This window comes from Oncorhynchus mykiss, chromosome 1 (genome assembly GCF_013265735.2).
Source record: "Oncorhynchus mykiss isolate Arlee chromosome 1, USDA_OmykA_1.1, whole genome shotgun sequence".
Taxonomy (NCBI): domain Eukaryota; kingdom Metazoa; phylum Chordata; class Actinopteri; order Salmoniformes; family Salmonidae; genus Oncorhynchus; species Oncorhynchus mykiss.
In genome coordinates, this window is record NC_048565.1 from 19,343,836 (window position 1) to 19,449,048 (window position 105,213).

Below are 105,213 nucleotides of genomic sequence, written 5' to 3' on the forward strand. Positions count from 1 at the left end.
ATTGGTGGATGGAGCGAGACATGATGTCCCAGATTTGCTCAATTGGATTCAGGTCTGGGGAACGGGCTGGCCAGTCCATAGCATCAATGCCTTCCTCTTGCAGGAACTGCTGACACACTCCAGCCACATGAGGTCTAGCATTGTCTTGCATTAGGAGGAACCCAGGGCCAACCGCACCAGCATATGGTCTCACAAGGGGTCTGAGGATCTCATCTCGGTACCTAATGGCAGTCAGGCTACCTCTGGCGAGCACATGGAGGGCTGTGCGGCCCCCCCAAAGAAATGCCACCCCACACCATGACTGACCCACCACCAAACCGGTCATGCTGGAGGATGTTGCAGGCAGCAGAACGTTCTCCACAGCGTCTCCAGACTCTGTCACGTCTGTCACATGCTCAGTATGAACCTGCTTTCATCTGTAAAGAGCACAGGGCGCCAGTGGTGAATTTGCCAATCTTGGTGTTCTCTGGCAAATGCCAAACGTCCTGCACGGTGTTGGGCCGTAAGCACAACCCCCACCTGTGGACGTCGGGCCCTCATACCACCCCCATGGAGTCTGTTTCTGACCGTTTGAGCAGACACATGCACATTTGTGGCCTGCTGGAGGTCATTTTGCAGGGCTCTGGCAGTACTCCTCCTGCTCCTCCTTGCACAGAGGCGGAGGTAGCGGTCCTGCTGCTGGGTTGTTGCCCTCCTACGGCCTCCTCCATGTCTCCTGATGTACTGGCCTGTCTCCTGGTAGCACCTCCATGCTCTGGACACTACGCTGACAGACACAGCAAACCTTCTTGCCACAGCTCGCATTGATGTTCCCATCCTGGATGAGCTGCACTACCTGAGCCACTTGTGTGGGTTGTAGACTCCGTCTCATGCTACCACTAGAGTGAAAGCACCGCCAGCATTCAAAAGTGACCAAAACATCAGCCAGGAAGCATAGGAACTGAGAAGTGGTCTGTGGTTACCACCTGCCGAACCACTCCTTTATTGGTGGTGTCTTGCTAATTGCCTATAATTTCCACCTGTTGTCTATTCCATTTGCACAGCAGCATGTGAAATGTATTGTCAATTGGTGTTGCTTCCTAAGTGGACAGTTTGATTTCATAGAAGTGTGATTGACTTGGAGTTACATTGTGTTGTTTAAGTGTTCCCTTTATTTTTTTGAGCAGTGTATATCATTTTCAATGTCATTCTATCTGCCCCCACTCCACTCCTGACAAGCAATCCATCACATTCAATATTTTCTTTCCTTTGACAACTACTCTCTTAATCAACAATGCAGTTCAAGAAATATAGTTAAGAAAATATTTACTAAATAAACTAAAGTTAAAAATGAAATGTTACACAATAAAATAACAACAACGAGATTATACATGGGGTACCGGTACAGAGTCAATGTGCGGGGGTACAGGTTAGTCAAGGTAATATGCTAAAGTGACTATGCATCACAGGAGGCATAGTCACTTTTCAGCAAACTTAAGGATGGTGTTGGAGTCGTGCCTGGACGTGCAGTCATGAGTGAACAGGGAATACAGGAGGGGACTGAGCACGCACCCTTGAGGGGGCCCTGTATTGAGGATCAGCGTGGCGGATATGTTGTTACCTACCCTTACCACCTGTGGGCGGACTTTCAGGAAGTCCAGGATCCAGCTGCAGAGGGAGGTGTTTAGTCCCAGGGTCCTTAGCTTAGTGATGAGCTTTGAGGGCACTATGGTGTTGAACGCTGAGCTGTAGTCAATGAATAGCATTCTCACATTGGTGTTCCTTTTATGCAGGTGGGAAAGGGCAGTGTGCAAAGCAATAGAGATTGCATTATCTGTGGATCTGTCAGGGCAATATGCAAATTGGAGTGGGTCTAGGGTGTCTGGGATAATGGTGTTGATGTGAGCCATGACCAGCCTTTCAAAGCACTTCAGGGCTACAGATGTGAGTGCTAAGGGTCGGTAGTCATTGGGCAGGTTACCTTAGTGTTCTTGGGCACAGGGACTATGGTGGTCTGCTTAAAACATGTTGGTATTACAGACTCGGACAGGGAGAGGTTGAAAATGTCAGTGAAGACACTCACCAATTGGTCAGCGCATGCTCACAGCACATGTCCTGGTAATCCGTCTGGCCCTGCAGCCTTGTGACTGTTGACCTGTTTAAAGGTCTTACTCACATCGGCCTTTGGAGAACGTGATCACACAGTCTTCTGTAACAGCTGTTGCTCTAATGTATGTTTAAGTGTTACTTGCCTCGAAGCGAGCATAGAAGTAGTTTAGCTCGTCTGGTAGGCTCGTGTCACTGGGCAGCTCCCGGCTGTACTTCCCTTTATAGTCTGTAATGGTTTGCAGCTTCTGGATGAGCATTTTCTTCTTTGCTTATGGCCTTATACAGCTGGTTGAGTGTGGTCTTAGTGTCAGCATCGGTTTGTGGTGGTAAATAGACGGCTACGAATAATATAGATGAGAACTCTCTTGGTAGATAGTGTGGTCTACAGCTTATCATAAGGTACTCCACCTCAGGCGAGCAATACCGTGAGACTTTAATGTTAGACATCGCGCACCAGCTGTTATTAATGACACTTTCCTGGTGGGTACCATTGTCTACCTCATAGCTTTCTGACAGAGCTCCCCACCCTCACTCGTATTGATCGCCCAAAAATCAAATGTATCCAGTTAAAAACCCTTTGTCCAACCCCCATGTTATAAAGCTTGATATGTAGGCCTTCCTTCCACATCGTATCACGAGCCATCTCTACATCGAAAAAAATGGCTACCACCACCTCTTTATTTGCCTGTGCCTTAAGTATGCCTGACTCGAGACACAATACAGGTTCCATCGTTCCCCCTGCCTTTCCTGAACCCACTTTGATATTGTGACAGTCCTCTACTCTTCAGAAAGTACATCAGTCATTCCGTTATCATCCTTTCCATAATTTTACATGCATGAGATGTCAACTCTATCGGCCTATAGCTTGAAGGACTAGTATGGTCTTTTCCAGGTTTCCGTATTGGCACCACTACCACCTGCTTCCAACTTCCAGGCAGTTCTAGCTAATGCTCTCTTCATCTAGGCCAATGTAAAATGTTTATTCAATGTATCCCCCACCATCTCTCTCTGATCCAGGACCCCCCGGATGTCCTCCAATACTCCCTCTTAGCTGTAATTATGGTATGTTTTCAACATTCTGAAAGCCCTTTTCCTACTCTTCACTGTTTCTCTACACTCATCACTCCACTATTGGACTGCGTTACTCTTTCTCCCCTTTGTACCAATAGGAATCACCTGCCTTGCAGCTCCTACATTTGCTCCTCTTATTGCATCGACTGTTTCTATAGCCGAATTAAGATCTACCTGAGACAACTCCTGTTCACTCAACTCCTGAAACCGAACCCACTCCGCTTTCCCAAATATCCATCTCCTCAATCCATTTCCTACTAATTCTTCCTCCCTTATTCCAACAGTACATATGATAGGATAGTGATCACTGCCCACTGCAGATTCTTCCAAAACCTTCCAACCACATCTGCCTGCCATTGAACTTGAGATCAAAGTAAGATCCAGAGCAGATTCATTTCCAGTTACTGGGTCAATCCTGTTCCCCAGCTGTCATTAAGACTCACAAGCCCTTTCTCATCCAGTAGTTTCTCCAACACTTGTCCATTTACCTAAGTCTGTCACCCTCCCAAGAGTGTACTATGAGTATTAAAATACCCAATCCACATTACCCATCTCCTATCTGGACCTTCTACATTCCCAAGGACCCGCAACTCCAGTCTCTTACACGGGTTGTAAAAGTTCACTATTACCATATTTCCCCCTCCCAACCACACCTCCACCACTACATACTCCTGTTCCACTCCCTCTCCCACACACCTATTAGGGATCCCTCACTTTATAAAGGTAACACACCCCCATCCTCTCCCTGCCACCTTATCTCTACGGACTGCAACATAACCTTGTATTACAAAACCTAGAGTAGGTTTTAGCCATGTCTCCTGGAAACATATAACATCAGGTTTGGCTGGTAACTCCTGAATAAACTGGTTGAACTCTTGCCCATCAGCCATCAAACTTCTGGCATTCCATTGAATGATTAACACCATAATGCAAATGAACCAATACATGATTCCTGGCTGGACTGATTCTCAATCTTATTGAGGTCACCCTGTACATTTTCCCATGAAGGTACTGTGATCCCAAGATACCTCACTGCCTGCTCCACTATGTACTCTCCCCCATTCTGCTCCCTTCATCATGCCCAACCTACATCCCAATTGGCCCTGGAATACCTGCTCTTCTAGGTGCCCCGATTGTTTCTGTGTGAACTACCTTCACTGCTTCTGCATACGAGATGTTAAGCTCACTCCTCACCTGCTGCACTTCCCACCTGTCTTTTCATCACTGAACAACCCCCATATGCTACACTATGGGCACCCCCACAGTTACAGCACTTTAACTGGACCCCATCTCCACAATGCATGTTCTCCCCCACACTTCGCACATCTCCTTTTGCCTTTACACACCACAGCTACACACCCAAACCTTTGACAGTTATAGCAATGCAATGGTTTCGGAACATATGCTCCCACATAGTAACTCATATACCCAATCCTAAGTTTTCCTGGCAATACCAGATCCTCAAAGTTTAGTAGCACTGACAAGCTATCCACCTTCTTCCTTTCTCGTGTAATAATGCCCTTCACCCACTTCCGTCCAGTTTGATCCGGCATGCTACTATCAACCACACGTTTACATACCTGCTTGAGTTTGAGTGCCAACTCATACTGTTTAGCATTGAAACGCACCACCACCAAACTTCCATCACGAAGAACTTTAGCAGACACAAACTCTTCTACTCCAAATCCCTCATCAACGCGATAGGCCTCACCACCGTAAGTCCACCTTGATCCTTAAATTTCACCAACAGCTTGAACTCCACTTCTCTCAGTACAACACTGTGAACCGAACCTCCCTCATCATCACTACTCTCCTCTGACAAGACCGGCAAAGGCTCCTCAGGCTTCCTCTTCTTCTTAACCTTTACTCTTACTATACTTCTACTTTTTTCCACTCCATCACTACACTCCATCCCGTCCTCCTTAACTACTAACCCCTCTACCTTTCCATCCATTTCTGATCCAGTCACAGTCCAGTGTTGATCAACCACCTACACCAGATGTCTGTGTCAACCTGTTGTTGTGGATATCTTCCTCTCTTGATGTTATGCAGATGAGTTTAATGATTGGTACTTTGCTTTCGCATAGAGGCACATTGATCGCATGCATTCCTCCAAGCAGGTGGTAGTAACGTGCAATAGAAAATCAGCGACGGCTGATACGCTCGTTTTTCCTTAGAGGAAGAAGTTACCCGGAAGTGGCGATTATGAATGTCAAAGACATGCATGGTGGCCATTTGTGTTATCCCTTACCGCAAGAACGGATGGCAGGGTACGGATTATTCTGCTCTACAATGAGAATTAAATGCTTTGCGACCAATACACCTGTGAGATTTTGTATGAGTAACCTGTTGTATAGAATTCCGACGTGTGGATATGCAAAGAAAGTTGGTAAGTAAATGGCGTCTGTAAAAATCCTTCTCCCCCACAATAAAATGGTGCGGTGGATAATATGTTTACAAGAAAATGTCTCTAGCTAGCTAGTTACCATTAGAAAAGATAACTGGGTGATGAACCCAGGAACAGGTAAATTACAGGCATGATGAGCAATGTTATTTCTTTGATTACAGTATGAATAATTATAGCACCAATATAGTGAGGTAGCTAGCTACTTGCTATGTACCACAGTTCCTGTCATAGCTTCCTGCGTGAATGCATGTGCAATCAAAATAATTATTTCACACCCACCCACTGAATCATAGTATCTGCCTTGCTTTTGCATGTTATCTCTAACTGTGAAGTTTATCTCAAGGCACTGGATCTTTAGAATTTAATCGGAGTGTTTCCTTGCCACTTAGCATTCAGAACAATATCTTGAGCCAATGATGTTAAATATATGCTATTGCATTTCCAGATCAATTAATCGGTTAATAAATGTAACTGTTTGTAAGACTTGTAAAAAAATTATCTATAAATGGAAACAATTTCATATATGTTTCTCAAAAACACTGGGAGAGATGGCTAGAACAAAGCAGAGACTAGAACAAAGCAGAAGTCCAATCCTGTTCATGTTCTCTAACTCATTGTTCCATGTTTTGTAATAAGACCAGTGAAAGCCGTGCTAAAGTATAGAATGAGTCATAACCTGTTTTCATCCCAACTTACTTTCTCTCCCAGCTGCCAAAGGGAAGGGCAAGGGTATGGTGAAAGATGTGCTGAAGGGACCGGAGGTTTGTAAGGACCCTGTGAAGCTCACCTCTCACGCTGTTGGAGTCAACATTTTTAAGCAAGGAGACGACCCTGCACTGAAACCTCCCGAGGAGTACCCAGAGTGGTAAGTGCTCAAATATGGTACTACCTTGAGAAGATGGCTGGAGATCAGTTATGTTTTTCTGGGATATTTTATTAATGCTCAACTTCATGTCCATGAATAGCAGGTTTTGTTTTAAACATATAATGTTATTAATTAATAATTACAAAGCATTTCATATGAACAATTTAAGTGACACCAAGCTGCTACCTCTCTTGCCTCCCAGGCTGTTCCGGTTGCAGCTGGGTCCCCCAAAGAATATCCACGAGCTGGAGCCAGATAGCCATGAGTACTGGAAGGTCCTGAGGAAGGAGCACATGTTGCGCTTTAACAGGTTACACAAAGGGAAGAAGCTGTAGGACCCAGAGCCAGTGAAAGAGAGCCCCTCGGTGATCAGCTGCTCTCTGCAGATCTGTGTACACCAGACACTACAGCATAGCTGTAACCTGACCGACTCAATACTGTCAGTCAGTATGTAATCTAATCTTTCTGCTGAAAAGGAATCACCAATCAACTTGAGAACTTGGACTTGTTGTAAGTAAAGTCAAAAAGAAAGACCTGGATTTTTTATTAATCTTAACTTTTGCCTTTTGATTTCTTATCTCAAATGTTACCATCTATGAGCTTCTTTGAAAAATATCACACATAAAATTTTCACATGTTATGTGAGAGTAGGAGTTTTGATTCACATCTTGCAGATGGCATCTGGAATACTCTGTGATCGATGCATGGCGGTGCTAGATACTTTCAGAAAAATGAAGGCCTTGTTTATTCTTGTCATTTATCAGTGAACACCTGAATAAATACCTGTTGAGGTCTATTTATTTCATGCAAGAGTTTGTCTATCGATGGTGAATAAACATCATTCTAAATTCAATGACTGTTTCTGTTTTTATTATTCTTTTTTATTATTTTGATTCATCTGCAACATGTGGTTGTTTGGAGTTTGTTGATCATTCCAAGCTTCTCTGGCTGAGTTCACAATTCTGATATTTCTTCCACTAATTGGTCAAGCACATCAGATCTTTTCTCAACAGCTCTTTTCCAGAGCTGATCTGATGGGTTGGTGTGAATCTATTGGCATAGATAGAGAAGGTGAAAGTAGGCTAAACCTAAGACGAGATTGGCAAAGGCAAATTACTGTAGGCTACTTCTGAGATAGACCGAACTCTCTACTAGTTCAGAAATCTCTGTCTGTTCTTCTGTAAATTATTGAACAACTTATCTAATCGAAAACATCATCGGTAAAGAAGCAGGGGTTTGTATGCTTTGAGATAAACATAGTAGTTTACGTGGACGAAGAAATTAATCTTAGGTTATTCCGTAAGCATCTGAATAGAACGCAGGTAAATGGATGCAATTTAATTTTTTTGGTAAATTCGGATAAATAGGCTACAGCAGTTGGCAGATATTTATTTGTTGTTATAATCTAATGTGTTAATCTTTAGGGGGTAGATCAGCTTTTTTTTTTGTATACATGTTATAGCTTTTAGCTAGGCTACGTAAAATCAAACCAGATGTTATTTTTGCATGCTTTGCATACTAATCACTAAGCGTCAGCAAGTGAAAGTTGTGACAATGTGTCTTCTGTAGTGTTCTGCCATCACAGCCACTCAAGGTGTGACTGGCACCCTTGACTCTGGATTACCACTGTTGCAGTCGAATTACCGCTTAAAATTGTTTTAATTTGAGAACTGTGAAAACTAGGATCAATAACCATTATTTACAATTGTTATTTCCCTCCAAACAACAGTATTGTTTAAAGACAGATTAGAGATAGATGACTGGTGACTGGAATGGGACTTTAAGTGAAGGAGCTCGGAACAGGTTAGCTGACATGCTGGACAATGCCAAATGTGGATGGCGACAACTTGCCAATGTTATCACAGCAATTTCGATTCCGCTGCAGGTGAGACTTTGAAATTAAACACTCAATATTAAAAACATTGACTCATAATCATTACAGATTTGATGTTGATATGTAAATCCATACCTCATATTCTTCACAGAAGAATCTGTCATCTTTACCCAATGATAACAGTCAACCTGTAACTTTTTAATTTGTGATGTTGTGAAGCTGTGGAAGTCTGAAAGATGGCATAAAGACCCATGGAAAGAATGAGTGTTTCTCCTGACCTGACAGGGGTTTGCCACCATTGATTGACAGTGAGAATGATATGATCAGCTGTTCGTTCCAGATTCTCAGCCCTACAGGCAGCCCCGGCCGCTACCTCCTGGAGAGACTCTGAGCGCTCCTTCACCCTGGGCTTCCTGCTGCACTGCTTGAAGACAATGGAGCACCATGATGCTGTCCAGTACCTCACTGCCACAAATAGTCAAAACCTCAACAAATTCCTGACTCTCTTTCTCTGAAATATCTGACATATAGTCCAGCTCCATTTTGGCAAAACATCAACACTACAGGCATCTTCTCAGTCATCTTACCTGGTGTGTGTGTTTGTGCGTGCGTGTGTAGTGATGGAGCTGATCCAGCTAACAATGCAGCCCAAGGCCCAGCATGCTACAGAGGGAGGCAGGTGGTGCTGGTCTGTAAGGCCAGTGGTCCTACTGCTATTGGCTACCAGTGGTTCAGAGGCAAAGAAGAGGTCAATCCGTTGCATATTGCAGTCATTATATACCCAGTTCCGACATACAGTGAGAAGTGCTTTTGATTTGAGGAAAGCATTTTAGACATGCAACACACAAAACATGAAGAAGATGCTTCCATGCCACTGGGCATTGAGTGAGATAACAGGTTCTGGGTGGCAGCAGTCCAGAGCTGGTCCTTTGCCCTTTAACCCCAACCTACCATGGACACTGCACCTGCAGGTTCAAATATGGAGAAGGCTTCATCTTCTCCCAGTGTGCACATGTCCGCCTGGTACGGTCAGCTAGCTCCAGCGCAGTTAACTCCATGATAAACTGTGATATTAGAACATAATAAGGTAATGTACATGACTGCTTGCTTAGCCAGTACCACTTTCTCCTGATTCGACCCATATCTGGCATGAACTCGGGACATCTGCCAAAATGCGGCGTGGTTCAACTATAACACTGACATTTTGCCAAGTCAGAGATGAGTGGCCGAGCCCGAGACGTATGAGGACAGGAGTGTACACATCAATTCAGGTTACAATCACTGATTCATAAACCCTTTTTGGTGTTTATCAAATGGCACGGTATGGATGCCAGTGTAGCCTAATAGTAACTGAAGTCTGGACACTGACTGTAGCCTCACATGTAGCCTATTATAATGTTAACTCCTGCAGAATTAAGTGTTCCTCACAGTAAAATGATAGACCAAATGTACATTTTGTCTCAGGAACATGAGTGGAGAAATATTATTTATTTCTTTCAACACAACCTGTTGTGTAGTCTAAACGTGCAATTTCATTCAGCTATATAAAAGATGAGAGTATTTCATTTTCAACCACATAAAATATGCATCCAAGACGAACTGAAATACTAAAAGAAAGGTGTTGGATCGTTTTCACAGCTTCTCATTTTCTTTAAACCAGTCAAACGGATGTCATTTGGAAATCTCCCTGGTCCCCAAACGTCCTCGCTCCATGAGAGAAGCAGAAATGAAAGAGAAAGCTTTACCGATGTCAACTAGATTGTTGATGATGCATTGAACATTCTATCAATTTCTGACATTATTCTGATGACTAAGGTTTATTTAATATTCTGGACGAGCATCAAGTAATAAAAAAAGAGAAGCTACATGTACCTAATTACAGACAAGTTGACTAACAAATAGACTACCAAATGTCGGAAATTATAAGCAGAAAAATGTAATATTCCAGCACCACCTGTCTTTCAGCTGTCCCTGAGTAACATGCGCTGGTAGTCTACATGAGCCTTTTGAAGTGATTGTTTGACAGTCAAATGAAAACATCATGACTGGTTGTGTTTATGCCACATTAAAAGGTAGGCTAATACATTTTAAAGTTAAATTACAAATCTTTACTATTAGGCCCACAGAGATCCTATGAAATTAATAGGGATTCTATATGTAATTCTATGATTAGGCCCATATTATTGTTCAAAAGTTTGGGGTCACTTCGAAATGTCCTTGTTTTTGAAAGCAAAGCAAAAAAATGTGTCCATTAAAATAACATCAAATTGATCAGAAATACAGTGTAGACATTGTTAATGTTATAAATGACTATTTTAGCTGGAAACGGATTATATTTAATGGAATATCAACATAGGCGTACAGAGGCCCATTATCAGCAACCATCACTCCTGTGTTCCAATGGCATGTTGTGTTAGCTAATCCAAGTTTATCATTTTAAAAGTCTAACTGATCATTAGAAAACATTTTTGCAATTATGTTAGCACAGCTGAAAACTGTTGTCATAATTAAAGAAGCAATACAACTGGCCTTCTTTAAACTAGTTGAGTATCAGCATTTATGGGTTCGATTACAGGCTCAAAATGGCCAGAAACAAATAACTTTCTTCTGAAACTCGTCAGTCTATTCTTGTTCTGAGAAATGAAGGCTATTCCATGCGAGAAATTGACAATAAAATGAAGATCTCGTACAATGCTGTGTACTACTCCCTTCACAGAACAGCGCAAACTGGCTCTAACCAGAATAGAAAGAGGAGTGGGAGGCCACGGTGCACAACTGAGCAAGAGGACAAGTACAATAGAGTGTCTAGTTTGAGAAACAGACGCCTCACAAGTCCTCAACTGGCAGCTTCTTTAAATAGTACCCGCAAAACACCAGTCTCAACGTCAACAGTGAAGAGGCGACTCCGGGATGCTGGCCTTCTAGGCAGTTTCTCTGTTCAGTGTCTGTGTTCTTTTGCCCATCTTAATCTTTTCTTAATATTGGCCAATTTGAGATATGGCTTTTTCTTTGCAACTCTGCCGCCTAAAAGTACCTCCTTCACTCAAATACACGTATCACAGAATGTGTTATATTAAGGCCTTTGAGGTGAACAAAGACGATGTGTCCAATGGAATCTTCATCAGTTTCCTCAAACAGAGAGTCATGGAGGACGAGAAGGTCACAGTCATGCTGGACAGGGTGGCTAAAGGTATCACTATTACTGATTACATTCAATATATCTTATATAAAAAAATACATATTTCAAAGTATTGTAACATCATGAATACCAATCTTTAAAAATGTCTGTTAATGTAGTTTCTCTGTTTGGTTCATGTATCTGTACAGACAGGGGTCTGTGTGAGATCACGCGAGTGCAGCAGGCTCTAGAGTTAAGCAGTTATCTGTCTGAGCCACGTGCTCTCACTGACCGCATCCAGAGCTCTTGCTGGTCAGAGACCACCTCAGCACGTAACCTACAGTGGGCCATAGCAAATAGTGAGACCTTTGGCTTATTCACCATGCATGTTTCAATCAAGGTACATTAGTGGAGTGACCAAATGGGTTTTGAAGCTGGGTCATCTGTGGAAATCAAGATAGCATTATCCCTCTGAGCTAATGCTCTTGGAGCTGCTATGAGTTCAGGTAGAGCTAAGTAAGCACTGCATAATGGCTTCAATAAGCATTGCCTGTCTCTGTCCAGTTCTTCCAGAGAGCCGTAACCTGCAGTTTGACTGTGGCGTGAAGGTGTAGCTGGGCTTCGCAGCAGAGTTCTCCAACATCATGATCATCTACACCAGAATATTGGAGAAGACCAAGGACATTGGGTCCTGCTTTGCCAATCTCACAGACTTCGCTGAGGTTAGCTGCTCCATTGTCAAAACATCTTAATATGTTCAATAGTCTTCCACTGCTGCACAATCTGGCTTGGTGACCCTATTAAACATAGCACAGTAATATGTTTCTGTCATGTAGACATGTAATCTTACTCGTTCCTGTTTCCTATTGTGTTCTTTATGATGGCAGGGTTTGGATATGGATCTGAAGATGGGTAATCAGGAGAACCTCCTAGATGCAGGGAGTTTACTGCCAATGGACATCCTTCTGCCCACAGAGCTTCCAAGCTTCTACACCCGCCTGAAGGGCGTACAGAGACTCAAGGTGAGAGTTCAAATTACACACTGACTCTTGGCGGTTCCACAAAACAGTGGGACCAGTGTTAGTATTGGAAATCCAAATCGGATATCATTGTTACCAGATTTGTCAAAATCAAATAACATTTTATTTTATACATGCACCAAATACAACAGGTGTAATCTTTACCGTGAAATATGTACTTACGAGCTCTTTCCCAACGATGCAGAGTTAAAAATAAAAACAATCTATTGGAAATGGGAGAGCCCAGCAACCCTGTAGGAACCTTGCTGAAGGTGATTATGAATCCCTTCTCTGTGTAGTCCTGTGGTTTATATGAGCTATGTGACTATCCCTTTTTATGAGCTCTGATGCATCTGTCTTAGCTTGTTCTCATTACAGAAGGAGCTGACATTCACTGTGTACCTTCAGTATCATTATACGAACTTGGATGAGGAGGTCCAAGAAAAGCAAACTGTCATTGTGGGCAAACCACTGGTATCCAAACTAAATCTCCACGAACCTCGGCTTCCCCGCTCCAACTCAGCCTTCTCCTCACTTGACCTTCACTCATTCAGCCATTCCTCCTCCTTCCCAAAGGGCTTTGGGTCAAGCTTCCCTGCCTCAGATACTTCCTGCAATGTCTCAGCCTCCACCTCCTGGTCATATTACTCTGAGCCAGGCGAGTCTGTCACCCCATCTTTCACTGGGAAGATCAATCTACAGGTAGAGGATGACAGTGCAGAGTTGTTTGATTCTGACGCACCTCAGCCTCTCACAACAACCTACCTCATGGTCAAGTAGAGGACCTCACATATTGGTTCAGTAACATGCAAAACTTCCATTCATGTTAGTCGTGTCAATTTGTGGAACGTAAGCGTGCGACCCATTCCGTTTTGTCTACAGACATACACATTAACTTATTGTGCAACTTATTGCTCTACTGTATTTTAGTCAATGCCACTCCGACATCGCTCATCCTAATATATATTTCTTAATTCCATTATTTTACTTTTAGATTTGTGTATTGTTGTGAATTGTTAAATACTACTGCTCTATTGGGACTAGGAACACAAGCATTTCGCTACAGTACACCCGCAATAACATCTGCTAAATATGTGTCTGTGACCAATCAAATTGGATTTGATTTTCATTTGAACTAGCATTACAACAAATTGATCCTATAACCTGCATTGTTTATATGTTAAAGAGATTTAAAAAAAAATAATAATTGTAATGGGTGTTTGTGAAAATTGTAAGAAAACATAGTGCGTTTTCTATAGTTCAAAGCAGAACCATCACATTTCGGGCATGGTATTATTACATTATTTTCACATTGTGGTATGAAATATTAGTCATTATTAAAAACATAAATAACTTATTAAACCGTGTTTTTGAACATTCAGAATTTCAAATTTCCCTTTAATACTATATAAACAAATAATTTCCTAACAAGGACACTGCCTGGGATGGTGGTTGGAAGAGCGTGCTTGTTTGAAATGGAAAAGTGTTGCGGTAGCTTTTGATAAAGAAGAACATTAAGACGAAGCAGCTGCTTTATAAGCGGGATGCACTGTTGAGCACTAAATCCTGAGGGTTTCATGCTGATTGTATGGAGATTGTGACAGCTGTTTAAATTGCATCCCTTGAGAAGGCAAGAACCAGATGTATGTCAGGAGAAGTGCAGTATTATCATAAGGAAACGTATACTTGGAATACAGAGGAGGAATGGAGGGGGAAAAAGAGAGGCAGAAGAGGTCTAAGGGAGAGAGGGAGGAAGAGGGTGAGCTTGAGTCAGTTCCAAATGGTGAAAAAAAGGGAGATGGTTTGTTGTTCTTTAACAAACCATGGTAGAAAGTGTAAGCAGAGTGAGCTGAAGACAGGAGGAGAAATGGAAGTGAATGAGGTCAAAGTATCGAGGTGGTAGGTGTGGTGAAGTTCTCGGAGCCTGAGGGTCAGGATAAAGATGAGTCTGTGATAGTAGAAGTGAAGTTTTTGGAAAAAGTGGACCCCTGCCTTTTGGCTGATCCATTTGTGGTTTCAGGGTGGGTGAAAACAGAGTTGGGTGCTGTGGAATCGGTGAGGGTAACCAGAAGTGGTCTTGTGATAATTGTTTGTGTTTTTGCTGGTCAGAGGGAGAAGGCGCTCTGCATTAATCGAATGGAGGCGAGGAAATGTGAATTGTTTTGCTCTCAAGAAAAGTGTGCCAATGAATGGAGTTTACTGGGGTAGCAGTAAATGTAAAAGTTGACCAACTGAAGGGGAAGATCCCAGGTGTTTGTGATGCTAGTTGTTTGGTGCGACGCAGACAGGTTGGCGTGAGTGGTGAAAGTGAAGAGTCATTGTCTGTTCTTTTGAGTTTTGATGTTGAGTCTTTGCCCGACAAAGTTATGTTAGGATATATAAGTTATCCTGTACAAGCTTTTTTGCCGAATATATTACATTGTTGCAGGTGTCAAGCTTATAGGCTTGTGGCAGCAGTGTGTAGGATGGAGGTTCCTAAGTGTGAGAAGTGTGCAGAAGGCCATGAGACAAAGGAATGTGTATCAATGGGGAAAGTAGTGGTATGTGCTAATTGTAGGGGTGCCCATGGGGCTGGGTATCAGAAATTACCCGTGCGAGAGAGGCCGGTCGAGGTTTCCAGGGTTAGAGTAGTGCAGAAGTTGTCATATGCTGAGGCAGTGAAGAAAGTAGAGGAATATGGGTCAAGGCGGATGGATCCTGAGAGGAGTTGTGTGAGTAGTAGATATGTACCAGTAAAGAGGGATAGACCAATAAGTTATATGTGTTTCAGTAAGATTGGATTTTTTGCATTTATAGCGATGGTTATCAACTGTATTGCAGGGATGGAACGTAAGTCGCAGAAAAGGTTGTGGTGGCAGCTGCAGAGAGGTATTTGTGTGTGAAACTTGACATCAGAAGAGTGTTAAGTAGTGATGTCCCATCCTTTCAGGTTCTTGGCATGAGGTAGGATTAAATAGATTTAAATAGTGGAGTATGGTGATGTTATTTTTTGTGAGTGTAGTGTTAGATTGTCGGGTATTTGTTTATCAGGTAAAGTATAAGAGAGTTGTATTCCAGTCTAGTAGGTGGCGGTAATGCAGCATTTATTGGATGCCAACCGCCGTTAAACTTCATCGAAGAGGAAGAACACTGCCACCTACTGTCCTCTGGTACAAACTGTTATGAAAAAACGCATGCGCAGTGGAATGTCCTTTTCAAAGTACGCCATTTTGTAACAGTAGACCGCCTGTTTTCGCGCAAGAGAGCAGCTATTCGGTGATTGCAAACACTTTTTTGTTGCGTTTTCTCAGTGTAATAATGGCTGAAAACTCTTCGGCAGGAGAAGCTGGGGCTGTTGAGATTCCGGAGGGAGCGATTCGCAAATTGTCGGAGTTGAGAGTCATTGACTTAAAAGCCGAATTAAAAAGACGAAATCTGGACACCATTGGCATCAAGAGTACGCTGACTGAGAGGCTGAAAAAGGTAGACATGCTAACTAGTAGATGGATAGCTGTGCTAATGTGCTTGGTATTTTGCCAACTGAGATGACCTTTCGTGATAATTCCACAATTAAGTGGAACCAGTATAATCGAATTAGTTAATATAATTATCAATAGTTAGCTATAACCACTAGTATTAGCTAAATTTGATATTTACTCCAAATGGAAAGTAAACGTTAGTGAACCATGGCCTTGCGTGGCGTTAGCCACATGGTTCCCTTTCCTCGAGTACCCCTACTCCGTATTCTAGAACTAGCACACCCAATTCAACTACCAAACTTCTTGGTGGTTAGTTATACCATTTGAATCATACGTTCTAGTTTTAGAATACATAAAATACGTTGAATGGAGGAGGGTAACTTACTGAGAGGTTAGGGCGGCGCACAAATGCCCCAGTGTCGTCCGGGTAATGGGATTGTTTGGCCCCGGGGGCATTATAAGTAAGCCGTCATTGTAAATAATATTTTGTAATTAACTGACCTGCCTAGTTAAATAAAATAGAGGTTTGCGAAACACGGCCTAGGCCTGCAGCTAGCTGGTTCGAATCCAGGCTGTATCTAAACCGACCGTGATTGGGAGGCCCATAGTGCTGCACGCGATTGACCCAGCGTTGGCCGGTGTAGGCTGTCATTTTTTCTTAACTGACTTGCCTAGTTAAATAAAGGTAATATAAAGATGTATACATAGCTAGCTAACGTTAAGTAACAATAATTCCACCAGCCAGCACCCTTGTAGCCTATAACTGACCACATAGCCCTGTGTTTGATAGCCAAATTGGCTTAATTCCTGAAACCAGATCTAACATAGTTGGCTAGATAACATCATTCATTCATCATGTCATCATCAATTTCTCCACAGGCGATTGAAGAAGAGGGTGGAAATCCAGATGAGATGGAGGTTGTTCTCGATGGAACTCCTAAGAAGGCACTGGCTAAACGGACCTCCAAAGGTATGTTAAAGGAGTGGGAGCAACGGTCTTAAGTCAACAATAATATCTTGAAGTAAAGATAAAATATATTACAGAGAGACTTAAAATGAGACATTGCTCTTCTGCAGGGAAAAGACAGGAGAACGATGAACCAGAGGACTGCACCATGGAGGAAGATTCGGGTGATGGGCAGGTGTGTATCAACCGTTGAATCACCTGGTTTAATCTAATGTGCTCTACTGTTAGTCTCCCTGGATAACAATCTATTGATGAATTCACTTCCCTTCAAGGATGACATGGAGAACATGCAGGACATGGACATCCTGGATATGAATGTGCTTGATGAAGCTGAGAATGACAACGGTATGCCAGGAGAGGACGAGTATGACACAGATGAAGTCCTGAATGAAGATGAACACGACATCGGCATCTCTGGCTTTACTGGGCCAATGGGCAAAGCCAAACCTGAAGAGGTGAGACACATGCGCAAGAGTTGTGGAACAGTCGTGTCTAATGATGTTTCCAATATTATCTTACTTGTTTGAAATGTTGCACCATGCTGGTGTGTGATTCTTTTTGTCCTCTTTCTAAAACTAGGATGTACAGCCTAAAGTAGCAGACATGGAAGATAATGATCTCACTTGCCCATCAGCTAAGGAGGTATAGTTGGTCATTTGTTTGTAGTTGGAATGAAAACACACTGAGTGACTGTAAAAAGCCATTTGTGGTTGGTACCGACCAATGTTACACTAGATACATTTTCCCTTTATTTCTTTAGGTTCAAGAGAAGGTTCCGGGTCCCGAAGACTCAAAGGAAGAAATAGGTACCTTTTGAGAAGTGGTTGGAAGTTCATATGAATGCACACTTTCCTTTTGCAGTGTAAACCTTGGAATGCAAGTCCTTTAGATACAAATTATTGCTGTGGTTGGTCAGAGACTGGAAATCCAAAGATAATTGCTGACTGTGTGTTGATGCTTGTTAACTAAAATTGTTAAATACTCACATTTATTCTGTCCATTTTTGACACCCTCCTATTATTAACACAGAACTGGTTAACAATCTGAAGCACAGAGCCAGTAATTAAAGATGTAGTTAGTGAGATGTTGCAAGTGATATGCAGTGTTTTTAGGTTGCCACACAAAGAGCCAGAAGAAAAGAAGACCGAGGCCCATTTGAAACCAACCATTCAAAAGCCTTTTTAGGACTGACTAATATTCTCACTGGACATGAGACTAATGGAATTCTGAATTCGATGTCACTTACCACATTATGGACACTCATGAAGTCAGCAATTGCATGAAGACGGACCTTCCTTGTGCCTCTGCTGATCTTGTGGCTTTCTTCAGATCAGATCTTTTTCTACCTTGCGATCAGGTGTACTGAAATGGTCGACTTGAATGAGGAGTTATACTGCTTGGTCAGTCTCTTTGGTTTTTCCAGTCTCTTGTTACGTGTATATCTGTGTATACATAGTTCAATGACAGCGGAGGGCCACGTCCTTTTCCAGCCTTGCCAGTTCCACGTTAACCATTGCTGTGTTTCAGAAGTAATTAAACTCTGCCATTCTATTCCTGTTAAATCCGTAGAAAATGAGAAAGTAGCCGGGTCTTGTTTATCTGAGCCACTAAATGAAGAGTGCCAGGAGCCACCAACTGAAGATCAAGACACCATCGGGGACACGATCAATGTTGCAGAGGAAGACGATGTGTGCGACACCACTAATGCAGAGGAGGCCATCAATGTAGAGACTGAACTGTCGACCAGCGACAAGGACGTTGCTAAGCTAACTGAACGTCAAATGAAAGATGCTGAGAACACGCAAAATGTCCCGGAAGAGACCGTTGACACTGAAAGTACTCAGGCTGTTAGTGTAAACGAGCAGGGCGAAAGCGCTGTTGATTCTGAAATGGTTTCTAAGGCTGAGGGTGAGGAGGAAGACAAGACTGAAGAGAACGCTGCAGAATCAACGGCAGTGAAAGAGTCCTCTTCTGTTGAGGGCGATGATCAGAAAAAGAGGTTTGTTGTTTTCTGTCTACTAGAACAATGGCTATCTGTTGCATTGGCTCCTTTTTAGCAAGTTTTGGTGCTCTTTTGGAGGCAAAATGGTCTGCGCATTTGTCAAGTTTTCATTTTGTCATTCCCCACCTATACCTCACCTCTTAACCATCATAAAGTAATGTATAGATGCGGTAAAGAGGTCAATGGAACTTGACCAAAACAATGGAAACGCGTGGTGGAAAGATGCCGTGGGGGAAAGATCCCAAATCTCCTCATTGCCCCCCCCCCCCAGCAAAATTACTCTCCTTTCAGGCTATTTGTGTTTTTTTATACTATTAGGTAAAAATTGGAGTTTAATGCTTGTGTGGATGTCAACCCCAATGAATGTTCATGTCATCTTTTCCAACTGCATTACAGCTTTCACGAACAGGACTTAGCATTTAGCAGTCACTTCTAAACCTGAACATGCACTGCTACTAAATGTAATGTAGCCCAATCAATACAATTGGGCACCGTTCCGGCATCCTTCTAGCCCTCATGGTCTACGTTCCATTGACCTCTTTACTGCATCTATTGGGAGTTTCTTTGGCCATCTAAGGCAGCCTAGTGACATTGATACCAACCCAAATCACTAATGTTGTTTATGTTGGGGATAATTCCTGTGTGCACAGGGTAAGTATAATTAATCTGGATGAGACCCCCTCCCCCACGTCTTCTAAGTTACAAATATTCATTGTGTGTTCTCTTTGCCTTTAGTTCTGATGAGGAAAAGGGTAGCAAGCCTGACTCAAAAGAGGATAAGGGTAAGTGTGAATATTGTCCCCCTCTATCATTTTGTGATTGGGATGTCCATTGTAGATAATGTGCTCTCACCTGAATGAGGTGCTGAATCAGCTCTTGAGTTGAATGTCCACCTTAGTCATGTTTGTCTGTGTTCCAAAAGCCCCTGCAGGCAATGCTCCAGCTAGTAGTGGCAGAAACCTGTGGGTTAGCGGGCTCTCCTCCACCACCAGAGCGACTGATCTGAAGACTCTGTTCAGCAAGTATGGGAAGGTCAGTATCCTAAAGGAGAAATACCACCATTTTTGGTGTATGTGCATGAATGTACACTGAACAAAAATATGAATGCAACATGTAAAGTGTTGGTCCCATATTTTATTTCAGCTCATCTCTGAACATCTCTGAAATGTTCCCTACGCGCAAAGAAACGTATTTCTCTCAATTTTGTTTACATTTATCCACTTGATGTGGCATATCAAGAAGCTGATTACACAGGTGCACCTTGTGCTGGGGTCAATGAAAGGCCACTCTAAAATGTGCAGCTTTGTCACACAACACAATGCAACAGATGTCTCAGGTTTTGAGGGAGTGTGCAATTGGCATGCTGACTGCAGGAATGTCCACCAGAGCTGTTGCCAGATAATTGAATGTTAATTTCTCTACCATAAGCTGCCTCAATGTCGTTTTGGAGAATTTTGCTCTACATCGACCATCCTAACAACGGCAGTCCGTGTGTAACCATGCCAGCCCAGGACCTCTACATCGTCTGATAATAGCCACCCGGACAGCTGATAAAATTATGGGTTTGCACAGCTGAATAATTTCTGCACAAACTATCAGAAACCGTCTCAGGGAAGCTCATCTGCGTGCCTGTCGTCCTCACTGAGGTCTTGACCTGACTGCAGTTTGGTGTTGTAACCGACTTCAGTGTGCAAGTGCTCACCTTCGATGGCCACTGGCACGCTGGAGAAGTGCGTTTCACAGATAAATCCCGGTTTCAACTGTATGGCGTTGTTTGGGCGAGCAGTTTGTTGATGTCTACCTTGTGAACAGAGTGCCCCATTGGGTAGTGGTATGGGTAGGAATAAGCTACGGACAATGAACACAATAGATTTTTATCAATAACAATTTGAATGCAGAGGTACCGTTATGAGATCCTGAGGCCCATTGTCGTGCCATTCATCCGCTGGCATCACCTCATGTTCCAGCATAATAATGCATGGCCCCATGTCACAAGGATCTGTACACAATTCCTGGAATCTGAAAATGTCCCAGTTCTTCCATGGCCTGCATACTCTCCAGGCATGTCACCCATTGAGCATGTTTTGGATGCTCTGGATCAACGTGTACGATCAACCTGGTCTTCCGGTTTCCCCATCAGTCTCCAGAAACTTCGCACAAGAGTGGGACAACTTTCCACTCCACAATCAACAGCCTGGTCTACTCTATGCGGAGATGTCGTGCTGCCTGAGGCAAATGGGCACATCACAGTGACTTGTTTTCTGATCCACTTCCTTCCTTTCATTTGTAAGCATCTGTTGGTCACACAACCTGTCTGTATTCCCAGTAATGTGAAATCCATAGATTAGGGCCTAATGAATTCATTTAAAATGACTGATTTTCATTATGAACTGTAACTCAGTAAAATCTTTGAAATTGTTGCGTTGGTCGGAATAATTGAAGATGTTCTTTTGGCGCCCACACACACACTTTCCCTGCCCAACAATTAGGGTCCTATCATTCTCCGTCCCTCAGGTTGTTGGTGCTAAAGTGGTGACTAATGCCCGGAGCCCCGGTGCTCGCTGCTATGGCTTTGTCACCATGTGTTCCACAGATGAGGCCACCAAGTGCATCAGCCACCTGCACAGGACAGAGCTCCACGGGAGAATGATCTCTGTTGAGAGGGTGAGGGTCATTATCTACCACCGTGCATATCAGTTGCCTTTGAGACTGACCACTGCTGTACACAACAGTAAACCTGTTGTTTCTCAAATTAATGGGTTGCCTTCATTCAGAAAAGGTTTGACCATTCTAATCTGTCACTCTGACCTCTGTTCCAGGCTAAGAATGAGCCTGCTGGGAAGAAACCTGCTGACCAGTCTGGCACCGATGGGAGACACTCCTCAGACTCCAAGTAAAAGCTGAGAACACATCATTACACATTAAGTTATTATGTATGTTATGTCATGTAGTCTGTACAAGGTATGACAGCAATCCATGCTTTGGTTTAATTTCCCTGGCAGTGGCTGGTACTGTTTCCAATGCAAAAGTTTTTGCATTTGTCGCACAAATCCCATTCACATCATGGGACTGATATTAGCATTTTTCCCACGCATGTTCAAGTCACCTGACTTTGGTGAGCGTCACAATCAATTTTAAATACATACGGATGATTTGGACTTGTGAGAAATTCGTGCCACAAATGCTAAAATGTTAGCATTTGGAACCGTGCCAGGGAAAATAAACCAAAGCATAGATTTTAGTCATATCATGTCCATAGACTGCTTACAGGGTAAGGAAACCAATGTCACTTTGTAGTTTGGGTGAACTATTCCTTTAACATTTTCTCTATCCAGGTCCGATGCAAACAAGGACGAAAAGGCTGAAGGGGAAGTCGGGAAAGATGGAAAACGCAATGAGAGAACAGTGGTGATGGACAAGTCTAAGGGAGAGCCTGTTGTCAGCGTGAAAGCCAAAAGCAAAGACCGGGTAAGATACCCACATGCTGACCTCTGTGCTCCATCTATTGAACTTTCACCTCAAACTTATTTGAAAACTGGTTACGCTACATGATCTGTTATTCAATCCAGAGCACCAAGAGTCGTGACCGCAAGTCTGCAAGCAAAGAGAAGGATATACTGTCATTTGACCAGATCAAGGAACAACGTGAGCGAGAGAGACAGAGACAGCGGGAGAGGGACATCAGGGAGGTGGAGAGACGCAGACACTCTGGGTGAGGAGTTGCTCTAGTTGCAGGACATTTCACCTGAAGCCAGCTTGTTATAACAGTTGGTAGTATGCTTTGAAAAGGGACTCGTCGTTTAAAGTGGGATCAGCTAAAAATATCTCTGGTCCTTTGTTTGGTCCAGTGAGCGCGACCGCGGCAGTGGTGCAGACGGTCGCACGGAGCGCGAGCGTATCCGCCTGTTCCGGGAGAAGGAGGAGCGTGAACGCCTGCTGCGTAAGAGAAACTGGCTGGAGGTGGAAAAGGAGCGGCTGAACTTTGACCGCTTGGAGCGTGAGTTCCTGGAGCGCGAGCGTCAGCGTGTGGAGTATGAGCGCCGGCGTGAGCAGGAGAGGATCCAGCGGGAGAGGGATGAGCTCCGCAGGCAGCAGGAGCAGCTGCGCTTCGAGCAGGACCGCCGGCCCCTCAAGAGGCCATACGCCGACGTGGACAGCAGGTAGAAATTTTATCCCCCACCCCCCTCTCCATAGCATCAGTACCCCCCCGGTTTGAATTACCAGGTCGCTAGATTTTAGTTTATTTTTACAGGGACAGTGCACATTAATCAACGTTTCAGTAAAAGTGACGGTTTTAGCCAACCGGCTAATTTTCACCCGCAGTCCCTGGACAGGTTTTTAGATCGATAGGGCCAAAACCTCAGCGCCTATAGATCATCAGTATGCATGCCTGTCATGTAAAGGTGTGCGTGGTTTGAGAATACTTTATTGCGACTGACTGACAAAGACCTGCTGCTTGTAGGAAAGACAACTGGCAGGACAACAAGAGGCTGGCTATGGATGACCGCTATGGGGGGCGCTCAGACTTCGGTCGCCAGGAGCGCTACCAAGACTTTGACCACAGGGACCGCAGTCGCTACCAGGACGATTCCGTCATTGACAGGTACAGAGTAGACTAAGGTTATTTGCCGCGAGCTGACACCAGCTGTTATGAAGGTTTATGACATCATTGTCATTGTGTAGCCCTTATGGGGGGGTCAAATATTTTTAGACTGATTCTATAACAGATGCCTATATGTATACTTATGTAAAAAGTAGTATTACTGGTCAACTGCTTGTTGGTGGTGAATTTGTAGTTATATGCCACATGCTTTGATCAATGCTGGATGTTTGTTTAATAATCTGAGCTCTTTCCTGTAGGAGGGACACTTCACGGGCTGTGGTTGCAGACCGGGATAGTGCGGTAAGAGACATGGCCATATGTATGCATTGAGGTTCTTGTAGTACCACCTCTGTTTTTCAGCATTTTCTCCCATTTAGTGGCTTTTTAATCAGGTACACGTTTGTTTTTAATCATGCTTCCCTCTCGGCAGCACTTCTCCGACCGTACCGAGAGGCACGGGAGGGACACTCGTGACACCTGGACCGCTGCAGGAAGTTATGACAAGCATACTATTAATCCAAGGTCAGCTTGATTTTGGATGGCTTTGACAAGTTTATTTACCTCTCACCAGTTGGAGACCAACGTGTGTTCTGCACTTCTCTGCGTCAACTGTCCGCTGTTTCTTTCAGGGTGGGCCGTGACTGGGACTCAGGACGAAAAATAGATGGGGACCGAACATGGCAAACAGGTCGAGACGGGGACATCCCAGGCCAAAGTCACATTGGGGCACGGGGAGGAATGGCAGGGTAAGTTGAAATATATAGCATTATTTACTGTTTTCATCACACGCCAGTCAATGTAGGATTAGGAAATGTGGGGCCAGATGGATTCATCTTTTGAGCCAGGTGCAACTTTTATTCCTTCCAGTTAGGACGAAAACCTTTTAGCAATACTGATGCTTAGTGTCTTATCTCACCCACAGTCGTGGTGGAGGCTACATGCCAACGGGGACCTCCCAGTCCCTCTCTGGAGCTCTGAATCGTCAGAACCAGATGATGCAAGGCAGTGGGATGCAGGGTGGCGGGGCATTCGGTCGCCGCTACTGAGGTCTGAACACCCTTGTTCCCAGTCACACGTTTAAGTGTATGCAAGTGAAACCGTCTGCAGCTTGTATATTGCTCACGGAAGCTTCGTGAATTCAGATGTTGCTTTTATAGTCCCTTTGACTTTCTTTCCTCAAACTAAGACACGATTGAACTGAACATCTGAGTTTTAAATGTCTCTGATCAGATCATCCATTGGTTTTTCATTCGGAGTGTCCTTTTTGTTTTCAAATTGATTGGATTTTTTTTATTTTCTATTTTTGGTGTATTTTAAGTGATTTGTATGGGTTTGAATTTTGGTAGAAATGCTCAGGAATGCGTCTGCTTAAACCGTTTGCTAAAACCTGTGGGGAACTTACGAACTGCGGAGAAGTACGAACCCATTAATGATCATGATTGTTTCAGACTTAATTTCAGTAACTGTCATTGTCTTTAGTTTTTGTACTTAAACAACTCTTTTTCAGACTTTGTATTGACACTGTAACTTCTTCACAGAACAGAAGTACATGTTCACAATAGGACCCACAACCGTGTCAGATTCAACTGCAGTTGTACTATACCACTGGATGGCACCTGATGGCTATTTTTCTGTGAAATGAAAATGCTGCCTAATAAAATTCTTTTTGCAGTGCAACTGCTAAACAGTTTTTTGATGTCTTTCTCATCATAATAACGATATAATGATTAACATTTACCTGTCAAACTTGATTAACAACAAAAGGATCATGGTAGATGTATAAATCTCCACAAATCCCAATAGAATAGTGGGCTTATAAGAGCTCAGGACTCTTCATGCAACCAGAAAAAGAGAAAGGACACAATCCTTGTGAAATGTGTTTGTGTGTGTATTTCAGGTTATCTGGGCCTTACATTTAGCAGTGGTTAGGTTTAAAATCAGAAATTGTATAAATGGGTGGGGTTTAGCCATAATTATTATTTTTGTGGCTGTGTTAACTAATGATGACCTTTCCAAACGTGTGGTTGTCACTATAGCCACAAAGTCAATTGTGACTAAACTCTGCATAATTCCAAAATGTTTAATTAAAATCTGACTTTAATACTTAACCACTTCAACCTTATGCCTTACCTTGAATTAAGACAAAAGCACATTACATCTTTTTACCATTTAGCCCATTTTGCTGTTGTAATTAGTGACAACCTTTGAGTATTTTGAACTTGCCTGGCAGCCCCAGTTTGCGCTATGCATTCAATATGACGTCTAAGACAGTTGCTTGCAAATGGGATCCACCCAAAGTGATTTCAAGTGGAAGATACAGGTACTTTTTTACAGTTAATCCTTAAATCTGGATTTTGAGTTTTAAGAACCATTTAGGTATAGTATTAAAAAAAATGATTATGGAAAATAGTTTTTTGACCTTAGTGCTATTAGCCCAGCGTCTCCCACACCTTGTCCTGGGAAACCCAAGGCTGCATTTTAATTATTTTATTTTTTACCCTAGCACTACACTAATTAAAATAATCAAAGCTTGGGTTAATTACTTGAATTGGTGCTAGGGCAAAAACAAAAATATGTATCTATTTCGGTCGCCAGGACTGAGTTAGGGAAACCCTGTATTAGCCGATAGAACCGTTTTGAGTAACAGATTCATACAAAGAAAAATTAATGATGGCAGATAGGCGGTGCCAACTTCACACAAGTTCGTGAGTCTTGTGGGGGTCAAAGAGCGAGACGGTATGCCAAACCTTTTGGATGCAACAAGTGAGGAATGATTTTTGGGATGTCTCATAGTCTGACAAACATCGCTGTAGCTCAGCCACCTTCCACCGCAGATGCGGAAGGCTGCCATTGACAGATGCAGTGGATTGAGACACAGCCCATGCAAAAGGGTGCAGCCCACACCCTTTCAAGAAGCTCGAACCAAAGTCTGTGTAAGTGGCCGTTCAAGGGAGCATGCTTTTCCGCAAGAGACCAATGGCGCTGATCTATTGTTTCCCTCCCCGCTCTCTCCACCTGCCCCGAACAGACAAAATTAGCCAGTAAGGTGTCTCGCTTCTGGGGCAGCCCTCCGCGGGGCGGGGCTCAATAAGTAGACCAGCGTGACTGGAAAAAATTAGGGAGGTCAACTCATCCCAAACTATCTCAATTGGGTAGAGGTCAGGTGATTGTGGAGGCCAGGTCATCTGATGCAGCACTCCATCACTCTACTTCTTGGTTAAATATCCCTAACACAGCCTGGAGGTGTGTTGGGTCATTGTTCTGTTGAAAAACAAATGATAGTCCCACTAAGCGCAAACCAGATGGGATGGTGTATTGCTGCAGAATGCTGTGGTAGCCATGCTGGTTAAGTATGCCTTGAATTCTAAATAAATCACAGATGGTGTCACCAGCAGAGCACCATCACACCTCTTCCTCCATGCTTCACAGTGGGAACCATACATGCGGAGATCATCTGTTCACCTACTCTGCGTCTCACAAAGACACGGCGGTTGGAACCAAAAATCTCAAATTTGGACTCATCAAAAAAAAGACAAATTTCCACTGGTTTAATGTCCATTGCTCGTGTTTCTTGGCCCAAGTAAGTCTCTTCTTCTTGGTGTCCTTTAGTAGTGGTTTCTTTGCAACAATTCGACTATGAAGGCCTGATTCACGCAGTCTCCTCTGAACAGTTGATGTTGAGATGTGTCTGTTACTTGAACTCTGTGAGGTGCAATCTGAGGTGCAATTAATTGACGATTTCTGAGGCTGGTAACTCTAATGAACTTATCCTCTGCAGCAAAGGTAACTATGGATGTTCCTTTCCTGTGGCGGTCCTCATGAGAGACAGTTTCATCATGGCACTTGATGGTTTTTGCGACTGCACTTTAAGAAACTTTCAAAGTTCTTGACATTTTCCGGATTGACTGACCTTCATGTCTTAAAGTAATGATGGAATGTCATTTCTCTTTGCTTATTTGAACTGTTCTTGCCATAATATGGACTTGGTCTTTTACCAAATAGGGCCATCTTCTGTATACCACCCCTTCCTTGTCACAACACAACTGATTGGCTAAAACGCATTAAGAAGGAAAGAAATTCCACAAATTCACTTAGAACAAGGCACACCTGTTAATTGAACTGCATTCCACCTCATGAAGCTGGTTGAGATAATGCCAAGAGTGTGCAAAGGGTGGCTACTTTGAAGAATCTAAAATATGTTTAGATTTGTTTAACACTTTTTTGGTTACTACAGTGCCTTGCGAAAGTATTCGGCCCCCTTGAACTTTGCGACCTTTTGCCACATTTCAGGCTTCAAACATAAAGATATAAAACTGTATTTTTTTGTGAAGAATCAACAACAAGTGGGACACAATCATGAAGTGGAACGACATTTATTGGATATTTCAAACTTTTTTAACAAATCAAAAACTGAAAAATTGGGCGTGCAAAATTATTCATCCCCTTTACTTTCAGTGCAGCAAACTCTCTCCAGAAGTTCAGTGAGGATCTCTGAATGATCCAATGGTGACCTAAATGACTAATGATGATAAATACAATCCACCTGTGTGTAATCAAGTCTCCGTATAAATGCACCTGCACTGTGATAGTCTCAGAGGTCCGTCAAAAGCGCAGAGAGCATCATGAAGAACAAGGAACACACCAGGCAGGTCCGAGATACTGTTGTGAATAAGTTTAAAGCCGGATTTGGATACAAAAAGATTTCCCAAGCTTTAAACATCCCAAGGAGCACTGTGCAAGCGATAATATTGAAATGGAAGGAGTATCAGACCACTGCAAATCTACCAAGACCTAGCCGTCCCTCTAAACTTTCAGCTCATACAAGGAGAAGACTGATCAGAGATGCAGCCAAGAGGCCCATGATCACTCTGGATGAACTGCAGAGATCTACAGCTGAGGTGGGAGACTCTGTCCATAGGACAACAATCAGTCGTATATTGCACAAATCTGGCCCTTATGGAAGAGTGGCAAGAAGAAAGCCATTTCTTAAAGATATCCATAAAAAGTGTTGTTTAAAGTTTGCCACAAGCCACCTGGGAGACACACCAAACATGTGGAAGAAGGTGCTCTGGCCAGATGAAACCAAAATTGAACTTTTTGGCAACAATGCAAAACGTTATGTTTGGCGTAAAAGCAACACAGCTGAACACACCATCCCCACTGTCAAACATGGTGGTGGCAGCATCATGGTTTGGGCCTGCTTTTCTTCAGCAGGGACAGGGAAGATGGTTAAAATTGATGGGAAGATGGATGGAGCCAAATACAGGATCATTCTGGAAGAAACCTGATGGAGTCTGCAAAAGACCTGAGACTGGGACGGAGATTTGTCTTCCAACAAGACAATGATCCAAAATATAAAGCAAAATCTACAATGGAATGGTTCAAAAATAAACATATCCAGGTGTTAGAATGGCCAAGTCAAAGTCCAGACCTGAATCCAATCGAGAATCTGTGGAAAGAACTGAAAACTGCTGTTCACAAATGCTCTCCATCCAACCTCACTGAGCTCGAGCTGTTTTGCAAGGAGGAATGGGAAAAAATGTCAGTCTCTCGATGTGCAAAACTGATAGAGACATACCCCAAGCGACTTACAGCTGTAATCGCAGCAAAAGGTGGCGCTACAAAGTATTAACTTAAGGGGGCTGAATAATTTTGCACGCCCAATTTTTCAGTTTTTGATTTGTTAAAAAAGTTTGAAATATCCAATAAATGTCGTTCAACTTCATGATTGTGTCCCACTTGTTGTTGATTCTTCACAAAAAAATACAGTTTTATATCTTTGTTTGAAGCCTGAAATGTGGCAAAAGGTCGCAAAGTTCAAGGGGGCCGAATACTTTCGCAAGGCACTGTACATGATTCCATTTGTGTTATTTCATAGTTTTTATGTCTTCACTATTACCCTACAATGTATAAAATAGTAAAAATAAAGAAAAACCCTTGAATGAGTCGGTGTTTCCAAACTTTTGACAGGTACTGCATTTCATAGATGACATTCTCATACATTGTGTACAGAGACATAGATCTACCAGCAGGACTGGAAACGTAATTAAATGTCTAAAGATGTTATAAATCTACGGTCTATTGACACTGGTCTCTTAATTGGGTTGTTGTTTTGAACAAGGTGCATGTCTGTGTTGAATCACACCTCAGTCTCAAATTTAGTCAAACTCAAACTACTAAATGGGGAAGCAATCTATGAATTCTATCTGTTCCCTCTCCTAAACCAGCACAGGCTTCCAAACTACAGTACTACCCGTTTACCTCAAATTATAAGTTACATTCTGATATTGTTCAATGAATCTCACACAATTTAATTCCATGATTAGATCTTTGATGGTCCATGATCGTGTTCTTTATTACAGCCTACTGCATTCAAGTGCAATATTCTGAGAAAAATGAGAACATTTTGCAAAAGATGACAAGTTAAATTAATGTCATTTCCACATCTCTGGTCAGAGTTAAGAACACTGCAGACAAAGGGTGACTGCCTGTCTATAATGAAATGTGCCCAACTAGAATCGTAAAGGGTGAAATGTTGTACAGAATGTGCCAGTCGATTTTGATGAAATAAGGTGAAAGCAGATAGCGGGATGGATGATCTTCGACCCGTACGCTGTACTGTACAAATTGTGTTGCCTTGACCCTACATTTATCCTTTACCAAATTGTGTTGCCTTGACCCTACATTTATCCTTTACCAAATTGTGTTGCCTTGACCCTACATTTATCCTTTACCAAATTGTGTTGCCTTGACCCTACATTTATCCTTTACCAAATTGTGTTGCCTTGACCCTACATTTATCCTTTACCAAATTGTGTTGCCTTGACCCTACATTTATCCTTTACCAAATTGTGTTGCCTTGACCCTACATTTATCCTTTACCAAATTGTGTTGCCTTGACCCTACATTTATCCTTTACCAAATTGTGTTGCCTTGACCCTACATTTATCCTTTACCAAATTGTGTTGCCTTGACCCTACATTTATCCTTTACCAAATTGCAATAAATTGTTCATATTTCTCCTTGGTGAACAATACAGAGATGCCAATACCTAAACAGATACCTACCAGAGAATAAATGTTTTGCTTACTTATGATTTTTTTTAAGTAGTGTTTTTATATCAGTAACAAAACATCAGTACGTTTCAAAAACGTGGAAGGAATTCTTCTAATTTCTCAATTTGAGCCCAATGCTTATTGTTCCTCTTCTGGAGTTCTCTGATAAGTTCCTCTCTATCCATTGCTCCCCCTCCTTCTTCGGGACAATGGCTATTTCATTCAGAAAGAAGAATGGTAATAGCACCCTCAATGTCTACATGAGACAACTAGATTATGTATATGGCCATTGTTAAGAAACATGGCATGGCCTATACAAGTGGGAAAGTGTCCTTTAAAATGTAATTTTCCTGTCAGGTTACTATCCAACCCTGTTAATGAAAGCTAACTCTGGTTTGTGTGGTGGGACATGTTGTCCAAATCGGCCAGGGCATGGCAGCCACCTGTATTGAGGAAGAGGGCAATTGGATTAATACTGCAGACTCATAATTTTAACAGAAAAATGGAAGGAAATTATATAACTCCACCCTGACTACTTTAGGTCAAGTGTAAGGTAAATAAGGACTAGGGTTGCAAAGGAGGGTATGTTACTGAAAACCTTTGAAGTTTACCAGTAAACTACCATGTGTATTTTTCAAGGATTTTATGTAATCTATCACAAGACATCTAGTGGCCCTTTTGGTACTTCAGATTATCACAGATGACTAACAATCTCTGACCTTCTGTGTGGCTTTATCATATGTAATATACAGGATATGAAATCATTGAATAATATGATTTTAAAATATAAAAAATAGAATGACAAAGCTGTCTTATCCTAAATTCCTAAATCATTCCTAAATTTTAACATTAACATTCATTAATTAGGATATTTTCTCTTGAACCATATGGTCTATCTACTAGAAACTCATGGACAATATAAACACAGATATAATAAATGAATACTATATATGAATTCATTTTTTCAAGTATAAATGACCAAAGTTACTGTAGAATGCCATGGATTTTCTGTTAATGACCAAAATTACTGAAGATTACAGTAAATTACAGATGAATTTGCAACCCTATTCAGGACATAGGCCTACTGTATTAGATTTTTCTCAGGCATGTTTTTCTTAAAACATTCTTGAGTTTTCAAAGACGTTAATCTTATCTTGTTTTAAGGTATTATGACATATGTAATAGGAATTGTGAGTGATATTGATAATAATATTATATTGTAATTATTATTAGTCATAGCTTCACCCAGCTGCAGATACCCTGGAACCCATACATGTCGGGTAACACAAGGACGTGTTAAGGCTTTTCTCCTCTAAGAAAAACACCTGCCATTCAAGGATTCATTATTTAACAAAACACAGAAAATTGAAATAGGCTAGAAATGTCATTTGTACTTTATTTTATATCCCCAGAGGACTATCACATGCTGTTTCTAATATTAAGTAGCTGATCACGGACAGTTCCTAATCAGTAGGGATAGCCCCTGAATGTTTACTTCAAACATCCCACCTAGAAGTCCTTGCCTATCCTCTTGTTTTGGGATGCCTCTAGCATGAATGTCCTTGTGTCTGTTGAAGTGTTGGTCTCTTCGCTGCAGTGCTGCAACTGATGGCCCTTTCCCAAATACCATGCTTGCCTCAAAGAGGGTCTTCTGCACTTAAAATACTTTAATTCCCCAAAGCTTGCAGCAGGGGGCGATGCAATACCACATTTGGATTCTAATTATTTTCCATTGCCATCACCCCCCAAGGTTACATCTAGAATTGATTACACCTGAAGGTCTCATGGAGGATATGACTTTACAAACAGATAATCTTCTCTTAGTGGTGGGAATGTGGGTCTATTGACACACATTATGTCATTCAGGCTTTCTCCGATATGGGTCGTTCCACCAATTGGGTGGGTGCCTTTTGAGTAGTGTAACTTGGTAGGAAGAAAAACTTGTTTTCACCTCATTTTAACATTCTGTCACAAAGATCACGTTTAACTGAATAAAAAACATATTTTCCTATCTCAAGAGGTGTTTAATCAAATAAAAAATGACTATAGTAAGTGCCTAGTAAGTGCCAAGTAAAGTAACAGGGTTGACGATTTCATCTTAAATCAGCCATAAATCCCCCAGGGGGAATAGAAACTTGTTGTGTGCAACAGGGAGGGGCAATTGAATGCAAGCTTTTCTAGTCTATCTATGGGTAACAGGGTTCACGTGTTATGCTCGACCTACTCAGTTACCCACCACAAAACACCAGAAAATTGCCTAAAAGAGTTTAACCAGCTTTCACACTAGGGTTTGACTATAAGATTTTAAATGTTTCTTCTGAATGTTAAAATTAAAGTTCAGTTCATATAACAGGGTTGACCTTAAAATGAGGGACAGGTTGTTGTTTTTTTCTTAAAATGAATCACCAATTGTATTAAAGAAATAATAATCGCCAGAAATGACTGTCAAAGCAACAGAATAACTTTACACCTTTGAGAAATGTCTGGGTGATTTAAAATGAGTGAGTTAAAAGTCAGTTAAAATCTTCATAGTAGTTACAGAGTGTGTACATTTCTGGCAGTTCTTTAAAAGAAATCTTAGCAGTTCTTTAAAATAAATCTTTAAAAGAAAATCTACAATGAATAATGGGAGAAAATTCCCAGATCCAGATGTGCAAAGCTGATACAGACATACCCAAATGTGTTACTACAAAGGATTTTCTCAGGGGTGTTAATACTTACAGTATCAGTCAAATGTTTGGACACACTTACTCATTCAAGGGTTTTTCTTTCTTTTGACCATTTTCTACATTGTAGAATAATAGTGAAGACATCAAAACTATGAAAAAACACATCTGGAATCATGTAGTAACCAAAAAAGTGTTAAACAAATCCAAATATATTTGATATTTGAGATTCTTCAAAGTAGCCACCCTTTGCCTTGATGACAGCTTTGCACACTCTTGGCATTCTCTCAACCAGCTTCATGAGGTAGTCACCTGGAATGCAGTTCAATTAACAGGTGTGCCTTGTTAAAAGTGAATTTGTGGAATTTTCTTTCCTTCTTAATGCGTTTGTGCTAATCATTTGTGTTGTGACAAGGTAGGGGTTGTATACAGAAGATTGGTGTATTTGGTAAAATACCAAGTCCATATTATGGAACGAACAGCTCAAATAAGCAAAGAGAAATGACAGTCCATCATTACTTTAAGACATGAAGGTCAGTCAATCTGGAACATTTCAAGAACTTTGAAAGTTTCTTCAAGTGCAGTTGCAAAAACCATCAAGCGCTATGATGAAACTGGCTCTCATGAGGACCGCCACAGGAAAATATTAATTAGAGTTACCAGCCAAATAAATGCTTCACAGAGTTCAACATAAACTGTTCAGAGGAGACTGTGTGAATCAGGCCTTCATGGTCGCATTGCTGTAAAGAAACCACTACTAAAGGACACCAATAAGAAGAGATTTGCTTGGGCCAAGAAACACAAGCAATGGACATAGACCGGTGTAAATCTGTCCTTTGGTCTGATGAGTCCAAATTTGAGATTTTTGGTTCCGTGTCTTTCTGAGACGCAGAGTAGGTGAACGGATGATCTCGGCATGCGTAGTTCCCACTGAGAAGCATGGAGGAGGATGTATGATGGTGTGGGGGTGCTTTGTTGGTGACACCGTCTGTGATTTATTTAGAATTCAAGGCACACTTAACCAGCATGGCTACCACAGCATTCTGCAGCAATACACCATCCCAGCTGATTTGTGCTTAGTGGGACTATCGTTTGATTTTCAACAGGACAATGACCCAACACACCTCCAGGCTGTGTAAAGGCTATTTGACCAATAAGGAGAGTGATGGAATCAGATGCATCAGATGACCTGGCCTCCACAATCATCTGACCTCAACCCAATGAGATGGTGTGGGATGAGTTGGACCGCAGAGTGAAGGAAAAACATTCAACAAGTACTCAGCATATGTGGGAACTTCAAGACTGTTGGAAAGGTATTCCAGGTTAAGCTGGTTGAGAGAATGCCAAGAGTGTACAAAGCTGTCATCAAGGCAAAGGGTGGCTACTTTCAAGAATCTAAAATATATTTTGATTTGTTTAACACTTTTTTGGTTACTACATGATTCCATATGTGTTATTTCATAGTTTTGAAGTCTTCATTGGTATTCTACAATGTAGAAAATAGTAAAAATAAAGAAAAACCCTTGAATGAGTTGGTGTGTCAACAATTTTGTCTGTAACTGTATGTAAATGAAATATTTAATTTACATCAATACATTTGCTAAAATTTCTAAACGTGTTTTCACTTTGTCATTATAGGGTATTATGTGTAAAACACAGCAAAATGAATACTTTCTGAATGCACTACATTAATAAGAATGGTTGTCTATTGAGCTATGTCAGTGTCATGGGAACAACAGGCAATTTGTTGAACACATCACAGTGTGGACATTATTTGGTTTAAAGGCATGAAATCGATGGGCTTCTCTGTATTGAATCATTTTATGAAGTGGGTTATGAACGAAAGGGGTTAATAGTTGGATTGGGTAAGTCTAAAGATGAAGGTGGTTTGATAATTCCCATAACCTACGAACCCAGGGAGATCCAAGAAATCTAGGGCATAGTCTTCACTAATCACTCCCGATCCTTTGTCTGGGTCTGAATACCGCTCATTTGCAGGGTCAAATGTCACATCTAATGTTGGCTTGAATTAGTTTCACTAGCAACCAAAAAGGCTCATAAAGTTAGTTTGAACCATTGATACCCGTGGTAAAAACATATTATTCCTATGGGATTAGAACTAAAGGCTCAGTGTGCAGGGACAGAGGAGGAAAGAGAGCTCTATATCTTGGCTATGCCTAGGGCTGACTATTAAAGACTCTATATCGGACTAGAGAGCTGTACATTTACAACTTTAGAGACCTCATGAAATGTTGAGGTCACGTGTGGTTACCTGTGGATGGGATGGGTGTGTGATGTCATATTTCACATCAGGCCGTTCAACCCTGGCCAATCGGTTTAAGGCAGGATGATTTGGGGGAGTCGGTCAGGGAGTGGAACAGCAGCAGGAGAGATAACGGGTATCCTACGAATCAGGTTTGAGAAGTTAACTCAAACTTTGGTCAGTTCGGAGTTCAACACAGGATAACTGGTCATACGAATGTGGCTCACATTTTAGTCAGGTAAATTTCTATGGCAACAAATCCTTCAGAACTACCCTAACTCCGTTTGTCTTGAATGAAGTGTCTTGGACCTGAGTTGATGACCAATGAAATGGGATTCTCTCCCTCTCACAAGAATTGCGACATCGTCCCCTTCGTTTGAGGAACTGATTAAATATTTTATGAATCACAAATGTTTTTTTGTGTAAAAAAAGAACAAGATGTTAAAGACGGCATTAACGATAAGAAAAAGGAGCACTTTAAAAAGCCTATTTCAAATCAAATCAAATGTATTTATATAGCCTTCTTACATCAGCTGATATCTCAAAGTGCTGTACAGAAACCCAGCCTAAAACCCCAAACAGCAAGTAATGCAGGTGTAGAAGCACGGTGGCTAGGAAAAACTCCCTAGAAAGGCCAAAATCTAGGAATAAACCTAGAGAGGAACCAGGATATGTGGGGTGGCCAGTCCTCTTCTGGCTGTGCCGGGTGGAGATTGTAACAGAACATGGCCAAGATGTTCAAATGTTCATAAATGACCAGCATGGTCAAATAATAATAATCACAGTAGTTGTCGAGGGTGCAGCAGGTCAGCACCTCAGGAGTAAATGTCAGTTGGCATTCATAGCCGATCATTCAGAGTATCTCTACTGCTCCTGCTGTTTCTAGAGAGTTGAAAACAGCAGGTCTGGGACAGGTAGCACGTCCGGTGAACAGGTCAGGGTTCCATACCCGCAGGCATAACAGTTGAAACTGGAGCAGCAATACGGCCAGGTGGACTGGGGACAGCAAAGAGTCATCATTCCAGGTAATCCTGAGGCATGGTCCTAGGGCTCAGGTCCTCTGAGAGAGAGAAAGAAAGAGAGAAAGAGAGAATTAGAGAGAGCTTACTTAAATTCACACAGGACACCGGGTAAGACAGGAGAAGTACTCCAGATATAACAGACTGACCCTAGCCCCTGACACATAAACTACTGCAGCATAAATCTTGGAGGCTGAGACAGGAGGGGTCAGGCGACACTGTGGCCCCATCCGATGATACCCACAGACAGGGCCAAACAGGCAGGAATAACCCCACCCACTTTGCCAAAGCACAGCCCCCACACCACTGGAGGGATATTTTCAACCACCAACTTACCATCCGGAGACAAGGCTGAGTATAGCCCATAAAGATCTCCTCCACGGCACAACCCAGACAGGAAGATCACGTTAGTGACTCAACCCACTCAAGTGACGAACCCCTCCTAGGGACGGCATGGAAGAGCACCTGTAAGCCAGTGACTCTGCCTTAGAGGCAGAGAATCCCGGTGGAGAGAGGGGAACTGGCCAGGCAGAGACAGCAAGGGCTGTCTCACAACATAGCCTGTTGAATTTGCAAGATAACTTTTCCTTCATTTTGATTTCGGCACAATTTTAAATGTGACACTGACTTGCCAATTATGTTTCAGTATTGTCTCAATTAAGAGTTTGGTGTTTGACTAGCCATGTGTGACTTACACACGCAGGCGGTCAAGCAATATTCGCAGTCGTAGTGCGGATGAAACCTAAGCTGGAATGTGAAATTAACTGAAGCTGGTTAGCTTTAGAAAACCCTGAGTAGATCTAGCTTTCTTTGTATGATGCCCCTATATTATATAGCCGTAAAAAGCCAAATATTTACCTGGAGGAGCCCACCTCTAGTCGTGACAGCTGTGTTTCTCTGGAGGTAAACCAGATCAGACAAGAAGTGGAATTAGGGTTTAGGTCTTCATTTCAGTGTCAGACACAGGACATTGTCTGGCTACTATTCTTACTGCCATGATTAGCTCCTCTGTGTCCCTGGCATGAAAAGAGTTATGTCATGTTATGTCATGTTCAGCAGTTGCTCTTCATCTATTACCATTTACAATGACTTTTATTAATTGTGATTTGTAGATCAGTTCGATTCTGTGTCTCCTCTAGGTACGTATATGTAGTGCTTATCTTAGCACTCTTCCAGCTCTCCTTTCATATTGAGGTTATATGTGCATACCTCAGACCAGATGAAGTGCTGGTGTCTGGCTTGTGTCATCACAGTGTGGTAGGAGGAGATGCATTTCTCAGCTGTAGCCAGTTTGTCATGCAGCACTGCAAGGCCTACTGAACAACGTCCAAATGAAAACACATTACAGTAAAATATGATTTAAAGCAAATGTTATCCTGCTGCGTGTAATCTCTTATATAGGAACCTGGCTTTGACCCTTTATGACTGATAGTGCACCATAGTTCTGTCCAGTCATAGGGTTGCCTTTTTCCGTTTGGGATGGGAATGTCTCCATTGAAGTTTCCTGAACTGAAAACTTTCACGTTTGTTAATTGAATGAATGGATTTGCAAGTAAAAGGAGGTCTATGAAAACCACAGATGGTCTTTTTTTGTTTTAGTTTCGTGAAGAATCCCTCAAATGGTTGCATTTATTAGTACTGGTGACATCCATGTGTGCATCCAAAATGGCACCCTATTCCTTATAAACTGGGTGTACAAAATATTAGGAACATCTGCTCTTTCAATGACAGACTGACCAGGTGAATCAAGGTCAAAGTTATGATCCCTTATTGATTGCCACTTGTTCAATGCACTTCAATCAGTTTAGATGAAGGGGAGGAGACAGGTTAAAGAAGGATTCGTAAGCCTTGAGACAACTAAGACATACACAATGTGTGCCATTCAGAGGATGAATGGGCAAGACAAAATATGTAATTGCCTTTGAACAGGGTATGGTAGTAGGTGCCAGGCACACCGGTTTGAGTGTGTCAAGAACTGCAATGCTCCTGGGTTTTTCACAATCAACAGTTTCCCGTGTGTATCAAGAATGGTCCAACACCCAAAGGACATCCAGCCAACTTGACACAACTGTGGGAAGCACTGAAATCAACATGGGCCAGAATCCCTGTGGAACGCTTTCGACACCTTGTAGAGTCCATGCCCTGATGAATTCAGTCTGTTCTGAGGGAAAAAGGGGGTGGTGTAACTTAAAATTACGAAGGTGTTCCTAATGTTTGGTATACTCAGTGTATCGCACTTATAACGATGTACACTGAGGATCGGGAAGCAAGTTCAGGGAGTGAATACATTTAATAAATAAATGAACAAAACAAGAAACATGACCAGCTCACCAACATGATACAGAAACTGAAACAATGATGACTGGGGAAGAAACCAAATGGAGTGACATACAGTTGAAGTCGGAAGTTTACATACACCTTAGCCAAATACATTTAAACTCAGTTTTTCACAATTCCTGACATTTAGTAAAAATTCCCTGTCTTAGGTCAGTTAGGATCCCCACTTTATTTTAAGAATGTGAAATGTGAGAATAATAGTTGAGAGAATGATTTATTTCAGCTTGAATTTCTTTCATCACATTCCCAGTGGGTCAGAAGTTTACATACACTCAATTTGAATTTGGTAGCATTGCCTTTAAATTGTTTACCTTGTGTCAAACGTTTCAGGTAGCCTTCCGCAAGCTTCCCATAATAAGTTGGGTGAATTTTGGCCCATTCCTCCTGACAGAGCTGGTGTAACTGAGTCAGGTTTGTAGGCCTCCTTGCTCGCACACACTTTTCCAGTTCTGCCCACAAATTTTCTATAGGATTGAGGTCAGGGCTTTGTGATGGCCACTCCAATACCTGGACTTTGTTGTCCTTAAGCCATTTTGTCATTTGGCATTCATTTGGCATTCGCTCTTGCAACCTTCCGGTTACTAGTCCAACACTCTAACCACTAGGCTACCTGCCGACCAAGCTTTAACTTCCTGACTGATGTCTTGAGATGATGCCATCTATTTTGTGAAGTGCACCAGACCTTCCTGCAGCAAAGTACCCCACAACATGATGCTGCCACCCCCGTGCTTCACGGTTGGGATGGTGTTCGTCGGCTTGCAAGCCCCCCCCCCTTTTCCTCCAAACATAACAATGGTCTTTAGGGCTAAACAGTTCTATTTTTGTTTCATCAGACCAGAGGAAATTTCTCCAAAAAGTATGATCTTTGTCCCCATGTGCAGTTGCAAACCATAGTCTGTCTTTTTTTATGGCGGTTTTGGAACAGTGGCTTCTTCCTTGCTGAGCGGCCTTTCAGGTTATGTCGATATAGGAATCGTTTTATGGATATAGATACTTTGTACCAGTTTCCTCCAGCATCTTCACAAGGTCCTTTGCTGTTGTTCTGTGATTGATTTGTACTTTCGCATCAAAGTACGTTCTTCTCTAGGAGAAAGAATGCGTCTCCTTCCTGAGCGGTATGACGGCTGTGGTGTTTATTCTTGCATACTACTGTTTGTACAGATGAACGTAGTAGCTTCAGGCGTTTGGAAATTGCTCCCAAGAATGAACCAGACTTGTGAAGGTCTACAATTTTTTTTCTGAGGTCTTGGCTGATTTCTTTTGATTTTCCCATGATGTCAAGCAAAGAGGCACTGAGTTTGAAGGTAGGCCTTGAAATACATCCGCAGGTACACCTCCAATTGACTCAAATTATGTCAATTAGCCTATCAGAAGCTTCTAAAGACATTACATCATTTTCTGGAATTTTCATAGCTGTTTAAAGGCACAGTTAACTTAGTGTATGTAAACTTCTGACCCACTGGAATTGTGATACAGTGAATTATAAGTGAAATAATCTGTCTGTAAACAATTGTTGGAAAAATGACTTGTGTCATGCACAAAGTAGATGCCCTAACCGACTTGCCAAAACTATAGTTTGTTAACAAGACATTTGTGGAGTGGTTGAAAAATTAGTTTTAATGACTCCAACCTAAGTGTATGTTAACTTCCGACTTCAACTGTATAAAGGGCAGGTAATCAAGGAGGTGATGGAGTCCAGGTGAGTGTCATTATGCTAGATGAGCATACCGCTGGTGACAGGTGTGCGCCATAATGAGCAGCCTGGTGACCTAGAGGCCGGAGAGGGAGCACACGTGACAGCACTGCTTTTAACTTATGGGTTTTTACTTCCCTTTATGTAAGTCTGATGACAGTCTTTCAATCAGAATATCTTGACTTTTGTTCCATATTGCTCCACAAAATATAACACATTGTCTATTATAAAACATTCTACAAATAGATCTAATTTGTGTGGGAGGTATGCTTATAGGCTAATCAGTCTGTCACTGTCTCCAAGGGGAGTTTCCAGCTAACATTATCTCATACAACTAGCCTAAATAAAGATAATGGTAACTTCTCACCCCAATTCGTGTTAGGGTGACTGTACCAACCACAATTGACTTTATGACCTTTATCATTGCCTCTATGAAACAGTAACACCATTATTGTGAAACCACTTCCCTAATACACATTCGTCTTCACTAATTATATTTAAATAATACATACTCATTTGGTGGGTGCTTATATTTGTCCTATTTCATATGTACAAGTGTACAAGTGTGTGTTAATACGCATGTGTGAATTGTAAAGGTATTTTTTTTTGCACATCTTTTTTTGCATATATTTTAAAGGACTCCCTAACAGTATAACAACAAGTCTGAATTTGCCTTGGACTATGTGTTCCTATCTTCCAATGGTAAGTCCTGGCATGAGCAGCTATCTAGTCACATTCCATTGTGAGGAGACCACAGGTAAGCAGCGAGAGAGAGAGAGAGAAAGAAAGAAAGAAAGCACAGAAGACATCATGAATACACCCCAATACTGCCTTCTGATGTTGCTTATCTACTCGGGCGGACCCAATGCAGGTAGAATGGCTTTTATTTCCTGTGTGACACTTGACACCGTTGTTAGGTTATTTTTGAGGTGTGACAAGTCACACGATGCAGGGGGGTTCGGTGGCCTACCCTTAGCTTTGAACTATCAGACAAGACAGGGGATCTGCCTGAGCTTGTCCTCTGTGTAATGCAATGGCCAACAAACACATAGGACTACATTGCTACAAAGGCCTCCTGTCTTGTTGATGCTGTGTTTTGTTTGATTAGATATATGAGATATTCTCTATGTAAGCTTTGTGTGAGTGTTATATGGACAGTGTGTGTAAGCCCCTGACTATCTGTTTGGCATGTTCTTTGACAAAGGAGAAAAGAATGTAGCACGATAATGGGGAAGTTGTTGTTATGATGAAATATGTCACTTTTATCTGCTGTCCTACTAGAAAGAGGGAAATGCCTGATATTTATAACACAATCTAAATCAATCTGAATGGCAAAGTTGAAATGGATGAGAACATTAAAAACTGCCTGCCTCTACACAAAGTAAGCCTCAGTTCCATGCATCACTTCCCTGCAGTAGGTCATTTATCTATAGAGATTGTTTGTTTTGTCCCTCTCAAACGTTGTTATATTATCAAATCTATCACATTTTTATTTGTCACATGCGCCAAATACAACAGGTGTGAAATTCTTACTTACGAGATCTTAACCAACGATGCAGAGTTTTTAAAAAGTACGGAAAATGTGCTAAAAAACTAAAGGGAAAAACAGTAACACAATAAAATAACAATAACGAGGCTATATACAAAGGGTAGCGGAGGGGTACGGGTTAGTCAATGTGGAGGGGTACGGGTTAGTCAAGGTAATTGAGGCAACATGTACATGTAGGTAGGGGTAAAGTGACTATGCATAGATAATAAACACAGTAGCAGCAGTGTATGTGAAGAGTGTGAAGGAATGTGAATGTATGTGTGTGTGTAGCATCAATATGCATGTGTGTGCGTGTGTGTTTTGAGTGTGAGGTTAGTCCAGTGATTGTACATCGAGCCTGTGCAAGCGAGTCAGTGCTAAACATAGTAATAGATAAGAATAAAATAAGGGGTTCAATGTAAATAGTCTGGGTATCCATTTGATGAGCTGTTCAGCTGTCCCGTTTGTCATACCGAGGAGACCAAGACGCAGCGTGATTGGAATACATTCTTCTTTTATTTAATGAAGAACACTGAAACAACTAACGTGCCACTATAACCAACTCATGCTGACATGCAACTACACATAGACAATAACCCACAAAACCCAAATGGAAAATGGCAACCTAAATAGGATCCCCAATCAGAGACAACGATAAACAGCTGTCTCTGATTGGGAACCAATTCAGGCCACCATAGACCTACATATACCTAGACATACTAAAACCCCATAGATATACAAAAAACCCTAGACAGGACAAAACACCTAGACAATTCAACAACTAAACCAAACACCCTGACCTAACCAAAATAATAAAGAAAACAAAGATAACTAAGGTCAGGGCGTGACATCAGCAGTCTTATGGCTTGGGGGTAGAAGCTGTTAAGAAGTCTTTTAAGCATTGTTTGTGCAGTTATCTGGAAAATGTTTTTGATTACAAAGCAGGTTAAGAAAGCAGGTTAACACAGTTCTCACACCAGACAAGATAAAGCCACTGTATATTAACTTTCCTGTGTCATTTCTGTCAACTTCTCTAGGACCTCTGAATGGTATTAGCCCGTTCATAAGGCATTACGAAGGCTTGTCTTATGATCGTGAGGCCTTACACAGGAGACACCGGCGCGCCAAACGAGAGACCCAGCCTCAGGACCAGACACTGCAGCTGGACTTCAGAGCTTTTCTCAGGTACTGGACACAAGCCCAGGAGCTTCTGTTTCATTGCCTTTCCGATTGAGTATATAATTGTCAAAACATCTTTCAATGTTTGCTTCACTCTTTGTGCTTTGTGTCACACGATTGTTTACTTTAGGACCTTCCGGTTGCGTTTGAGGCGAGACACAACGGGATTCACCGAGCCTTTTGAAGTCTTCTCTGAAAATATATCAAGTACAGCAGACCTCTCCCATCTATATTCTGGAGAACTTGAAGGTATATGACACTTCAGGGATTTGTGGCTTTATAATCCAACATATTGTAGCCTGCCTCCCCTCAATCTGCCTATCAGTCTCTCTCCCCCCTCCATCTCTCGCTAACTCCCACCTGTCTGTCTCTCACCAGATGAGAAGGGATCTTCCTGTCACGGCTCGGTCATCCAGGGCCAGTTTGAGGGTTCTGTCCTCACAGCCAATGGGACGTATTACATAGAGCCTGTCCACAGATACACCAGCCAGCCCACACAACACCACTCCATCATCTACCATGAGGACGACATGGGTAAGAGAGGACTGTTGATCTAATGAATGTTCTTCTCAAGTGTATGTTAAAACAGTCCAATGCAGCCGTTTTTATCTCAATTTTTACACAGAGATGATTTGATATTAAGTACCTTACTGTGATTGTTTTCAACTAAAGCTGTCAAAAATAGTCTAATGGGAGAGATATGTAACGCGAAAACTAGCTGTTATTGGCAGTGAAGTTTGAAACTCTCTTTGTTATTGGTCTATTAACTCATAGCGCCTGGTAATGTCGCCAGGCAGGCCAAAACTCCACCCATGCAAAACAAGCTGAAATTTCAGGTGATCTTTCCAAACAGCTCTTACACTAAAATGGCATTATCACCATTTTCACAACTTTCACAGTATTATTCCAACCTCATATGGACATATATAAAACACAGGAAAATCACTTTGACTGCACTGGGCCTTTAATGGCTATAACGCTTCCCCAAAATGATAATGGTCTATTTCAAACGATTCTCAAAATATCTCTCCTATTCCGTCACGTGTGTGTATCACCTTTCTCATTTTTTGGAATAAAGAAATCAATATTAACCTATAATCAGACAATGAACTCATTTACCAAAGGTTAGGATGACATACAGTGCATTCTGAAAGTTTTCAGACCACTTCACTTTTTCCACATTTTGTTACGTTACAGCCTTATTCTAATATTGATGAAATGTTTTTTCCCCTCATCAATCTACACACAATACCCAATAATGACAGAGCAAAAACAGTTTTTTAGAAATTGGAAGGTGAACCCATCCCTGAGGACCTGTGGGCTCTGGAGCAGGTTTTCATCAAGGATCTCTCTGTACTTTACTCTGTTCATCTTTCCCTCGATCCCGACTAGTCTCCCAGTCCCTGCCGCTGATGCTGCCACCACCTCGCTTCACCATAGGGATGGTGCCAGGTTTCCTCCACACGTGACACTTGGCATTCAGGCCAAAGAGTTCAATCTTGGTTTCATCAGACAAGAGAATCTTGTTTCTCATGTTTTAGGTGCCCTTTTGGCAAACTCCAAGCGGGCTGTCATGTGCCTTTTACTGAGGAGTGGCTTCCGTCTGTCCACTCTACCATGAAGGCCTGATTGGTCGAGTGCTGCAGAGATGGTTGTACTTCTGGAAGGTTCTCCCAACAAAGGAACTCTGGAGCTCGGTCAGCGACCGTCCGTCCGGTTGTTGGTCACCTCCCTGACCAAGGTCCTTCTCCCCAGATTGCTCAGTTTGGCTGGGTGGCTAGCTCTGGGAAGAGTCTTAGTGGTTCCAAACTTCTTCCATTTAAGAATGATGGAGGCCACTGTGTTCTTTGGGACCTTCAATGCTGCAGACATTGGTACCCTTCCCCAGATCTGTGCCTCAACACAATCCTGTCTCGGAGCTTTACGGACAATTCCTTCGACCTCATGGCTTGGTTTTTTTCTTTGACATGCACTATCAACTGTGGGACCTTGTATAGACAGGTGTGTGCCTTTCCAAATCATGTCCAATCAATTTAATTTACCACAGGTGGACTTCAATCAAGTTGTAGAAACATCTCAAGTTTGACCAATGGAAACAGGATGCACCTGAGCTCAATTTTGAGTCTCATAGAAAAGTGTCTGAATAATTTATTTGCAATAAATTTGCAAACATGACTAAAAACCTGTTTTCCATTTCTCATTGTAGGATATTGTGTGTAGATTGATGAGGGAAAAAATTATTTAGTCCATTATAGAATAAGGCTGTAATGTAACAAAATGTGGAAAAAGTGAGGGGGTCTGAATACTTTTCGAATGCACTGTATTTTCTGACATCATGTTCAGATGAAATGGACTAATGGTCAATACCATGGCCTGATGCCTCTCTACTCCTTATCACACAAAACCAGGCCAGATCAGTAGATAGGATCCTGCTCCAGGGCCAGACTAATGACTGTCAATGGTTCCCTATCTTTCCTTTTAGCCTAACCCAGTCTAAAGCCTTAAACCAGTAGGCTGTGAGCCGGGGTTACATGGGTCAGTGATACAGTACAGCTCTTTAGAGCAGAAAGGGTTAACGGGTTAACAGCAGAGTCCTCTTATGGAGCTCTGGGGGGTGGGAGGAGGTGGAGACTCACTCAGAGCTCCAGCCAAAGAGAAGAAAAACCTGAGCTGGTGTGAGGAAGGAGGAGGAGGAGTGTCAGGTGACCTGGCATCCTCCCAGGGCTGTGAACCCTTGGAGCTGGTTCCCATAGCGATATTATATTAGGACCCCATCTGAGAGGTTTGGCCAGGTGGCACTCATTGGAAAGCTGTCATCCTGTGTGTGTGTGTGTGTGTGTGTGTGTGTGTGTGTGTGTCAGTTAGATTAATTCCAGGAAAGAGGTGGAACAATATTACGCACACAAAGCCAAGACCCCCTGCTTGTGATGGAGTATTCTCAAGGTTTTTGTCTCCCCCTCCCCTAAAATTGCCCAAAGACATTTTGTACAACAGTAACTGCCTGTGGTTGACATCTGAACTTGAGGTTGGATAAGGATGAAGGTCTCCTGGTCCCCAGACATGGGACGGCCCAGGTTTGTTTGTAAATAGGCCTTTAGAAACACATCCCTCCTGACAAACAGACAAACTGAAGGCCAAGCTCATCACAAGCTAATAAAGAAGACACTATGGAGGAAGTTTTACCACCCATCCACGGAGTCATAAAGCATTGAGATTATCTCCAGTGGCTTGGATTAGAGTAGCCTTTTGAAGTGTGTGTGTGTGTGTGTGTGTGTGTGTGTGCCTGTGTGTATGAGTGCAGTGAGGAGATAGAGAGGTGGGGGCAGGCTAGTACTGACAAGTCCCCATGCTGTATGGAGTGCTGAAAGAGGAGAAGCAGACAACCCAAAGTAAAAAAATACCAGAGAAAGGAGTGTCCGAGTGTGCCTGTTTGTGAGCGCTCTGTGGCTACCCCTAGTCATGTGACCTCTCTTTTGAAGTCACACCACCGTGGTGTGAGAGAGGGGTAACTATCGAGCATTTCCCATGCTCTCTGGGGCTCTGTCATTCACCCTGCTGGCGCTCCTTCCGCTCTGTGTGTGATTAGTTAAGAGGTTTACTCAGCCCACACCCTGCAAACAAGCAGATGACAAAGTCTCTAGTTCTGATTGTAAGTGAATAATCACAGAAAAACAACAGTGAAGAAGAATATGTACTCCAGATGTGTCAAAGCATTTTTGTTTTAAGATCTATTCGAAACATGGGCAGTCCTCACACAGTGCTTTGAACGTTGTTCACCTTGTGTGTTGTAAAGGGACAGTCCTCTAGTTGAATTGCATCCGGACTCAGACTGAATTCAGTCCCTTCAAGGAATTTCGCATGAAGAATCCGTGTTGGGAAATACCCAGAGACCACATTTCAGGTCTTGAACCCCCCCCAGTGTTATATCCTGGTCATGCTTAATGACATGATTTGTAGCCCACCATGGAAGAATGTCTCAGGCAGACTACTTTTAGAAAATTACTCTGTGACAATGATAGAACCTTTCCATCAGCACATTCAGGGGATGTGGCCAAGTTCTCCTATAAAAGTAGTTCCCAAACTTTTTATAGGTCCGTACCCCTTCAAACATTCAACCTCCAGCTGCATACCCCCTCTAGCACCAGGGTCAGCACACTCTCAAATGTTGTTTTTTGACATCATTGTAAGCCTGCCACACACACTATACGATACATTTATTAAACATAAGAATGAGTGTGAGTTTTTGTCACAACCCGGCTTGTGGGAAGTGACAAAGAGCTCTTATAGGACCAAGGCAAAAATAATAATATAATAATAATCAATAATTTTGCTATTTATTTAGCCATCTTTGTTCATCGAAAATAGTGAATAACTTACCACAGGTTAATGAGAAGGGTGTGCTTGAAAGGATGCACATAACTCTGCAGTGTTGGGTTGTATTGGAGAGAGTCTCAGTCTTAAATCATTTTCCACACAGTCTGTGGCTGTATTTAGAGAATCCACTCTCACATAGGTACGTGGTTGCAAAGGACATCAGTGTCTTAACAGCACGATTTGCCAAGGCAAGAAACTCTGAGCGCAGCCCTGTTCTGTTCGATGAGGCTCTCTTGTTCAGATATCGGTAAGTGGACTGGAGGTAGGGCATGAAAGGGATAACAAATCCAGTTGTTTGTGTTTCCGTTTCAGGAAAGTACCTGTGTAATTGCACACCCAGCTCATTCAGGTGCTTCGCTATATGACATTTGACATTGTCCGTAAACTTGAGTTAATTTGCACACAAAAAATCATACATTGATGGAAAGACCTGTGTGTTGTCCTTGTTAATGCAGATAGGAAAGAGCCCAATCACCCAGATAGGCCAGTCATGTGAGAAACTTGTCATCATGCAAGCGGTCAGACAAATGAAAATGATGGTCAGTAAAGTAAACTTTAAGCTTGTCTCTCAATTTTTAAAAGCGTGTCAATACTTTGCCCCTTGATAACCAGCACACTTCTGTATGTTGTAAAAGCATTACATGGTCGCTGCCCATGTCATTGCATAGTGCAAAAAATACACAAGATTTCAGGGGCCTCGCTTTAACAAAGTTAACCATTTTCACTGTAGTGTCCAAAACATCTTTCATGCTGTCAGGCATTCCCTTGGCAGCAAGAGCCTCTCGGTGGATGCTGCAGTGTACACAAGTGGCGTCGGGAGCATCTGCTTGCACGAGCATTACCACTTCACTATGTCTCCCTGTCATGGCTTTTGCGCCATCAGTTTAGATACCAACACATCTTGACCACCAAAGTCCATTTGATGTCACAAAGCTGTCCAGTACTTTAAAAATATCCTCTCATGTTGTCCTGGTTTCCAGTGGTTTGCAGAAGAGGATGACCTCCTTAATTACCCCCCCCCCCGTAAACGTAACAGACATGTACCAGGAGCTGTGCCAGGCCCGCCATGTCTGTTGACTCATCCAGCTGTAACGCATATAATTCACTGGCTTGTATGCGAAGCAGTAAGTGTTTCAAAACAGCTCCTGCCATGTCACTGAAGCGTTGTGAAACAGTGTTGTTTGATGAAGACATTGTATAGTTTTTTGGGCCTTTTCCCCCAGCATTGTCCCAGCCATATCCGTGGCAGCAGGAAGAATTAAGTCCTACACAATAGTACGGGGCTTGCCTGTCCTAGCCCTTCGGTAGCTCACCATATAAGACGCTTCTAGCCCCTTCTTATTAAAGGTACTGTATCTGTTGCTTTTATACATGTCTGCATACTCGAAAGTTGTCTTTATTCTCGCTCAAAAACCTCCCATGGCTTATTTTTTCAATTGTCACGTTTAATTTCTAAATGTCTGAGCAAGTGTGAAGGTTTCCCACGAGAGAGTAACAGTTAATGTGATTGGATGTTAATTATTTGACTAGGCCACCTGTATTTGACAAATAATCATTTTAAATCACATTTTTATTTGGCGTACCCCTGACGGTATTGTGCATACCCCAGTTTGGGAATACCTGTCCTATAGGATCAAAAAAATATGTCTGGTGACTGAGGGTTCTGGTCTACTCTGTAGCTGTAACGATTGTCCTCCTCCTCTTCGTCAGAAGAGGAGTAGTAGGAAGGATCGGAGGACCAATGCACAGTGTGGTACGTGTTCATATTGCTTACTTTTAATAGAACACTGAAAACTACAAAATAACAACGTGAATAAATGAAACAAACGAAACAGTCCCGTGTGGAACAAACACTGACATGGAAAATAATCACCCACCACTCAAAAGTGAAACCAGGCTACCTAAGTATGGTTCTCAATCAGGGACAGCGAATGACAGCTGCCTCTGATTGAGAACCATACCAGGCCAAACACAGAAATCCCAAATCATAGAAAAAGGAACATAGACAATCCAGACAACCCACCCAACTCACGCCCTGACCATACTAAAACAAAGACATAACAAAAGAACCAAGGTCAGAACGTGACAGTAGCTGAGCATAGCACAGTGTTTCAGTTTTATGAAATCATTCTTTAGCCCGGAATTGGTTTGATCTTCAGGTAAACCCACTCAGAGTTTTTTTCTAGATTTAAATAAAATAAAATCCTCTGCAATTGTAACGGTCTTCTTGTGGTAGAGGCGGACCAAAAAGCAGCGTGATTATATTGATTCATGTTTAATAACAAAAAGGATAAACATGAACACTACAAAACAACAAACGTGGAAAACCAAAAACAGCCCTGTCTGGTGCAAAACACAGAGACAGGAACAATCACCCACAAACACACAGTGAAACCCAGGCTACCTAAGTATGATTCTCAATCAGAGACAACTAATGACACCTGCCTCTGATTGAGAACCATACTAGGCCGAAACATAGAAATACCCCAAAACATAGAAAAACAAACATAGACTGCCCACCCAACTCACGCCCTGACCATACTAAATAAATACAAAACAAAGGAAATAAAGGTCAGAACGTGACAGCAATCTACACACAAAACCACATAATGATAAACCGAAAAACTATTTTTTGAATTTTTTGCAAATGTATTTTACACAAAAAACAGAAATACCTTTTTTACATAAGCATTCAGATCCTTTAATATGAGAATTGAAATTGAGCTCAGGTGCATCCTGTTTCCACTGACCACTCTTCAGATGTTTCTACAACTTGATTGGAGTCCACCTATGGTAAATTTAATTGATTTGACATGATTTGGAAAGGCACATCTGCTGAAATGAGGTCCCACGGTTGACAGCGCATGTCAGAGCAAAAACCAAGTCATGAGGTAGAGGGAATTGTCCGTAGAACTCCGAGACATGATTGTGTTGAGGCACAGATCTGGGTAAGGGTACAAAAACATTTCTGCAGCATTGAAGGTCCCCAAGAACACAGTGGCCTCCATCATTCTTAAATGGAAGAAGTTTATGGTAGAGTGGCCAGACGGAAGCCGCTCCTCTCTAAAAGGCAAATAACAGTCCACTTGGAGTTTGCCAAAAGGCACCCAAAGACTCAAAAGGCACCCAAAGACTCAAGAAAAACAAGATTGAACTCTTTCTGTGAGTGCCAAGTGTCACGTCTGGAGGAAACGTGGCACCATCCCTACAGTGAAGCATGGTAATGGCAGCATCATGCTGTGTGCGATGTTTTCAGCTGCATGCACTGGGAGACTAAACAGGATCGAGTACAGAGAGATCCTCAAAGAAAACCTGTTCCAGAGCAGTCAGATCCTCAGACTGGGGTGAAGGTTCACCTTCCAACAGGACAACAACCCTAAGCACGCAGCCAAGACAACACAGGAGTGGCTTCAGGACAAGTCTCTGAATGTCTTTGAGTGGCCCAGCCAGAGCCCGGACTTGAACCTGATTGAACATCTCTGGAGAGACCTGAAAATAGCTGTGCAGCAACGCTCCCCATCCAACCTGACAGAGCTTGAGAGGATCTGCAGAGAAGAATGGCAGAAACTCCCTAATTACAGGTGTGCCAAGCTTGTAGTGTCATACCCAAGAAGACTCGAGGCTGTAATCACTGCCAAAGCTACTTAAACAAAGTACTGAGTAAAGGGTCTGATACTTATGTAAATGTGATATTAACTTGTTTTATTTGTATAAATGTGCAAAAACTTCTACAAACCTGTTTTTGCTTTGACATTATGGGGTATTGTGTGTAGATTAGTGAGGGGGGGGGGGGGGGACTATTTAATCAATTTTAGAATAAGGCTGTAACGAAACAAAATGTAGAACATTTTGAGGGATCTGAATACTTTCCGAATGCACTGTGCAGTGCCTTCAGAAAGTATTCATACCCCTTGACTTATTCCAAATGTAGTTGTGTTACAGCCTGACTCAAAATGGACTACGTAGATTTATTTTCTTAGCCATCTACACACAGTACCCCAGAATGACAAAGTGAAAGCATGTTTTTAGAAATGTTAGCTAAAAATGTAAAATGTAATACAGAAATATCAAATTGACAGTAGTATTAACACCCCTGAGTCAATACTTTGTAGAAATATGTATTTTGCTCCATTCCATTTTTTTATCCTGAAAAACTCCCCAGTCCTTAATGATTACAAGCATACCCATAACATGATGTAGCCAGAACTATGCTTTAAAATATGGAGAGTGGTACTCAGTAATGTGTTACATTGGATTTTCCCCAAACATAACACTTTGTATTCAGGCCCAAAATGAATTGTTTTGCCACATTTTCTGCAGTATTACTTTAGTGTCTTGTTGCATGTTTTGGAATATTTTTTATTCTGTACAGGCTTCCTTCTTTTCACTCTGTCAATTAGGTTAGTATTGTGGAGTAACTACAATGTTCTTGATCCATCCTCAGTTTTCTCCTATCACAGCCATTAAACTCTGTAACTGTTTTAAAGTCACGATTGGCAGCCTCCCGGGTGGCGCAGTGGTTAAGGGCGCTGTACTGCAGCGCCAGCTGTGCCATCAGAGTCCCTGGGTTCGCGCCCAGGCTCTGTCGTAACCGGCCGCGACCGGGAGGTCCGTGGGGCGACGCACAATTGGCCTAGCGTCGTCCGGGTTAGGGAGGGCTTGGTCGGTCGGTCGGTATGTCGGTATGTCTCATCGCGCACCAGCGACTCCTGTGGCGGGCCGGGCGCAGTGCGCGCTAACCGAGGTTGCTGGGTGCACGGTGTAGCCTCCGACCGGCTGGCTTCCGGGTTGGATAGTGCAGTGCTTAAGAAGCAGTGCGGCTGGTTGGGTTGTGTATCGGAGGACGCATGACATTCAACCTTCGTCTCTCCCGAGCCCGTACGGGAGTTGTAGCGATGAGACAAAATAGTAGCTACTACAACAATTGGATACCACAAAATTGGGGAGAAAAAGGGGTAATAAATAAATAATAAAAATAAATAAAAAAGTCACGATTGGCCTCATGGCGAAATCCCTGAGTGGTTTCCTTCCTCTTCGGCAACTGCGTGAGGAATGACGTACAGTATATCTTTGTAGTGACTGGGTGTATTGATCCAAAGTGCAATTAATAACTTCACCATGCTCAAAGGGATGCAATGTCTGTTTGTTTTTTTACCCATCTACCAACAGGGGCCCTTCTTAGCAAAGCATTGGAAATCCTCCCGTGTCTTTGTGGTTGTGTTTGAAATTCACTGCTTGTGTTTGAAATTCACTGCTCGACTGAGGGACCTTACAGATAATTGTATGTTTAGAGGCACAATGTTTAGAGGCACAATTCAAAAATCATGTTAAACACTATTATTGCAATTTATGACTTATTAAGCACATTTTTCCTGCTGAACGTATTTAGGCTTGCCATAACAAAGGGGTGGATTACTTATTGACCCAATACATTTCAGCTTCTCATTTTGAATTAATTAGTAAAAAAGAATCCCCTTTGACATTATGGAGTATTGTGTGTAGAACAGTGGCAAGAAAAGCTGCATTTAATCCATTTTAAATTCAGGCTGTAACAACACATTTCTGAAGCTAGTGTATTGCTGGAAAAGCAATGATTTTCATGAAATGTTATGTATTTTCTGTGTTTTGTTCAGGATTTCGTCCTCAGTCCTCCAAGTTCAAATACCTCATATGATAATCAGTTTTCAAAGTTTTCCTTACCAAAACATCCAATTTTATAGAGTATGAGATTATTACACAACTGAGGTGCAAAAATACTACAGCCGATTTACCTAACTCAGTGGAGATTGAAGGGATCTACAGAGCTAGCCATCACTGAGACCGGGTAAGGTAGCTCGTACGTCTGTAGGTTCACAGTGAAGTAAGGTCCGGTGGAAGTTTGTGTAAGAGGGCTTTAGAAACAAAAATTGTGCAATGCATCAATCGACGAGACCTCATGGAGGGCCAGCCTACTTTCTGATACAGAATACAGTGATGTGAACTGAACCTGACGCCTCTATTAAAGCATAGTGTGCTATGATAAACTGTGTCCAATGGCTTTAATACATTGTCAGCTGCATTCATATACACTACCGTTCAAAAGTTTGGGGTCACTTAGAAATGTCCTTGTTTTGATAGAAAAGCAAAAAAAAATAGTTCATTAAATTAACATCAAATTGATCAGAAAACAGTGTAGACATTGTTAATGTTGTAAATGACTATTGTTGCTGGAAACGGCTGATTTTTTTATGGAATATAGGCTTACAGAGGCCTATTATCAGCAACCATCACTCCTGTGTTCCAATGTCACGTTGTGTTAGCTGATCCAAGTTTATCATTTTAAAAGGCTAATTGATCATTAAAAATCCTTTTGTAATTATGTTAGCACAGCTGAAAACTGTTGTGATGATTAATTAAAGAAGCAATAAAACTGGCCTTCTTTGGACTAGTTGAGTATCTGGAGCATCAGCACTTGTGGTTTCAATAACATAATCAAAATGGCCAGAAACAAATAACTTTCTTTTGAAACTCGTCAGTCTATTCTTGTTTCGAGAAATGAAGGAATTTCCTTGCGAGAAATTTGCACAGAAACTGAAGATCTCATACAACGCTGTGTACTACTCCCTTCACAGAACATTGCAAACTGGCCCTAACCAGAATAGAAAGAGGAGTGGGAGGCTCCGGTGCACAACTGAGCAAGAGGACAAGTACAACACAAAAAAAATAAAAAAAATAGCATGGTTGGTTAAGAGCCGATAAGACGGCAGCCCTCCACCCGGCACCATCTTGTTACTGTGTATTTGTGCATGTGTTTGTGTGTTTAGACAGTAGTTAGTATATGTTAACGTACAGTGCCTTTAGAAAGTTTCCATACCCCTTGACTTTTTTCACATTTTGTTGTGTTACAGCCTGAATTCAAAATGGATAACATATTTTTTCTCTCTCACCCATCTAAACACAATACCCCATAATGACAATGTAGACCTATTTTTAGAAATGTAATTTTTTTGGAAAGGAAATACAGAAATATATAGAATCACCTTTTTGCAGACCTGGATTGTACAATATTTGTCGATGATTCTTTTCAAAATTCTTCAAGCTCTGTCAAATTGGTTGTTGATCGTTGCTAGACAACCATTTTCAAGTCTTGCCATAGATTTTCAAGCAGATTTAATTCAAAATTGTAACTTGTCCACTCAGGAACATTTACTGTCTTCTTGGTATGCAACTAAAGTGTAGATTTGGCCTTGTGGTTTTGGTTATTGTCCTGCTGAAAGGTGCATTCATCTCCCAGTGTCTGGTGGAGAGCAGACTGAACCAGGTTTTCCTCTAGGATTTTGCATGTGCCGAGCACCATTCTGTTTATTTTTTATCCTGAAAAACTTCCCAGTCCTTAATGATTTCAAGCATACCCATAACATGATGCAGCCACCACTATGCTTGAAAATACAGTCCCTTCAGAAAGTATTCACACCTCTTGACTTTTTCCACATTTAGTGTTACATCCTGAAATTAAAATAGATTCAATTGAGTATTTTGACCACTTGCCTATACACAATACCCCATAATGTCAAAGTGGCATTATGTTTTTAGAGTTGAATACTTATTGACTCAAGACATTTTAGCTTCTATTTTTTGATATATATAAAAAAAGAATGATAACATACCCCTTTGACATTATGGGATATTGTGTGTAGGCCAGTGACACAAAAATCTAAATTGACTCCCTTTGACATTTCGGGCTGTAACAACAAAATTGGAAAAATTCAAGGGGTTTGAATACTTTCTGAGGACACTATGTGTGTGCTTTTCCAGTGTGTGTTTACATATATGTGTGTGTTTATCCACATACAGATGCTACTCCCATGGGAAGCAGACATGACGGGTTCTGTGGTGCAGAACGTCTGCAGCGCCTTGCCCAAAGCCTCAGACCCAATCAGGTAGTTCAGACCAGACATCTCATACATACACACACACACTAAGTACACCTGAAAAGAGACACCTCCCTGTCCTAATTTCTGTTTTTGTCCTCAATCTTGCTTACCATTTTCTCATCTGTGAAACCATAATTGTAATTGGCTTCCGAACCCTTTGATAACCAGATCTAACCAACAAAATGTTTGACAGAACTCATGAGAAAAAGGTGTGTAATATAAAAAATGAGAGAACATATTTGATTCGTAGTATTGATGTGTTTGTTTTTCCTCTGTAGACGATCTACAGATACAATATCTATTGAAGATCATACAGTGAACAAAAATATAAAATGCAACATGTGAAGTCTTGGTTCCATGTATCATAAGCTGAAATAAAAGATCCCAGAAATGTTCCATTCACACAAAAAGCTTATTTCCCTCAAATGTTGTGCACAAATGTGTTTATATCCCTGTTAGTGAGCATTTCTCCTTTGCCAAGATAATCAATCCACCTGACAGGTGCTGATTAAACATCATGATCATTACACAGGTGCACCATAAATGGCCACTCTATGTTACGCACTTAGGCTAGGCGTAGTGGGTGCGGAGTCAGGCGCAGAAGGTACAGAACAATGCTCTAATCTCCGGCACAGAGAAAATAGTACAAGCCAATACAGGGCGCACGTAAACGACCGGCCCAAAACCAGGACCAAAACCGTCTGGAGAAAAACCAAAACTGAGATGCACTACCACACACAAACACAGAGGGAAAAATAAGCCCGCACAAAGAGTAGGCGGGCCTTACCGGCTTAAAAAGCCCAACTAAAAACCTAAACAAGAAACAGGTGAAACCAATAAGACAAACCAACAGAAAAGGGAAAAGGGATCGGTGGCAGCTAGTAGACCGGTCGGTCCGAACAGGAAGAGGAGCCACCTTCGGTGGGAGTCGTGACACTAAAATGTTCAGTTATGTCATACAACACAATGCCACAAATGTCTCAAGTTGAGGGAGTGTGCAATTGGGATGCTGACTGCAGGAATGTCCATCAGAGCTGTTGCCAGAGATTTTAATGTTAATTTCTCTACCATAAGCAACCGAAAACGTTGTTTTAGAGAATTTGGCAGTACGTCCTACCAGCCTCACTATCGCAGACACAGCGTACAGGTACAGCATCCTGAGGGCATGCGGTTTGCTGATGTCAACATTGTGAACAGAGTGCCACAGGGTGACAGTGGGGTTATGGTATGGGCAGGCATAAACTATGACCAACGAACACAATTGCATTTTATCGATGGCAATTTGAATGCACAGAACTACCGTGTCGAGATCCTGAGGTCCGTTGTGAGGCCCATTTCTTTTAAGGTACTGTATGTGTGACCAACATATGCAAATCTTTATTCCCAGTCATGTGAAATCCATAGATTAGGATTCATTTATTTCAATTGACTGATTTCCTCATATGAACTGTAACTCAGTAACATCTTAGAATTTTGTTGAGTATGTATATTGTTCTTTAGCACCATAATAAGCTACCCTGTAAACTGATTCAATAAACAGCCTGCATGGCTTTGCGTGCCAGCTCCACGTATTTCCTCAATCTATTGTTGGCAGGCAGGCCATTGTCTCTGAGGCGTGAGGCTAATTGGTTTGTGGTCCCTACATCTTGATCAACAATGGATACAGGGACAATTGAACATGTACAGAACATCATGTATAGTTATTTATTTATAGCCACTTGTTTGGAAACATACAGAATTTCCTTTATTTTGAGATTAGCTATAAAATGTATTGAGCAGATGTTTTTGCCTGAGGAACTTTCCATCCTGCCGACCCTGTTCACCCTCCCTCAGACACTTTCCCACAGGTGACTGGCCCTGAGGTCATACTCTGTCTATGTGGTCATGCTAGAAAGGATGAAAATTGGATTTTAACCACAAACCTTAGCTTTACCCAACAGGGTGTGCGTTATTGGTGAATAACCACACATTTGTGGTGGTGTGAAAATCAAAAAGCCGTAAAACGAAATAACTCATGTTCTTCCTAAATGGTTTTGACTAGCTTCCTATTTTGTCATTTTGATCATGTCTATCTCTAATGACTACTGTCTCATGTGACATTCACAGGACGTTCCAGTGTTCAGGTCGAAGAGAACATTGGACCAGTCTAAAACCAGCTGTCTACTCCACCTCCATGCTGACCACTTCTACTACAGGAAGTTCAAGAGTGTCGAGGCTGTTGTGGCTCAGGTGACTGGTCGTAAGAAAAAAGCCAAATAGATGGTCTGTATGATATTGGATGCCTTTTAAAATAAATGATCCATGTCTATGGGTATGTAATGCGCCTTATTTTGCCTGTCCTTTCAGCCCAGTGGCCAAATACTACTTTCTGAAGTTTGTACCCCAAATTTCCATTTATGGAATGGAGAGTTTAATTGCATTTTTGGATTGATACAGTAACCAACCTCCGCCCTTTTCCGCATGCCATTTGTTCTTTCGATGGGAAGGGCCGGGGCCCTTCCTTGTTCAATGTTTCAGGACCCAGAGAATGTGCAGTACTTTTGAAACCCTAGCATGCTACGTCAGAGATATGGTATGTCAGAGATAATGCATCAGGATATCCCTCAGTTACCTCAGTAATCCTGTCCGCTCTATTTACTAACTTTGTTCTCGGAAATCCCATTCAGAACTGGAGGTACTACTCAATATTGGACACATCTGGACAAAAGTTCACTGACTTGCTTTGGGTAATTTTCTCTTGCCGTTTAGTAATTTGGTTGAACCATTGTCCAGCATATTTAAATTGTCTATCAGAACTTCTTATCAGCATGTTACGGTTTGTTGTTGTCGCACTTATTGCTCACAATTGTTCTAACTTGATAACTCTAGATCTTTTGAAACTGAACTGTCTGTCAAACATGTTATTTAAAGCCATGCACCACAACCTAATAGGGGATGTCGACCCCCCCACCACCACCACCCACTGAAAGTTGCCTAGCAACAACCACTGGAACCTAAAAGACACCAACCATGAGCAGTGAGCAGTATCAGTGCTTGAGGAAAATCACTTGGGAAGCCAAGCCCCCCCCCCCCCCCCCCCCCCCCCCCCCCCCCCCAAGCCATATTACAACCTGTGTTGTAATAATTGTGTTGTTTGGTCTATAACCTGTTAATTCATATGCCTTGAGACCGTGATATATAGGCCTAAAGGCTGAGACACTAAGAAGTCGCAGTGGCAGAATAAATTCAACCACACCTTTGTTTTATCACAAAAATGGGTAGCAACCTCTGTCGGGTGAAGTCCACAAAGCATATTGCATATACAGTGCCTTGCGAAAGTATTCGCCCCCCTTGAACTTTGCGACCTTTTGCCACATTTCAGGCTTCTAACATAAAGATATAAAACTGTAGTTTTTTGTGAAGAATCAACAACAAGTGGGACACAATCATGAAGTGGAACGACATTTATTGGATATTTCAAACTTTTTTAACAAATCAAAAACTGAAAAATTGGGCGTGCAAAATTATTCAGCCCCTTTACTTTCAGTGCAGCAAACTCTCTCCAGAAGTTCAGTAAGGATCTCTGAATGATCCAATGTTGACCTAAATGACTAATGATGATAAATACAATCCACCTGTGTGTAATCAAGTCTCCATATAAATGCACCTGCACTGTGAAAGTCTCAGAGGTCCGTTAAAAGCGCAGAGAGCATCATGAAGAACAAGGAACACACCAGGCAGGTCCGAGATACTGTTGTGAAGAAGTTTAAAGCCGGATTGGGATACAAAAATATTTCCCAAGCTTTAAACATCCCAAGGAGCACTGTGAAAGCGATAATATTGAAATGGAAAGAGTATCAGACCACTGCAAATTTACCAAGACCTGGCCGTCCCTCTAAACTTTCAGCTCATACAAGGAGAAGACTGATCAGAGATGCAGCCAAGAGGCCCATGATCACTCTGGATGAACTGCAGAGATCTACAGCTGAGGTGGGAGACTCTGTCCATAGGACAACAATCAGTCGTATATTGCACAAATCTGGCCTTTATGGAAGAGTGGCAAGAAGAAAGCTATTTCTTAAAGATATCCATAAAAAGTGTCAGTTAAAGTTTGCCACAAGCCACCTGGGAGACACACCAAACATGTGGAAGAAGGTGCTCTGGCCAGATGAAACCAAAATTGAACTTTTTGGCAACAATGCAAAACGTTATGTTTGGCGTAAAAGCAACACACCATCCCCACTGTCAAACATGGTGGTGGCAGCATCATGGTTTGGGCCTGCTTTTCTTCAGCAGGGACAGGGAAGATGGTTAAAATTGATGGGAAGATGGATGGAGCCAAATACAGGACCATTCTGGAAGAAAACCTGATGGAGTCTGCAAAAGACCTGAGACTGGGACGGAGATTTGTCTTCCAACAAGACAATGATCCAAAACATAAAGCAAAATCTACAATGGAATGGTTCAAAAATAAACATATCCAGGTGTTAGAATGGCCAAGTCAAAGTCCAAACCTGAATCCAGCTGTAATCGCAGCAAAAGGTGGCACTACAAAGTGTTAACTTAAGGGGGCTGAATAATTTTGCACGCCCAATTTTTCAGTTTTTGATTTGTTAAAAAAGTCTGAAATATCCAATAAATGTCGTTCCACTTCATGATTGTGTCCCACTTGTTGTTGATTCTTCACAAAAAAAGACAAAAAAAGAAGTTTTATATCTTTATGTTTGAAGCCTGAAATGAGGCAAAAGGTCGCAAAGTTCAAGGGGGCCGAATACTTTCGCAAGGCACTGTAAATAAAATAGAAGTAAAAATACAGCCAGACTAGCATACTACTGTGCCTTTCTAGACCTTATAAACTGTAGAGTATAATAATACAATTATTCATTGCATTGTGGTGTTGTAGGCTAGTCTAGGTAGGATAATTGTATTGTCCCTAAACAAGATCATTAGGATAGCTTTTTGAGCTGCATGTCTCATGTTTTCACTGTTCTTTCATGTTCATTATGAACCTGGCCTCTGCTGCCTATCAGCTATTCCAATTTGTTCTTGTGGATTCATTTTGAAAATTGATGCAGCTTTGAATGCTTTTATGTGTGGTACAGTATGATTGCTACATTTCCTATTGCAGATCTGGATAAACGATCCACCTACCTTTATTGTCACCATGAATTGTGGATAGAGGGCAGGACAGACAGTTAGACTGGTAGACTATATCGACCTGTGGTATAGTATTGGTTTACTGGTTTATTCAGGTCTCCGTTAGCTTTTGCCGAAGCAGCAGCTATTCTCTGTGAGGTCCACAAGAGACATAAAACATGACAAGTATCAAATCACTGATACACAAGGATAGTCACACAAATTTGAAATGATACACAAAACAACAAAAACAACAACAACAATAATAATAGTACAAACAATACAACAACAAAAAAGTTGTTTGTCTGTGTGTGTGTGTGTGTGTGTGTGCGTGCGTGCGTGCGTGCGTGTGTGCGTGCGTGTGTGTGTGTGTGTGTGTTTGTGGGTGTGTCCCCTCACAGTCCCCGCTGTTCCATTATATGATGTTTCATCTTTTTTCAAAAGGTAATTTTTCTGTTTACTTGAATATTTGGAGATGAAAGTGAGTTCAATGCGATCATGGCTCTGTATAATATTGTGCGTTGCCGTGAACTCGTTTTGGACTTTGAGACTGTGAAGAGACCCCTGCTGGCATGTCTAGTGGGGTATGTATGGGCGTCTGAGCTGAATTTATTTGATTATGCATACAATCTGGAATTTTTATGATAGTAATACTTTTCACTAGAAGAGAAGAGAAGCAGTTAATCTCCTGTCAACCCTCAACCAGTAAAGACTGGCATGTAATTTGTTGATGTTAGTTCTGTATGTGCAGTTAATGGCAAGGTGTGCTGCTCTGTTTTGAGCCAGCTGCAGCTTTGCTAGGTATTTCTTTGCTGCACCTGACCATATTGCTGAACAGTGATCAAGATGGGACAAGACCAGAGCCTGAACAACTAGTACAGTTGATTTGTGTCAAAAAGGCAGAGCATCTTTATATAACAGACAACCCCTCCCCATCTTCACAACAACTTTGTCAATATGACTTAGTTATGACAAGTTATAACTAGGAGTTTAGCTTCCTCAACTTCCTCAATGGTCCACACCCTGTATAAACTATTTCAGATGAGGTTTAGGTCTTAGAGAATGTTTTGAACCAAATACAATGCTTTTAGTTTTAGATGTATTTAAGACCAGCTTATTATTAATCACCCATTTTGATACTGACTGTAATTCCTTATTTCAGTGAGCTCACTGGCTTTGGGTGCTGACATGTAATGTGGGATCATACGCATACATAGTCATTCTAGCTTTGTGTAAGACCAGTGGCAAATCATTCGTAAAAATAGAGAAGAGTAACGGCTCAAGGCATCTTTTCTAAGGAACACCTGACTGTACATATCTGATGTTAGTTAACAAAAGTTTATTACTAGAACAGGGGGCAGGAAAAACTACAGGTCAAGGGAAGGCAGAGGTCAGTAATCCAGATCAGAGTTCATAAGGTACAGAACGGCAGGCAGTCTCGGGGTCAGGGCAGGCAGAGGTCAATAATCCAGGTCGGTGTGACAAGGGTGGAAACCTTGGCCGGGTGAGTGAAATTGAACCTCCTCTCCTTCTTTCACTTCCGTAGTCACCCATCGATCCGAAAGGTTAAAACGATGAGCGAGTCGAGATCCGTCGGTAGTTCCCGGGCTGCAAGCTTGTCCTTTACTTCCTCTGATACTCCGTGCAGGTACATGTCGAACAGCACATCCATGTTCCAGGTACTCTCAGCTGCCAACGTGCATAAATCCACTGCATAGTCTGCCACACTGCGGGAGTCTTGTCCAAGCTGGAGTAACTTCCGTGCTCTCCTGGACAATGGAGCATCAAAAACCTTCTTCACCTCCACCATGAACTCCTCCAGACTGAAGCATACTGACTGTTGTTCCCATACTGCTGTAGCCTAGGTGAGAGCCCTCCCGGACATCAGCGTGATGAGGTACGCTATCTAGCTGTCTGAGGGGAAGGAGGAGGGTTGCAGCTTGATGATGAGAGAACACTGAGCGAGAAATGCCGACAGGTGCCCGACTCACCCAACAAGTGTCCGACTCTCTTGACGAACAAAACAAACTGGCATCAGACAAACAGAGAACACAGGTATAAAGACACTGGGGATCATGGGGAAGATGGGCAACACCAGATCAGCGTGTGACTGTTAGAAAAGCTTCCATTGAAGAACACTCTCTGCCTTATATTGGATAATAACTAACCAACCATGTGATGGCATTTGATGAAAAGCCATAGCAAGTGAGTCTCTTCAATAACAATTTATGATGAATAACATCAAAAAGTTAGACTAGGGGGGTGGAGCTAGCATGTTGGAGTGAACGGCTGTGTGTGAGAGGCTCCTGCAACCTTTTCCAAATTAATCTAATTTAACCTACTTTATGGCACTTTTTACAACAAACGTTTCTTTCTAATACAAGATTGTAACTTTTTATGTGAAAATGCCGAGTAATAAGCGACCAAAGGACAATAAATCCACAACGGAGGCCTACTCCCCACTAAACAACGAGACAGACATGACGGAAGGCACAGGCAACAACGTGACACTTACAGAACTTACCCGGGCTTTGGGGGAGCTACATGTTGCTATAGCTGAGGATCTTAAGGCCACTATTGCTGAACTGGACACCAAAATCGAGAGCATCATTTGAATGGTCGCTTCGCATGGCCAGAGTATTGTGGACCTTGAGAAAGTTTCTGAATTCAGCACTGGTCGGCTCGACGAGTTAGAGAAGCTATGCACGTCATTGCAGGATAGTGTGCAGAGGCTTTCTGTGAAAGTGGTCGACCTGGAGGGCCGATCCAGACGTAATAACCTTTGCGTTGTTGGTCTGGCAGAGGGGGTGGAGGCGGGCTCTCGCCCCATTGACTTCTTCGCCAAGCTATTGAAAGATGCAATGGGATTGGATGTTTTGGCTTCGGATCCCCAGCTGGACCGTGCACATCGCTCCCTTGTCCCAGTGCCTTGACCGGGCCAATGTCCTCGCCCAGTAATCATCTGTTGTCACAGTTTCAAGACCAAGGATCTTATCCTGCGTGAAGCTCGAATGAGGGGCAACCTGTCACATAAAGGGCAGCCATTCCGTGTCTATGAGGATTATGCGCCCGATGTGGCAAAGCACCGCGCCGACTACAGAGATGTCATGACCAAACTCTACAAACTCCATCTTCGCCCAGCCTTGCTCTTCCCTGCAAGAATAAAAATTACCCCGCCTTCCGGTGAGAAGATTTGGCTCTCCTTGGTTTTGGACGCAGAGAAGTTTATCCGGGAATATGCGCCAATCCCCCGTACAGGTTAGATAGAGTGCCTTGTCATTGTGTGTTAGGGTCTGCTCAGGGACTCGAATCCATACTATACCATAACGGGTGAAACCGTATTAAACGGGCTCAGCAAGGGCTACCGAACATGTACGCTGAGCCGACCAATGGATGGCGGTCAGAACTCTCATTTAACGTTAAATTCACTTTCATCCCGGCTGTGCTCAGGGCGATGCATATTTGGGAGGCCTTCCAGGTTTGATCATTGACACTCTCGGATGGATATACTTATATTCCCCCATTTTTGTTTTGTTTCGTTATTTATTGTACAATCCTTACATTATTCTTATTACCATACCATTTACTTATTGCTTGCAGGGGACTGGGGGTGATGGTTGGGAAGGGGCAGACGCAGACACCTGGTTAGCAAGTTGATGTTTTGTGCCGTTCTGCCTTTGTCTAGCCGTGGGCCGCTCTCCCGACTAGATTCCCACCAGCCCTCTGTAGTACTTGTGTCTGTGTAGGTGTGCGTACATATAATTATTATGTGTACTTTATTATTATTTTCTCTTAGCATTATAGTATTATGTAGGTGTATATTTTAAATCAGTGTAGATTGTTATTCTGGGGTATGAATGTTTGTATGTGTGTATGTGTATATGTGCATATGGATGAATGTACATATTTTTTAAATATATATTTTTATATATGCATTTTTGTGTGTGTGTGTGTGTGTGTGTGTGTGTGTGTGTGTATGTATGTATGTATGTATGTATGTATGTATGTATGTATGTATGTATGTGTATATATATATATATATATATATATATATATATATATATATATATATATATATATATATATATATATATATATATATATATATATATATATATATATATATATATATATATATATATATAATATTTTATTTATATATATATTTTTATTTATTTTATTTTATTGGGGGGTACGTTTAATTGAGCAAAATCCTTGTTCCGATCTCCTGACCCACAGTATGTAGAGGTACTGCTGTCTATGTCGGTTGCTGATGGTTTATGTTTAGACCGGCATTGCTTAGCATTATAATCTTGTGAGTCTATATCTTGGTTATCTCTGGGATTGACCCAGGATGACGCTTAAGTGCACAATATGTTTGAGGTGCAACTTATTAAGTTTAGGTTTATTAGATGCTAATTGAGCACTTTATTCGCGGGAGCCTCCTCAGTTCATATGTTAGTAGACTTTCTAGGATAGTGAGAGGTGAACGTATAGTTTGGATTTTATTTTTGTTTTACCTCTTGTTCGAGGTCGCGCCGTGCTTTTTTGGCATCGGCCAGACAATGTGTTTATTATTATTATTTTTTGCATTTTTTTTCTCTCCTATTTGTGCATGCCTGTTAAATGTGGGTTGATGGGGGGGGTAAGTGTTGGGAAAATTAGGGGAACAGGGTGGGAAGTAAAGGTGCTTGCAGGGGGGAGGGGTGAGTTGGATACTGCTCGGGTGTAGGTGCTACATATGCTGATCGTGATGGTTTGGTGCACTTTCTTAACTTTTTATCGAGTTACATGTTATGCAGGAACTATAAACGAGAGGAGGGCGTGGCTTACATTCACTTCCTGGAATGTCAAGGGTTTAAACTAACCAATTAAGAGAGGCAAGGTCCTAGCCCACTTGAAAGCACTCTCGTCTGATATTATATTTTTGCAAGAAACCCATCTGAAAAATAACTCTCATAGCAGACTTAATTGTAGGTGCCTGCCAAAACGAGAGGCACAGCGATTCTGGTACGGACAGGAATTCCCTTTCTACATAAAACCACTATTGCGGATAAAGAGGGTCGTTATGTGATCGTAATAGGAGAAATCCACTCTACTTCAGTAACTCTACTAAATATCTATGGGCCAAACATTGATAACCCCTCTTTTTTCAAAAGAGTCCTTGCCCTTATTCCAGATATCTCCCATACCAACCTGGTCATTCGAGGGGACCTTAATTGTGTGCTAGACCAATATTTTGATAGATCCTCTACCCGGCAAACCCCTACCTCCTATTCAAGCGAATTCTTGAATATCTACATAAAAAATTCTAACTTATTTGATATATGGAGGATTGCTAACCCTACGGGTAGGGAATACTCCTTTTACTCTCATGTTCACAATGTTTACACTCAAATGTACTACTTTTTGGTGGATGCTAGACTATTCCCCTATACCTGTAATGTGAGGTATCATGATATTATAATCTCGGACCACAGTCCACTCACCTTCTCCCTGAGATTGGGTGACATTGTACCAAACAAGAGGGTTTGGAGGTTGAATCCTCAGCTCCTCACAGAACCAACATTCTGTGAACATCTTAAAGACCAAATTACATTTTTCTTTGATACCAACGACAACACAGAGACTTCCCCAGCATTAGTGTGGGAAACACTGAAGTCTTATCTGAGAGGCTGTATCATCTCCTTTCAGGCTGCCAGGAGTAGGCAAAACAGAGGAAAACTGGAAGAACTGGAGGGACAAATTCACTTACTGGATAGGGAGAATGCTAGCCATCCATCTATTGTGCAACCATAAAAAAATTACCTCTTTAAAATTAGAATATAATCAGATTCTCTCAGCTAAAATTGCTAAATCTTTTCTCTATGCCAAGCAAAAATATTTTGAGTTTGGTGACAAACCACACAAATTACTCGCCAGACAACTTCTAAAAAATGTGAGTGACCGAATGATTCACAAAGTTAAATCTGCATCTGGGGAATTACTCTCTTCCCCCAAAGACATCAATGACAGATTCCGTCAGTTTTATGAGACTCTATATACATCTAAAGCGGATCCTAACCCCTTAATTATGCAAAGATTTTTGGAGGACTGTAATCTTCCTGCCCTGAACCAGGAAGATTCTAACTTCCTGAATAAGGAAATAGCTCTTGATGAAATTCGAGTAACAATTAAATCTCTAAAGACTGGCAAGACCCCGGGCCCAGATGGATACCCTGGTGAATTCTATGAAACATTCAGCAACATGCTCTCTCCCTACCTGCACAAAATGTTGGTTCAGGCCATTGAGGATGGAGCTCTCCCATCTACTTTGGATGAAGCGTTGTTAACGTAATTTAATTATTTCCAATATGTTTTCATTAATTGAATTCACTTAGTCTATTTTATGAGAATTTGTAAGATTCTTATTTGCATAAAATAGACGGAGACCAGTCTTATCAAAAATGGATAATAGTATTTATTCTCGGAGCACGCTGCCATGTAACCACGAACAACAGTTTATATACAAAATATGACGTCATTGGTGAATTAATCTCCTCTTCTCGACTGAGACAAAGCAATTTTAAAAGTCCATTCAAAGTTAATTCTGACCCACTAGCACACACACAGGACACTGTTACTGTTAACTGAATTGTTACTGTTACTGTTAACTGTTACTGTTAACTGAATTAACTCTTGACCCCTCACCATTATCGATCACCACTTAGCTGACAGTTCTAGTTAACAGAAAACCTAGGAATGCACTCACTGCCTTATCTAAAACACCCCAGAGCTAAGTTTCGTCGGTTCAACCATAGGTTAACGACCCTATCTGCTTACTTAACCCACAACCCATTCCTCCCCAGACTAGTAGGAATGGTGTTCATTATGTTTAATTACTCCTTGTCCATGCCACATAATCCCTTCTTATGAACTCATATAGTTAATCGGATATAATAAAACAGAGTATAAGTTTACTTAGTTACAGTTCTATTTAAAATGAGGATATTGTTTAGTCATTTATTCATGAAATTCCTAACAAGCGTTCATTACAGTTATACATAAGAAGGGTAAAGATCCGGAAGAGGTAGGGTCATACAGACCAATATCTCTCCTTAATACAGACCAACAGATTTTAGCAAAAACTCTGGCAAACATGCTTAGCACTTTAATTGGCAAATTGGTCCATTGGTCCATCCTCTTCAACATGATGTTTTCTCAAAGGTTACCCAACGTGGACCTTGCCTTTCTCTTGACGCCGAAAAAGCCTTTGACCAAGTTGAGTGGCCCTATCTATTCAATGTCCTACAGAAATGTAATATTGGGGATGGGTTCATAAATTGGATCCAGCTTTTATATAGGAACCTCTGTGCGAGAATACTCACTAACCAATCAGTGTCGCCCCGATTTAACCTTTACTGAGGGACAAGGCAGGGTTGTGCGCTCATGATCTCATGCAGCAATACACGGCTATAATACTAAAGATACTCTAAATAAGATTTCCCTATACGCAGATGACATCCTCCTCTATGTAACAGAACCCCAGGCTAGTATCTCAGCTATTCTTGATGTGATCAATTTGTTTGGTACCTTCTCGGGATACAGAATACATTGGAACAAGAGTGAATTAATGCCCATAAGGTTGCAAAACACCTCCTGGCTAGAACATCTCCCAGTTAAGGTATTTTCAGAAAAATGTACCTACCTAGGAATTGTAGTTACCAAACAATACCCCTTACTATTTAAAGAGAATTTCCCCTCTCTGATGCAAAAACTCAAGGCAAACATACCATTTTGGAGAACTCTCCCAATTTCTCTGCTCGGAAGAATTAATGCCATTAAAATGGTCTTCCTCCCACAACTGCTCTACCTATACCAGAGCATCCCAGTATTTATACCTAAATCCTTTCATAAACAACTGGACTCAATTATCAATCCTTTCATCTGGGATTATAAAACACACAGGATAGGTAAAAAAACACCTCTGTAAATCCAAGATGGAAGGAGGATTGTCTCTCCCAAATGTTATATTTTATTACTGGGCCGCTAACCTCCGTGTTGTTACGTTTCTGCTGGATGACGCACTTCTGTCATCCAGCTGGCTTTGTATGGAGCGTGAGGAGTGTCACCCCTTCTCTATTGGGGCTGTGATTTTGTCGCCTGTCATTCTGGAGATGTCACTTTATTGTAACAATCCTATTATACATAGCACAGTCCAAATATGGAAGCAAATTAAAGTCCACTTTGAGCTTAGACCAATTCTAAGCTTTGCCCCTTCTAACCTTGATAACACCTTTGAGCGATGGGGAGAGTTGGGGATAAGTACCATAGGGGATGTATTCATAGAAGGGACCTTTGCTTCCTTTGAGTTGCTGAGGGAAACTTCTGAGGGAAACAATCTTCCCAGAAGTAATTTTTTCAGATACCTACAAATTAGAGACTACGTTAGAAAACACCTCCCAACATTTGGGAATGCTAAACCTTCCAAGTTTGACAGATGCATACAAATATGCCCCACCTCAGACAAACTGATATCACGTCTATATGATGCTTTTCAATCTGTTAGCACACCTTCTACAGATGCCATTAAGGCAAAATGGGACAAAGAACTAGGGATTGACAATTCGGTGGCAGACTGGGAAGAGAGCTTGGAGTATATCCACACATGCTCCATTAATTCCAGACATCGTCTCATACAATTCAAGGTATTACACAGATTACACTATTCCAAAACTAAACTGCATAGGATATTTCCTGATACATCCCCTGTGTGATAAATGTCAGGCTACGCAGGGTACACTACTCCACTGCTTTGCCCTATGCTCTAGCTTGCATGGTTATTGGTGTGGAATTTTTGGGATCCTCTCTGAAGTTTTGGAGACTTCAATAGACCCAGACCCGCTTCTGATAATCCTGGGAGTATCTGAGTCCCTAAACGGACTAACCAACCCCTCAAAACAACTAATCTCTTACAGTCTCATTTCGGCAAAAAAAACTAATCTTATTGTTTTGGAAAAGGAGGGAAGCGCCCTCTACCAAATTATGGCTCAGTGAATTGGCAAACACTGTACACTTAGAAAGAATTAGATATATTCTGAACAATAAATGATCAACATTTGATCAAATCTGGCAGCCTTTCCTCTCCTACTTGGACGAGTCGGCGCTGTGAAGTTGTACTTATTAACGCACTCTCAATTGTAATATCTAAATCTACCTTTGGGCAGCATGTGCTGGCCCTGTCACCTGAGCAGTTGGGGGGGCATTTACCCTCTTTCTTTCTACATGTCCTTGTTCTGTATGTCGTGTTTTGTATTATTTGTTTTTTACCTGTTTTTTTGTTGTTGTTCCTGTATGCTCTTTTATGTTTAGATAAGAATTGTATACCTGTCTGTCTATACACCATTCTTGTGTGTGTTCAATAAAAAATATTTGAAACAGAAAAAGTTAGAATAGTAAAAGTTAACATCAAAAAGTTAGAATAGTCAAAGTTAGCGCACGGAAAAGCAAAGTGCATAAGGGCTGTACCAAAACACCTTGATATAGGGGTGGCGCATGCAAGCATATGAGGAAATTTGGCAAGGATGGAAGAAATTTTACAGTAAAACCTGCAAAAGGGCTAATGTAAACCAGAGCAAAAAACACACTCTCCTCTCCTGTGTCCAATAAAAAAAAACACACAGCCCTCTCCAAAGCAAAATTAAAATTTAGACAACCCTCCCCTATTTTGAACCACCCCACCATGATTGGAAAGTTAGTCTAGCCAATTATCTAAACTTTTAGTAATCATGTCCGAATACCGACCGAGCACTCAGGGCAGGTGCCCTCACTCTCACTCAGATATCATTAACATGGCATAAGTCATGGCAAAATGTGTAGAATTGTAGGAAATTATCTTTAAAACTGCAAACATTTCTCTCCACCCTATGGCAAAATGTGTAGAATTGCAGGAAATGTACTTTCAAACATAAATTGTTCTCTCAAAATGAGTGGAATTGCATGAAGAGTTATAAAATTGCAAAAATATAGTGTGTCTCTGTCATGCTCGCTATCCTGAGAACCATACCCGTCCAAAAACAAAGAAATACAAAAACATAGAACAAAGACCATAGAATGCCCACCCTAGTCACACCCTGGCCTAACCAAAATAGAGTCCAGGTCCGGGTGGGTCTTCTTTACGGCGGCGGCTCGGGTGCGAGATGTGGACCCTGCTCCACCTCAGTCTTGGCCCACTTAGGTGGCGCCTCTGGAGTGGGGACCCTCGCAGCGGGCCCCGGACTGAAGACCCACGTAGAGGGCGCCACTGGACTGCGGGGCGCCTCTGGACTGAGGGGCTGCAATTCTGGTGCCTCTGGACTGAGGAGCTGCGATTCTGGCAGCTCCGGAGTGAAGGGCGACTCTGGCGGCTCCGGAGTGAAGGGCGGCTCTGGCGGCTCCGGACTGACGGGCGGCTCTGGCGGCTCCGGACTGACGGGCGGCCCTGGCGCCTCCGGACTGACGGGCGGCTCTGGCGCCTCCGGACTGATGGGCGGCTCTTGCGTCTCCGGACTGACGGGTGGCTCTGGCAGCTCCGGACAGGAGGGCGGCTCTGGCAGCTCCAGACAGGAGGGCGGCTCTGGCAGCTCCGGACAGGAGGGAGACTTGGTTCAGGGAGCAGGCACAGGACTCATCAGGCTGGGGAGACATACAGGCGGCCTCTTCCTTGGCCGAGGCACAGGATACACAGGGCCGTGGATAGCTTCCCCCCCCCCCTACCATTCTGGCTGGATGCCAGCTTCCACCCAGAAAATGCAGGATGCTGGAACCGAGACACAGTGGCCGAGACTCGGCCGAGTCAAAGTGCGCATCACCCCATAGCACGGGGCCTGACCTGTCACCTGCTCTCCCCAGTAAGCACGGGAGTGGGCTCAGGTCTCCAACCTGACTCCGCTACACTCCCTGTGTTCCCCCCCCAAAAACATTTTTGGGGGCTGCCTCTCCTGCTTCAGTGACCTGGTCTTGTCCTCTACCATTCTCTCCTCCCCGGTCCAACTCCTCTTCCAGGTTGACGCACGCTGCTTGGTCTTCTTGTGGTGGGTAATTCTGTCACACTCACTATCCTCAAACTCCCTGTCATAAATCGATCAAGGCGCAACGTGCATGTAGTTCCACATCTTTTAATGAAAGTGAAACCGAAACATTAAAAAAACAAATAGGTAAACAGAAAAGAACGTGACACAACCGAGGTGCACACAAACTGAAAAATAATTACCAACAAAACACAGGTGGGAAAAGGCTACCTAAGTATGGTTTTCAATCAGAGACAACGACAGACAGCTGTCCCTATTTGAGAACCATACCTGGCCAAAAACAAAGAAATACAAAAACATAGAACAAAGAACATAGAATGCCCACCCTAGTCACACTCTGGCCTAACCAAAATAGAGAATAAAAAGCCTCTCTATGGCCAGGGCGTGACAATCTCCACCCCACGGCAAAATGTGTAGAACTGAAAAAACATGCTTTAAAACTGCGAATAAGTATCTCTTCTCCATGGCAAAATGAGTAGAACTGCAGAGAATGTGCTTTAAACGGGAACATTTCTTAAATGTAGGTGTTCCAAAAGGTTCACATTAGTGGTTTGTAGGCTATGCCTGGAAGCCTGGAGATGATAAATGTGTTAATGTTCATTAACAGTCAATTACCGTGAGACCAACAGTTATTTGCATGACAGTTACTGGCTGACAAAATGTCATGACCATCAGGATGAATTAGATTTAATAAAATATAAATGTCAACAATAGTTCAATGCTGCTATTCAGTCAGATGACTGGATTAAACAGATTATTATGAGACAATTTGGAATTCCATTTGGTATGTACAATATGAGTTAATTAATTTGCTCTTTATGTTAAACTTTCGTAGAAGGCCAGAGTCATCGTATTTGGTGGTGGTTATGCAGTCAGTGCCTGCAGAAAACCACCTGCTCTATGCCAACTTTCAAGCCCTCTCCTCTCTTGACCACACAGCTGCTGTGGCATTACACTGGGAAGGATTAGGAGAGAGCTGTCAGGGTGACATAGGTGCCAAGAAGGTGTGCCAGTTGTAAGCTCTAACTACCCCACATGGCTAAATTAACCCAATGTTGATGGCATATCAACACAGGTTTAAGTGCCATTTGGATGCCTTCTATCTCTTCTGTGCCAGCTACACCCATCGGTATGTAGTAACACCATGGCCATGCCCACCACTGTTACTATGGCAGCAGGGGCTGCCAAGATGGCTGCAGCCAAGTCTTTGACACCAGTAGTGAGTCGTGTGACTTTGGGCCTCCATGCCATGACACAGGCTCAGTCCCATAGACCTGTAGTGAACTCTGGCATAACTGGTGGACCGATTGGGTCAAAGGCTCATCGTGACCTCCTGCCAACCAGCCTGCCTGTCCACCTGCTGCTTGCCTAACTTGCTGGGATGCTGTACACTATACTGTATGAAAAACTACTAGGCCTATGCGTAGTTTATCTTTGGAGTAAACTAGGTTTGCGAAAGTCTGACCACCTCTGCTATGAAGTCACACAGGACCATTCCAGTCCAGAGAAAATAGGACGTCCACTCAGCAGACCTGGGTTCAAATATTATTTCAGGCACTTCAATCACTATTCAATACATTTAAGAACAAGTATTCAGATAACCTTTATATGAAAACAAGTAGTTGAATATTAGAATGTATTTGGGAATGCACTTGGAAAGTATTGGAAAATGCAAAAATACACTGACTCAAATACACTCCCATGCATTTAAGCCAGGTATTTGAAAATTGTATTTGAAATAAGTATTGGAAAATACTTGCAAATACAATTTAGTTGACCAAATAACCATTTAAATACTCAAATAAAAGTACTTGTTTTGGCTGTTTTTTTAGAATAATCAATTACACAGAACGTTGTATTTAAATAACAAATACTCAAATACTTTGAACCCACTCAGTAAGTGAATGTGATCTCCCTGCCAGCTTTAATGGCACATGGAAGCCACGCCATATGCTCCTGTCTTCTCACCTCTCCTGACCTAGCCAGATTCTTTCCACTCGTGACGATTTATGTTTTCCATGGCGCTTATGGCTCTTGTTGTCACTTGTGACCCCATTCTCACAGGACAGAGACAAGGCTGCTGTTTCCTCACTCCGAAGCATAAATATTTATGGAACGTTCACCCTGTGTGTCATTGTTGTTTGCAGAAGAAAAGGGATTCTATACTATGTTCTGTAGGAACTGGTTAGCATGTGACTGGTTTGCATGTGTAAGGTATGCAGGGTACAATGTCACCAGTCTCCCACCCATGCTGAAAATACAGTGGATTAAATAGCTTTGTGGAGTAGATTATGAATTGTATTGATGCCATATCCACTGTTCTGCAATGACTCTCCATAAGCAGCGAAGTAGAATGTCCTCTATAGAGAAGCAGTGTATATAACACCGTGAGCTGTTTTATGAGAATCTTCTCCATCTTTTGTCTCTGTGTCCTCCTGTCCTAGGTTGCCTCCTACGTGAGAGCGGTGAATGATATTTATGACAAGGCCGACTTTGACGGTCTCAAGCTAATCAACTTCAAAGTGAAATCACTCAGTGTAAGAACTCCACTCATTCACAATGGCTGCAAGGTTCTGTGTTTCAAGGCTTATCCACTTTAGATGTGCTGATACTACAGTATGATTACTCCTAAATGAATGAAGCTAAGCTAGCAACTTGATATGTGCAATTCACAAACTAGTTATGTTTTCCCTTTCTTTCTCTCCTTCTTGGACTCAAAGGCTCCTTTATGAGTGATTTTGGGAAGAGCTATTATAGAAATAATGCAGCATCCTCAGGTGCTGCCAATGTGTCTCCTATAGGTCATGAGAGAGGAGGATGAGACCAACCCCCTGAATCGGCCCTTCCTCGGCCCAGAGAAGCTGCTCAGTCTGTTCTCTGAGAGTAACTGGGGAAACTACTGTCTGTCCTACCTGCTGACCAACAGGGACTACAGTGGAGTGCTGGGGCTGGCATGGGAGGGCAAGACAGGTGAGAGGCAGGGTCTGGAAAGCAATAGAGACACACACACGGACACAAGCATAAAAACAGCCCCACTGCCCTCCTAAACACTACCGCATTACACACACGTACAAACCCACACATTCCTGAATTTTGACTGCCCCTCAATCACAGCCGCATCTCCAATTAAAGTTGCATGTCCAATGTCTTCTCTAGAAGCCAAAATCTCATCTGACCTTTCCACATCTGATATGTGTCTTATTTGACCTAACTTAACCTGTTTAAATACCCCAGGTTTTGTGGGTAAAGTGTTTTACGGAAACAAATAATCTTTGCAGAACACCTCAGGAATGTCATCAATGAAACACACAGTGCTGCCATTCTAAGGACAATGTGACAAAGCCTTCTCTGTTTTATTATTGTTGTATGTGAGGAAGGGGGGACCTGTTCCCACAGGGGGTGGAGCACCTTGGGTGTTTCCATCACATTGTTAGCTGGGCCGCCTTTGATTGGCTGATCAGAGGGGCATGAGAGAGAGACTTTCATGCATCCTATGCGACCTCCTCTCACACACACACACACACACACACACACACACACACACACACACACACACACACACACACACACACACACACACACACACACACACACACACACACACACACACACACACACACACTGCCTTGCACCAGACTGAAATCAGACTCACATGACTGTAGAAGGACTGTGTCCACAAGACACAGTACTCTGTGGCCTTTTGCAAACTGTAATTGCAGTTGCCTTCTCAAAACATAAATACATTAATCAAAACTATATTATACGGTAAAAAATGTGCTTGCAAAAAGATTAACACAACCATACTTATCTCCAAGCAGACAAAACAGAAAGTGAGTCTGTCTTTTAAAAATCCCAGTAGATACATTTTGATCATCATGATTTAGTGACTGCAAGTAATTTTCTTTGCAGTCACTAAATCATCACATCAAATCAAATTGTATTAGTCACATGTGCCGAATACAATAAGAATAAGAAATAAAAGTAACACGTAATTAACGAGCAGCAGTAAAATAACAATAGCGAGACTATATACAGGGGGGTACCGGTACAGAGTCAATGTGCGGGGGCACCGGTTAGTCGAGGTAATATGTACATGTAGGTAGAGTTATTAAAGTGACTATGCAGAGATGAGAGAACTTTTTGAGGATCTGTGGACCCCATGCCAAATCGTTTCAGTCTCCTGAGGGGGAATAGGTTTTGTCGTGCCCTCTTCACGACTGTCTTGGTGTGATTGGACCATGTTAGTTTGTTGATGATGTGGACACCAAGAAACTTGAAGCTCTCAACCTGCTCCACTGCAGCCCCGTCGATGAGAATGGGGGCATAACTGGTCCTCTTTTTCCTGTAGTCTACAATCATCTCCTTTGTCTTGATCATGTTGAGCAAGAGGTTGTTGTTCTGGAACCACCCGGCCAGGTCTCTGGCCTCCTTCCTATAGCCTGTTTCTTCGTTGTCAGTGATCAGGCCTACCACTGTTGTGTCATCGGTAAACTTAATGATGGTGTTGGAGTTGTGCCCTGGCCGTGCAGTCATGAGTGAACAGGGAGTACAGGAGGGGACAGAGCACACACCACTGAGGAGCCCCTGTGTTGAGGATCAGTGTGGCAGGTGTGTTGTTACCTACCCTTACTACCTGGGGGCGGCCCGTCAGGAAGTCCAGGATCCAGTTGCAGAGGGAGGTGTTTAGTCAAAAATCAAATAAAATCAAATGTATTTATATAGCCCTTCGTACATCAACTGATATCTCAAAGTGCTTTACAGAAACCCAGCCTAAAACCACAAACAGCAAGCAATACAGGTGTAGAAGCACGGTGGCTAGGAAAAACTCCCTAGAAAGGCCAAAACCTAGGAAGAAACCTAGAGAGGAACCAGGCTATGTGGGGTGACCAGTCCTCTTCTGGCTGTGCCGGGTGGAGATTATAACAGAACATGGCCAAGATGTTCAAATGTTCATAAATGACCAGCATGGTCCAATAATAATAAGGCAGAACAGTTGAAACTGGAGCAGCAGCACGGCCAGGTGGACTGGGGACAGCAAGGAGTCATCATGTCAGGTAGTCCTGAGGCATGGTCCTAGGGCTCAGGTCCTCCGAGAGAGAGAAAGAAAGAGAGAATTAGAGAGAGCATACTTAAATTCACACAGGACACCGGATAGGACAGGAGAAGTACTCCAGATATAACAAACTGACCCTAGCCCCCCGACACAATCTACTACAGCATAAATACTGGAGGCTGAGACAGGAGGGGTCAGGAGACACTGTGGCCCCATCCGAAGACACCCCCGGACAGGGCCAAACAGGAAGGATTTAACCCCACCCACTTTGCCAAAGCACAGCGCCCACACCATTAGAGGGATATCTTCAACCACCAACTTACCATCCTGAGACAAGGCCGAGTATTGCCCATAAAGATCTCCGCCACGGCACAACCCAAGGGGGGGGCGCCAACCCAGACAGGAAGATCACATCAGTGACTCAACCCACTCAAGTGACGCACCCCTCCTAGGGACGGTATGAAAGAGCCCTAGTAAGCCAGTGACTCAGCCCCTGTAATAGGGTTAGAGGCAGAGAATCCCAGTGGAAAGAGGGGAACCGGCCAGGCAGAGACAGCCTTTCCGTTCACCTTCACACTCCTGGGCCAGACTACACTCAATCATATGACCCACTGAAGAGATGAGTCTTCAGTAAAGACTTAAAGGTTGAGACCGAGTTTGCGTCTCTCACATGGGTAGGTAGACCATTCCATAAAAATGGAGCTCTATAGGAGAAAGCCCTGCCTCCAGCTGTTTGCTTAGAAATTCTAGGGGAGGCCTGCGTCTCGTGACCGTAGCGTACGTGTAGGTATGTACGGCAGGACCAAATCAGAGAGATTAGGTAGGAGCAAGCCCATGTAATGCTTTGTAGGTTAGCAGTAAAACCTTGAAATCAGCCCTTGCCTTGACAGGAAGCCAGTGTAGGGAGGCTAGCACTGGAGTAATATGATCCAATTTTTTTTGTTCTAGTCAGGATTCTAGCAGCCGTATTTAGCACTAACTGAAGTTTATTTAGTGCTTTATCCGGGTAGCCGGAAAGTAGAGCATTGCAGTAGTCTAACCTAGAAGTGACAAATGCATGGATTTTCTGCATCATTTTTGGACAGAAAGTTTCAGATTTTTGCAATGTTACGTAGATGGAAAAAAGCTGTCCTTGAAACAGTCTTGATATGTTCTTCAAAAGAGAGATCAGGGTCCAGAGTAATGCCGAGGTCCTTCACAGTTTTATTTCAGACGACTGTGCAACCATTAAGATTAATTGTCAGATTCAACAGAAGATCTCTTTGTTTCTTGGGACCTAGAACAAGCATCTCTGTTTTGTCCGAGTTTAAAAGTAGAAAGTTTGCAGCCATCCACTTCCTTATGTCTGAAACACATGCTTCTAGCGAGGGCAATTTTGGGGCTTCACCATGTTTCATTGAAATGTACAGCTGTGTGTCATCCGCATAGCGGTGAAAGTTAACATTATGTTTTCGAATGACATCCCCAAGAGGTAAAATATATAGTGAAAACAATAGTGGTCCTAAAACGGAACCTTGAGGAACACCAAAATTTACAGTTGATTTGTCAGAGGACAAACCATTCACAGAGACAAACTGATATCTTTCCGACAGATAAGATGTAAACCAGGCCAGAACTTGTCCGTGTAGACCAATTTGGGTTTCCAATCTCTCCAAAAGAATGTGGTGATCGATGGTATCAAAAGCAGCACTAAGGTCTAGGAGCACAAGGGCAGATGTAGAGCCTCGGTCTGATGCCATTAAAAGGTAATTGACCACCTTCACAAGTGCAGTCTCAGTGCTATGATGGGGTCTCAAACCAGATTGAAGCATTTTGTATACATTGCTTGTCCTCAGGAAGGCTGCGCAACAGCCTTTTCTAAAAATGTTGAGAGGAATGGAAGATTCGATATAGGCCGATAGTTTTTTTATATTTTCTGGTTCAAGGTTTGGCTTTTTCAAGAGAGGCTTTATTACTGCCACTTTTAGTGAGTTTGGTACACATCCGGTGGATAGAGAGCCGTTTATTATGTTCAACATAGGAGGGCCAAGCACAGGAAGCAGCTCTTTCAGAAGTTTAGTTGGAATAGGGTCCAGTATGCAGCTTGAAGGTTTAGAGGCCATGATTATTTTCATCATTGTGTCAAGAGATATAGTACTAAAACACTTGAGTGTCTCTCTTGATCCTAGGTCCTGGCAGAGTTGTGCAGACTCAGGACAACTGAGCTTTGAAGGAATAGGCAGATTTAAAGAAGAGTCTGTAATTTGCTTTCTAATAATCATCGTCTTTTCCTCAAAGAAGTTGATGAATTTATTCCTGCTGAAGTGAAAGCCATCCTCTCTTGGGGAATGCTGCTTTTTAGTTAGCTTTGTGACAGTATCAAAAAGGAATTTCGGATTGTTCTTATTTTCCTCAATTAAGTTGGAAAAATAGGATGATCGAGCAGCAGTAAGGGCTCTTCGATACTGCACGGTACTGTCTTTCCAAGCTAGTCGGAAGACTTCCAGTTTGGTGTGGCGCCATTTCCGTTCCAATTTTCTGGAGCTTGCTTCAGAGCTCGGGTATTTTCTGTATACCACGGAGCTAGTTTCTTATGACAAATGTTTTTAGTTTTTAGGGGTGCAACTGCATCTAGGGTATTGCGCAAGGTTTGATTGAGTTCCTCAGTTAGGTGGTTAACTGATTTTTGTCCTCTGGTGTCCTTGGGTAGACAGAGGGAGTCTGGTTGGACATTTGTGTTGTCTGTGAATTTATAGCACGACTTTTGATGTTCCTTGGTTGGGGTCTGAGAAGATTATTTGTTGCAATTGCAAACGTAATAAAATGGTGGTCCAATAGTCCAGGATTATGAGGAAAAACATTAAGATCCACACCATTTATTCCATGGGACAAAACTGGGTCCAGAGTATGACTGTGACAGTGAGTATGTCCAGAGACATGTTGGACAGTCCCAGGGTCCTTTGCTTATTGATGAGCTTTGAGGGCACTATGGTGTTGAACGCAGAGCTGTAGTCAATGAATAGCATTCTTACATGGGTGTTCCTTTTGTCCAGGTGGGAAAGGGAAGTGTGGAATACAATAGAGATTGCATTATCTGTGGAACTGTTAAGGCGGTGTGCAAATTGGAGTGGGTCTAGGGTTTCTGGGATAATGGTGTTGATGTGAGCCATAACCAGCCTTTCAACGCACTTCATGGCTACAGGCGTGAGTGTTATGGGTTGATAATAATTTAGGCAGGTTGCTTTAGTGTTCTTGGGCACAGGGACTATGGTGGTCTGCTTGAAACATATTGGTATTACAGACTCGGACAGGGAGAGATTGAAAATGTCAGTGAAGACACTTGCCAGTTGGTCAGCGCATGCTCGCAGTACACGTCCTGGTAATCTATCTGGCCCTGCGGCCTTGTGAATGTTACTCACATCGGCTGCGGAGAGCGTGATCACACAGTCTTCCGGAACAGCTGGTGCTCTCATGCATGTTTCAGTGTTACTTGCCTCGAAGAGAGCATAGAAGTAGTTTAGCTTGTCTGGTAGCCTTGTGTCACTGGGTAGCTCTCGGCTGTACATCCCTTTGTAGTCTGTAATGGTTTGCAAGCCCTGCAACACCCGACGAGCATCAGAGCCGGTGTAGTACGATTCGATCTTAGTCCTGTATTGACGCTTTGCCCGTTTGGTGGTTCGTCGGAGGGCATAGCGGTATTTCTTATAAGCTTCCGGGTTAGAGTCCTGCTCCTTGAAAGCGGCAGCTCTAGCCTTCAGCTCAGTGTGGATGTTGCTTGTAATCCATGGCTTCTGGTTGGGGTATGTTCGTACGGTTACTGTGGGGACGGCGTCATCGATGCACTTATTGATGAAGTCAGTGACTGATGTGGTGTACTCCTCAATGTCATTGGAGGAATCACAGAACATATTCCAGTCTGTGCTAGCAAAACAGTCCTGTAGCTTAGCATCTGCTTCATCTGACCACTTTTTTATTGATCGAGTCACTGGTGCTTCCTTCTTTAATTTTTGCTTGTAAGCAGGAATCAGGAGGATAGAATTATGGTCAGATGTTCCAAATGGAGGGCGAGGGAGAGCTTTGCATGCGTCTCTGTGCGTGGAGTAAAGATGGTCCAGAGTTTTTTCCCCTCTGGTTGCACATTTAACATGCTGATAAAAATTTGGTAAGACCGATTTAAGTTTCCCTGCATTAAAGTCCCCGGCCACTAGGAGCGTTGCCTTTATGTGAGTGTTTTCCTGTTTGCTTATGGCGGAATACATTGAGTGTTGTTTGAGTGCCAGCATCAGTCTGTGGTGGTATGTAGACAGCTACAAAAAATACAGATGAAAACTCTCTTGGTAGATAGATGGGTCTATAGCTTATCATGACTTCCTTCGATATCGTGCACCAGCTATTATTTACAAATATACATTGTCGACCGCCCCTTGTCTTACCAGACACCGCTGTTCTATTCTGCCGATACAGCGTATAACCAGCCAGCTGTATGTTGATAATGTCGTCGTTCAGCCACGACTCGGTGAAGCATAAGATATTACAGTCTTGAATGTACCGTTGGTAGTTAAATCTTCCCCGTAGGTCATCAATTTTATTTTCCAAAAATGGCATGTTTGCTAGCAGAATGGAAAGCAGTGGGGGTTTATTCGATCTCCTACGAATTCTCAGAAGGCAGCCCGCCCTCCGGATGCTTTTTCTCCGCCTTCTCTTCACGCAAATTATATGATGATCAAAATTGGAAGTACAACTATCCAAAGGTGCAGAATTATGGGCAATTACTATCCTTTTGTGCACCAAACAATTTCATACAATTTCAGAGTGATGGCTGGAACTGGGACCTTTCTGTTGCATTTCAAAGATGGTGGTAGAAAAAAACTGGTTGTTTTTGTCTTTGTATTTTCTTCTACCAGATCTATTGTGTTATATTCTCCTACATTCAATTCACATTTACACGAACTTCAAAGTGTTTCCTTTCAAATGGTACCAATAATATGCATATCCTTTCTTCAGTGCTTGAGCTACAGGCAGTTCGATTTGGGTATGTCATTTTAGGCGAAAATTGAAAAGGGGGGCTATCCCTAAGAATTAAAAACCCTTCTTTAATCTGTCTCCTCCCCTTCACCCACACTTATTGAAGTGGATTTAGGTGACATCAATAAGGGATCATCGTTTTCACCTGGATTCACCTGGTCAGTCTATGTCATGGAAAGAGCAGGTGTTCCTAATGTTTTATACACTCAGTGTATATGACTATAATGGTAATGTAGTAGTAGTGTAGTAGTAGTAGTAGTAGTAGTAGTAGTAGTAGTAGTAGTGGGAGTTGTATTACTAGAGGTGGTTATATTGCCTGGGGAACAATATAATTGGACATAAGTGTTGTCCTTCGCTCAATATAACCACCTCTAGCAAATATCCTTTGCTTGTGGCAATAGTGGCTGTGCCCCTTTGCAAATATATCTAGTGCCTATTGTGAAGCCAAGCCTAGTTAAATACTGTGAAGCCAAGCCTAGTTAAATACTGTGAAGCCAAGCCTAGTTAAATACTGTGAAGCCAAGCCTAGTTAAATACTGTGAAGCCAAGCCTAGTTCAATACTGTGAAGCCAAGCCTAGTTAAATACTGTGAAGCCAAGCCTAGTTAAATACTGTGAAGCCAATCCTAGTTAAATACTGTGAAGCCAAGCCTAGTTAAATACTGTGAAGCCAAGCCTAGTTAAATACTGTGAAGCCAAGCCTAGTTAAATACTGTGAAGCCAATCCTAGTTAAATACTGTGAAGCCAAGCCTAGTTAAATACTGTGAAGCCAAGCCTAGTTAAATACTGTGAAGCCAAGCCTAGTTAAATACTGTGAAGCCAAGCCTAGTTAAATAAAGGTTACATTGAAAAAATAAAATAAACAAAAAATATATATATTTTTAAAGCCAACTCCTATAGCCCATGTCAGTTTCATGACCAAAGCTTTTCTACGATCCACATACTGTAACAAAACGTGCCTCTCTGAAATGAGTGGTGGGCTAGCTGAAAGATGATGTCACAATACAGCATTCTGTGAGGAAAAGGCCAGCTGTTTGTAATTGGTGGCTGGTGGGATCGCATGCAGTGCAGGAGCATTATATAAGCCAACAAGTTAAGGCAAGTCACCGATACACAGACCCATCTGGCCGTGAGGCTTTTATCTGCCCCAGTGAGAACTTAGCCTGCCTTCTGGCCTGTCAAATCAAATCAAATGAATGTTTATTTGTCACGTGCGCTGAATACAACAGGTGTAGGCAGACCGTACAGTGAAATACTTACTTACAGGCTCTAACCAATAGTGCAAAAAGGTATTAAGTGAACAATAGGTCAGTAAAGAAATAAAAACAACAATAAAAAGACAGTGAGAAACAGTAGCGAGGCTATAAAAGTAGCGAGGCTATAAAAGTAGCGAGGCTATAAAAGTAGCGAGGCTACATACAGACACTGGTTAGTCAGGCTGATTGAGGTGGTACATACATGTAGATATGGTTAAAGTGACTATGTATATATGATGAACAGAGAGTAGCAGTAGCGTAAAGAGGGGTTGGCGGGTGGCGGGTGGTGGGTGGCGGGACTCAATGCAGATAGCCCGGTTAGCCAATGTGCGAGAGCACTGGTTGGTCAGGCCAATTGAGGTAGCATGCACATATGTACATGAATGTATAGTTAAAGTGACTGTGCATATATGATAAACGTCCATACTGTCCATACTTTCATTGATATTTAGGGGGCTGGGGACAACCTCAATAAAACATAAATACGGGCCTGTGGTGTTAAAGAGAAAGGTCAAGGTCACGTATGCAACCTATACTGTAAGCAATATAGTGAAGGGTGGACAGCCATAACACAGCTATTACAGTAGAAATGGCACATCAGTAACAACTAACACGTTCATGACTTTAAGCAACCCAGTGCAGCTGAGGTTTCTCACGCTTTATTTCTACTGCGCTGAACATGTTGTCTACATTCTGCCAAGGAAATTGCCCTTTCACCTAAATGATAGTATCAAGTCTAGACCCTATTCATACCTTATCTTTACTCTCCTTACTTTTCCCTTATATTTCAGGGAACTGGGGAGGGATTTGTTCGCGACACACTCTCATGCGGGATGGTAGCAACGCCAGTCTGAACACGGGCCTGATCACGCTGCAGAACTACGGCCAGTACCTGCCCCCCCAACACGTTCAGCTCACCCTGGCCCATGAACTGGGCCACAGCCTTGGCGCCCCTGTGAGTTCTGGACAGTATCACCCTTGGCTATCCTTAATGTTTTACCCCCATTGGAGTCCTAGCACTTTCCTTTACTTGTTATTTTACTGATGTTGGGTGTTATTTTACGGATACATGTCATTTCATCACATGACCTTTTTTGTTGTAGCGGTCGTGTTGCAGCTCTCTGCATTAATTCGTTGCAGGATTTGAACCCCTGTGCTCAAAGGTATTCTTATGTTTTGGAGTTCAGACAGTATGTGAAATAGCTGTTTTCACATGTTGAGCTTAAGTTTTCACATGTGAGGAGAATAATATGGTTTCATGTTTTTGCAGTTTTACATGTTAAGACTTTCATATCTGAGAATCAGATATGCCGTTTCACATGGTAAAAAAAAATCTCACTTTCACATTTGGAATTGTAGGTTCACATATGAAAATTAATCACGTGAAAATATAATTTGCAGGTTCACATGTAAGAAACCTCCACATGTGAAAATCTCACTTTCACATGTGGAATTGCTTTGTCACGAGTGAAAGTTTTTCATGTATGAAACTGCAGATTAGATTTTTACATGTGAAATTCAAATCTGCAGTTTCACATGAAAGAAAACATTCACGCCAATGTTTATAAACAAAGTAAATGTATACAAACATTGTATAGCCTTAAACCATGGTTAAAACTCTAATTGTTATATAATTGATGGCATCTTCTCCTTGCATCCATAGTGTAGTCTATTGATTTGAGATTGGTTGCATTTCTCCAGCCTCATCCCTCATCTCAGTGCTAGAGGCGTCACTAAAGACGCCCTGGTTCGAATCCAGGTTGTATCATAACTAGCTGTGATTTTACAATGCAAGCACAAATTAATTGTAAATGGATACCCAAAAATAGTTTTCAGTGCTTTTTAAAAATGTTTATGATAGCATAATGAAATAAAACGCCTCCTTCTTTCCTGCAATTTTCCCTCTTTGGTTATGTTACCCTGGCCTTTTTTTTCATTTGCAAGTTTTAGTGTATTCATTCCAGCAACATAGCACCCTATATTCTACTGCTGGTTTTCTTCTGAAGCTTAGCAGGGTAGGTCCTGGTCAGTCCCTGGATGGGAGAGCAGACATTTGTGAAAATAAACGTGAAGGAAAAACACGTCAAAAGTTAACGTGAAATTTCACACTTGTCCAAAAACCACGTGTTTTTTTGTGTATTTTTTGTTGTTGTAAGGAAGGCCTTTGGTAAAACAGGATTTGTTGTGTGTGTATATGTAGTATGACCAATCTCAATGATCTGTCAGTTCCGCATTTCCCACGTATTGAGCACACTTAACGCTACGTGGCTGTTTACATTATTCCTGAAGAAATCAGCAAATGATCCACTTCACTGCTGCAGATGTTATAAAAGTTGGTCTTTATTGACTAATGTATAGTGTTGAGCGATTAACCAAAATATGGGCATTTGTTTTGTTTTTAAACAACTAATTTACCTATGTAATTGACCTTATTATTATTTATTTTAATTATTTTAATTTAATTTCGTTAGGTTTTGTTAATGTGAGCTCTATGCGCACATTGTGCAGTTTCTGTAGAGATAACTTAGCTCAAGCCCATACTGTGAAATGTAAAAGGGAGTTGTAATTGTCACGAACGTCGTAGTGAGCGGACCAAGGCGCAGCATGAGTATAGTTCCACATATTTTTCATCTCCGTAAAACAGAACAATAAAGAAACAACGAACCGTGAAATCATGATGTGTGCACACAGGCAACTACACATAAACAATATCCCACCCAACACAGGTGGGGAAATGGCTAACTAAATATGAACCCTAATCAGAGGCAACGATAAACAGCTGCCTCTAATTGGGAACCATATTAGCACCAACATAGAAATATACATACTAGAACACCCCCTAGTCACGCCCTGACCTACTACACCATAGAGAACCAAGGGCTCTCTATGGTCAGGGCGTGACAGTAATTTCCAACAGGCCAATATTCTACATAGTTTAGAGCAGAAACCGTTGTAATTAATTACAATGACCATAATCCATTGCAAACCTACTTGTCCAGTCTGAGTGTTTCTTTTAGCCTGCTACATAAAAGATACAGAAGGATGAGAGATGTAGAGGGATAGATGGACAGTGAGCAGTTGCTTCCCAAGGTACTGTATCTCTACCTAAAAATAAATGACCTAAGTGATTGATAGTTGGTATTCAGCAGTCAAAAGACTATGCCTTATTTGCTACTAAAATTGTGATTTTGTCAGACAGAATAAGCCGCAGACAGAATATACACAACAACTTATAAATAAATTATGGTTAACAAGTGATAAGCAGTAATGTTCAGTCACTACCATCATGGGACTTTTATTCATTGTTTTATTCTGTGTTGTTACAGCATTCAACCCACAGAATGCCTAGTGCATTCAATGTATAAAAAAAACAAGAATCTAAACCGAAATCCGTGATTGATTTTTATTAATCGAACCAATCTCTAAAGCACTAATCGCTCAGCATTACTAATGATTAGTGCATTTGGAAAGTATTTGTGTTACGTTATAGCTTAATTCTAAAATAGATTTAATAACAATTAATCTACACACAATACCCCATAATGACGAAGAGAAAGCAGGTTTTTACAAATTTTTGCATGTCAGAACAAAAACCAAGCAATGAGGTCGAAGGAAATGTCGTAGAGCTCCGAGACAGGATTGTGTCAAGGCACAGATCTGGGGAACACAGTGGCTCCATCCTTCTAAAATGGAAGAAGTTTGGAACCAACAAGACTCTTCCCAGCCAATCTGAGCTATTGGGGGAGAAGGACCTTAGTCAGGGAGGTGACCAAAAACCAGATGGTCACTGACAGAGCTCCAGAGTTCCTCTGTGGAGATGGGAGAACCTTCCAGAAGGACAACCATCTCTGCAGCACTCCACCAATCAGGCCTTTATGGTATAGTGCCCAAACGGAAGCCACTCCTCAGCAAAAAGCACATGACGGCCCGCTTGGAGTTTGCCAAAAGGCACCTAAAGGACTTGCCGACCATGAGAAACAAGATTCTCTGGTTGGATGAAACCAAGATTGAACTCTTTAGCCTGAATGTCAAACATCACGTCTGGAGGAAACCTGGCACCATCCCTACGGAGAAGGATGGTGTTGACAGCATCATGCTGTGGGGAGCTTTTTCAGCGGCAGGGACTGGGAGACTAGTCAGGATGGAGGGAAAAATGAAAGGAGCAATGTACAGAGAGATCCTTGATGAAAACCTGCTCCAGAGCACTCAGGACCTCAGACTGGGGCGAAGGTTCACCTTCCAACAGGACACCAACCCTAAGCACTCATGAATCAAGGCTGTAATCGCTGCCAAAGGTGCTTCAACAAAATACTGAGTAAAGTGTCTGAAAACGTATGTAAATGTGTAAATTATTTTATTTTTAAAACATTTGCAAAAATGTAAAAAAAATCTCGTTTAGCTTTGTCATTGTGGAGTATTGTGTGTAGAGTGATGAGGAAAACAATCAATTGAATATATATTAGAATAAGGCTGTATCGTAATAAAATGTCAAGGGGTCTGAATACTTTCCGAATGCACTGTATGTTATAAAGTCTTGGCACATGCTCACTCACTAGCTTACACATTATATTTTTACATTTTCTCCCTCACCAAAAGTGTTGTTTGCAGAACATTACATTTTTACATTTTAGTAATTTTGCAGATGTTCTTATCCAGAGTGACTTACAGGAGCAAGTAGAGTTAAGTGCATTGCTCAAGGGCACATGTTTCACCTAATCGGCTCGGTGATTTTGGTTACTGGCTCAATGCTCTTATCTTAACTGATAGGCTACCTGTCACCCATTATTGGTACCCCTTACAGAAACCCCCCCACACACCCACTTTCCCTCCATAACCACCAGCAGCACCATCTACGACCTTTCTCCCACTGCCTCAAATGCCAACATTCCATCCCCCTCCCTATACCCTGCTCCCACAGAGATGTTATTCACACTTCCATAGGCAGCAATGGATTCTTCCCAGGCGTTCCTGCACAGATTAGTTCTGCTACAGCATGTCGGTCTGTGGCCCTTTTATAAATCCAGCAGGTTCTTGGCTGAACGGTGCAGTACCCCGGGTCCACTGACAGGCATGCCTCATTGTTTCCAGATGGAGGATGGGATAGGGCACAGAGAGATCAGAGGGCCTGCTTCACCTGAGATGTATGATGAGGGGGAAGGGGGAGGTAAGGGGTCTGAGGGGAGAGAGGGAGCCAGGCCTTTGGCCTACTTTGGTAATGATATTCTCTCCCATAGTCCCATAGTGTCTGGAAACCCTCTTGCTATCCTTAATGTGACAGCATGGCCCTCCGAGAGATAGAGGGAAGAGAGAGGGAAGAGTGAGAGAAGAACCTAACAAAGGGCCCTCAGTCATTTGTCTACACATAGTTTATTTGCCCCTTAAACTGTTCTTAGTGATTACAATCCCAGTCCATATTAACATCTCAACAGCAGATTTAAACACATGAACGATCGGACCTCGTCATTTGTTCTGGTAGATAATCAGAGAAAGTTGGTCTTGGAGAGATTCAGAGAAGGCCTCAGGGCTGTATCTATATGTGCTGTCCTGGGTGTGTCGTTTGTTATGAGAACATTGTATTCCTCTTCCAGAACCATGGCCAACAGTGACACAGCACTTTTGTCTCTCTCTTAAAATGACCTTCATTTAAGTTAACAAGCGTTTGTATCCAGCAATAAAGAGAGTCATTTTTAGTCTTAAGACTGTGATCGAATCCCCGAGCTGACAAGGTAAAAATCTGTCTTTCTGACCCTAAACAAGGCAGTTAACCCACTGTTCCTAGGCCGTCATTGTAAATAATAATTTGTTCTTAACTGACTTGCTAGGTTAAATAAAGGATACATCTTGGGGGCTCCCGAGTGGCGCAGCTGTCAAAGGCACTGCATCTCAGTGCTAGAGTCATCACTACAGACCCTGGTTCGATTTCAGGCTGTATCACAACCGGCCGTGGTTGGGAGTCCCATAGTGTGGTGCACAATTGGCCCAGCGTCATCCGGGTTAGGGTTTGGCCAGGGTAGGCCAAACCCTCATTGTAAATAATAATTTGTTCTTACTATTTTACAATTGTAACGATATTCGTCTTCCTCTGACGAGGAGTACTAAAACAAAGACATAATAAAATAACTAAGGTCAGAACGTGACAACAATGAGTTCAGTAGTTGTTTTCTCAGAATCACCCCATACAAATCCCTCCAATAGTTTTACTTTTAATGAAAAAAGATGTTCAGTAATAACTTCCTTTTCATCTGGTGAAAATTATTGAATTTGACATAAATATGTTTGAATATGAGGGCCCCAATGTCCATAATCTTGTACTAGAAGGAGACAAAACTTCTTGAGCTCATTCTACTGTGAAGTAGAACCTTTATGTTCTGTGTTGTATTTGCTTCTCAGCATGATGAAGGTTTGGATTGTGGGAACCTGGGTTCTTCTGGAGGGAAAGGCAGGTTCTTGATGTTCCCTCACGCTACCAATGAGGTCCGGGAGAACAACGATAAGTTCTCTCCCTGCAGCATCAAGCATATCAGCCGAGTCCTGAAAGTCAAGAAGGATGACTGCTTTGTGGGTGAGGCTCTACATGTAGGTCTAAACAAACCAGACCTCCTCTGTGGAAAAGAGGACATCAATAGAATGTAGTGTTCTGTTTCTCTACAGTGCCTTCAGAAAGTATTCTTACCCATTTACTTTTTCCACATTTTGTTGTGTGAAAGCCTGAATTTAATTGATTAAATGTATAATTTTTTGTCACTTCCCTACACACAATACCTGATAATGTCAAAGTGGAATTATGTTTTTCAAAATGTTTACAAATTAATTAAAAATGAAAAGCTTAAGTCAAAATTATTCAACCACTTTGTTATGGCATGCCTAAATAAGTTCAGGAGTAAAAATCACATAATCACATAGTAAATTGCATGTTCTCATTCCATCCGCAATATTAGTGTTAAACGTGATTTTTGAATAACTACCTCATCTCTTTACCCCACACATACAATTATCTTTAAGGTCCCTCAGTCGAACAATGAATTTTTCAACACAGATTCAACCACAAAGACCAGGGAGGTTTTCCAATGCCTAACAAAGAAGGGCCCCTATTGGTAGATGGGTAAACATAAAAAGCAGACATTTATTATCCCTTTGAGCATGGTTATTATAATTACACGTTGGATGGTGTATCAATACACCCAGTCACTGCAAAGATACAGGCGTTGTTCCTAACTCAGTTGCCGGAGAGGAAGGAAACGGCTCAGGGATTTCACCATGAGGCCAATGGTGACTTTAAAACAGTTACAGAGTTTAATGGCTGTGATAGGACAAAACTGTGGATGGATCAACAACATTGTAGTTACTCCACAATACTAACCTAACTAATAGAGTGAAAAGAAGGAAGCCTGTACAGAATAAAAGTATTCCAAAACATGCATCCTGTTTGCAACAAGGCAACAAGTATCTGCTTTTCACCAGACAATGGAAGATCAATTCCCCTTTCAGCAGGACAATAACCTTAAACACAAGGCCAAATCTACACTGAAGTTGCTTACCAAGAAGACAAAGAATGGCCGAGTTACAGTTTTGACTTAAATCTACTTGAAAATCTATGGCAAGACCTGAAAATGGTTGTCTAGCAATGATCAACAACCAATTTGACAGAGCTTGAAGAATTTTGAAAATAATTATGGGTGAATGTTGCACAATCCAGGTGTGGAAAGCTCCTAAAGACACAGAAAGACTCACAGCTGTAATCGCTGCCAAAGGTGCTACTACAAAGTATTGACTCAAAGAAATATCTAATTACATAAGTATTCACACCTTTATTTCATTTTCAATAAATTTGCAAAAATGTATAAAAATGTGTTTTACATTGTCATTATGGGGTATTGTGTGTAGATTGGTGGGATAAAAAAATATGTTTTAATCAATTTCGATTTTTCAGGCTGTAACAACAAAATATGGAATAAGTCAAATGGTATGAATACTTTCTGAAGGCACTGTATCTCTCTGTGTCTCTCTCTCTCTGGGTATCTCTCTCTCTCTCTCTCTGGATCTGATTTATTCCAATCATTTATGAAGATACCACAGGACATCTACATGAGTCAGCAGTGTTGAGATGAGCTAATGTGTGTGGCTATATGTGTTCTGTCCTGTCAGTCAGTGATCAGCCCATCTGTGGGAATCAGATCGTGGAGGAGGGGGAGGAGTGTGACGTGGGCCACAACGAGACAGACCTCTGCTGCCACAGCGCCAAGGAATCTGTGGGCATCCAGTGTCGCCTGAAACCTGACAAGAAGTGCAGGTAACTTCGGTTCCAAAGTTTCGCAATTAAAATCAGTAGTAGGATTAAAATTGTCCCTTTGCAATTTGCTGATTCTAGATCTGTTTCTATGGGTAATTTCTATATAGAGTTACATAACATCACCCATGGAAAATTTTTGTCAAATCAAATCAAATGTATTTATATAGCCCTTCGTACATCAGCTGACATCTCAAAGTGCTGTACAGAAACCCAGCCTAAAACCCCAAACAGCAAGCAATGCGAGAGAGAATTAGAGAGAGCATACTTAAATTCACACAGGACACCGGATAAGACAGGAGAAGTACTCCAGATATAACAAACTGACCCTAGCCCCTGACACATAAACTACTGCAGCATAAATACTGGAGGCTGAGACAGGAGGGTTCAGGAGACACTGTGGCCCCATCCGATGATACCCCCGGACAGGGCCAAACAGGAAGGATATAACCCCACCCACTTTGCCAAAGCACAGACCCCACACCACTAGAGGGATATCTTCAACTACCAACTTACCATCCTGAGACAAGGCTGAGTATAGCCCACAAAGATCTCCGCCACGGCACAACCCAAGGGGTTGTGGGTCAAAGCAGAGTTGTGGTTGTGGCTGTGAGGATAATTACCTCTATCTTACCATTCAAAAACAAAACAGTAAATCACAATACACCCAGTAATTGTCTCTCTTTGTATATCTGTCCGTCCGCCCACCTGCCTGTTTGTCTCTCTGTCTATCTGTCTGTTTGTTTTTCTGTCTGTCCCCTCAGTCCCAGTCAGGGTCTGTGCTGTGGGCCAGCGTGTGTCTTGAAACCGTCAGGGGTCAGCTGTGAGGAGGAGTCAGACTGTCAGCTGGAGAGTATTTGCTCTGGTCTCTCCCCCATCTGCCCCGAGCCTGTGGCCAAGGCCAACATGACCATATGCAGTCTGGGCACCCGGGTGTGTCTCAACGGGGTGAGCACCGTAGGAGGGCCAGACGATGACTCAACATTTTCACCCATTGCACCCACTGTCTCATTGCGACGACATTCCAAGTCAACAGTATCCACTTTCACAGGATCTGTTGTCCTTGGTTGCCAATTTGAGTACATTTTCTCAATGTTTTCACCCATTCAGATGATAAATGGGGTTCTGAGTTTGGAAAGTTGTTCTGAATGTGAAGATTGCTCAACTTTTTCAATGTAAAATACATACGTATGGCTCTCTATGGGGGCATAAATATTGAAATATAAGATTTGGACCAGAACACATTTCTGAGGCTGCCTGGAGCCAAGTTAACTGAATACAGATGTTTAGGATTTGTGGAAATGAGCAGGCCTGTCCTGCATTTTTGTCTGTGAGACTTCACTGGTGGCCATAATGTACTAGAGCTCATCCAGGCTAGAGCTCATCCATTCTCTTTATGTCTTCTCCCCTCTCTCCTCTATTTCACCATCCCTCTTTCCCTCTCTCTCTCTATCCTTCCACTCCTCTTCCCCTATCCTTTTCCCTTTCTCCATCTCTCTATCTCTCTCTCTCCCTCCTTCACTCTCTCCTATCTTTTTCTCTCCATTTCTCCCTCTATTTCTCAGAACTGTGCTAAATCACTGTGTGTGAGGTACGGCCTAGAGCAGTGTGACTGTCTGGGAGAGTCCAAAAACGAAAAGTGCCACATGTGCTGTCAACAGCCGGGTAAGCACTGTCATGACGTTGGCCTGGGGGTAGATTTATGACAGTCAAAAATACCTCTTCCCCCCTTTTTCCTCTCTCTACCCTACTGATGTGAAATTTGAAAACCCCTTGATTAACATACAGATTCTGGGAACATCAGAAGGTGGGGGGAAATTAACTATATTCTGGTAATCTGACCAATTGAAAATATGCGGTGGTACTTAATGAATATGATGTAAGTTCGGTTGTCATCTGGGACAATTCTCATCAATGATAGGATGACATAAACTCTACAGTGGAAAGTCTACACATCAGAGTTATCGGATTCACATGGAATTGTTGTTCAATTTAAATGTTTGAATATAAAATTATTGGTGAAGAGATTAAATGTAATTTTAGCTTCCAAATGAGAGATTTGGGTTTTCATAAGGTTAGGGCTCTGCTCAATCAGTGGCCCGCCCCTGTGAAGAGTCATGGGTTATAAAACTTTTCAGACACACCCTTCTCCCTCCACTATATAAAGCCTTGACAAAAAGTAACCTCCTGTTCCGAGGATGTGAGGACGACGGTTTGATGTCAGAATGGTTCAGATAATAACTGCAGAACGAAGCCAACATCAGCGTGAGCTTTGGTTGCGAATGGTATGCACTTTGAACTCTTATTCACTACAGAAGTGATACCTCCTAGCCGTTGAGTTAGCAACAGCAGCTGCAAATGAGGGTTAGGAAGGAACAGACAGAGTATCCCGTCTATCACACAACTACGTTACTACAACGTATCCAATTGACCATCAGAGACATTCTTCAAAGGACAAAGGACTCGGTTTGGCAACACGGCCTTCCATCTACCACCAACCTACCGAAGTGCAGCTCAGAGTAAATATTTATTGCATTTTCCTTTTCCAAATGGCCGGTAATTTAGGATGCATAAAGTACTGTATTTACGATAGCACAGCTTCTTCCTTTGGTCCTCAGTCTTCCCGCTCTTTCACTCAAACCCAGCCCTTTCCTTTTGTGTAACCAGCTGTCATATCTGTTCCGCCCGCTAGGGACGTTTTCCTTTCTGACGTAATTTGTAATCAAGGTATGATTCATTCTGTGAATATGTAATTCTGTGTGATTAGTTGGTATTTAGTAAATAAATAATGAAACCCAATTTTGTATTGCTGATTCAACTTGTTAGCCAGGGTTCGTGCAGATAACCAAGAATTTACAATTTTCAGATGAGACTGAATGACGATTAATATTGACTGCTATTGATGTAAAATATTACTAGGTCTTTAAGAGTTTATTCGGAAGATAACAGCTCTATAAATATTATTTCGTGGTGCCCCGACTCTCTAGTTAATTACATTTACATGATTAGCTCAATCAGGTAATATTAATTACGGAGAAATTATTTTATAGAATAGCATATCATATCACTTAATCCGGCATAGCCAAAGACACGACAGCACAATCCCTCTTCTCCTCCCTCACCCTCGTTTCCTCTGATGTGCTTAGATCTGGAGAATGGGGCAGCAGGGTAGCCTAGTGGTTAGAGAGTTGGACTAGTTACCGAAAGGTTGCAAGTTCAAATCCCCGAGCTGACAAGGTACAAATCTGTCGTTCTGCAGTGCAGTTTAACCCACTGCTCCTAGGCCGTCATTGAAAATAAGAATTTGTTCTTAACTGACTTGCCTAGTAAAATAAAAAATGTGTTTATGATTGGGGAAAAAACATTTGCTTTGAGGTTCCCATCATAATACATCCTTCTGTTCGAACATCTGACGTGCTGTGTAAAAGTTCAATTTAACAAGGATAAGGAGCTTAGTTACAAATGTGTGCATGTGCTTTTCCACTCAGTAAACTCAATCATTTCATCTATAACAAAATGTTCACTGTATTTCTTCACCTCAGACAAGCCTGCAACCTGCGCCAGCACCACATCCTCTGTCTTGACCAGGCATTTCCAGGGAAAGCGTGTAGCCTTGGTTGCCGGGGCACCGTGTTCAGCCAAGCAGGGCTACTGCGACATGTTCCAGGTGTGTCGCATCCTGGACGCTGACGGGCCCATCGCCAGGCTGAAGAACTCCTTTCTCCACCTGGTAGACCTGGATGAGTTTGATGACCTGGCTGAGTGGATAAAGGTTTGTTATATGTTTGTTGTGCTTTAGGGGGTCGTCTATCTATCTAAAAACATTTCCACTGCATTTCAACCCTACCACAAAAGGACCAGCTGACATCATGTCAGTGATTATCTCGTTAACACAGGTGTGAGTGTTGACGAGGACAAGGCTGGAGATCACACTGTCATGCTGATTGAGTTTGAATAACAGACTGGAAGCTTCAAAAGGACGGTGGTGCTTAGAATCATTGTTCTTCCTCTGTCAATCATGGTTACCTGCAAGGAAACACGTGCTGTCATCATTGCTTTGCACAAAAAGGGCTTCACAGGCAAGGATATTGCTGCCAGGAATTAGGAATGGCAGCAGGCAGGTGAGAGTGCATCTGCACGCACAGTGAGGCGAAGACGTTTGGAGGATAGCCTGGTGTCAAGAAGGGCAGCAAAGAAGTCACTTCTCTCCAGGAAAAACATCAGGAACAGACTGATATTCTGCAAAAGGTACAGGGATTGGACTGCTGAGGACTGCGGTAAAGTAATTTTCTCTGATGAATCCCCTTTCTGATTGTTTGGGGCATCCGGGATTAAGCTTGACCGGAGAAGACAAGGTGAGCGCTACCATTAGTCCTGTGTCATGCCAACAGTAAAGCATCCTGAGACCATTCATGTGTGGGGTTGCTTCTCAGCCAAGGGAGTGGGCTCACTGACATTTTTGCCTAAGAACACAGCCATGAATAAAGAATGGTACCAACACATCCTCCGAGAGCAACTTCTCCCAACCATCCAGGAACAGTTTGGTGACTAACAATTGCCATAATTGCCATAAGGCAAAAGTGATAACTAAGTGGCTCGGGGAAGAAAACATCGATATTTTGGGTCCATGGCCAGGAAACACCCCAGACCTTAATCCCATTGAGAACTTGTGGTCAATCCTCAAGAGGCGGGTGGACAAACAGAAACCCATAAATTCTGATAAACTCCAAGCATTGATTATGAAAGAATGGGCTGCCATCAGTTAGGATGTGGCCCAGAAGTTAATTGACAGCATGCCAGGGATTGCAGAGGTCTTGAAAAAGACGGGTCAACACTGCAAATATTGACTCTGCATCAACTTGATGTAATTGTCAATAAAAGCCTTTGACACGTATGAAATGCTTGTAATTATACTTCAGTATTCCATAGTAACATCTGACAACAACAAAAAATACACTGAAGCAGCAAACTTGGTGGAATCTAATACTTGCGTCATTCTCAAAACATTCTCAAAACTTGGCCACGACAATAGAAAGCTTCCTCTGTTGATGTTCTTCGTTCAGATGTTCCAGCCTCAGTTGGCTTTGAGCTTTGGTCTTGCTAGAAAGCGCAGCGAATCAGGAATGCCCACAGGGATTTAAAAGATCTGTTCATGTGCGTCATGTTGAGTTAGTGAGATGGTGACACCTACTAGTGCTTAGATTTACCGCTCACACAATTGGTTTGGGAGCCATGCCAGTTAATGGTTATTAGGCTGTGAAATGGCAATAGTAGTGTTTCCATACCACAGATGAATCGGCTACTGCATACCCATTGGTTCCATCCAAATGAGTGTGACACATAACGAATTCTAGCTGACTAACATCCTGTAACAAATGGGTTCTTGAAGAACAGAACACGTCAAGTCAATGTGAATTAAAGTAAATTGCAGTGGTGTTTTGACTATTTAACAGCTGACAATAGCAGATTGGAACTAAAGTGGGTAAGTGTTTGACTTGTTGTGCTCTTGTCTTCTGCAGACTCACTGGTGGGCCATTCTCTTGGTCATCATGACTCTGTCTGCCGTGATGGTCAGCACCGTGTGCCTGTGTGGACGTACCCTGGACATGGGTGACCCAGAGTAACCACTGTAGCTCCAACAGTGGCAGTTGGTGCCATTCAAGATTAGGGAGAGCGACAAATTTTTTATGAGCATGGCCTTATTTCGATTACAGCATATTGGATGACTGCCATTCATATTCCCTTCACCCAGCTCAATGGAACATCGATAGGCTTAGGCTACTACATGATACTCGAATTGCCCCTATACCCATCATGAGGTTGCTACAACCTAGCCTAAAAATGAACGTTTATAACGTAGGTGCACAGGTCTAGAGACAAATTGGAGTAATCACATTCACATTCAATTCTGCCTTGCACACTCTTGCCTGTATCTATCTGATCTGGGGTGTAATCATTAGTCCAAGCAGTTAGAAAACGTTCAGTTTTGCAACTAAAACTATAGTTTCTATTGGACAAATTCAGGTATGTCCCTCCCCATTTCATTCTGTTTGCTTCCGTTTAAGAAACGTTTTGTAACAGAACCGGCGGAATGAATACTCCCCTGATCACCTGCACACATAGTTCACTTTCATAGCAGCCACATACAGCATCATCACTTTGCTCGTTGTATAATTAATTCTCGCATCTACGCGCTCTCCTTCTCTCACCTTTTTCCTTCACTTGTGGACTTCAGTTTATAACTCAACAGCTGTCTGTGACTAGGCACAAAAACCTATCCAAGCCAAACCTTCATACCATAACCACTAACCCCTACACAGCCTACATCGTTGTCACCATATTAACGTTATAGTCGTTAAACTATAACTAATGAGTTAGTAAACCCACAATCCAAGCCATGTGTACAATTACACAGTACAGTGTACAGCAAGCAGTTTAGCAGTTACCACAGCGGGCCCAGGTAGCAATATATTTATAAAACCAAAAGCTTACCTTGACTTTGAAGAGTTCCAGTGTTGGAAAGCCTTAGCCAGCTAGCTAACATAAATAGCATTCCTCTCTGTTTCAGTCAGGTTGTTGAGTAGGCTAAATTAGCTGCATTAGTTAAGTAAGTGAAAGGGGTAAATTAAGAATTAAAAAAATACAACGAAATATATCTCTCTGCTGCTTCTTAATTTTTTAAGAAATGTATTTCTTCAAAACAGTTAAACTAGTGTCTTTCTCTTTAAGTCAACTTCTCAGCACACTAGCTTGTGCTTTCAGTAATAGATTAATTCTCTGATCATTTGATTGGATGGACAAGATGTTAGTTCATACTGCAAGAACTCTGATAGGTTGGAGGATGTCAGAGGTGGGATCAATACACTATCATTCAAGTCTCAATTCGAGTCCCAAGTCGAACTGGTTGAGTCTCGAGTCAAGTCCAAGTCGTGCATTCTAAAGCAAGTCAAGTCGAGTAGAGTCACCCGTTTTTTCAAGTCAAGTCTCAAGTCAGTAAATAAATAAGCTATACATGCAATGACTTGTTCAACTTTTTCTGTTTAATGAGGCTACCAGACTGCACTTTTCATTATTTTGTCTACAACATATTTTGATAAATTTCAAGCAATTTTGACATACCAAAAGACAAGTAATTTCACATTTAAATAAGTATTCAGACCCTTTATTCAGTACTTTGTTGAAGCACCTTTGGCAGCGATTACAGCATAGAGTATTCTTGGGTATGACGCTACAAGCTACTTGTATTTGGGGGGTTTCTCCCATTCTTCTCTGCAGATCCTCTCAAGCTTGGATGGTTGGATGGGGAGCATTGCTGCACAGCTATTTTCAGGTCGCTTCAGAGATGTTCGATCGGGTTCAAGTCTGGGCTCTGGCGGGCCACTCAAGGATATTGAGAGACTTGTTCCGAAGCCAGCCCTGCGCTGTCGTGGCTGTGTGCTTAGGGTCGTTGTCCTATTTGAAGGTGACCTCGAGTCTAAGGTCCTGAGCTCTCTGGAGCAGATTTTCATCAAGGATCTCTCTGTTCATCTTTCCCTCAATCCTGACTAGTCTCCCAGTCCCTGCCGCTGAAAACCATCCCAACAGCATGATGCTGCCACCACCATGCTTCACCGTAGGGATGGTGTCAGGTTTCCTCTGGATATGATGCTTGGCACTCAGGCTAAAGAGTTAAATCTTGGTTACATCAGACCAGAGAATCTTGTTTCTCATGGTCGGAGAGTGTTTAGGTGATGTGCATTTTACTGAGGAGTGGCTTCCGTCTGGCCACTATACAATAAAGGCCTGATTGGTGGAGTGCTGCAGAGATGGCTGTCCTTTTGGAAGATTCTCCCATCTCCTCAGAGGAACTCTGGAGCTCTGTCAGAGTGACCATCAGGTTCTTGGTCAACTCCCTGACCAAGGCACTTCTGCCTTGATTGCTCAGTTTGGCCTGGCGGCCAGCTCTAGGAAGAGTCTTGTTGGTTCCAAATTTCTTCCATTTAAGAATGATGGAGGCCACTGGGTTCTTGGGGACCTTCAATGCTGCAGACATTTTTTGGTACCCTTCCCCAGATCTGTGCCTCACCACAATCCTGTCTCGGAGCTCTACCGACAATTCCTTCGACCTCATGGCTTGGTTTTTGCTCTGACATGCACTGTCAACTGTGGGAGTAGCACAGAGCGTTGTACGAGATCTTCAGTTTCTTGGCAATTTCTCGCATGGAATGGCCTTCATTTCTCAGAACAAGAATAGAGTGATGAGTTTCAGAAGAAAGTTCTTTGTTTCTTGGCCATTTTGAGCCTGTATTCAAACCCAAAAATGCTGATGCTTCAGATACTCAACTAGTCTAAAGAAGGCCAGTTTTATTGTTTCTATAATCAGCTCCACAATTTTCAGCTGTGCTAACATAATTGCAAAAGGGTTTTCAAATGATCAATTAGGCTTTTAAAATTATAAACTTGGATTAGATAACACAACGCGCCATTGGAACACAGTGAGGTTGCTGATATTGGGCCTCTGTTGTCATGTATTGTCATGTTGTGTCTTGTTTCTGTCCTTTCCCTTCACCCTGTCTCCCTCTGCTGGTCGTTATTAGGTTACCTTTTCTCCCCCTCTTTCCCCCAGCTGTTCCTTGTCTCCTCCTAACTACCTCGTCACCCCTTTTCCCACCTGTTCCCTTTTTCCCTCTGATTAGTCCTCTATATCTCTCTCTGTTTTTGTTTCTGTCTTTGTCGGATTCTTGTTTGTGTTATTCATGCCTGAACCAGACTATTGTCATGTTTGCTGCAACCTTGTCCTGTCCTGTCGGAATCTGCCGGTCCATCTGAGCCTACGTTTGTTTTGTTATTAAAGAAGCTCTGTTTACGTTAATTCGCTTTTGGGTCCTCATTCACGCACCGTAACAGAAGAATCCGACCAAGAATGGACCCAGCGACTTCGGATCCTCTCCACTCAGCCGTCGAGATCCAGGGAGCGATGCTAGGCAGACACGAGCAGGAATTGTCTGCTGCTCGACATGCCGTTGAGACCCTGGCCACCCAAGTCTCCAACCTCACAGAACAGGTTCACCATCTCCGCCTCGATCCACCGGCCACTTCCAGGGCTTTCGAATCTCCGGAGCCCAGAATCAATAACCCGCCGTGTTACTCTGGGGAGCCCACTGAATGCCGCTCGTTCCTCACCCAGTGTGATATTGTGTTTTCTCTCCAGCCCAACACTTACTCCAGGAGCACTGCTCGTGTCGCCTACGTCATATCTCTCCTTACTGGACGGGCTCGTAAGTGGGGCACGGCAATCTGGGAGGCAAGGGCTGAGTGTACTAACCAGTATCAGGACTTTAAGGAGGAGATGATACGGGTTTTTGATCGGTCTGTTTTTGGGGAGGAGGCTTCCAGGGCCCTGTCTTCCCTATGTCAAGGTAATCGATCCATAACAGACTACTCTATTGAGTTTCGCACTCTTGCTGCCTCCAGTGGCTGGAACGAGCCGGCTTTGCTCGCTCGTTTTCTGGAGGGTCTCCGCGCAGAGGTAAAGGATGAGATTCTCTCCCGGGAGGTTCCTTCCAGCGTGGATTCCTTGATTGAACTCGCTATTCGCATTGAGCGACGGGTTGATCTTCGTCACCGAGCTCGTGGAAAGGAGCTCGCGTTCTCCGTTGCCCCCCTCTCCGCATCACTACCATCTTCCTCTGCCGGCTCGGGTGCTGAGCCTATGCAGCTGGGAGGTATCCGCATCTCGACTAAGGAGAGGGAACGGAGAATCACCAACCGCCTCTGTCTCTATTGCGGTTCTGCTGGTCATTTTGTCACTTCATGTCCAGTAAAAGCCAGAGCTCATCAGTAAGCGGAGGGCTACTGGTGAGCGCTACTACTCCTGTCTCTCCTTCAAGATCCTGCACTACCTTGTCGGTCCATCTACGCTGGACCGGTTCGTCAGCTTCCTGCAGTGCCTTAATAGACTCTGGGGCGGAGGGCTGTTTTATGGACGAGACCTGGGCTCGGGAACATGACATTCCTCTCAGACAGTTAAGGGAGTCCACGGCCTTGTTCGCCCTGGATGGTAGTCCTCTCCCCAGGATTCAGCGTGAGACGCTACCTTTAACCCTCACTGTTTCTGGTAATCATAGCGAAACCATTTATTTTTTTATTTTTCGTTCACCTTTTACACCTGTTGTTTTGGGCCATCCCTGGCTAGTTTGTCATAATCCTTCCATTAATTGGTCTAGTAATTCTATCCTCTCCTGGAACGTCTCTTGTCATGTGAAATGTTTAATGTCTGCTATCCCTCCTGTTTCCTCTGTCTCTTCTTCACAGGAGGAGCCTGGTGATTTGACAGGGGTGCCGGAGGAATATCACGATCTGCGCACGGTGTTCAGTCGGTCCAGGGCCACCTCTCTTCCTCCACACCGGTCGTATGATTGTAGTATTGATCTCCTTCCGGGAACCACTCCTCCCCGGGGTAGACTATACTCTCTGTCGGCTCCCGAACGTAAGGCTCTCGAAGATTATTTGTCTGTAGCTCTTGCCGCCGGTACCATAGTCCCCTCCTCCTCTCCCGCCGGAGCGGGGTTTTTTTTTGTTAAGAAGAAGGACGGGTCCCTGCGCCCCTGCATAGATTATCGAGGGCTGAATGACATAACAGTGAAGAATCGTTATCCGCTTCCTCTTATGTCTTCAGCCTTCGAGATCCTGCAGGGAGCCAGGTTTTTCACTAAGTTGGACCTTCGTAAAGCTTACCATCTCGTGCGCATCAGGGAGGGGGACGAGTGGAAGACGGCGTTTAACACTCCGTTAGGGCACTTTGAATACCGGGTTCTTCCTTTCGGCCTCGCTAACGCTCCAGCTGTCTTTCAGGCATTAGTCAATGATGTCCTGAGAGACATGCTGAACATCTTTGTTTTCGTTTACCTTGACGATATCCTGATTTTTTCACCGTCACTCCAGATTCATGTTCAGCACGTTCGACGTGTCCTCCAGCGCCTTTTAGAGAATTGTCTTTTTGTGAAGGCTGAGAAGTGCTCTTTTCATGCCTCCTCCGTCACATTTCTCGGTTCTGTTATTTCCGCTGAAGGCATTAAGATGGATCCCGCTAAGGTCCAAGCTGTCATTGATTGGCCCGTCCCTAAGTCACGCGTCGAGTTGCAGCGCTTTCTCGGCTTCGCGAATTTCTATCGTCGTTTCATCCGTAATTTCGGTCAGGTGGCAGCCCCTCTCACAGCCCTTACTTCTGTCAAGACGTGCTTTAAGTGGTCCGTTTCCGCCCAGGGAGCTTTTGATCTCCTCAAGAATCGTTTTACATCCGCACCTATCCTTGTTACACCTGACGTCTCTAGACAGTTCATTGTCGAGGTTGACGCGTCAGAGGTGGGCGTGGGAGCCATTCTTTCTCAGCGCTCCTTCTCTGACGACAAGGTCCACCCTTGCGCGTATTTTTCTCATCGCCTGTCGCCGTCGGAACGTAACTATGATGTGGGAAACCGCGAACTGCTCGCCATCCGCTTAGCCCTAGGCGAATGGCGACAGTGGTTGGAGGGGGCGACCGTTCCTTTTGTCGTTTGGACTGACCATAGGAACCTTGAGTACATCCGTTCTGCCAAACGACTTAATGCGCGTCAGGCGCGCTGGGCGCTGTTTTTCGCTCGTTTCGAGTTCGTGATTTCTTATCGTCCGGGCTCTAAGAACACCAAGCCTGATGCTTTATCTCGTCTCTTCAGTTCTTCAGTAGCCTCCACTGACCCCGAGGGGATTCTCCCTGAGGGGCGTGTTGTCGGGTTGACTGTCTGGGGAATTGAGAGGCAGGTAAAGCAAGCACTCACTCAAACTCCGTCGCCGCGTGCTTGTCCCAGGAACCTTCTTTTCGTTCCCGTTCCTACTCGTCTGGCCGTTCTTCAGTGGGCTCACTCTGCCAAGTTAGCCGGCCACCCTGGCGTTCGGGGTACGCTTGCTTCCATTCGCCAGCGCTTTTGGTGGCCCACCCGGGAGCATGACACGCGTCGCTTCGTGGCTGCTTGTTCGGTCTGCGCGCAGACTAAGTCCGGTAACTCCCCTCCTGCCGGCCGTCTCAGGCCGCTTCCCATTCCCTCTCGACCGTGGTCTCACATCGCCTTAGATTTTGTCACCGGACTGCCTTCGTCAGCGGGGAAGACTGTTATTCTTACGGTTGTCGACAGGTTCTCTAAGGCGGCTCATTTTATTCCCCTTGCTAAGCTTCCTTCTGCTAAAGAGACGGCACAAATCATCATCGAGAATGTTTTCAGAATTCATGGCCTTCCGTCAGACGTCGTTTCGGACAGAGGTCCGCAATTCACGTCTCAATTTTGGAGGGAGTTTTGCCGTTTGATTGGGGCTTCCGTCAGTCTCTCTTCCGGCTTTCATCCCCAGTCTAACGGTCAAGCAGAACGGGCCAATCAGACTATTGGTCGCATCTTACGCAGTCTTTCTTTTCGCAACCCTGCGTCTTGGTCAGAACAGCTCCCCTGGGCAGAATACGCCCACAACTCGCTTCCTTCGTCTGCGACCGGGCTATCTCCTTTTCAGAGTAGCCTCGGGTACCAGCCTCCGCTGTTCTCATCTCAGTTCGCCGAGTCCAGCGTCCCCTCCGCTCAGGCTTTTGTCCAACGTTGCGAGCGCACCTGGAAGAGGGTCAGGTCTGCACTTTGCCGTTATAGGGCACAGACTGTGAGGGCTGCTAATAAGCGTAGAACTAAGAGTCCTAGATATTGTCGCGGTCAGAGAGTTTGGCTCTCCACTCAGAACCTTCCCCTTAAGACCGCTTCTCGCAAGTTGACCCCGCGGTTCATTGGTCCGTTCCGTATTTCTCGGATCATTAATCCTGTCGCAGTTCGACTTCTTCTTCCGCGATATCTTCGTCGCGTCCACCCGGTCTTCCATGTCTCCTGTGTCAAGCCCGTTCTTCGCGCCCCCGCTCGTCTTCCCCCCCCCCCCCCCCCCCCATCCTTGTCGAGGGCGCACCCATCTATTTTGGATTTTGGATTTTGGACATGCGTCCTCGGGGCCGTGGTCATCAGTACCTAGTAGATTGGGAGGGGTACGGTCCTGAGGAGAGGAGTTGGGTTCCCTCTCGGGACGTGCTGGACCGTGCGCTGATCGATGATTTCCTCCGTTGCCGCCAGGTTTCCTCCTCGAGTGCGCCAGGAGGCGCTCGGTGAGTGGGGGGGTACTGTCATGTATTGTCATGTTGTGTCTTGTTTCTGTCCTTTCCCTTCACCCTGTCTCCCTCTGCTGGTCGTTATTAGGTTACCTTTTCTCCCCCTCTTTCCCCCAGCTGTTCCTTGTCTCCTCCTAACTACCTCGTCACCCCTTTTCCCACCTGTTCCCTTTTTCCCTCTGATTAGTCCTCTATATCTCTCTCTGTTTTTGTTTCTGTCTTTGTCGGATTCTTGTTTGTGTTATTCATGCCTGAACCAGACTATCGTCATGTTTGCTGCAACCTTGTCCTGTCCTGTCGGAATCTGCCGGTCCATCTGAGCCTACGTTTGTTTTGTTATTAAAGAAGCTCTGTTTACGTTAATTCGCTTTTGGGTCCTCATTCACGCACCGTAACATCTGTACGCCTATGTAGATATTTCATAAAAAATCAGCTGTTTCCAACAACAATAGTCATTTACAACATTAACAAGTATTTCTGATCAATTTGATGTTATTTTAATGGGGAAAAATAGCTTTTCTTTCAAAAACAAGGACATTTCTAAGTTGAACGGTTGTGTATATACAGTTGAAGTCTGACGTTTACATGCACTTAGGTTGGGGTCATTAAAACATGTTTTTCAACCACTCCACAGATTTCTTGTTAACAAACTATAGTTTTGGGATGTCGGTTAGAACATGTACTTACATCTAAGTAATTTTTCCAACAATTGTTTACAGACAGATTATTTCACTTATTCTAGTGGGTCAGAAGTTTACATACACTAAGTTGACTGTGCCTTTCAACAGCTTGGAAATGATGTCATGGCTTTAGAAGCTTCTGATAGGCTAATTGACATAATTTG

At 42.7% G+C, this 105,213-nt stretch overlaps 3 protein-coding genes and 1 pseudogene across 4 annotated transcripts; all 4 read left to right on the plus strand.

Annotated features, from left to right (window-relative positions):
• Nucleotides 1-5,336: 5,336 nt before the first annotated feature.
• Nucleotides 5,337-7,284, plus strand: mrpl54 (mitochondrial ribosomal protein L54). The gene is made up of 3 exons (XM_021579188.2): nt 5,337-5,548; nt 6,275-6,431; nt 6,634-7,284. The coding sequence occupies exons 1-3, from the start codon at nt 5,365-5,367 to the stop codon at nt 6,764-6,766; spliced, it is 474 nt and encodes a 157-aa protein (XP_021434863.1). The 5' UTR covers nt 5,337-5,364; the 3' UTR covers nt 6,767-7,284.
• Nucleotides 7,285-8,254: 970 nt separating this feature from the next.
• On the plus strand, nt 8,255-13,182 carry LOC110532010 (annotated as a pseudogene).
• Nucleotides 13,183-15,575: 2,393 nt separating this feature from the next.
• On the plus strand, nt 15,576-25,122 carry LOC110501592 (scaffold attachment factor B2). Of its 2 annotated transcripts, XM_021579303.2 has the most exons (19): nt 15,576-15,864; nt 16,740-16,830; nt 16,938-17,002; nt 17,100-17,282; nt 17,407-17,469; nt 17,588-17,633; nt 18,397-18,826; nt 19,565-19,611; nt 19,752-19,861; nt 21,344-21,493; nt 21,649-21,722; nt 22,165-22,297; nt 22,399-22,541; nt 22,678-22,989; nt 23,292-23,432; nt 23,690-23,732; nt 23,863-23,954; nt 24,062-24,178; nt 24,355-25,122. In XM_021579303.2, exons 1-19 carry the CDS (start codon nt 15,700-15,702, stop codon nt 24,476-24,478), a joined length of 2,529 nt encoding a protein of 842 aa, XP_021434978.2. In that variant the 5' UTR covers nt 15,576-15,699; the 3' UTR covers nt 24,479-25,122. The 2 variants fall into 2 exon arrangements, with proteins under 2 accessions (XP_021434978.2, XP_021435058.2); XM_021579383.2 differs by lacking the exon at nt 23,292-23,432.
• A 16,026-nt stretch (nt 25,123-41,148) lies between these two features.
• si:ch1073-396h14.1 (disintegrin and metalloproteinase domain-containing protein 10) lies at nt 41,149-98,481 on the plus strand. Its single transcript, XM_021579496.2, has 15 exons — nt 41,149-41,336; nt 43,031-43,178; nt 43,303-43,421; nt 43,551-43,706; nt 55,380-55,465; nt 57,566-57,688; nt 74,067-74,159; nt 74,424-74,592; nt 83,727-83,890; nt 89,326-89,497; nt 91,081-91,225; nt 91,987-92,170; nt 92,788-92,887; nt 94,765-94,994; nt 96,742-98,481. Exons 1-15 carry the CDS (start codon nt 41,165-41,167, stop codon nt 96,844-96,846), a joined length of 2,166 nt encoding a protein of 721 aa, XP_021435171.2. The 5' UTR covers nt 41,149-41,164; the 3' UTR covers nt 96,847-98,481.
• Nucleotides 98,482-105,213: the final 6,732 nt, after the last annotated feature.

Bases quoted from the DNA above. Each gene is read 5' to 3' on its own strand.
- mrpl54 (XM_021579188.2), top strand. From the start codon at position 5,365: ATGAATGTCAAAGACATGCATGGTGGCCATTTGTGTTATCCCTTACCG. The intron at 5,549-6,274 runs GTAAGTAAATGG...TTTCTCTCCCAG, and splicing joins TGGATATGCAAAGAAAGTTG to CTGCCAAAGGGAAGGGCAAG. The intron at 6,432-6,633 runs GTAAGTGCTCAA...CTTGCCTCCCAG, and splicing joins CCCGAGGAGTACCCAGAGTG to GCTGTTCCGGTTGCAGCTGG.
- LOC110501592 (XM_021579303.2), top strand. From the start codon at position 15,700: ATGGCTGAAAACTCTTCGGCAGGAGAAGCTGGGGCTGTTGAGATTCCG. The intron at 21,494-21,648 runs GTGAGGGTCATT...CCTCTGTTCCAG, and splicing joins GAATGATCTCTGTTGAGAGG to GCTAAGAATGAGCCTGCTGG. The intron at 22,542-22,677 runs GTGAGGAGTTGC...TGTTTGGTCCAG, and splicing joins GAGAGACGCAGACACTCTGG to TGAGCGCGACCGCGGCAGTG.
- si:ch1073-396h14.1 (XM_021579496.2), top strand. From the start codon at position 41,165: ATGGTAAGTCCTGGCATGAGCAGCTATCTAGTCACATTCCATTGTGAG. The intron at 55,466-57,565 runs GTAGTTCAGACC...TGACATTCACAG, and splicing joins AAAGCCTCAGACCCAATCAG to GACGTTCCAGTGTTCAGGTC. The intron at 74,593-83,726 runs GTGAGAGGCAGG...CTTATATTTCAG, and splicing joins GGCATGGGAGGGCAAGACAG to GGAACTGGGGAGGGATTTGT.